Raw genomic sequence first — 136,542 nt, 5'->3', positions numbered from 1 at the left:
CTCTGGGTGCCAACCCACAGGCAACATTTACATTACGGGTTGTTCTTTTTATTATTTCCTCAAGTTATAGCGTGAGGTCTGCAATTCCACAGCTTTCATTTTACCACTTTTAGGACCAAAATTCTTACCTAACTTCTGTATCTCAAAATAGGCAGGTCAAATTTTGTGTTATGGGAACTTCTGTTGTGGTTCTGTGATCCATGTGCTGTTTTCTGGAACCATAGTTCTCCAGGGAAGCAAACTTACCCAGGTGGCTTTGGAAGGTTTAGGTCCTGCATTTGAAAGCTTCCATCCAGGGGGATGGGAAGTGTAGGTAGCTTTCTCTTCCTCGTTTTAATCCTCACTTCCTTTTGTCCAAAGTAACCCGCCGTTGCCCTGGAGATTCAGTCACCTGGGACAGCGGCGTTTCAGGAAAAACAAGGGCAAGGCTGCTGTTTTGTCAGCCACGTGAAACTTGTGGGTGCTGACGAGCGTGTCAGAATCAGGTTCTGCAGAGTGCGGGAATGGTTTTAAGTTATAGCTGTAGGTTCTGTTGTTATTCCAGTCTTCCTTCGGCTTGGCTAAAAATACCGGGTGAAACTTCTTGCTTTACGCTTTTTGTTCATCAGAACGATCGTGCTCCTCGCTGGAGACAGAGAGCAGTTGCCAGAAATTCTCTCTCAGGCCAACACGGCAAGACCCTTCCTAGAGGTCCGAGGCAGCTGGCTGCAGGGAGAGCCAAGCCTTCCCGTCTGCCTTCATCCGGACCAAGAGGAGGTAATTTTGGGGGGGAACATAACGCACAACTAACCATCGCTTTGATTGCACAAGGCTGATCGTTTTTCCCTCGTGCTTTACAGCCGCAAGACCAAAGCCATTCTCATCAGTAACAAAACCAGCTAATGCAGGAAATGTGGATCCAAGAGAACCTTTCAGCAGTCGTGTATTGGCCAAAGTTAGAGAGTTATGGGTAGGAAACGAGCAGAAACCCAGTTGAGAGCGAGTTTTTTCTGTTATGATAATGTTTGTTATGCAAAATTCATATATTTACGTTATGGTAAATATGTTTAGAGAATTTAAGAGAGCTGAAACTAAAACAATGATTAGCATCAAGCTATTGGTGTACACATCTTGATAGACTTGATTGTGTGATCAAACAGTAATCTCTTCCCACTTGCTGAAATCTTTCTGCTTTGTTTCTGCCTCTTTCACTTAAAAATAGGCAGAACGATAAAGAGCAGGAAAGAGGCCAGTAGCTGTCAGATGAGTTTCCTACAGGTGGTAGGGCTAAATCAACCTCATTTCTGGTATATTTGGACTTGAGGGCAATGAAGGTCAGTTACTGCCCTTCTCTGCTGTCCTTTTGTCATGAGAAAAGACCAAGACCTTGGGCAGATTGTACTACAAGGACATGCCCAGCGTGCAAATAAGGCCGCAGATAACTAAGTAGTTTAATCCCCCATCAGAACCCCTTCTCATGGAAGATGACTCTCAAGGTTGTCAGCGCACTCCATTTATTTGCTGCAATTCATCCCTTCCCATGTTACCAAGCATAACTAGCTTGTGGTGGGGAAGAAGCAAGCTCCAGGCAGAAGCCAGTCCATAGTCTCTTGTGAGTTGTTAGGCAATGCTTGTAACCTCTTAGTCTAGGCCAGTCGGAAAATGATATGAAATAATAGAATTTCTCGTAGTAAGATTGCATTTGTTTCTTATGTTGTTGGTACTTTTGTCTTCTGTGCAAAACTTGCAGGTTTCCATCGCAGGAATGCTGTTCTCACCAAAGCAGTCACGATAACGAGTGCCTTTGGCTGCTCGGAGAGAAATGTTCTGCGGTTCCTTCTGAATGACATCTGTTCCTCAAATAAAAAGCGTTTCCCAATGCACTGTGCTGTGTGGGTGACCCATACGTGAGGCAGAGGGAAAAATGCAGGTGACGGTTCCTGATGTGCCTGTTGGTTCAGGTCACCCACTCCTGGGCTGTGCATCACCCGACGTGGTTCAAGAGCAGGCTTATCCCACAGCAGCCATCGGTGTGGTGTGCCTTGCTCTTGAACTGGGTTTAAACGCAGACCAGACGATGAATTATTAGTGAAAGCCTGATTGCTGGTAGTTTGATACTATGGCTGTAATTTGAATACAGACAGAGAGAAGGATGCAGGAAGGAGGTGTGTGACTTCTGTGAACACCGACAGCACAAGCGTGTGTGACCCTAGGAATCCAGGGCACAGGAAAGCCTTTGCTTCTGATCCAGCCTATTGGTCTCAGAGGAGCTTCCTAAAGGACGAGAACGGCATGCTCATCTCCGCAGGATCCAGCAGTTCTGTGGGCCAGGTAAGCCTTGAGTCAAAGAACCAGCTGGAAGCAGCTGTCACTAATACGCAGCTGGAGGCCGGTCAGTTCCTTTATCTCCCGTTACTAACATTCATGTCAGCGTAACGCAAAAGACCGGCATTTATCACTTTCCTGGTGTGAAGCAGTGGCTAGATTTTATCTGCGTTTCTGTCCTCCTGGAACTGAGTGCTACTGTCAAGTGTGCTTGCCGGTCTTGATTGCTAATCTAAACTGTTAGTGAGGGCTCTCCTGCCAGAGAGCAGTGCTTGTGAGTGGATTTGCCTGCTTGCTTATGAAGAGGAGGCACTTGATGGTTTGTTAGAGAGAGATCTTTGGTGATCATGGTCAGGGAGTGCTGGAGAGCACCTGGCAAGGTTATAACGCCACTCTGCCGGCGTACGGTCAAGGAAGAGCCCATGAGCGACGATCGGGTATGGTGCGAACAGAGGCTGGGTGCCCGTTGTGCGCCAAGAGCTCTTCAAAGCCCCCCGCACTCGGGAGAACCACAAGCAGTGCCAGGTGGGATTAGCACAAAGTGATGCTACATGGAGTAAATGGGTCGCACTGATCACCCAGCAGGCTCGAGTAGGGAACCCCAGTGGCCCAGGAGTCTTGGAAGTGACCATGGGCTGGCCAGAAGGCAAAGACTTTGGAATATCACCAGAGGAGGGGGTGACATGTGCTGAAGAAGCCCCACTCTATAACAAACTGACAGAAAATGAGAAGCAATACGCCCTGCTCACTGATGGGTCCTGTCGCCTTGTGGGGAAGCACCGGAGACGGAAGGCTGCTGTATGGAGTCCTACACGACAAGTCGCAGAACCTGCTGAAGGAGAAGGTGAACGGAGCCACTTTGCAGAGGTAAAGGCCATCGAGCTGGCCTTAGACATCGCTGAATGGGAAAAGTGGCCAGTGCTCTATCTCTCTACTGACTCCTGGATGGTGGCAAATGCCCTGTGGGGCTGGCTGCAGCAATGGAAGCAGAACTGGCAGCGCAGAGGCAAACCCATCTGGGCTGCCGCACTGGGGCAAGATATTGGTGCCCAGGTAGAGAACCTGGTTGTAAAGGTACGGCATGTGGATGCTCACGTCCCCAAGAGTCGGGCCACTGAAGAGCATCGAAACAACCAGCAGGTGGATCAGGCTGCCAAGATTGAAGTGGCTGAGGTGGATCTGGACTGGCAGCAAAAGGGTGAACTACTTCTAGCTCGGTGGGCCCATGACACCTCAGGCCATCAAGGGAGAGATGCAACATACAGTGGGCTCGTGATCGAGGGGTGGACTTGACCATGGATGTTATTGCACAGGCTATCCACGAATGTGAAAGGTGCGCTGCAGTCAAGCAAGCAAAGCGGGTAAAGCCTCTGTGGTGTGGGGGACGATGGCTGAAATACAAATATGGGGAGGCCTGGCACATTGACTATATCACACTCCCACAGACCCGCCAAGGCAAGTGCCATGTGCTTACAATGGTGGATGCAACGACCGGCTGGCTGGAAACATCTCCCATCCCCCACGCCACTGCCCAGACACCATCCTGGGTCTGGAAAAACAAGTCCTGAGGCGACATGGCACCCCAGAGAGAACTGAGTCAGACAACGGGACTCATTTCCGAAATAACCTCATAGACAGCTGGGCCAAAGAGCGCGGCATTGAGTGGGTGTATCACACCCCCTGTCACGCACCAGCCTCTGGGAAAATGGAGCGGCACAATGGACTGTTAAAAACTACGCTGAGAGCAATGAGGGGTGGGACATTCAGGCCCTGGGGTGCACATTTGGCAAAAGCCACGTGGTTAGTCAACACGAGGGGATCTGCCAGGCGAGCTGGCCCTGCCCAGTCAGAAATCCTACATCCTGTGGGAGGGGATGGAGTCCCTGTAGTGCACGTGGAAAGTACACTGGGCAACACAGTCTGGGTCCTTCCTGCCTCCGGCAAAGGCAAAGCCATTCCTGGGATTGCTTTTGCTCGAGGACCTGGGTGCACTTGGTGGGTGATGCGGGAGGACGGAGAAGTCCGATGTGTGCCTCAAGGGGGTTTGATTTTGGGCGAAAACAGGCAATGAACTGAATGGCGCAATGCGAACTGCTATATAATATTGTGTGTCACCTCTGTGTTGTAGCAATGATATCAGAGTACGAGCCTCCCAAGCCATGGAAGATAAACTGTGAAACAAGTAAAGTGCAGCAGTGATGGGACGATGACTGACTTGGTACGCAGTAACCCAACGCCACACACACCATCTCTCCCACCCTGAAAGACTGATACAACAGATGGAGCCCAGAGACATGGATTAGGTGAACTCAATGGACGTTTTAACGGACATTTTACAGGGAAGGTCCATAGACTAAGGGAATGATATTTGTGTATCTTGTCAAAGGATGGGAAGGGGAGGGGTGGTGGTTGGTAAGGTTGTATTGGATGCTATGAAATTTGAGTAAATGCAAGAGTGTGATGGGATGAAGCTACGACCCTTGGGGAAGACAATGATGAGGAAAAAATCCCATCGAACCAAATTAGCAGGAGGGCAGAAATACCATAAAAGGAAGAGAAGAAGGTGGAACCCTCAATTCCCGCAAGAGTCACAACCATGTACTAGATCTCCCAGAAATATGTGAAATGTGTATCCCATGCTTGTGTATAGGCAGGCTGCACTCACCGCTTGGTGTGCCTTGGGAGGAGCGATCCCCTAAGCACGCAGTGCTGCAATAAAGAATACCTCCTCAGTACTCGGACAAATTGACTCTTGAGTTACTCTGCGATTTTGCCTGGCTTCAGAGGTGTTGACGCGGGGCTGGTGCCGGTGCGGGGCAGGCGCCCCCCTCCCGCGGGCTGCGGCCGGCCAGTAGCCACGGAGCCCGTGTGTGGTAGGGCGTCATCGTGGGGACATTGTGATGCCAGCGCTGATGTTGGCCCTGTAATGTGTCCATGTCACAAAGGGCCTCGCCCCGGCACCTCTATAAAAGCGGGACAGGGGCACGGAGGCACAGTCCTCGGCAGGACAGGGTGGCCAGCATGGCCCGTCCCCGGCGAAGCAGGACCCGTACCCAGCGCCGGCAACGACGCAGCACCCTGCGCCGCTGCCAGAGCCGGCCTGCCCGCCGGGATGGGAAGAGGCGGCGCCGGCCTGGGGCTCGCAGATGCCCTTCCAGGGGTAGCCGGCGCCGGGCCGGGGCACGCAGCTGCCGCTCTGGAGGGCGCCGGTGGCTGCGTGGCACATGCAGGCGCTGCCGCTGAGCTGAGCCCGGCGCTGGGCGTCTGCGGAGCCGGTGCCCCCGAGAGCCCCGGGCACCACTGCCTCTGCGCCCCCGCACCACTGCACTCGTGGCTCCCTCAATAAAGCTGCAATGATTGCATGAGGGGTGTGCGTCCCCTTGTTGTTGCATTAATAGGAAGAGTCTGAGGAGTGGCTAGGGAGAGACGCTACCGTGGAGTCCCGAGGTTCAGGCAGGACCCCCTTCTTTCCTAAACTCCTTCTCCTAGAGGTGTCTAGGTGCGGCTAAGTCCGGTCTTCGTCTCAGACTTGGTCAACCGTTTATTTCCTCAGGATTGTTGACGTTAACCTCCATCAGGGTAGTTGTTAGTACCTAATTGGGCAGATGCCCAGGCCCCTGGCTTTCAGGGAGAACCATCACGGCTAGCTTAACGAATAGTACGATTGATTAAAGCAACAGATACACAGGTTCTTTGCATTTCCGGTGATAAATCTGCTGGTTACAAGGCACACAGAAATACCAAGAAAATGCATAACACTGCTAGGCTACAGGTGCGTTAAGCAAATAGGAAGCAGTTGGAATGCACTGGAGATTTAAAGGGACTCTATCGAGAGGTTTCTAAGTTTTCCTGGAGAAACAGTTGGTATCACCAAGTGTTCAAAGCTTACGCAAAGGCGTGCCAGGGCAGGGGAAGAGAGGCTCAGCCCGTCGACTGCTCCCAGAAGCCCGAGTGGTGCGCGATGCTGTCTTCCCTAACACCCCCTTTCTCTTCAACTATGTTATACTCATTTTGACCTTTCAGGTGGAGCTGGAGTGACTCTAGTCGTACATACCGTTCTTAGGATTGGTGTAAAATTTCCCCACTTTGCTTTTAAAGGCGTGGACTAGAAAAATTCCAAGCGTGTGCCCAGCGACGGGTGGTTGTACCTTAGAGCAGGGTGGCTTTTGGGATGGAGGTGTGATTTGGTATTAGAATGCTATTAGAATGAGCAAAGTTCACCAAAAGGACAGCGTTTTGTGAAAAGCACGACTGACTGTTGGCTCAGGGTGGCAAATGTGCAGTCTACCGGCTCCATGGTACCTCGAGTTCCCATTTATCACGGAGCCTGGCCACGGTGACTCCGCTCCTCTCCACCCTCCGCACAACTCTTAGGGTCAGTAGAGCAAGTTCTCCTGGAACTGTCGACACCTAGAGGTTACTGGGGATCTTGCGTGGAATGGATTTGGCACATGTCAGCTGTGCTGCACCCTGAAAGCTTCTTCCGTGCTGTACCTTTTTTGAAAAGAGAAGTCTAATTTGTAAGTCTCCTCCAGCGATTATTGCACACCCTGGTGACCCCATTCGCCTGCTGCGTGTCCCCTGGTGTCGTGTGCCATGGCTGAGCATCTGTGACTGCTGGGAGGGTGTGTCCCATGGGTGGGCGTGTGGGTCTGCTGGGGCTCTGTGTGCCACAGGTGAGCGTGTCGAGGAGCAGCTGACGTCTCCAGGGACGGAGGCGTGTGTTAGATAAGGTGTGCCCTCAGAAGGCCGGCGATGCCCACAATTATGCCTCTTTGCCGGCCGAAGGGATTGATAAGCTATATGATCTTTTGGAGGCGCACCGATCTCGCCCCTCACTCCAGGAACAAGGCTGGGCATAAATAATCATTGGTTTCCACCGCAGAGCGTAGTAGGCAGGTTAAGGGTGCTGCAGAAAGAAGATCAGGCAAAGGAAAAGCTATCACTTGCGCGGTACTGGGAGCGAGTCTGGCAGCGGTGTTGGAAGATACGAAACAGAGGCTTTGTCAAGCCGATGCCGCATTAGACTCGCTGCAGACGGTCATAAGGTCACTGCAGGAGCAATTGGAGGAAAATAAGCAGTTGTTGAAGGAGGAAAGGGATCAAAATGCCATACTGAAGGAAGAATTGAGGAACCAACTTTTGAGGGAAGCAGATACACCGGTGGAGGTAGAGGTGAAGCTTTTGGAAAAGGGGCTATGGCAAATTTACCCTCAGGGAGACTTGCAGAAGGCAAGGCAAACCGTAGAAAGCCTCCCTCCCATGTATCCGCTGGTTAAAAGAGAGCCTTTGTAGGAGGACAACAATGATGACCGTCCTCAAGTTCTTACCAAAGAAGTCCCATTTACAGCAACTGAAGTAGTAAAGTTGAATAAAGTCTTTGCAAGGTGTGCGGAGGAACTGGACAGAGAATATGTGCGGAGAGTGTCCCCGTCGGGCGGGGATGGACGGTTGCTGTCAGAGAAAGAGGCAGAAGGCTATTGGGTTCCAAGTATGTTCCTAACTACAGGTAATCGCTGAGCCCCCCGGTGATTAACCCAGCGGGCTGCATATTGGGCAGGAGGGCTGAACCCTTTGGAGAAGGGAGATCCCCTGGCCATAACAGGTACGGTGGATCAGTTAGTGGAAAGTGTGCAGAAAGCGGCCTGTCTCCAAATGAGGTAGGATCGGGAGCTCAAGGCCAATCAGAGAGTTCCCCGGTGAGGATGCCTGTGGACCCAGAGAGGATATGTACTAGAGCTGTCCTAGATCCATCCGGTCCACCCTTTTGAGCCTGGGGGACTGGGTTTATGATCAGACTTTTCCAGGTGATCCTCTGCGAAAGAAGTGGGACGGACCCTACCAGGTTCTTCTGACCACCTCCATGGCAATCACCATCAAGGAAGAGACGCCCTGGATCCACTACTCTCGAGTAAAGAAAGCACCAGGACAAGCCTGGACTTGTGAAGCCCCGGGACCTTTGAAACTTAGACTGCGGAGGCAGAATGGGGACTAAGACCTTTCTGGTTTGCAGTCCTATCTCTTTAATCAGTGGAGCTGCTTGGCAAGAAAACCTTTCGGTACAATTAATGCAAAATCACAGCAACAAACAAAATCACAGAATCCCAGGTTGGAAGGGACCTCAGCGATCATCTAGTCCAACCTTTCTGGGAAGAGCCCAGTCCTAGACAAGATGGCCCAGTACCCTGTCCAGACGACTCTTGAAGGTGTCCAACATGTCCGAGTCAACCACTTCCCTGGGGAGATTATTCCAATGGTGACTGTCCTCAGTGTGAAAAATTTCCCTCTGGTGGCCAATCGGAATGTCCCTAAGAGCAACTTGTGTCCATTCCCCCTTGTCCTCTCCACATGACTCCGTGTGAAATAGGAGTCTCCATCTTCTTTGTAGCCACCCCTGAAGTCCTGGTACACGGGGATGAGATCCCCTCTGAGCCTCCTTTTCTCAAGGCTGAACAAACCCAGCTCTCCCAGCCTATCCTCATATGGCAGCTTCCCAGTCCTCTGATCATCCTGGTGGCCCCTCTTGGACCCCTTCCAGCCTGGCCACATCCTTTTTGTACAGCGGGGACCAGAACTGTACACAGAGCTCCAGGTGTGGCCTGACAAGCGCTGAGTAGAGCGGGATGATGACTTCTTTCTGTCTGTTGGCAATGCCCTTTTTGATGCAACCCAGCATCCTGTTGGCCTTCTCGGCCGCAGCAGCCACTGTTCGCTCATGTTGAGCTTTCTGTCCACCAGGGACCCCCGGGTCCCTTTCCACAGAGATGCTCCCCAGCCAGGAGGATCCCAGGCTGTGCTGCACTCCTGGATTATGTTTTCCCAGGTGCAGGACCTTACACTTCTCCTTGTTGAACTTCATAAGGTTCTTGCTGGCCCACTCCTCCAGCCTATCCAGATCTCCCTGCAGAGCACTGTAGGGGACCTGCAGCACACCCTGCTGGAGTGTCTACTTCCCCGCTCAACTTGGTGTCATCAGCAAACTTCATCAGGCTACACTTGATGCCGTTATGCAGATCACTTATAAAGATGTTGAATAACATTGGGCCCAATATCGATCCCTGGGGGACTCCACTAGTGACAGGTTGCCAGTTTGAGAAAGAGCTATTTACCACCACCCTTTGGGTGCGGCCTGTCAGCCAGTTCCCCACCCACTGCACAGACCACTTGTCTAGGCCATAACACATCAATTTCTCCAGGAGGAGACTAGGGGGCCGTATCAAAGGACTTGGAGAGGTCCAGGTAAACAATGTCCACCGCCTGCCCCATGTCAGCCAGGCAAGTCACTTTGTCATAGAAGGCCACCAGGTTTGTTAAGCACCATCTGCCTTTAGTGAAGCCATGTTGGCTTTTCCCAGTCAAGTGCTTCATTTGACTTGTGATGGCCCCCAGGAGGAGTCGTTCCATAACTTTCCCAGGGATTGAAGTAAGGCTGATGGGCCTAGAGTTACCCGGATCCTCTCTCAAGCCCTTCTTGTAGATAGGGGTAACATTTGCCTTCCTCCAGTCCTCTGGGACATCCTCCGTTCTCCATGACTTCTCAAAGATTATGGAGAGCAGCCTTGCGATGATGTCAGCCAGCTCTCTCAACACCCTCGGGTGGATGGCGTCAGGGCTTTGCTGTCCCAGGTGACTCTGCAGCACCACGGGGCCTCTGAGAGAGGTGGAGCTGAGCTCCAAGAAGGACAAGCTGCTGCTGAGAAAGTCCCTGGGGGAGGAAAGCCTGTGATCCAACCACACAGTGACCATCATAATGCTGAGGGCTGACCAGCCAGCTAGCAGCGCTGCAGAGCAGGGCCTTGGGGTCCCGGGGGTCACCAACCTGAGTACGAGCCAGCAACGCACCTCCACGGCAAAGGCCAGGCCAGCACTGACCAGCCACATCCCCACGGGCAGCTGGCCCATTGAATCCCCCGCCTGCCCGCACTTCCACGGGCTTCTTTTTCCACAATCCACCTGGATCCCTCCCTTTCCCTGCCCAAGCCTCCCCACCAATTAATAACCCTCAGCAAGTACATTTTACCCAACGGTCTCAGGTTTTCTCCGTTTGTACCCAACTTTGATAGTTTGGAGACCTCTGCCCAGGGCCTCTGGGACTTCAGTGGCATCACTGGTGGCTTCCCCAGGCACCGATGGCCTCGCAAGGCTTGAGTGCCCAGAAGGTCACCAGGGCTCCCCTCTGGCACCACTGTGGCCACTGCACACATCCGCAGCCACCTGCGAGACCCAGCTGGGACCCACGGTGCTGCCCTCACCGCTGGTCCCTTCTCACACGGAGAGAGAAGCTGCTGGAAGGCAGGCGGGCAGGGGAGGAGGTGGAGGCGAGCTCCGTGCAAAGGGGAGGGAGGCTGGCGTGCACAGAGCCTTGCATTGGAGGAAGCATCATGGTCACAGGCCCTCGATTACCTGGCAAGGTCCATCCCTCCACAATCCCTGAGGTGGTGGAGAAGTAGGACAACTAGCAGAATGAGGGTGCAGGACTGCAGGAGAGGTCGTTTCAGTTAGCTGAGGATCTCCTTGGACTGTCCTGGAGGGAAAGACCCTGTGAGTCTCTCCTGCATCTCCAGGGACAACGTCCTCAAAGCCCAGGAAGAAGCCAGCCCGATGCGCAGGGAGCCGAGCAGGGCCTGGCAAGAGGCCAGCGTGGATGAAGAGGGACCCCCTGACTCAGGAGGTCAGACTGCAGGAAGCAGTGCAGGGAGGCTGGCGGGGGAAGGGGCTGCCCAGGAGGCAGCTAGAGACCTGGCCTGTGGGTGCAGGGATGGAGCCAGCAAAAGCAAAGCTCAGCGGTGCCTGGAAATGGCCCTGCATGGGGAGGGCACCCAGAAGGGCTTCCCTAAATACGCTGTAAGCACAGGGAAGGCAGCTGAGGGAACCCCGGTCCCAGCGCCCAGAGGGGCAGGGGACGGAGTGACAGAGACAGGCTAAATTCAGCAGTTCCTCAGAACAAACATTCCCCCTTCAGAGCGCTGGTAGGAAATGCATTTCGCTGAGGAACTGGATAGGCCTCGACATTTTTCGCTACATTTACCTATGCACAAATATAGATCTTTGCATGTACTGACATAGACAGAGAACACAGATTGGATGAGCACAGTGCAAATTTGGCCATCCAAAAAGGGAGTGTTTCACTGAAGCTTTTTCCCTGCTTTCCTCCATCAGGCAAGAGAGGTCAACACCTCCAAGTGTGACTCCCTCTGTGCCAAGAGTTAGAGGTGGCCTGGGCAGTCCAGGGCAGGGAGATTTTTGGTCCCTGGGCTCTGTGCCAGACACAAAAATTTATTTTCCTTAATACTGTGGGTATAATAGAAATGTTGAGATCATTTAAAAAACTGAAGCAACAGAGAATGAACGATGTAGAGTGAAGGAAATGTCCTCGTGCAGCTTGAAGCTTCAAACATTGTTGATGCTGTTATCCTTCTTGCTTTGCTTTGCTTTGTTTTGTTTTAATATAGTGATCTCTGGGGATATTTTCTGTACTGCCTTTGTTTGCCAAGGCAAGTGATGCTAGGATTGTGCTGGGATGCAGTTAGAGGGACATGGGCACGTGGTGCCAGTGTAGGTGCCAGTGTAGGTGCCCTGGGACCCTCTGCCCAGGCTCCAGCTGCCGCTTCCGAGGGCCTCTCGCTCCAGCAGCTCCTCTGTGACAGCTGCCAGTGCCAGGCTGTACTTCAGAGACACTGGCTCCTCCAGAGGCAGCGCTCGATACTCACGGTCAGACAGCGGAGCCCTGCCTGAAAACCAGAGAATTTCTGACACGTGTTTCAAAGGATGAGCACGACCTCCTCAGCTGAAACAGTTGAACACTTTTAATGACACGATTTCCCTTGATTTCTCTAAAATGAGGAGTTTTCAGGATGTGCATTAATAGCAAGAGGCGAGCTATTGACCTTCCTCCAGGCTTGCACTGTCAGTGCTCTCTCTATTAGGCTGTGCATTTCATCTCCCTCATCTTTCATGCATTCCTACCTGTCCTAAATTGACCACATCTGAAGTCACCTTTCCAGCAGCCCATCTGCACAGAAACACTTGCAATTGGTCTCTGGATTTCCCTTCCCCTCACTCTTTGGTCATTGAAGCACCTCTCAACAATCCAGTTGCTGCTTTGAGCACCAGGGAGTTAAAAGCCTGCCTATCTTTCCATACTCCATCTCATGCTGGCTTTAGCCAACTCTTTCATTGTGTTTATTTTATCATATCCTTTCTGTCTAACACATTTCTTGCATGATTTTGCCTTCTGGAAGGTGAACCTTATTGGTGGCAGCTTGTACTTGGCATAAAGATAAGAGGGCTGTTTTTTATTTTAATGGTGAGCATTGTCAGATTTACTTTGTTCAAAAAATAAGAAAATCCCCCTTTGCCTGTGTGCAGCCAGTTCTCAAAGGAAAGCAGGTGGGAGCTGGTGCAAAGGAGCTGCAACACCCAGCTGCAGAGTGCAGAGGAGAAGGCTGAAGGAAGGAAAAGCAACACAAGTCCCAGGTGCCTGATGAGAGACATGATGGGGCTGGGGAGGTGCGGTGGGAGGTTGTCCTTACTGTGTCAGACCTGAAGGGACATCTTCCCTGACCAGTCCAGGTCTCCTTAGGAGAGACCCTGGATCAACATCTACTGGAGAATGCGGCCATCAGCTTTTCTCTAAATTGAAAAATATTAATCTACACCCTTTAAAATAAAAAGCCCTTTTAATTAGAAGCTCTTTGAAACCTTTCTCCGTAAGTCCACCGGGAAACGTCTCTAATTCACTGTACAAGAGTACAAGAAAATTACTGGGAGAGGCATAGCTCATTAGGGCTTGCTTTCTTTTAATGAGACCCATGGTGCTGGGTCCTTGAACCTCAGGTACTCAGAGGAGATGGCACAAAACTTGAAGAAGTTTTTCAAGAAAAATCTTGAAGTAGGACTGAGTCCCACTGAGGAGGGCCATTTCTGAGACAGGCTCCCCAGGGACTCGTTAGGGCAGATAACTGGAAGCCGTGACTCCAGGGAGGCCAAGGTAATGTGCCGGCAGCTCAGATGCTGGGAAAAGCCTGGCTTTGCCTCATGAAGCAGAAAGGCCAAGCTCTGAGCCCCAGCCCCGGGGAAGGCAGATCCTGTCCCTCACACAGCGCTCAGGGCCCTTCCTGGGGCAGGGGGCTGTGGGGTGTGTGATGCTGAGTGAAGGACAAGGGTATGGCAGTGCCCAGCCTCACTGGGGTGTGCAAGGAGGCGAGGAGGCCCCAGTGCCTGAGGACAATGTGTCTCCTCATAGGCTTTGCTGGCAGAGGCGATTGCCAGAGCCATGGGGACAAAGCCTTGGGTTCTCCTGGCCACTTCCAGCCTTGCCAGCGCTCTTTGCCTTCTCTCCCAGAGCTTGTCCTATGCTGTCCCACAGCTGCTTCTTCCCTGCACACTGCAGACACCCCCCTCGCTTCCCCACCTTGCTCTCACTTGCCATTGCCATGCAGTCACTGACGTCTGTCCATCCTCACGCTCTGTTTTATGAAACACAAAGAGACGGACTGATGTCATCCTCCTTTGGGAGGACTTCATGCACGACAGCATGACCCTTTGAGGGACATTTCTTCCTCCTCATGGCCACTCTCCACCTCCCAGGCTGCCCTGTGTGGCAGTGCTGCTCTCTCCTGCTCTTCCCTCCCTCCAAGGAAAGCTCCACCACTGGGAAACCACCCTTCAAGCAGGCGTCCCAGCGCGTCAGCCTTCCCATGGCCTTTCCCCTGAGCACCAGAAGTAACCTCACCGTCATCCCCCAAGGCTGCAGCCCTTCAGCTTCTCGCATAGACACGGCCAAGCTGCGTGCCTGCTGCTGCCCCATCAGGCCCCCGGGCAGCAGAGACACGACACCCAGAACAGAAGCCCCCTTCGTGCAGTGAGCCTGGCTCCTTCGGCAGAGGGGATCTCACAGTCACTGTGCCAGCCAGGTGCCTTCTGCCAGCCTCTCGGAGATGTTGGCAGGTATCAGCTTACAAGCACATACCCCAGCCGTGGGTCAAGCGCTGACCCACCAGCTCTTTCACAAAGTGACCTCACAGTCCCTTTCCCAGCCACGGTCCTGCTCTTAACCTTCACAGCCATTGGATTCCTACTGGATGGGGTGTTCCTGAGACACAACTGACCACACGACACTGTACCCAACCATCTCCTCCTTGTGGCCCTGTTGGCCATGAACACCATGAGTGGAAAAATGTCCCTCAGAAGAACTGCTGTATTTATGCTGCTGCATTTTATATCTCTACTTCTGCTCTCTAATCTTTCTTCTTCCTTTGCCTTTTCTGTCTTCAGAGTTCTCCAACGACAAGACAGTCATTGAGTCATAGGATCACTGGGGTTGGAAGCGAGCCCTGAACACCATTGTGGCCAACCACTCCCTAAATCTCCCAATCCTCATTCCTGCTCTTTTTGAAGACTGTTTTAATGTCTGCCTTTTCAAAGTCCCCATGAACATCTGTTGTCTCTGGCCTTTCCAAGGTGTTTGGGAGAGGTCTCACAATGAACCTGGCCAACCTTCTCAATATCCCTGACACCAAAAGCCCACATTGCCAGGTGAGTGCCCAGAACACAGCACATCCCTGTCTGGGTCCTCAGGGCAAGTTCCGAAGAGAACCACAAGTGATTTCTCCCGACAGCCCCCCGACTCCAGTGGGCTATTTGTGCAGCTCATGGCTTTCCTGAGTGTTTTCCTCAGTGCTGCCCTGCCCCCATCCTTTCTGCTCCACAGGCTGTAGATGCCCCACGGTGGCAGCTCTTGTGCACAAAATTGATGTCAGCATGAAAAGGAATGGGGAGATTGGATCTAAAAAACAGGTTATGAAACCAGAGAGCATGAGTGTCATGGTTTCACTGCAGGAGAGTTCCAGCTTTGGGGCCAAACCACAGAAGAATTGGTCCCATAAATCAGGGCTAAAAATCTTCATCCAGCCGACACACTGAGCAGATTGCCCAGCCCAGGCACTCTGCAGCCCCTCGTGCCAAACTTGCTCCCCAGCACGACAGGAGAGAATTGGCCCAGGGGCTCCTCAGGCAGCTCCTGCTGCCCCAACCGGGCACCTGCACCAAAGGATGTCTCTGTCCGTGCCTCACGGGCACACACACGGTGCCCTGCTCCTCTCCCAGCACATCCCATCTCCCCACAGGATGCCTTTCCCCAGCTAAGCACACCTGTGCTGGCCAGGCCGCCCATTCCTGCACCCTGCCCCCATGCTCCCCACAGCCCCCGAGCTGGCGGTGCTGCGCTGCAGAGAAAGTGGGCTGTGGTGCCCAGGACCACGGCGTGACTCCCTTGGACTGTGCTGGTCAGGCTGGGAGGCAGAGCCAGCTGGTGCTGGTCACTGCCGCTGACCACCTCCTACACAAGCCCTTCTGTAGCCATGGAGGGTGCTCAGAGGTACCCGCCTTATTCCAGTGCTGTGAGATGGGTTTGGGTGCTGCGCTGCGTCCAGCCTGGGCAAGTTCACTGAGGGTAAGACAAGTCATTCACCAGACTCCTTTCCCTGCCCCTGCTGTGTCCCCTGGGCTTGCTGAGCTCTTGTTTGCCACTTCACACCCGCATTTAGGGTATCACCTCTGGGCAACACTGTGCTGGACAGGCTGCTGCTCGGTGGGGTCCATTCACTGCCAACTCCCTGGCACACGCTGTCCCTCCCTGCACATCCCCTCTGCTCTCCTGGCACCTCCCAAGTCCCTACAGAAAAACATTCACCTGCCATCGGCCCTGCCACATGCTCCAGAGCCCCAGGAGGGTCAATGAGAGACCATTCACCACCTGCATGGGTGCTGGCCACCAACAAGCAGCACCTGAAGCAGCCCTCAGTCCCTTGAAGGCCATACTGGGACCATGATCTCGTCTCACTGAGCCCATGAAGTCAGTGAGCAAAACTACAAGCCTCTTTAGAGTCTATTCCTTTATCATGTTCTTGAGAGCAACTTTGGCAGAAGACATAAGCCTTCAGACACTGCACTCAGGAGATGCCCTTTCCTGATGGAAATGGTGTCATGGAGGTCAGCTCTATCGGAGAAGGGCTCCTTGCCTGTCCCTTCCTGCAGTCACAGGACTAAAACACAGCAGGAGTGGGACCAAGCTCCAAGAGCACTCACGCCTTACACCAACACAGCGGCTCTGAAGTAGAGTGAGGAGGTGGGAAGAGAGCAGCTCTGAAAAGAGCAAACACTGCTGGTCTCTGGCAGTGCTGCTGTTCCGGGACTATTCTTCCCCCTACCTCTGCCCACAGGCAGGGGCCCTGCAGCTTCACAGAGGTCTCAGAGGAAGGGTCTCGGACAAGCAATTCCTGCAGGGTCCTTTGCTTTGTATAAATACAGACAGAGCATGATTCCTCATTTACACAGTCTCTGGGTCAAACTCAATAGGTAGACAGTGAATTGGAAGAGGGATGAATAATGAAATTAGGTTATGCACATCATTACCACACGAAATACAAAGAAACCCCCAACACCACCAAAACCCATAGAAGGCAGGCTAAGACTGTAATGAGCTACATTATGAATGCTGTGCAGAGGAAAACAGGTAGTTTATTGTTCCTGGAAAAAAACATCCATTCATCAGTTTCCACATTGTAACCTTGATCTCCTGGTTCCTCAGGCTGTAGATGAGGGGGTTCACTGCTGGAGGCACCACCGAGTACAGAAATGCCACCACAACATCTGGGGATGGGGAGGAGATGGAGAGGGGTTCCAGACATGCAACCATGACAGTGCTGACAAACAGGGAGACCACGGCCAGGTGAGGGAGGCACGTGGAAAAGGCTTTGTGCCGTCCCTGATTGGAGGGGAGCCTCAGCACAGCCCTGAAGATCTGCACGTAGGAGAAAGAAATGAAGACAAAACAGCTGAGTGCTACACAGACAGTAACCACAAGAAGCCCAACTTCCCTGAGGTAGGTGTCTGAGCAGGAGAGCTTGAGGAATTGGGGAATTTCACAGAAGAACTGCTCCAGGGCATTGCCATGGCAGAGGGGGAGTGAAAATGTACTGGCCGTGTGCAGCAGAGCATGGAGAAGCCCACCAGCCCAGGCAGCTGCTGCCATGTGGGCACAAGCTCTGCTGCCCAGCAGGGGCCCGTAGCGCAGGGGTTTGCAGATGGCCACGTAGCGGTCGTAGGCCATGACCGTGAGGAGAAAAAACTCTGCTGATATTAAAAGGACAAACAGAAAGGCTTGTGCAGCACATCCTGCGTAGGAGATGTCTCTGGTGTCCCAGAGGGAATTGGCCATGGATTTGGGGAGAGTGGTGGAGATGGAGCCAAGGTCAATAAGTGAGAGGTTGAGGAGGAAGAAGTACATGGGGGTGTGGAGGCGGTGGTCGCAGGCGATGGCGGTGATGATGAGTCCGTTGCCCAGGAGGGCAGCCAGGTAGATGCCTAGGAAGAGCCAGAAGTGCAGGAGCTGCAGCTCCCGCGTGTCTGTGAATGCCAGGAGGAGGAATTCAGTGATGGAGCTGCCGTTGGACATCTGCTGCCTCTGGGTGTGGAGCACTGAACAGGGAGGTAAAGAATGTGAGAAGTTAGGGCAACTATTCAATTTCTAAAAAAAACCCCAAAGTGCCTTTCACTTATCGGGAAGATCTTGGGTGAGCTCTGGATGGTGGTGGTGGAGGGAGGGTGCCCCAGGGAGCAGCAGGCTCTGCTGTGGGCTCTGCAGGAGCCAGTCAGTCTGTCCATCAGCCCTGATCTCAGCTGCTCTCTGCCGGCAGCTGTTTAACCTGGAGGACCATTGCCCTCGGCAGTTCCTCACAGAAGAAACAGGATGCTGATGGGAGCAGAGGAATCCAGTTTCTGAGTGCAGATCTCCAAACCCCTCCAGACCACATCGTACCTGAGGAGGATCTCAGCTCTGCCCTCCCAGACAGGGACACAGAGGGCTCATTACAGCTGCCCACTTACAGCCACACAGCAGCATTTCCACGGCCGTAGCCGCGAGGCATCTTCCCCATGGGGCTCCTGCGTAACCCAGAGATGCCCTGGGAGAGCTTTGCCCTACTGGAGGACAGCCTGCGGCCCAGCAGCACCTCCCAAGGAAACACTCCCATCGCCTACATTTGTTACGCCCTGAAGAGAGGCCGAGATCATTGCCAGCCTCACACACTGCAGTACCCAGAGCCCCAGAGGGGAACAGGCTCAGACTTGGATGATTTCACCCCATGGACATACGTGCATGACAGTACACGCAGCACTGGGGTCTGAGCTGCATTCGACTCCTCACCCCCAACACCACAGAGTGTAACAGTAAGATCAGGGTGGGAGGGAGAAGAGGAGAACATGCCAAAGCACCCTGCCGAGGGAGGCAGGAGAGGGAGACCCTGTCAGACACTGCAGGTTTTCTGCTCTCTGGTGGTCAGGCTGCTGCAAGGGCAGCTCCTGGCCATGTCCCCAGGATATTAAGGGCAGAGGCTCTGCGTGGGAGTGGGGAGACCAGGGGGTTGCTCCAGGGAAAGCACCTGCACTGCAGGGGATGGCAGGGAGACACCGGAGTCCCTCCTCCCACGGCTTTGCTGGGAGCAGTTCTCTCTTCCTCCCTGACCATGCCTCTGCTGCCTGGAGAAATTCTTGGCCAAGACCTCTTTCTCGGTCCCCACGTCTCCTCCCTCTCCCTGCTCACAGAGCCCATCCCACACACGCTGTGTGCTCAGCTCTGCCCTGCACACACCTCCTGGCAGCAGGGCACTGCCCAGGGACAGCTCTGTGCGGGCAGGGGCTAAGGAGCAGCTCAGACGAGTCCTAACGAGAGCTGGGGCCTCGGTGCCTACCCCAGAGCACAGAAACACATTCCCATATCCCACTGCCCACCCAGACAACCAAGCAGCGAAAACTCAAAGCACAGATGTCTTTCACATCCTTTCAGGTAATCCCCTACCTTGACATCCATCTTTAAAATGACCCTCTGCAAATGTCCTCAGGGTGATGGAGAACTCTGAGCAGCCCTGACCCATCGCTGCACCCTCTGACAGCAGAAGGACCCTGCCCTGCCAGGGTCACTCCTTCCACCCACAGCTCATCCCCACAGCGCTGTGGGAGCTCCCGGGGCAGGCTGAGTGCCGAGCCTGGCAGGCGGCAGAGTCCCTGCCCCAGCACACAGACCCCTGGTGCACAGGGACCCTGCTCGCAAGGACAGCCTTATGCACCCCTGGATGCACACACGCCTGCAAAGCCCTGCAGCCATCCCCGGGTGAAGGCAGCCGCCGTGCCCTGTCCTTCTGACAGTGCAGCAGGGAAGTGCTGCTCCTCAGCATGTCCTCCTCCCCTGTGCAAGGGCAACTGTGAGAGTCCTCCTCAAGGATCATCTATGCTGTGGGATGGAGCAGCTGTTGGATGTCCCTCCAGGAACACCAGCTGCTTTGTCCTGCACCCAGACACTTACCACGTAGAGGGTTGGGAAGGTTTCTCCCCCAGTCAGCTCCCAGCATCCTCCCACGCCAGGCTGCCTTCCCCCTCTCCCTGCCCGGCTCCTCTGCCCTCGGTGCCTGCAGGCAGTGCCCTCAGCCCTGCTGCGCTTGGCAGAGGAGCTGCTCCTGGGCAGAGCTGTCTCTCGGCAGCGCTGCCTCATTGCCAGCAGCTCCCTCCATGGCAGGAGCCCAGCCCAGCTCGGCAGCAGAGGCCCAGCCCAAGGCAGCCCTTTCTCTGCCCCTCGGGGCTCCCTCCAGGTGTCCCTGGGGCTCCAGGGGAACCTGCTGTGAAACAGGCTGCAGGAATCCCTCACGTTCCCTCCCTCAGCTGGGGGGAGGGGCTGCTTTCCAGCAGAGTCATTACTCCTATTAGAAAGCTATTTGGCCAGAGAATCACTTTTGTTTTCCCATCATTAGACAGGACAGCAGGAAGGTGACAGGGAAGGATCTAATTTCTCTAGAATGGCAGGATGTGTTCCACTGAGTGAATTTAGGCAGTTCCTCCTGGGTCGTTAGGCCTGGGGCTAGAAGGACATGCAGCTCCCTTGTGTCCATGCCATGTCTCTGCTCTGAAGCAACGCCTTTGCACACACTCGGTCTTGGACACCTGGTACCAGGTTTCCTTACGGCAAGTTGGATCTGGCCTGGTTGCACAGCTGTGTTGCTTCAGCCCAGATGTGCAGCAGTGCCCTCAGCCAGGGGCACAGGCGGAGGAGCTGGAGCCGTTACTGAGCAGACACAGCTGTGACATGGTTGCAGAGCTCAGCATAGCTCATTTTCAAGGACAGCATCCTCCAATCTCAGCAAGGGTCCAGATCCAAACTCACTCTGAACTTGAAAGGCAGCTCAAGGGCACCATAAGGAGTGTTTTCTACTTCAGGAACAGTTAAAGGGAAAACAAAGACACTGTGTGGCCATTGCTGGGTGCCTGAAAGAGAAGGTGACTGGGTTTACTCAGGGTAGTTTGTCTCTCTCCATCCTCTTTGCTTTTGATAATGGAAGGACAGGATTGCTGGACAGGGGAGGGCAGTGATGGTCTTTACCTGGAAGTCATCAAGACTTTCAGCATCATCCCTCCACAAACTTCTTGTGTCCAAGCTGGGATAGTGTGGGCAGCTTGGCTGGATGAGTAGTTGAGTGAAAAACCAGCAGGATAGTTGGGCTTGGAAGAGTGTGGGAGCTGTGTGGTTCTCTGCCCAGAGGCATCTCGCTAGTAGGGCCCTGGAGGAGTCTATCTTGCAACCTGCCCTGTTTAACACCTTTTTAATGACCTGGAGGATACAAGAGAGTCCTTTGTCATAACATTTCTTGAAGGTCTCACATTGAGGAGAGCAGGGCTGGGCTGGAGGGCAGGCTGCCATCCAAAGGCCGTAGACATTCTGGAGGGATGGGACAACTGGAATCTCATGATATCCTGTAAAGATTCAACCAAAATTTTTCTCCTGAAGTGGATATAGGCTCTGAAGTGTCATAGGAGATGGACAGCCTAGGCAGGTAGTAGCTCTGCAGGAAAGGCTCTGCAGGGCTTTGGGTTACATTAGGCAAAAGATGAGCCATCAGCAAAGATGGCCAACAGCACCCTGGGCTGTCTGAGCACTAGCACAGCCAGGGGAAGTGATCATCTCCCTCTGCTCAGCGCTTGCTACACCACAACCAAAATACTTGACCAGGGATTGTTTCCAAACCGTGCCAGAGAGACATCGGCAAGCTGGAGGGACACAAAAGTTCATTGGAGGGCCACAGAGGTGGTCAAGGCTGGAGCACTTGTCCCCTTAGGAGAGGCCGAAGGAGCTGGGCTTGTTCATCCTGGAGAATAGAGGGCTTTGCGGGGAGGATGTACTAGACTTGCATTGCCTGTGGTGAGGCTTCCAAGAAGACTCTGTGGTGCAAGGCAGGAGCACAGGAGGCAACGAGCTGAAACACGAGAGGCTCAGGCTCAATATAGGGAGAAACTTCTGCAATGTGAGGGCAGTCAGAGATGGGAAGCCATTTCCCGGAGAGTCTGCGCTGCCTCCACCCCTGGAAGTTTCAAAGACCCATCTGGATAAAACCATGAGGAAGCTGGTGTGATCCTGCTTTGAGTAGGATGTGTCCTACAGCTATATAGGAAGGTCCCTTCCAGCCTGAATGAGGCGCTCATTCCTCACATGGGTGACGAAGTGCGTTGCATTAAATGATAACCGTTAGAATGGAGAGAAGAAGTCCTGTTCTAAAAACTTTATGCCAGAAAATAATACCAGGAAAGAAATATCTTGTCAAGGTCAAATGAATGAAAGGAATATCATTAAAGAAATCAATTTTACCACCATGAAGAAGAAGGAGAAGAAATTATTCGAGAGCATGTTACTGCTCCTGGATTTATTGCAAGTAGAAATAAGGCAAATTACATGGTATGTTGACCCCAGCTGGCAGCTAAGCCCCCACCCAGCTGCTCACTCTCTCCCCCTGAGCAGGAAGGGGGAGAGAAGGGCAAAGTCATAAAAACTCATGGGTCAGAACAAGGAATTTGTCTCAGGTTGCTTTCCTTCCTCGGCCTTTGCTGAGGGGACTGAATAGCCTCCTCTTTTGACAGAGCCAGAGAATGGTTTGGGTTGGAAGGGACCTTAAAGATCACCTAGTTCCATCCCCACTGCCATGGGCAGGGAAAGGGGAACCCATCACTGGGTGGGCTCGAGCCACCAGCCTTTCGGTTAACAGCCGAATGCGGTGACCAGTTGTGCCACAGAGACTCCCAAAGTGAGCTACGTAGTGCTTCCCATCGGCAGGCAGATGCGCGGCCATTTCCAGGGAAGCTCCGTCGCGTGTAATGGTGACTTGGGAAGGGAAACACCATCACCCTGAATGTCCGTCCTGCTTTCCCTGACCCCCGGACCTCCCCTCCCACGGCATTTCTGGGAGCAGCCCTGTCTCGTTCCCTGCCCACTGCAGACCACCACCTGCAGTACAGTGCTGGGAACCAAACGCACTCCTCCTGCAGCCTTGCACAAGCGCTCCGACCTCAAAGAGCACAGAGGTGCCTCGGGGAGGTCCTCCCTCACCAAGGTGAGCTGGCTCAACTGGTGTGTTTAGGATGCATGAATGGTGACTGGAGAAACAGGGTCATCCCCTGAGCATGAGGTGGGAAGCCCTGAGAGCTTCTTAGCTCCTCAGTTAGTCATGAGGTAGTGATTGGCAGTGCGTACGGATGCAAGTGAGGGGGGAGGGAACTTGGCAGAGAGCAAGGTGAAAGCTGAGGCTTTTAGCTCATCCTTCCATAGGATCATAGAATCATTGATTCATTAAGATTGGAAAACACCTCTAGGATCATCAAGTGCAACCGTCAACCCAACGCTACCATGTCTCCTAAACCATGCCCTCAAGTGCCACGTCTACATCTATTTGAACACCTCCAGGGATGGTGACTCCACCACCTCTCACGGCAGCCTGTGCCAGTGCCTGACCGCTCTTGCAGTGAAGACATTTTCCCTAATATCCAATACAAAACTCCACTGATGCAGCTAGAGGCCAATTCATCTCATTCTATCACTAGTAACTTGGGAGAGGAGACCAACACCCTCCTTGCTACAATCTCCTTTCAGGTAGTTGCAGGGAGCGATAAGGTCTCCCCCCTCAGCGTCCTCTTCTCCAGGCTCAACACCCCCAGTTCCCTCAACCTCTCCTCATAAGACCTGCTCTCCAGACCCTTCACCAGCTTCGTTGCCCTTCTCTGGACACGCTCCAGCACCTCAATGTCCTTAAAATGAGTGACCCAAAACTGAACCCAGGATTTGAGGTGTGGCCAAATTATCTCCCCTCCGCCAGCAGCTCCCCGTACCCAGCTCTGGCGGGAGGGACTCAGTGTGTCGCTGCAGCTCACTCGTGCCTTCGTGTTTCACTTCAGATCGAAATACTCGCCCCTTGCAGAGCCCTCTGTTCCTCATCTGTCCCGCTGTTTGGTGGGAAACAAACCCCACAGGATGAGGCTGTGCTGTAACCAGCTTGCAACCAGCTGAGCAACACCACTATCGGCCTGAATCCCAGCCCTTTGGGCGGGCGAGCTAATAAAGTGCGGGTTGGCCATTCTAATGCCCCTTGTTGGCATAAATGGATCGTGGCATGAGCTCTGGAAATGCACCCCAGCGTCTGCACCCACTGATGGCACTTACCCCTTGGGCGCAAAGGGGTGGCAGCTTGGGCTTCTGCGTGCGCCGCCCCTTCCCCCTCCCGGCGGAGACCTTCCCCCCCCCCCAGCCCCCAGCCCCCCGCGCAGCCCCGGGGCCGGGCGCGGAGCGGAGCGGGGGGCGGCGGGACGGGGCGGGGGGCGGCGGGGCCCGGCGGGGCCTTCGGGGCCGCCTCCGCTTCCCTCCCCCTCCCCCGCCGCCGCCGCCCGGCAAAACGTCGGGCAGAAGCGGGCTGGTTATTGTTTCGGGTTTTTATTGTAAATGCCGCGTCTCTCTGACGCGCCTCCGCCGGTACCGGAGCCCCTGTTTGTTTTCCAAAGCGCTTCAATGGAAGGGAGCCCCTCGCCGCCCCCCCCTCCGGGACCGCACGTACCCGGCAGAAAGTCCCCGCTGCTCAGGCGAGGGTTTGAAGCCTGTTTGCACAAACGGGCCGGGGGGGCTGGGGGGGAGGGCATTCCTGTCACAGCCCTCTTGGTTAAAGCTACAAATCACAGTCGGCCTTGGTTTTGTTTGCAAGAAAGTCCCGATAAAACACCAGGTTCTCGGTGTAATTCATTTGGCTCATTTTTCACAGCCAAAAGCACCGATTTCTGGGGCACCACCTCAGCGAGTTGGTCGGGGCAGGTGCGGTGGGTGAGCAGGAGGGAGCGAGCAGCCCGTGCTGGCCCCGGGGGTGGGAAGTGGCAGAAACAGAGTGGCCCCAGCTCTCCCCGTTTTAGGCTGAAGTACGTATTGACGCTGTGACTCGGGGCACAGCTGAACCCCCAGGGGTGGGGAGCACCCTCGGCGCCCGCCTCAGTGGTCCCCTGGGTGTCACCTGCAGCTTCAGCCCAGAGCTTGGGGTCGATGCTGTGTTCGAGTGGCGCTAAACCCTTCCCGTGCTCTGAGACCCCTTTGCACGGGAAGGCTTGGGGATGCTGTTTGCATCCTAACAAGTGGCGTACGCGGAGGTGGCGCTGAGGGAAGCGTCCCTCTGGTGATGCCTCTAAACTGAGCGAGGGGTTGGGATTTCCAGGGGCTCCGGCAGGAACCCTCAGGCCCAGCTCCCTCATGGCTCTGGCAGCTTTGTGCAAAGGCAAGGTGTGGCTGCCAGACCCCCGCCGTGCTCCCTGGGAACAGGACTCAGCCCTGAGCGGAGGCCCAACAACATCACCAGTGGCATCGCAATGTCCCCACGGTGCTGCCCAGCCACGCACGGGCTCCATGGCCCCCGACCGGCCCCAGCCTGCAGGAGGAGGGCGCCTGCCTCCCCCTCCCTTGGAGAGCAGACCGACTGAAACGGCAGCGTTTTGCTTTTAAAAACTGCTGATAACCGGCCTGTCTCCTGTCGCTGGTTTGTATGTGTCTCTCTGCATGTGGTGCACATGAAGAAGGGAATTTCTGGGCTTCTTAGGAGTTGTGTTGCACTGGTTGGCTGCTGAAGGTGTCCGTGTGTGTTGGAAGAGTTTTACAGCTTGCTGCTAACCTCACCTCAGCCCAGGAGCTTTATCCATCCTTCAGGCTCACGGATGTTTCCTGAGGATGTTTCCAGGCAAGGGTGGTGAGGGAAGGAGGGCAGCAGAGCAAGGTCAGCTCATGGGGCACGGCAGAGCACAGCCACCCCCAGCAGCAGGCATTGCCCATCTGCCAAGCTGAGCCATGGAGGCAAACATCTGCATCATCCCTGATTTGCACAGGAGGGGCCCTCCTGCCTGCCATCTTCCCAGGACAAACCTTCTCCTTGTCTCCTCGGCCAACAGACAGCAACTGCCTTCCATTTCTGGGCTCAGACGTGGTTAAAGGGATTTGCTAAATCCATCAGCCATCCCTTTGGTTCTTCCCCGGCATCCCCGACCCTCTCTGCCAGACCTACCCGTGGCCCATCACTGCTGCTCAGGGCCACTCACTCTTCAGAAGAACCCTTGAGCTTCCTGGATTTTCCTGGTGCTCGTTACCATCTTCCTGGTTTCCTCCAGATCCATACAAGTGAGGGAATCGCACCTAGATATGGGGCTTTAATTGTTAAAAGAGGTGTTTGGACCCTAAAAGTGGGGATTTGGGTCCTCAAAATGAATCTTTTAGCCGTAAAAGTAGGCTGTGGCTCCTGAAAGTGAAAGTTTGGAATGCAAAAATGAGATGTTGAGTGATAAAAGAGGGGTTTGGACTCTAACAGTGAGGATTTGTGTGTTAAAAATGCGGCTTTGAACATTAAGAGAAGGGGTTTGGACCCTGAAAGTGAGGGTTTTGGACCTAAAATTGAGGCACTGAGCATTAAAAGAGGGGTTTGGACCCTGAAAGTGAGGCTTTGAGCTGTGAAACAGTGGTTTGGACCCTGAAAGTGATGGTTTGGATGATAAAAATGAGGCTTTGAGCTCTAAAATGGGTTTGGACCCTAACAGTGAGGTTTGCAGTCCTAACTATAAGGCTTTGATGATAAAAGAGGGGCTTGGGTGCTTTAAAGTGAGTCTTTGGGACCTGAAAAATTAGGGTTTGCCCCCCAAAAGGAGGGGCCTGGATTGTAAAAGTGAAGGGTTTGGGACCTCAAAATGAGGCTTTGAGCCTAAAAGTCAGGTTTGGGCCCTAAAACCGAGTGTCTGGTAGGTGAAAATGAGGCTTTGAGTGTAAAAGACAGGTTTGGATCCTAAAAGTGAAGGAATCACACCTAAAAATGAAGCCTTAATTGTTAAAAGAGGCGTTTGGACCCTAAAAGTGAGGATTTGGGTCCTTAAAAATGAGGCTTTGAACATTAAAAGAGGGATTTGTATCATAAAAGTGGAGCTTTGGGATTTAAAACTGAGACTCTGAGTCTTAGAAGAGGGGTTTTGACCCTGAAAGTCAAGGTTTGGAACCCAAGAATGAGGCTTTGCGCGATAAAAGAGGGGTTTGGACCCTAAAAGTGAGGGTTTGGGAGCCAAAAATGAGGCTATGAGGCTAAAGGAAATGTTTGGACCCTAAAAGTGAGGGTTTGGGACCTGGAAATGAGGCTTTGCAAGTGAAAAGAGGGCTTTGGACATTAAAAATGAGGTTTTGGTATCTAAGGGTGAGGGTTGGGATGCTAAAAGTGAAACTCTGGAACCTAGAAATGAGGCTTTGAGGCTTAAAAGTGGGGTTTGGATGGTAAAAGTGACGCTTTGGGACCTAAAAATGAGGGTTTGATGCTACAAAGGATGGGTTTGAACCATAGTAGTGAGAGTTTGGGACCCAAAATTGAGGCTTGGGTTTAAAAAAATAGGCATTTGGATGCTAAAACTGAGGGTTTGTGACCTCAAAATGAGGGTTTGAGCATTAAAAGAGGGGTTAGGATCAGAAAAATGATGCTTTGAGAACAAAAACTGAGACTTCAAGATTTAAAGGAGGGCTTTGGACAATAAAACAAGGCATTGGGATCTAAAACTGAGGCTTTGACATTAAGAGAGGGGTTTGGACCAGAAAAATGAGGCTTTGCGACCTGCAAATGAACCTTTGATCCTAAAAACGTTGGGTTTGGGACCTAAAATTGAGGCTTTGAGCATTAAAAGAGGGGTTTGGACCTTGAAAGTGAGGGTTTGGGACCTAAAATGAGGCACTGAGCGTTAAAAGAGGGGTTTGGACCCTGAAAGTGAGGGTTTGAGCTGTAAAACAGTGGTTAGGACCCTGAAAGTGAGGTTTGCGGTCCTAACTATAAGGCTTTGATGATAAAAGAGGGGCTTGGGTGCTTTAAAGTGAGTCTTTGGGACCAGAAAATGAGGGTTTGCCCCCAAAAAGGAGGGGCCTTGGACTGCATAAGTGAGGGTTTGGGACCTAAACGTGAGTCTTTGAGCCTAAAAGTCAGGTTTGGGCCCTAAAACTGAGGGTCTGGTAGGTCAAAATGAGGCTTTGAGTTTGTAATAGACGGGTTTGGATCCATACAAGTGAGGGAATCGCACCTAGATATGGGGCTTTAATTGTTAAAAGAGGTGTTTGGACCCTAAAAGTGGGGATTTGGGTCCTTAAAATGAATCTTTTAGCCGTAAAAGTAGGCTGTGGCTCCTGAAAGTGAAGGTTTGGAATGCAAAAATGAGATGTTGAGTGATAAAAGAGGGCTTTGGACTCTAACAGTGAGGATTTGTGTGTTAAAAATGCGGCTTTGAACATTAAGAGAAGGGTTTGGACCCTGAAAGTGAGGGCTTGGCACTAAAAATGAGGCACTGAGCATTAAAAGAGGGGTTTAGACCCTACAAGCGAAGGTTTGGGACCTAAAAATGAGGCTATGAGGCTAAAGGAAAGGTTTGGACCCTAAAAGTGAGGCTTTGAGCATTATGAGGGGTTTGGACCCTGAAAGTGAGGCTTTGGGACCTAAAAATTAGGCACGGAGCGTTAAAAGAGGGGTTTGGACCCTGAAAGTGAGGCTTTGAGCTGTGAAACAGTGGTTTGGACCCTGAAAGTGATGGCTTGGATGATAAAAATGAGGCTTTGAGCTCTAAAATGGGTTTGGACCCTAACAGTGAGGTTTGCGGTCCTAACTATAAGGCTTTGATGATAAAAGAGGGCCTTGGGTGCTTTAAAGTGAGTCTTTGGTGAAAATAAGGGTTTGCCCCCAAAAAGGAGGGAACTGGACTATAAAAGTGAGGATTTGGGTCGTTAAAAATGAGGCTTTGAACACTAAAAGAGGGATTTGTATCTTAAAAGTGGAGCTTTGGGATTTAAAACTGAGACTCTGAGTCTTAGAAGAGGCATTTAGACCCTAAAAGTGAGGGTTTGGACCCCAAGAATGTGGCTTTGTGCGATAAAAGAGGGGTTTGGACCCTAAAAGTGAGGGTTTGGGAGCCAAAAATGAGGCTTTGAGCATTAAAAGAGGGGTTTGGACCCTGAAAGTGAGGGTTTGGGACCTAGATATGAGGCTTTGCAAGTGAAAAGAGGGCTTTGGACCTTAAAAATGAGGATTTGGTATCTAAGAGTGAGGGTTGGGATGCTAAAAGTGAAACTCTGGAACCTAGAAATGAGGCTTTGAGCCTTAAAAGAGGGGAGTGGATGGTAAAAGTGACACTTTGGGACTTAAAAATGAGGTTTTGCGTGATAAAAGAGGGGTTTGAACCCTAAAAGCGAGGGTTTGGGACCTAAAAACGAGGCTATGAGGCTAAAGGAAAGGTTTGGACCCTAAAAGCCCTCTTTTAAGGCTCAAAGCCTCATTTTCAGCACCCAAAGACTCACTTTAAAACATCCAAACCCCTCTTTTAACATCAAAGACTTATAGTTAGGACCGCAAACCTCACTTTTAGGGTCCAAACCCCTCTTTCAAGGCTCAAAGCCTCACTTTTACTTCCCAAACCCTCACTTTCAGCATCCAAACCCTCACTTTTAGGTACCAAAACCTCAATTTTAATGTCCAAATCCCTGTTTTCACATGCAAAGCCTCACTTTTAGATCCCAAACCCTCACTTTTAGGGTCCAAACCCCTCCTTTTTAGGGACATACCCTCATTTTCAGGTGCCCAAAACTCACTTAAAAGCACTCCAACCCCTCTTTTAACATCAATGCCTTATAGTTAGGACCGCAAACCTCAACTTTCATCATCCCAACCCTGGTTTAAAGCTCAACCCTCAATTTTAACAGCCAAACCCTCACTTTAAGGATCCAAACCCCTCTTTTAATGCTCAAAGCCTTGTAGTTAGGACCGCAAACCACAATGCTAGGGTCCAAACCCCTCTTTTATGCTCAAAGCCTCATTTTTAACAGCCAAAACCTCACTTTCTTTGCCCAAACTCCTCTTTTACTGCTCAATGCCTCATTTATACCTCCCAAAGACGCACTTTAAAGCACCCAAAGCCTCTTTTAACCTCAAAGCCTTTTAGAGTAAGACTGCAAATCTCACTTTTAGGGTCCAAACCGGTTTTAACGCTCAAAGCCTCATTTTTAACAGCAAACCCTCACTTTTAGGACCTAAAGCCCTCTTTTAACTCCAAAAGCCTCGGTTTTAATACCCAAAGCCGCACTTGGATGGTCCAAACCTCTCTTTTAACACTCAGTGCCTCATTTTTAGGCCCCAAACCCTCACTCTTAGCACTGAATCTGGACTTTTAATTGTCAAACTCTCGTTGTAGTACAAATCATGACTTTTAGAGTCCAGCCCCTCGTTTTTAAGCCTCAAAGCCTCATTTTTATCATCCAAACCTTCACTTTCAGGGTCCAAACCCCTCTTTTAATGCTCAGTGCCTCATTTTTAGTTCAGAAACCCCTGATTTTAGCATCCAGGCCTTCACTTTCAGGTACCAAACCGTCATTATTAATGGCCAAAGCCCTCTTTCAAGGCTCAAAGCCTCATTTCTAGATCCCAAACCCTCACTTTTAGGCTCCAAACCTGTCTTTTAGGCTCAAAGCCTCAATTTTGGGTCCCAATTGCTCACTTTTAGGGTCCAAACCCCTCCTTTTTAGGGACATACCCTCATTTTCAGGTCCCCAAAACTCACTTTTACCACCCAAACCACTCTTTTAACATCAAAGCCTTATAGTTAGGACTGCAAACCTCACTTTTTAGGGTCCAAACGTGGGCTTTACGCTCAAAGCCTCATTTTTAGCAGCCAAACCCTCACTTTTAGAACCCAAAGATCTCTTTTAACTCTCTAAGCTTCATTTTCAAGTTACAAACCTTCACTTTCAAGTTCAAACCCCTCCTTTAAGGCGCAAAAGCCTCCTTTTTAAATTCCAAACCCTCACATTTATTGCCAAATCCCTCTTTTCAGGCTCAAAGCCTCATTTTCAGCACCCAAAGACTCACTTTTAGGGTCCAAATCCCTCCTTTTCAGGGACAAAACCTGATTTTTAAACTCCAAACCCTTACCTCTATTGCCCAAACCCCTCTTTTAATGCTCAGTGCCTCATTTTTAGGTCACAAACATTCACTTTTAGCATCGAAACTGGACTTTTTATGGTCAAACCATCATTGTTTTGTTCCAAATAGTGAGTTTTAGAGTCCAAACCCCTCTATTAAGCTTCAAAACCTCATTTTTAAGTTCCAAACCTTCACTTTCAGCGTCCAAACCCTTCTTTTAATGCTCAGTGCCTCATTTTTAGGTCACAAACCCCTGCTTTTAGCATCCAGGCCTTCACTTTCAGGTACCAAACCATCATTATTAATGCCCAAAGCCCTCTTTTAAGGCTCAAAGCCTCATTTTCAGCACCCAAAGACTCACTTTAAAACATCCAAACCCCTCTTTTAACATCAAAGACTTATAGTTAGGACCGCAAACCTCACTTTTAGGGTCCAAACCCCTCTTTCAAGGCTCAAAGCCTCACTTTTACTTCCCAAACCCTCACTTTCAGCATCCAAACCCTCACTTTTAGGTACCAAAACCTCAATTTAAATGTCCAAATCCCTGTTTTCACATGCAAAGCCTCACTTTTAGATCCCAAACTCTCACTTTTAGGGTCCAAACCCCTCCTTTTTAGGGACATACCCTCATTTTCAGGTCCCAGAGACTTACTTTAAAGCACCCAAATCCCTCTTTTAATGCTCAAAGCCTTATAGTTAGGACCACAAACCTCACTGCTAGGGTCCAAACCTCTCTCTTAAAGCTCAAAGCCTCATTTTTAACAGCCAAACCCTCACTTTTAGGACCTAAAGCCCTCTTTTAACACTCAAAGCCTCTGTTTTAACACCCAAAGCCGCACTTTCAGGGTCCAAACCCCTCTTTTAATGCTCAGTGCCTCATTTTTAGTTCAGAAACCCCTGATTTTAGCATTCAGGCCTTCACTTTCAGGTACCAAACCATTATTATTAATGTCAAAGCCCTCTTTCAAGGCTCAAAGCCTCATTTTTAGGTCCCAAACCCTCACTCTCAGGGTCCAAACCCCTCTAATAAGGATTAAAGTGTCGTTTTTAGTTCCCAAACCCTCACTTTTAGCATCCAAAACCCTCCTTTTTAGGGACATACCCTCATTTTCAGGTCCTAAAGGCTCATTTTAAAGCACCCAATCTCTCACTTTTAACCTCAAACCCTTATAGATAGGAATGCAAACCTCACTTTTAGGGTCCAAAACCCTATTTGAAGCTTCAAAGTCTCATTTTTAAGTTCCAAACCTTCACTTTCAGCGTCCAAACCCCTCTTTTAATGCTCAGTGCTTCATTTTTAGGTCCAAAACCCCTGCTTTTAGCATCCAGGCCTTCACTTTCAGGTACCAAACCATCATTATTAATGCCCAAAGCCCTCTTTTAAGGCTCAAAGCCTCATTGTCAGCACCCAAAGACTCACTTTTAGCATCTAAACCCCTCCTTTTTAGGGACATACCCTCATTTTCACGTCCCAAAGACTTACTTTAAAGCACCCAAACCCCTCTTTTAATGCTCAAAGCCTTATAGTTAGGACCGCAAACCTCACTTTTTTGGGTCCAAACCCCAGTTTTATGTTCAAAGCCTCATTTTTAACAGCCAAAACCTCACTTTTTTTGCCCAAACCCCTCTTTTACTGCTCAATGCCTCATTTATACCTCCCAAAGACGCACTTTAAAGCACCCAAAGCCTCTTTTAACCTCAAAGCCTTTTAGAGTAAGACTGCAAATCTCACTTTTAGGGTCCAAACCGGTTTTAACGCTCAAAGCCTCATTTTTAACAGCAAACCCTCATTTTTAGGACCTAAAGCCCTCTTTTAACTCTCAAAGTCTCATTTTCAAACACCCAAAGCTGCACTTGGATGGTCCAAACCCCTCTTTTAATGCTCAGTGCCTCCTTTTTAGGTCCCAAACCCTCACTTATAGGGTGCAAATCCCTCTATTAAGGATTAAAGTGTCGTTTTTGGAGTCCCAAACCCCCACGTTTATGGCCTATGGCCATCTTCTGATATTCAAAGGATTAGGTTTAAGTCCCAAAGCATCACTTTCAGGGCAGTTACCGCCTCGTCGCTGCGGCCGCTCCCTGGCAGGCAGGCAGGCATGCGCAGGCACCACGGCGTTCTCTGGGGGCTCCGGAGACACGCGCTGCACGGCGTCGATCGGAGGTGCGGGGTCGATGGCGCTCACGCCGCGGGGGCTGGTGTTGTTCCTCCTCCTCCGCTGCCTCTGCTTCCTCCTCCTGGGACAGGCCTTCCTCCTGCGCGGGTGCGGGGAGGGGCTCCGTGGTGTGCGCGCAGAGGCGGGCAGCCCTCGGCCTCGCTGCTCCGGCTCCTCTCCCTTCCCGGCACGCCGGGCACGCGAGGGCCTGAGAGCCCGGCGCAGTGTGGGCCAGCTGCAGGGGCCCTGCTTTTATAGGTCCCGAGCAACAGCGAGGTGGCTCTTGGCAGCAGGAGGCCATTGTGCCTGTGGGCGACACGTGTGGCCAAATATGGGGGGTTTGGGGGCGGGGGGGCTGTGGCCTCAGAGATGGCCAGATGTGGGAGAAGGAGGAGGGCAGTGGGGGCTGAGGGCCCCTTTCCTGGGGCTCGCTCCCACCTGCCGCGTTGCTGGCCTGGGAGAAAGGCTGCCCCTGGGCCGCAGGGACCGCCCTGCACCTCCCGCCATGAGCCCTGGGCTCCAGCCCCCTCCTCGCACTGTGCCTGGGGTGCCCTCGACGAGACGGTGGCACCCACGTTCCAGGCAGGCGAGCCCCACAGGCCTGAGGTGCTGCTGGAAGGCAGCAGGAGCCGGCTGGGACCCCTCACTGAGTGAGGTGTTCGAGTTCTCAGGTGTTGCTTTCTGCTCCCAACTATGATTCTTTCTTAACTACAAATATCTCCTGCGCTGTTCTGTATCATCCAAGAATAATAAACAGAAATATACACGTGTGAGGTAACAATAGCCTCTTCTCTGGCCTAAGCATTAGGCTTTAACTACCTAAGCATTAGCATTAACTACCTTGTTAAAATTCTCAGGTGTTAGTTGCCACTTCTAACTGTGATCCTTTCTTAACCACTACTGGTATCCAAAAAAGGCAGGCTCCTTCGCCCAGTGTGCAAAACGCCAAACTACACATAGTTCGGAGGTATTTTATTTAATTATTTTTGCACAAAGGTGGGTGAAGCAAACAAACAAACCCGCTTTTCAGGATAACACTACTAACTGCTGCCCTATTCCATTTCACCCAAGAAGAAGACACACATTTGAGGTAACATTACTATGGTACATTCACGTATGAGAAGAAGAAGAAGAAAAAAAAACCCCAAACCTCTGTCAGAGGGGTCATAAGAACAGTCGCTCTCACAAAGGCTGTTCAAGACCGAGTCAACAAGCTCAGCCAAGACCTGCTGAGCAGATGCCCAAGCTGCCCTCTTCTCAGAGGTCTCCTCCTGTGCCCGCAGTGGTTGTGTCTGCTGGCGCTCGCAAGGTTCCTGCCAAGACAACGCTGCCTGTAAAACCTTCAGGCTTTAGCTGTTGCTCCTCTGATCTGGAAGACTGACTCAGCAAACAACACAACCATCCAGGACATCAGTATAGGCAGCGCCTGGTCCCTCCAGCCTCTCTTTCTGCAAAAAACAGTCAGAGGAGAAAGTGCTGGAAAGCAGGCTCACATTCAACCTGTGCAGCAGCAAACCCCCCACATGGGCTAGAGGGGAACTTCCTCAACATACCCGTTTTCTTTTGGCTGAGTCTGAAAAGCAAGTCTCTTGTGACTGGCCAGACTAAGCCTCTCTTGCTGCCTTAGCACACCCCGATCTCCAAACACACGGCTTTATTGGGATTGCAAAGGAAGACGACAATTAGCCTTGGGGCAAGTGGAAGCGGGTCTAGGATTTTCTGCAGTTTCCAGCATTCATATTTTCTACCCTGCTTGTTATAACAAAGAAGATATCCTGTTATATCCCTATAAGGTAAGATTGAAAAAACCAAATGTATAAGGTTGAGTAACAACAAATACTAAAAGCTTGCCTTTTCTGCTTACTGCCGGTTGGGAGCTACGGATATCACCCACTGCCTACTTGGAAATCAAGGCTGCACGTGTGCTACCGCTTAGGTTATAAGGTAGGAGGATGCTTGTTTGTATTTCAGAGCCTTGCAAGTATTGGTCTGGGGCACTATCACCATGAACATGGCTAAGCTAACTGCTTGACTTACAACTCTACAAGGCACAGGCAAAAATTGCTCTCAGGCTTGTCCTCTTGATCAGACATCTAACGAGGCAAAGTCACCGAGCTTGACTGCTTCCAAGAGATCAGTCGCCTTCCTTGGTTTTGCCTCAGAAACTGGCTGCAGCTGTGGGTTGTTTTGCTACAGAGTTTGCGAGCCCAGCTTTGCCTCATCCCCCTCCTTCTTTGGCTTGCCTGGCTGTGGCTCCTCCTCGTTCTGCCAGGCTGGAGAGCAAAGAGGGTGGTAACATCCGAAATGCGGGCACTTGTTCTGACTTGTACCTGTCTCCTACGGGAGAGCTGAGGCACCTTGCTCAGAAAAGAAGGGCTAGGGAGAACACAAGGCAATCTGTGTTAGTCAGGTGGTAAGAGACCAAAATTTCAACAGCAAAACACCTCCTTCTGGGTGAAATGCTATTGCCGGTGGTAAAAAGCCTCAGGGATTTTTTGAAGTAAAACCAAAAAGAAAACCAACAGAAAACAACTGGGTGATTTTTCCCCCCAGCTGGGCTTTTTTACCCCAGTCTGGCCACCCTGCTAGGTGATGCTCATCACCAGTATTAGGGTGCAGAATTGGGCCCAGGACAGGGCCTGGGGCACCTGCCCAGAATGACTATTTTTGCTCCCTCCCCAGTTCCCATCACTTTTTTTTTTTACTTTCTCTTTCTTTTTCTGTCTGACTGTCCGCCTCTGTTTTCTAACTCCTCCCTGTCTGTCCTATAGCCTGTTGCTATGGTCTCCTTTCCCTTCTCCTTTCCCTACACCTCTCTCCCACTCCCTGGCCACCTCCTTTCTCTGTCGCCATGTCCTGCCGGCCGTTTCCCCTCTGTGCTGCAGCCTGTGCCCTCTCTCCCGCCTGTATCCCCCGCTCAGCTGGCCCTGCTGCTCTCGGGGCCTCCGTCCTGCTCCCCGGCCCCTTCTGCTCCTCCTGCGTCTCCACCCTGGAGGCCGCGGCTGCTGTGCCCTTCTGCGCCTCCTTGTCCTGACCCACAGCCCTCTCTGCCTCAGTCTCTCGGGGTCGTTTCCCGCCCTCCCCTCGCCCTGTGTCCCGCTCTGCGCCCCGGCCTCCCCCTTTCTCTCTCCCCGCTGCCTTTTCCCTCCGCCCCTCTCCCCTCTGTCCCCCTGCCCCGCTCCCTCTGCCACGTCTCTGTCCCTGCGCTCTCCTGGTGCCTTTACCGTCTCTCTGACCCCCTGTCCCGCTTCCTCGCCCGGAGCCCCGCTGCCCCCTTGCCCTCCATCTGTTTCTCGCTCCGTCCCTCTGTCCCTCTGCCGGCTCCTTACCAGGATTTTTCCTTCCTCCACTCCCTGCCCAGCTGCGCCCTGTTCTCCTGCTCCCTCTGTGTGTCTGCCTGCTGCTGTCTCCCCCCTGCCCCCTCCCCGCCCAGCGGGTGTCCCGGAGCAGGGCCTGGGCAGCCCCGGGGAGGCGGCCGTGGGGCCTGCGGGGGGGGCGGCTGGCTCGGGCTGGGGGGGCGGTGCCCGCGCAGGGTCGGGCGGCGGGAAGGCGCGCCCCGGGGCATGCTGGGAGCTGGAGCCCTGGGGCAGGGGCTGCCGGGCGGCCATGTTGCCCCGGCCCCAGCCCGTGGCCCGAGGCCTGTCCCGCGGCCCCAGGCCGCCCCCGGGCCTGTCCTGGCAGCAGCCAGCTGGGCCTGTGCCCCGCTCCGGCCTCCCTGAGCTGTGCCTCGGGGCGGCCTCCTGGGGTGCGAGCTGTGAGGCACCAATGGGCTCTCGGAGTTATACCTAAGCACGAAGGAAAGTGTGTATCTAATATAACATGCATGTTGTACTGTATCTCTCCCAGGCACTTAATCTGATGCCAAAGAGAAACTACATCTGGCAGGCAAGACAACTATCAAGCCATAACGGGGAAGTTTGGCTGTCAAAGCTTTGCACGTTTTCAAAATTGAGCTCATCTACATTTTAAAGGCAACAGCTTTGGGGACACTTCTAAAAATTTACATATACTCTTTTGAACCAATCATACCACACTTTACTGTATTTACGTATTTTGCTGGCTTCAGGAGTAGATTTCGTGGGTAATGCAGCCAAAAAGTAGAAAGAGTTCTCTTTCTAGCTACTACGTTACAGGATCAACACTGAAGAGACCCTGTAGGTACACTTCATTCGAAGTCCTGCTGACAGAGCTCAAAAGAAAAACAAGAATATAAACCTGAAGATCAGAACAGAGTCAAGCTCTGTGACCGCCTTTTAAGAAAGGGAGGCAGACAGAAGCTTATGCAAGTGTGCAGTTTGGTTAAATAGAGCTATTCAAAGCCCCGTCTTCTCTCCCCACGTGCCATTGAGTTGGTGTTTAAATGAAGAACATGCTATTTGTAAAAGCTGCTTCCTCTTCAGGAAATGAATTTATACAGGCTTTTTGCAGACGAGTCTAGCTGGAACACACGACGCTGCGGTATGAAATTGTATGACTTGTTTTCAAAAAGAATGGACAAAGGCCGTGCCCAAGAAGACCCAGCAAAAGAGTCTTTTTGTTTGTTTAAGTCACCTCTGAATTTTCATGGTAAATATCACCCCTGCCAACTTCACCGATACTCGTTCAGAGAAAACGACTGTTTCCATCCTTTCACGTACGTGCACGTCTTACCTCATACATGACTTGTCCTGATGCCAAGTGTCTTCTCTCAGCGAATGCTCACTGCAACAGATGTAAACTCACAGCATCGCCTTCACTGGAAAAGGTATAAGTTATGAGATTTGGTTACAAAGCTGCTTGATAGTCCTCGTTATCCCTTCCTTAGATCTAGGCTGAAGTTGCCTTAAGAGCATTGTCTCACTGAAGAGAAGAACATAAAAGGACAAGCTGAATACAAATCACTCAAAGGTGGAGCCAGAATTAGCCCATCAGAAACAAGAAAGTAAATACAGGATTGTAAGTCTTAAACACCCAGCATTGTTTCCAATTAGATCAAGAAAAAAGAAAACAAGGAATAAAAAAAGCCCTGTACAAAAATGCGTTACTGCCTTGCGTTTACTACATTTTCTACAGTTTTTTAACTGAGTTCACTTCATCTGCAATGGTGCATTCTGTTATTACAGCTTAGCAATTGCCATTCCCTACTCTGAGAACATTAGCTCTAACAAACATAGCAAATCAGTTATGTACAAGAAACTTTATCCTATTTAAGGGCCTTAAGTAAGAGAGACAAATCTCAGCCTCGCCCTCCCACTGCTCACAGCCCGTCAGCACTGGGATACAGCCCGCGCCTTCTTTGCCAAACGGGTATTAGGGCAAATCATGGCTCTACCTCAGACGAGGCAGCGGCCGAGTTGCAGGGGAGACACACACCATTGCCACGGGAAAGGAGTATTTCTAGAAAGCGTGGAAGGGAGATAATAGCTTAGTACAGTTTGCACCAGCCCTCATTTAGAATCAAAATAGCAAGCAGGGAAAGCAAGAAAGTTTTGAATGCACACCAGCGCCTTCATGAATGAGAACACAAATTGACAAAGGCAGCCGGAAACAACAGCAAAAAGCACAGCAGCTTGTTCGGCAAAAAGCTGACTCCTGCCGAGGAGAAGCGCACGCTGCTCTGTAACACGCAAAGCCGCCTGCCAGCAGCTTTGTTACAAGGCCTTGATGAAGACAGACCTTTCAGCACCTGCAGCCCCTCCCAGCACAGCGCTGACTGCCAGAGCAGAGACACGAGCACGCCAAGACTCCTGCACTAAGCTCTGCAAGAACAGGACGCAGGCTGGCCTTTAGCCTCCTTGCAAAATGCAACACGATGACAACAGGGAGCTTTACATCAACAGCAAAGTGTTACACGACAACAAAACAGAGACGTGACCATCACAACGTATCCTTTCCTTTATACGTTGTTTTTTCTTCTCCCAGAGGTGCGGGAAAATAAAAAAAACCCTAAGCCCCAAGGCTTCCTCCTCTCCCAGATCGAGGGCTTGCTGTGACTGCGCTGCCTGGCAAGCTGCTGCAGAATTTACCTTTCCTCTTGGCTACAAGAATTCTAATCTTAGCAGCGCCCACAGTAATCTAGACAACTGTATTTTCTTTCACGTTTCCTGGAAACCAAATTACATTTCCAACCTTCTCTGCTACTCAAAGCACTACCAAAAGCCTTTTGATTATGCGAATTCTTGCTGCTCCAAGTCTCGATGACTCTTAGGAGGAAGGTGATGAGGACCTCCCTCCTTAGGTTACGAGGACTCTTCATAACCTTTACCACACTACAACCAAATTTCCCCACCAAAGGTTCTTCATGTTCTTCACGTTCAAAAGTGAACCACTTCTTTGTGGTGTAGAAAAACTCCCTCAGGCAACGGAGAGTTACAACTACATTCGATTGCAAATCACTTTGGTAGACACAGATTCAAGGTGTGACGTGATCCTTCTGAACCTTTACTTTCCCTGTTCCCAGCTTACTTAGATTTAAGAAATAAGACTTACAAAACGATGTCATTTTTTCACAAACATAAGTAACTCACAGGCTATACGCTTACGTCAGCACACAGCTTGCCTTTCCACCTCAAACTCTGAGATTTATCAGGTTGATCGGCAAACTAACACAGTGGAGCACCAACCCAACTCGTCTCTTTAGGCATCACCACCACACAAACGCTCGCTGCCAGTAATCCCACTGCAGCACTACAGACAAGCAAATCCCCACCTGGATTCTAGCAAGTCAAACCAAATCACGTTCTGGAAAGCTGAGTAATAAGGAAGTATTTATTTGTTGCATATTCTAAGGTGATAAAAATAGAGTGAATCTTGACGTTCCATTAAGTTAAGGTGACTCTTGTCTACGCTCAGATAAGGAGCCGAGGGGACAGGACTTCGTTTGAGTTTTGGGTTAGAGACGACAGGAAAAATCAGTGACATTGCACAGTGTATCCCATCTGCACAGGCACCATATTCAATTAGCAGAGATTGAAGGACTTCAGGCTGAAAGTCAATCTGTTAACCACCTCCCAGACCACTCAGTGAAGGCTGTTTTTTCCTACCCAAAGTCCAGAGAAAAGTGTGTTCTGCTCTAAAGTCACCGGCTTGCTAGTCCGAGACCGACGCCAGACTCTGCCTCCTCCCAGCGCTGCTCCACGCCAGCACAGCTCCGTCCTGCCGGCACTGGTGGCGGTTGGCTCCAACGGTCCGACCCCAACGGAAACTGGGCGGGGAGTCTCTCCAGTATGGCTCTGTGAGTCTTGCACTGGGGAGCCCAGAGCTGGACACAGCACAGGGGAAGGGTCACCTCCCTCCATCTCCTGCTGATGCCTTGCCTACTGCAGCCCAGGACTCAGTTAGCCGCCTGTGCCCCAGGAGCACTTTGCCGGCTCCAAACTGGTCAGCTGGGGGTCCACCATGTCCCCAGGAGTCTGCACAGCTGCTTTCCAGCTGGGTGTCCCCCAGCGTGTACTGGTGCAAGGGCTTGTTCCTTCCCAGGTGCGGGACTTTGCCCTTCCCCGGGGTGAGATGCATGAGGGTCCTGTCAGCCCCTTTCTCCAGCCTCTCAGGGCCCCTCTGGTCGGCAGCACGACCCGCCGGCGCATGAGCCTCTCCTCCCACTTCTGTGCCACCTGCAAGCTGTCCGAGGGTACACTCTGCCCCATCAGCCAGATCACTGCATGTGAGCAGGGCTCACATAGTGCAGCGCAGGGCTTGCAGACGTGCACTTCGATATGGCATAACTTCTCACAGCAGGTTCAGAAATTTATTCAGTCTATTTTTTTGTTCTATATACAGCGCTTCCCCTTTTGCTTCCTGCAGGCTACTAAAAGCTGTTCAAACTGTCCCATTTTTCATTTGAACGTCACATCTCTTCACAGCGCTGGTGTTATGTGTCACACCGGGTCAGGTTGTACTCTCACATAGATGGTTAGACAGGGGGTAGCCTAGATTTAAAACCACCCTCCTGGGCACTGTCTCGCACACACTGGGGACCCCGGCAGGCTCTCCGGGGTGCCGCCTTTCCCGCAGTGCCGACTCTTGTGGCCGCTGCCTGTCCTTCCCTGCAGTGCTGCCTGCACCCACCTGCTGCGGCTGTCCTTGGGAAGGGCGCTGGAGCTGAGAGAGGCCTTGGGAGAGGCGGAGGGGGAAGCTCTTCTCCAGAGACTTGCCAGCAACTCTGCAGAGCATCCCTTTTCCAGCCCATGAGACGCTCTGTGTGACAAGGGAAGGTGCCCGTTGGTCCAAGGGATGAGGCCCTGCAGGGCTCCCATCAGGGTCCTTTGACGTGCCCATCCTCCAGCCGCCCCTCCAGGGGCTGGGGGCTCTCATCTACGTCCACAGGCAATGTCTCAGCTGCCCAGGGATGTTGAAAACAGGGAAAGACATCGGCTGTTTATGTGAATAGCATGTCCCTTCTCCCCAGGGAAGGCGGTCTGCACCTGGAGATTGTGTGTAAATATTCACGATGCTGTTAATGCTCTTTTAAATATACTCTTTTAATGCTCTTTTGAAACAGCAGTGTTGTGTTGCGCACCAGGTTTTCGAAAGCATGCCAGATTTCCCTATTTACAGTCGATGGGCATTCTCCTCAAGAGCACCAGCTCGGCTTTTGGCAGCCTGACCTCACGGTGCTCTTCAGTTTGCCAGCCAGGAACAAGTCAACCCGCTACTGAACGAGCAACGTTTTCAAGGAGTGCCATATTTCAAAGTCCTACATTCTACCTAGAAAGGCCCAAGGTTTGCACCCATGACTGGGTGAGGAGCTTGACAGCCAGCCACGGATATTGCAGGGACTTGATTTCCACGCTGTTATTGGAGGAATCTATGAACACGCTGCGCTTATGAATCTAGGGAGTGAAGGTGTGTTTATGTTTCACCAGTAAACATCCAGCCCTGCTCATCTGGAAAGGCAGAAAAGGACCGGGCTGTGTTCGTGTTTATCTAAGCAGTGGTTGCGTATACATGGGTGCTGGCAAAGGCATTGCTCCGACTGTGCCCATCTCTTTTGCCGGTCACATTAATTGTGTAAGTCTGCGCGTGTGTTGGTGTGTCTGGCTCTTTGGAAAGCAGCGCAAGTCTCTCGGACACACACATGGCAACAGCAGCGGCCACATCCATCAGGCTGGGATAGGACAAGCCTCCTGGGTGCGATAGTCCACCTGATTGGGCTCTAGCAGACCTGGAAGGAGAAATCCCTTGTGTTCACAAGTCTGCTGCATCTGGCTGCTCCATCACAGAGTGGGGAAGGAAACGCAAAGAAACTCTGCAGCAGAGATCACAGGGGTGGACAGAGGGGCAGCGCTGGCCAGGCTGTGAAAGTCCCCCTCCCGAGGTGACAAGTGGGGTGGGGTGCTCCAGGGGAGCAGTGCTTAGGGGCGGGGTGGCACCCCATGGGCGTGGCTGGGTGGGTGGGGAGGGCGCACTGTGAGGTCACAGACCCCGCTGTGCCGTGCCATGATATATTGTGCTGTGCCGCGGGTACAGCTTGGCCAGTGCCGGCAGCAGCAGCGGTAGCAGCAGCAGCCGCAGCAGCAGCAGCACGGTGCAGGCACGGGGGACCATGGCCCCCACGTGCCTCCTTATTATTCTCCTATTGGTGGCCCTGCAAGCCCAGGACACCCAGGCTGCTCCATGGCAAGCATGGGGATTAGGTAGGTGGGCAGGCGAGGGCTGGCATGCAGCCCTGGGCAGCGTGGAGCAGCGCCCAGCGCACATTGGGGTGGTAGTGGGGCCGGGACCATGGTGGGGCAAGGCTGGGAGAGCAGCAGGGCTGGGCTGAGCCAGGGGAGCCATGGCCGGCTCCAGGGGCAAGTGGGAGGCAGTTGTGCTGCGGGGAGGCGCAGGGGGCCGCGGCCACTGCAGGGGGATTTTCCAGGTGAATGGTGGGGCCGGGAGCAGTGCCGTGGGGTGAGAAAGCATCCCTAGAGCTGGCCCTGTGCCACCCAGTCCCGCTGCAGCCTTCCCGCAGCCTGCACGTCGGCGCCAGCGCTGCACAGCAGAGCAAGGCAGTAGCCTTCGGGAGCGCTTCTATGCCGGGCTGGTGACAGCTGTGCCCGGGGCCGTGGCTCTGCCGCTCCCCAGCTGGGTCCAGCTTTCAGCCTCGGGGATGTCTGTCCTGGGGAGACGTCCGCTCAGGAAGACGGGAGCATTCCTGCTCTAGCCCTGCAGTGCTCTCCTTGGCAAACCCAGGTCCCCGACACACAGCCCCAGCCCTCAGCCCGGGGGAACAGATGGGGCAGCGATGGGGCACTCCCACTGCCCAGCAGGCCCTTCTCCACGAGATGTGCGAATGACCATTTTTTCCCTCCAGTGCTTCCACGTGGGCCTTTTTTGTGCACAGTAGAGATCTCCCAGTAAGAAATCCCCAAGGGGCCGTATGTCCATCCGGTGCTTGAGGCGTGTGGCACACGGCCTGGAAACAGTATTTTGAGAGCTTCCAGGTGCCAGCCAACAGGCCACTCAGGCCCCTCTGCGGCTTTGGAAATCTCCACCCGTGTCATTACCTGACCCCCCTCCAGTCACTGCAGGTCACTGGGAAAGAAGTCGATCACAACAGCTAATGGAAATGTGCTTGATTACAGCCGTGCCTCCAGGCCATGGTCTCCAGGCGCCTCAGGCAGATGTTCTCTGGGAGCCTCAGGATGATCCCACAGGTATGTCACTTCAAGGAATGTGCATTTAGGGTTGAAGATGCTGTTCATGTGAAATTTTACTCAACAATTTCTTGGCCAATGCTCAGACACGCAGAAGAGCAGAGAGGGCACGGCTCGGGCTCGGTGATGTGCCCTGGGATACTCTGCCCTGCGAAGGTGTCTTTGACAGCCCCTCCGAGCCTCTGCTGCTCCCAGTGGCTGCTGCAAAGCCCGCGGGCTCTCTGGGCTTGAGTTCAGAGCTGGTGTGAGCTCCAAGGAATCCTTTCTCCCGAAAGCTCCATGCATGGTGTGCATGAGGATGCGCAGGCACTTTGGGGTCGCTGAGACCGGCAGACCCTGCCGGGGCTGCAGGAATGCCTGGCAAGGATGGGAGCCTGCTCCAGCCGGCTCCGTTGTCCTCCTTGATGTCTGAGGTCTCTCGGTGACACCTCACGGTCAGGGGCAGGTGAGAGCTGCACACCCAGCTTGAGGCCGGACAGCTAACTTGAAGGCAGCTAAAATGAGGGGCTGTGACTTCAGCCTTGGGTGGTTTAGCTGTCTGTTTCCAGCTGTGTTTTAGAAAACTTGGCTCTGGTTTTCCTCTTGTTTTGGGGGACCGTGGGCTCTTTGCTGCCACTTGTGAAAGTGCCCAGAACATGGTTGCAAGAGCTTGGGTTTCAGCCCAGCGTCTGTGTCTGTTGCCCTTACCGTGTGATGGAGTTGGCATGATGGGACGTGCTTCTCCAAAGGGCTCTTTCCCCAGCGGAACTGGGTGCAGCATCTTCCTGTCCTCTCTGAACAAAGTCATTTACCATCATCTTGAAGTCTGCCGAAAATGAACTAAGTGCAAACAAGAAGATGCCATGCAATCTCCTAGGCTCTCAGTAGGTCAGCTTTTGCTGTCTACTGGTAAACTGGAAAGTGCCTAGTGCTTAAATTTTTCTCTGCGAATGACACATAGTTCGGACTAGAGACGAGGTGCACCCCCAAATGCCCAGGCTTTGTTTCTAAGTGTTATTAACGTATTTTGCCTCCTGAAAACACCACGCTCCTGATGAGGAACGGTTGCTTCTCATTAAAGTGACCCTCTTTCTAAAGAGATGGACCGTGAGACTGTGGGGAAGGAGGCGCTTCAGGAAAGAGGCGGTCACGCGGTGCCAGTCTCTGATGAAAAAACAGCAGCAATTCAATCAACAGGCATGCCAAGTACTTGCTGCCCCCCAGTCATCCAGGGTCACATATCAAAAGCGCTGGGCGTCTGCAGGCTCCTCCCCTGGTGCCGCTACTGCACATTGGGTCGGCAGCCAAACCCTTAGTACAGAGCTAGTGTTCTCAAAGAAGCCAGGAGCGGCTCTCTGAGGATGACGGTCGTCTCGGGGCTGCGGTGGTTATTGCCATCAGCGGGCCAGAGAGATGCTGGTAACCCTCTGCGGATGTGGTGGAATGCTCACCTCCCACCGCAGCCCATTCACAGGATTTTCAGACCTCTGCAATTTTGGGAGCAAGGCCACCTGAGCCACGTTCAGTAGATGATGGGAAAGACGACTCTTAATCAAATGTCCCTCCCTGAGTACCCCGAGCTTGCTGTGAGTCCCCAGAGGCCCTGGGCACAACAGAGGGGGATCCCTCCTGTGAACTGGGGTCCAAAGGGATTTGCTGCTGGGGCAGAGGGATCCTGCACCATCCTTCTGCATCCTGTGGGCCTGAGCCATGCTGAGGCTTTACCTTTCTCTCCTTCTTGGCAGTGCTGTCCAACCCCGGGGAAGCCCACCGCACCAGGACGTATGAATTTTTTCAGAAGAGTGCAGGTACTGAGCAGTCTTGCAGGGGCCATAGGTGGGAGACAACTCCTGAGAACTGGAGGCGTGCAAGCGTGCCCACGCTGGAGAAAAGGCAAAGGGGGAGAACAAGGGTCAGGTGTCTCCTGAGAGGGCCTGACTCCATGCCCTCGGGGTGTGGGCACTGGGCTGGGGAGGGAGAGCTGGGGGTGCCGCTCCCCGATGCAGGGATGGGTTTTGTCCGTGCTGCTCAAAGGGGCGGTTGGTCAAAGAGCTGCGCTCCCCCATGTGCTCTCCATCTGGCCTCATGAGTTCTGTTCCGTGGGACAGCTTGTCCCAACGTGTCAGAGAGAGTCTCTGTGCAGCGGCACCAGCAAGCCTCGGAGAGCGAGGGTGGGCGAGCACCAAAGAAATTGTGTGCAAATGGGAAGGGTAGCCAAGAAGGGGGAGCAAACCCATGGCACGGGGAAAACTGGGTTATGGCCATCCCGGAGTGTAGGCAGAGGTGAGAGGAGAAAGAGATGCTCCAGAGTGCATTGATTTGCAAGGGCTTTGGGACTTTCCTTGGTTTCTACTGAAACCAAGGAAACGTTGCAGCCCCAGGATGTTCACTGGTTCAGAGAAGCTAACAAAGTGAGGACAAACATCTCCTGGCAACGTCAGGCCTCCTGTGAGATTACCAGTAGCACGCAGGACACAGTAACGTGCAGAACTGTTCCTCCAGGTGTGGATGGCAAGAGAAGCTCAAGCGACACGGATCCTAAGGATTTCCAGAAGTTCTGCATAGAAGGTGCCGTGGCGGTCTTGGGGTCCATACTGCTTGGGATGTTTTTTTGTTGTCTGATCCACCTGTGGAGGAAGAGAAGACGGTGAGTCGTTGGGAGGTCTTTTGCCAAACTTCTGCATGAGATGGCTGCTATTTGCTGAGACTCATTTAGAGGCAGGGTATTCTGGAGAGCTGAGTTTTAACTGGCCTCTCAATTCGTGGGCATTCTTTTCTGTAACCCCTTCTTACTGAGACAAATGTGGGTTAAAAGGGACCCTGCTTGGACAAGAGCAGAGCCAGTGACCGACATAGGCAGAGGAAGGTCAGGAAGTAACAACAAGGCATGACGTTGCCGTAGAAAGAGAGAATTGCAATAGTGACATCTCCCCGCCAGTGAGCCTAGCGGCAGAAATCACCCTGCTAGGTGATGCTGTAAATCCCAGAGCTTGCCCTTGGCCAAGGTGTCCCAGCAGCTCAGGCTGTGGTGACAAACCTTCCCAGCTCTCAGCTTCTGGGAGCAGAGCCCCACCCGAGGGGTGCGGGGCGCCCCATTTTCTGCACAGAGCTCTCCGTGCCCACAGCTCCCACATGCAGCCGGGTTCCCAGACCCCGTGGGGCGCGCAGCTCTGCCCCACACCCTCCGGGCACCGCAGGCGTGGCAGGGCCTCAGCAGCCTCCTCTCTCCGCAGGCGCCTCGCCGCAGCTTCGAGAGCCCGGTCCGACACCAGCAGCTGCCCCTCACGCCCGGACAGCTGGACTGACCCCCCCAGCCCCTCCGAGAGCTGGACCCGATACCAGCAGCCATCACGTGTGCCTGGGAAAGCGGCCCGCCAGCCATGGGGCACCAGGGGGGAACCAGCCCCCACTGGCCCGGACAGCCGCCCGGCCTGCCTGCCTCCGCCCCCGCCGCCTCCGCCCCTGCCCGCGTGGCTGTCCAACTCGGCCAGCAAGGTGTTGCAGGAACGGCCCAGCACCCTCCAGGCCTCGCAGAAACGGAAACCACCCCGTCGCCCCCCAAGGCCATTGCTCCAGCCCTCCTGCCAGGGCCTGAGGCAGGCCCGCCAGGGTATGGATTTGGGGGGAGAGGATGAATTGGAGCGACAAATGGGCAACGACGACAAATCTGAGTTCCTTCGATGATGAGGTCACGCACCTAGCTGAACAAGGGAAGTCGGCCAATGTGATCTTTTTGGATTTCAGTAAAGCTTTCGCTACTGTCTCTCACAGTCTTCTCCTGGACAAACTGTCCAGCACAGAGCTGGATAAACACGTCATGCAGTGGGTGAGCAATGGGCTGATGGGTCGGGCTCAAAGGGTCATAGTCAATGGCTTACATCGGGCTGGCGGCCAGTCACTAGTGGGGTTGCACAGGGCTCCATCTTGGCTCTGGTACTCTTTAATCTCTTGGTAAATGCCTTGGGTGCAGGGCTTGAAGGAATACTAACTAAACTTGCTGACGACACAAAACTGGGAGGAGCTGTTGGCACTCGAGGGCAGAGAGGCCCTGTAGAGAGACCATAGAATCACAGAATCATTAGGGTTGGAAAAGACCTCTAAGATCACCAAGTCCAACCGTCAACCCGAGACTACCATATCTCCTAACACTACCATGTCTCCTGGACAGGCTGGAGAGCTGGGCAATCACCGACTGTATAAAGTTTAATGAGGGCAAGTGCCTGATTTTGCCCCTGGGGCATGGCAACCTGGGATATACAGACAGCCTGGGGAACGAGGGGCTGGGGAGCAGCTCTGCAGAGCTTCTGCCTGAGCAATGGTGAGCCCCAGGGCAGCTATTCCCATCTCTCTGCTTTAGGGGCTTTCTGTTCTCTCTAGGCAAGGTTTCAAGGCTGACCGTCCTGGTTCTTTCAACCCTTCGATCTCACTTATGATTTTTCGGTGTCTTATTTCCTGAGGTTTGGGGTCTTTGTCTCTCTCTAGACCTCGGAGTGTCGTAGGGTGCAGCCGGGTGTCTGTCACGTCCCTGGCTTCCCTAGGAGAGACGCTTGCAAGTGAGGGTATGGGCAGAGTGATGAGCTGCTACTGCTTCATTAACAGTAAGGCGATGAAAAGGGAAACCGCGGGCCTGCTGCTGAATCGAGCAGATGAAATAGGAAGAGGAGGTGCAGGTAGGTCAGAGCTGCATCCTCAGAAATCTTCCTTTCCTCAGGCTCCACGAGAAGGGTCTCCCAGGCCTGTGTGCATCAAGGCAGGGTGTGAGGAGAAGAAGCAGAAGCAGCAGTGGGCAAGGAGCAATTCAGGGGTGGTTTATTTAACGGAAGCTCTTAGAGTCTGGGGGGCTAGAGGGGCTGCAGCCAAAGGGGCTAAGAGAGCAGGCCAAAGTCATAGTGGGGCTGCTCCGTATCATCTCTGAAAGGTCATGGAGAGGAAGTGAAAAGGCATCTTTGACTTTGACTTCAGCAAGCCTTTCAATAGCATCCCCAACAATAGCCGTGCATCCAGGTGAGCAAGTTCTGGTCACCATGCCTGGGTAACCAGTTGGGTCAAATGCCGGAGGGGCGGTTGGGCTCAGAGGCTTGTGACTAAGTGGTTCATACTCTAACTAGAAAGCAGTACCGACAGGAGCATTTCATGCGTCCATCTGGAGACCTGTCCTGTATAACTTCTTTATCAGTGACCTTGAAGAGGTGATGGAAGGCACGCTCGTCAGGTTTGCAGATGATAGCCTTCTGGGGGAAAGCGGCCAGCCCCGGGGAGCTCAACCGGCGAGAGGCATGGGCTGGCATGAACCTTAGGAATTTCAGCAGGGAGAAAAGCAAAGCCCTGCCCCTGCAGCAGCCTAACAAATCACAGCCACAGAGGCTGGGCACTGCCTGGCTCTGGAGCTGCTCTGTGGAAGCAGCCCTGGGGACCTGGTGGACGGTGAATGGCACATGGGCCACCAGCACGCCCTGGAGTCAAAGGTGGCCAAGGCCATCCTGGGCTGTGTGAACGGAAGCAGAGCCAGGAGACCGAGGGAAAGGCTTAGCCCCTTTGAGGCAATCCTTGCTAGTGCAGTTCTAGAAGACTGCCTCCAGGCTGGGTTTGTAAAGCGTGGGTATTGCACCGCCTAGAGGGACCCCACGGCAGCCTACCCGTTCCTATGGGGGGTTCTTTAGACGATGGTCCCAGGCTCTTTGCTGTTGTGCGTCACACGAGGATGGGAGACAAGAAGGAGAATTTGATACAAAAGAGGCTCAGGTGGGAGATCCAAAGAAACTTTGCCCCTAATTTTGGTGTAGGTAAATGACTCGCTCCCTCTGTATGCAGAACTGTTTGTATTTGATTCGAACAGTGTAAAACCTTTTCTTCTAAAGAGGCAATTACTTTGCCAGAACAAGTCGTTCACGGCCAGGGCTTCCCCAGCTCTGTTACGCCTGGCTGTTGTGGTGGCTGCTCCTTCGGCTCCTATGTGACTGACCAAAACAAACCCCACACTGGAGAAGCTAGGCAAGGATGATGGGCTCACGCAGCTCAGAAAATAATGTTAGGAGGTGACTATGGCTGTTGTAAAGCAAGCAGAACTTGCCTCAACACCAAGGGGACTGGATGGTGCCTTTTGTTGTCGATTCATGGACGTATCAATTCAGTGGGTAAAGTAGTTACGTAATGGTCTTGCCTAAAATAATCATTAGAAAGTATTATTGCCCTGAGCCAGCTAGACCAGCATGGGAGAAGCGTATATGTGGTGGTAGGTGGCCCAAGCCAGCATAGAGTGTAAAAGTCAAAAAGCCGGCAAAATATACTTGGAAGAGAGAAATGGGCTTCAGCTGCCTTAAACCCATGTACTCCTTCCTGGCGACTGGGGACACCCAGCATCCTGACAGTGAGCATATGGAGATAGGTAATGGGAATCCTATTTGCCATCTGATTCCGCTGTAGAGTGCAATTGCTCTCTTCTGCTTCTGTTGGGATTTCACTATCATGTGATTTCGGTATATTCAGTAGAGAGCGCTTCTCTTAGTAAAAATCCCCTACAACATCAAATATCCTCAAATAAGTAAACTTGATATTAAAACCTTAAACCCTCCTCATGTGGAGTCTCCCAACGACCCTAGTCAGGGGGTTTAGCACTGTGGCACCCTGTCACCTGCCAACTAGCTGAGAGCGTGCTCTGCCACGGTGTCTTCATCACTTGTGAGGAGTGGACGTTGCATCAGCACCGCTGCCCAAACTTGGCACACCGCTAGTGAGCGATCCTCTCACGGGGTTTTGTGCCACAAATTGCAGCCCTCTGGGCATCCACGGGAACGTTTTCAGTCTCCCTCCACAGCCTCTTATCGGACTCGACCTTTGCCACCTCCTCAGTGAGGGTGTTATGGGAGATGGTGTCACAACACTACCTAAACCCAAAGTGAACAAACCCCTGTGGTCCCCCATGTCCCAAAGGACTGAAGTGAGGCCAACCAGCTTGTGCCACCCTGGATCTTCTTTCTGGCCCTTCCTGAAGACAGGAGCCACATTTGCTTTCTCCCAGTCCTCAGGAGCCTTCCCCCGTTGCTGCAACATTTCAAGGGTCACTGAGAGCAGCCTTGTGGTCACATCAGCCAGCTCCCTCAGCACCTGTGGGTGCATCCCCTCAGGCCTTGGCACAGCCCTGGCACGGCCACCCTGCCTCTAGGAAAGAAAGATCACTCTCCATCGGCGTGGCGGTCAAAGGAGGTTTATTGCCATAAGTACCCCCGGCTCGCAGTGGTCACTGTCACAGTCGCAGAAAATCTTGTCTGCCTCTGGCCGCGGGCAATAGGAAGCTGCAGTGACACGGGAGGGGCGATGAGGAGCTGCCCTTGCTGGGTGCTCCTCTCCTGCTCCGAGCCAGGCCTTTTGCTGCCAGGCCTCCAAGCTCCTCCCTGACCAGCAGAGCCAGAGCTCGGCTCTGCTCAAACCTACCTGAGAATAGGAGCCTCACTCCTGCTGCCGGCAAGAGCCGCTAAGGCCTCTTGCTTTTTCCAGGATGTCTCCTAAGGCATGGGACAAAGAGGTGAGTGTCAAGGCACTGCCCCACAGCCCTGGCTTGTGGCCCTCCCCTACACCTGGGACGTGCTTGGGGAGCTGGAGGGGAAGGCTAGAAAGATCAGAACTTTACAGTCGCGACATAGCAGCCGCCAGAGCTGAGCGTCGCCTCGTGCGGGGTCCAGCCTCCCCACCGGCACCCGCTCTGCAGCCCTTCTCCTACGCTCGCACTGAGCCCTCGGCAAACCCCTCTGTGGCAGCCCTCCTAAGGCCGGCCCCAGCCCTGGCCTCCCTGGGCAGATGGGGAAAGCGCAGGCCACCGTGGCCATCTTGGCAGGGAGGAGCACAGCATCGGGCCCCAGCCCTGACTCTCACCTAGGACTGCAATGGTGGCAGAGTGCAGCGCCTGCCCGTTCTCGAGGTGGCGGCTCCTGGCGATGCTGCGGAGCCTCTCCAGCACAGCAGGGGCATCTCTGACCTAGGGGCAAGCAGAGAGGCACAATTTCTTCTCTGGCCAAAAAGACCCCTCTGCTGACCCACGGCCGGTTGGCTGGGTGGGCCACAAGGGGAAAGGGAGAGAAAAGAGGGAGCGAGAGAGAGAGCGCAGGTGTCCAGAAGGGGTGGCCGTGCCTCTGCACCAGCTACCCGGCTCGCACCCTGCCCACCCGTGGCATGTCACCTCATGCTCCCCTCTCGGTTCTGGGGAAGGGCCCTGCGGCCGCAACCTCTCCCCAGGGCACAGCTCACTCACCAGGCAGTGGCAAACCTCGTACTGCAGCTCGGCTGCGCTCAGACCGATGGAGGTGATGATGGTCTCCTGCACCCGCTCTGGCCCCAAAAACGGAGCGCAGAGATAGAGAGCGGTCCTGCACACCTGAAAAAGAGAGTCGAGCCACGTCGTTCCTCCCCTGTGGGAGCGGGTGGGGTCCTTGCCAGGAAGCTTGTCCAGCTGAGCTCTGCTCAGCTCACCCCCCCAGCAGAGGGGGCTGCCCCAGACGCAGTCTCCGGGCAGGGAGGGCACTGGCTGCAGCAGTTCGCCAGGCAGCTTTCTATGCCTTTCTACGGCTTGCTACGGCTTTGCAAATGAGATGTGGGGGCTCTTACATTGGAGACTTCAGGGTCAGGATCCCGGAGGTGCAAGAGAAGGCTGACCCAGGTTTCCGCCACTTCCCTGGCGAAGAATGATCTCTTCCCTGAGGCGGAGGAGGCCAGGGCGGCGTAGAGGCTGAAGGCCGAGGAGCGAAGGACCTCTGGCTCCTGCAACTCACAGACCCCATCTGTCAGCTGGGTAATGAGGGCACCTCCTACCAACGCCACTTCAACAATCGCGCGCTGCCCGTGGAGAAGAGCAGCCCAAGAAACAGCTCTCGTCCACTCATTTCCACCCTCAAGAAACCAGTACGTAAACAACCAGAACAAGAATCAGGGATCGGTAAATCAGTGTGCTTGAATACAGTGCTTTGGAAAACAATGGTTTGGAAAGAAGGTCACCTCATCCAGATTCCTTCCCTGCCACCTAGGTCGTGAGTCCAGGAGTGACTCCCAATACACAGGGAGCGTCCGGGCACCTAAGCAGCCTTTCTGGCAGGTGAAAGAACTAAACCCCTGACAGTCCTTGACTTAGTCCTTATTGTAAGCATCCTTGTTCTCTTGTGGTTTCCTCCCTTGCAAAGATAGTTTCAGGGTTTTGAAGAATGCAACTTGGTGCCAGACAGGATTAAAAAGATAGTGAATAAGCTCGTAAATTCATTGATAACAGAGACTCAGGACACCAGTGCTGAGATAAGCACTCGAGGAACTAGTTTAAATCAACCCCTTGTGACAGTCCAAGGCTAAAGGACCGAAGAGCTCATTCAATGACTATATATGGGCAAAGGAAACCCAAAGTTCAGCCAGCGGACAGGTGAGGAAGACCATCAGAGACCACTGGAGGACTCCCAAAGACCACTAAAAGGACAACTATGCATGCAGCTTGAGCTTTTACATATGTTAATGAATCCTCCTGAATCTCATTAATATGTATGACTTTATAGTATATAATCTTTAGAAGTTTACTGAATCACTGGAGCGCTCATGGTGGATCAATCCCCAGTGCTGCCCAGCGCTGTAATAAAGGATGCCTGCTTAATAGTGACTTTGTTGCTATCGAGTTTTATTTAGGGAACTTTCTGGATACTCCGCTTCCTCTTACGGGGAGGTTCGGACTTTGAAAGATAGTATCCGCGAATTTTTGTATCAGTTTGGCGACCCAGATGGGACCATCTCTGTCCGGCTGCAGGACCCCCTGAGTCGGAGACTCCCTTGGCCGGCCCCGGAGAATTCTCTGGAGGGACTCCCTGATTCGGCGGATCCGTGCGGGGGCAGACAAGGACCTCTGGTAAGAATAAGGCATTCTTTTTGGTTTTGGGGACCGGTCATTTGAAGCTACCCGTCAGTCGCAGTTCGTGAGAACCCCGCAGGGTAGCATACAATTGCATGTACGATTTGTATTAATCACTTGGTTACTACGTTGCATGGTTGTATTGATCAATTGATTGGTATGGTCGTTTGTTTGTGCATTTGTATTTGATTTTGGTTTACATATGCGTATGTGATATACGCTATATGTTTGGTATACGCGTATTTGCAAGTTTCTGACCAGCTTATGCTGGCATTTCTTATCAGTGGGAGGTAGTAGTGGTTATTGTGTCTGTGCTGTAATTGTTAATTGTGTGTGGTGTTTATACCCTAGCCTTTGTCTTTGTCTTTGGGTAGTATAAGTTTAAGAATGGGGAACCAACAGGGTGGAGTTCTGAAAAAGAGCCCTTTGGGCTGCATTTTGGCCCACTGGAAAGATATCGGGGAACACCTGGAGGTAGTGTGGATCGTAAAACCTTGATAAAATATTGTAATCAGTGGTGGCCTTTATATAAGCTAGATGAAGGAGAAAAATGGCCTTTTAATGGAACTTTAAAGTATAATACTTTGTTACAACTCATTTTATTTCTACGCCGTGAAGGAAAATGGGATGAAGTGGGTTATGCCGATATGTTTTTCACCCTGCGAAATCACCCTGAATGGCAGAAAGAATGTGGAATCAATCTAACACCCCAGGACCCTATGGTTCTGGCGATAGAAAAAGAGAAAAATAAGCAAAAGACAAAATTAAAGAGGTGTTGTTCGGCGTGTAGCATTGGACAGAGATGTTTAAAAGTTGGCTCACAGAATGAAAGGCTGGAGGATTATTTGCCTCCGCCAGAGAAAGAAGGTGATAGGGAAGGAGATGCTGGTGCAGTCGGGGTTAAAGAATCGGAGGCAGGAGTCAGGGAAGAAACTGATATCGGATTCTCTCCCATCACTGCCAGAACTCGGAGTAAAATGGGACCTATTATATAGGCCCCTCTAAGGCAGGCGGTGGGAGTGGGAGGACCTGTTAGAATCAAAGTGCCTTTTACTTTAGCAGACTTGGACGGCTGGCGAATTACTGCAGGGAATTATCGGGACGATCCTGAAAAGGTTGCTAAAGGATTTGAATTGATTGTGAAAACTCAGGACCCTGATTGGGAGGATGTGGATGCAATGTTGGATGTGGTGTTTAGTGAGTCGGAGAAGCAGATGGTTGTGAGAGCAGCCAGAGCCCAGGTACAGGCTCTGGTTTTGGCTGGAACCCTGCCAGGAACGGTGGATAATCATGTTCCAGTTACCAATCCTGGCTGGGACCCCAACCAAACAGGAGCCAGGGAATTATTAGTGAGGTACAGGGAATGGATTGCTTATGGAATAAGAGATGCTGTCCCAAAACCAGTAAATTGGTCTAAATTGTACGAAATAAAACAAGATAAAAAGGAATCTCCTACTGATTTTTTGAATCGGTTAAAAGAAGGAATGCAGAAATATACTCCTTTAGACCCTACCTCCCAGGAGGGAAAGGGTCAGTTGATATTCCTGTTTTTGGGACAGTCGGCAGATGATATCAGGAGAAAGTTACAGAAAGTGCAAGGAACAGATGCAAGAGATTTAGAAAAATTGCTGGAGACTGCTTGGCAAGTGTATCGGAACAGAGACAGTCAGAAGGAGAGAATGATGGGCAGAACAATTGCTAATGCTACAGTGGCTGCCTTGCGCACCACAGGGGGTCAGATAAACAACACTAATGAGGGGAGAGGAGTTGTAAGAAGTGGTGTAAGTGCCCCACCCAGAAGAAATCAACCCCTCTTGAGAGATCAATGCTCTTATTGTAAGCAAATGGGGCATTGGAAGAAGGATTGCCCAAGATTGAGCAAACCGGTGATAGTTGCCAGCACGGAAGAAAGTTGATGGAGACCAGGGGAATCTTCCCTAGCAGAACCCTTGGTAAAAATACAGCTAGGGAAAGAAGAAAAACCTGTAGAATTTCTAGTAGATACAGGTGCCACATTTTCAGTATTAAATCAGGAGTTACTGCCCATAAGTAAACAAAATGTTAATATTGTGGGAGCAACCGGACAGGTCGAGAAAGCTTTCTTTTTGAAACCCTTGAAATTCAAAATTGGGAAAAGTGTAGGGATTCACAAATTTCTCTACCTGCCTGAAGCTCCTAGACCACTTTTGGGAAGAGACTTATTAGAACAATTGAATGCTGAAATAAAATTTAATGAAGGGGAAATGGAATTTAAATTACCAGAAGAAAACCTCATTGAAATTTTAAGTTTGACCCTCACTGAACCACAGGTTAGGGGACAGGAAATTATACAGGAAATAAAAGACCAGGTATATCCAGGAGTATGGGCATCAGGAATCCCTGGAAAGGCCAAAAATGCAGAATTGGTTGTTGTTAAACTCAAAGTGGGGGCACAGCCTGCCAAAGTAAGGCAATATCCCCTGAAATTAGAGGACAGGCGAGGAGTGAAAAGTATTACAGAGGAATTAATAAGATTTGGATTATTGATTGAATGCTCTTCAGAGTATAACACTCCTATTTTGCCTATCAAAAAGCCTGATGGCAAAACATATCGATTGGTACAAGACCTGCGGGCAATAAATAAGATAGTTGAAGATCTATATCCGGTAGTGGCAAACCCATACACCTTACTAACTAATTTAAAAGAAACTTATGAATGGTTCACAGTATTAGATCTGAAAGATGCATTCTTTTGCCTCACCTTGGCCCCTGAAAGCCGCAATTTATTTGCCTTTGAATGGGAAAACCCTGACTCGGGACGAAAAACCCAACTAACCTGGACAGTGTTACCTCAAGGATTTAAAAACAGCCCCACGATCTTTGGAAATCAATTAGCTGAAGAATTAGAGGCCTGGGAAAGTCCTCCAGGAAATGGTACTCTTTTACAGTATGTAGATGATATTTTGATAGCCACAGAAAAGGATGAAGAATGTAAAGAATGGACTGTGAGTTTGCTAAACTTTCTTGGACTAAGTGGTTACCGAGTCTCATTACAGAAAGCCCAGATCTTGAAGAAAGAAGTAATATACTTGGGATTCGTGATTTCTAAGAGACAGAGACAGCTCGGGAATGACCGGAAAGAAGCCATTTGCAGGACTCCAGAACCAACCACGGTAAAAGAACTTCGAACCTTTCTGGGAATGACAGGTTGGTGCCGATTATGGATCTATAATTATGGACTTCTGGTTAAACCTTTGTATGAACTGTTGAAAAATAGCTTGACACAATTAATATGGACAGGTGAAGCCAGGCGGGCATTCAAAGAACTGAAATTGGAACTAATGAGGGCTCCAGCTTTGGGCCTGCCCGATGTAACTAAGCCCTTTTGGCTGTTCTCGTATGAAAGACAAGGAGTAGCTTTGGGAATTTTGGCCCAGAAATTGGGTCCTTATAAACGAGCTGTTGCATACTTCTCCAAACAATTGGATGAAGTAAGCAAAGGATGGCCAGGATGCCTTCGGGCAGTAGCTGCCGTGGTCTTGATTATCCAAGAAGCCCGAAAATTCACATTGGGACGGAAGATGATTGTGCACACTTCCCACACTGTAACCTCCGTTTTAGAACAAAAAGGGGGACACTGGCTCTCGCCATCAAGATTCTTGAAATATCAATCAGTTTTGATGGAACAGGATGATATAGAAATTGTCACATCCACTATTATCAATCCTGCTTCCTTTTTAACTGATAAACAGGAAATGGAGACTGTCGTGCATGACTGCATAGAAACCATTGAGACTGTGTATGCGAGTAGGCCCGACTTGAAGGAGGAGCCGCTGGAGGAGGCTGACCACACTTGGTATATTGATGGGAGCAGTTTTGTAAGGAATGGAGTTCGAATGGCAGGATATGCGGTGACCACCACAGACCAAGTAGTGGAAGCAAAGTCACTCCCTAAGGGCACATCTGCACAACGGGCCGAAATAATCGCTTTAGTAAGAGCATTAGAGCTTGCTGAAGGTTTGCGAGTAAATATCTGGACAGACTCAAAATATGCCTTTGGTGTAGTTCATGCCCATGGGGCAATTTGGAAAGAGCGAGGACTTTTAACCGCTCAAGGGAAAGACATAAAACATGCTGATATAATTTTGCGACTTCTAGATGCTGTACAACTTCCGTCGGCAGTAGCAATTATGCACTGCAAAGGACATCAGAAAGGTAACACTGACAGGGAAGTGGGAAATAAATTAGCTGATCATGAGGCAAGGCAAGCTGCGGAACAAGGTGAGGTATTAGGCATAATTCCTGAAAAATCTTTGCCACTACCTGAGATAGTTGAATATGATAAAAAGGATCAGAAGTTAATTACTGATTTAAAGGCTGAAATTGGCCCGACAGGATGGGCAATGTTAAAAGATAACAAAATAGTAGTTCCCTTCAGAATATTATGGAAATTAATAAAAACAGAACATGATAAAACTCATTGGGGAACTGAAGCTTTGTACAATTCCCTCACCAAGCAGATGATAGCTAGAAATTTGTTTCAAACTATAAAAACTATAGTTGATAGATGCGAAATATGCTTAAAGAATAACCCGAAGGTAGAGAATCGGGTGAAATTTGGAAGTATTGGTAAAGGGAATGTTCCAGGCCAGAACTGGCAGATAGACTTCACGGAACTCCCTAGAAAAGGGGGGTACAGATATCTATTAGTATTAACTGATACCTTTTCCGGATGGCCTGAAGCTTTCCCCTGCAGAACAAATAAAGCCCGAGAAGTAACAAAAGTCTTATTGAGAGAAATTATTCCCAGATTTGGCGTGCCAGAAGTGATCTCCTCTGATAGGGGACCACACTTTGTGGCACAAGTAGTTCAACAAGTTAGTAAATTTTTAGAAATTAATTGGAAATTACACACAACTTATCGCCCGCAAGCAAGTGGGCAAGTAGAAAAGATGAATCATTTAATAAAGACACAATTGAGCAAAATCTGCCAGGAGACGAATTTAAGGTGGGATCAAGCCCTCCCTATTGCGTTACTAAGGCTCCGAGTCAAGCCAAGAACTAAGGAAAAACTGAGTCCTTTTAAAATTCTATATGGGAGACCCTTTCAGACTAGATATCAAGGACAAGATCCCACCCAGGTAGGAGAGATTAATCTACAACAATATCTGATTGCATTGGGAAAACAATTACAAGAAGTAAATGGATTAGTGATGTCTACTAGAGCATGGGGGTTAGATTCCCCAGTGCATTTGTTCAAACCTGGAGATTGGGTTTATGTTAAAAATATTTCAGGTGATCCTCTCAAAGAGAAGTGGAGCGGCCCTTTTCAAGTTCTGCTTACGACTTACACTGCGGTCAAGCTTGAGAAGCACGCTGCTTGGATCCACTATTCCAGGATTAAAAGGCACCTGAAGGACCATGGAAGTCCCAACCCGTAGGACCCACGTCTATAAGGCTGACCCAAAACTAGCATTAATATTGCTATGTTGTTGTCTTGAATTAATAAGTACATTTACTCCCAGTTGGCCCCTGAAGAAAAGAAGCGAATCTGTTGATAGTCTCTGGTGGATTTAGGGAAATAACACCAATACGTTAGTTCAGTTTGCTGAAAACTGCTCTTTGTGGGAACCCTATACTAGGAGTGATAAATTGACGGGATGGCATGGAATGACCTTTGTATTATGTTCAAATTTGACAAATGTCACTGTGATAACGAATGTTGCCTTAAAATGTTGTGCAATCAAAGGGATAGGGCCTCCACTGCAGATGAAGAAGTGCTTTCTTCAAAATAACACCCCCATAAAGGAGACACATACTTGGAAAACTGGTAACTGGGATACACTAATGTGTGCAAATGGAAGCATTAATAGAACTGCTGGGGTGGCAGTCTCCTTAACATTGTTGAATCCACGACCTGCAGTGAATCAGGACCAATTAATTAGATTACCATCCACTTGTAAGAATGAGGCAAAGATAAGGCAAAAACATATGTTGTTCTTTAACATATCTTTTCCAGCCACCCCTCCCTGCAAAGTAAAACGAGCTTGGTATGATACTTTACTCGGAGGTGCAGGAACTGGGTTAGGACTACTAAATTCAGTAGATTTGGAAACTTTAAGGAGTAAAGTTGGAACCGCAGGATTCGATGTAGCTCAAGCAATCAAGATTTAGGCTGAATGGATGCCAACCACCTTTAATCCTCAGATACAGAATTTAGAATATGATAAAGAGTCCTTATATCTCTTTAATAAGAGTATAATTACCCAGATACAATCACTTAAAAATTTGACAAAATTTGTGGACTGGACTGTCTGTACTCTACAAGTCATGTGGCAATTAGAACAAAAGAATAAGGTGCAGTCCTACTTGATGAGTAATAATGAGTTTATGTGGAGAAAATTATTTGGACAATGGGTTTTACCTAGACACTGGATAAAAGCCTATTCACAATTTGTGCAGTGTTATGATAGATGGTGTGCAGGAAATTAGTATACTATAATATAACTGACCCCGAAGTAATGTGTAAATATTTAATTCTGCCAACCCTCTTTTTGAGTCAAGGGAACCCAGAATATTGGTTACCAGAATTCCAAGGGAAGTATATTGGGAACAATAACAAAACATACGATTTAGATCTTTGTGAAACCACCTCTGATGGAATCTTGTGTGGACAACAATCTCGCGTATATGAACCCTGCTTATTAGAACACTCTGTTAACAATTGTAAATGGACGATCTTGTCTCCTAATGTGTTCGAAATGTTTGTAGAAGTTAATGCCAGATATGTGTGTTTAGTAACTAACAATCGATCAGTAGTTGAACAATACAATGTAACTACCCCATTCATAGGATGTCTCAAGAACATAACCCATTTAACTTGGCATGGACAAACCTATTCATTTTTTTGCATATACAGAAGAACAAGTAGCAATGTTTTGGCATTATGAGAGCTTAAATTTAAGTCATGCAAGTTTATCTCTGAAGAAATTAAATGAAATCTTGAATCAATCACAGAAACTTCAAGAACATTTAGGAAAACGAAACAAAACATTAGCTGAATCTATTATTAAAACAATAATAACTGGAGACAAGCTTGTCTGACTGTCGAGTCAAATTGAATCTGATACTGCCCATCATTGGTGGGATATCTTTTCAGGGTACTCACCCCCTGCAGAGAAAACTTTGAATATTTTAGTTCACCCGCTTTTGATATTGTTAGCATTTGTTATTATACTAAGTGTCGTCAATTACCGTTTCTGGTATAAGCTAAAGAAATTGGCAATAAGAGTTTGGGCTTTACCTAAGATAATGAAATATGAAAATTTAGAACCTTTGTAAAGGAATTTACAAAGCTTAAAGAAAAGGGGGGAATGAAAGAACTAAACCCCTGACAGTCCTTGACTTAGTCCTTATTGTAAGCATCCTTGTTCTCTTGTGGTTTCCTCCCTTGCAAAGATAGTTTCAGGGTTTTGAAGAATGCAACTTGGTGCCAGACAGGATTAAAAAGATAGTGAATAAGCTCGTAAATTCATTGATAACAGAGACTCAGGACATCAGTGCCGAGATAAGCACTCGAGGAACTAGTTTAAATCAACCCCTTGTGACAGTCCAAGGCTAAAGGACCGAAGAGCTCATTCAATGACTATATATGGGCAAAGGAAACCCAAAGTTCAGCCAGCGGACAGGTGAGGAAGACCATCAGAGACCACTGGAGGACTCCCAAAGACCACTAAAAGGACAACTATGCATGCAGCTTGAGCTTTTACATATGTTAATGAATCCTCCTGAATCTCATTAATATGTATGACTTTATAGTATATAATCTTTAGAAGTTTACTGAATCACTGGAGCACTCATGGTGGATCAATCCCCAGTGCTGCCCAGCGCTGTAATAAAGGATGCCTGCTTAATAGTGACTTTGTTGCTATTGAGTTTTATTTCGGGAACTTTCTGGATACTCCGCTTCCTCTTACGGGGAGGTTCGGACTTTGAAAGATAGTATCCGCGAATTTTTGTATCACAGGGGAGCCATGTAATGCCTGGGAAACCACAGGAGCGCACGAGAAACCCTGCCGTCCTGGGGCAGACACAGGCACTTGACAGCACAGCCCACCCTACCCGCAGAAGAGTGGGGGGAAAGGGTCCCAGCAGATGTTCAGCCAGCAGAGAGCCTCCACGCAGCACGGGGAGGCCCTGGGCACACACCGTCCCGCCTCCCTCCCCGCCCCCACCTCTCAGACAAGCAGAAGAAAGAGTTGGTTCACTCACAGCCTCAAAGAACATCTTGGTGGACCTGGCGACGTCTTTGAAGGCAGACCCCAAGCCCTCTGCCTTCAGCTTCCTCACCACCTCAGCCAGCGCCAGCATGCTCTCAGCAGCCACCTCGGGACAGGTGGTGTCCCTCAGGCCCCTCTGCAGCGCCTCCAGAATGGCCTCCTTGTGCCTTCGCACCTGCAAAGCCAAAGACCCCACAAGCTTCTCACGAGTCCTGGCCCAAACAGCGCCTCTTTACCATTGCTCATGTTTTGCACCAGGAGGCGCTGGCCTGTTCTGATCCCCTCAGGAAAGGGGCTCGAGACTCTCTAAGATCTCTTCTGACATGCTCTTTGTCAGAGCCAGCACTTCAGAGAAAGAGAGGCTAATAAAGGCAGTCCCTTCAGGTGCTGGGAGCCCTGACTCGTGCAGCCCTGCCTGCGCCTCTGATCCCCACGCAGGGTGCTGTGCAGACCCCACCCGTGGGAAGGGTTAGGCCGGTTTGGCCATTTGAGCTCTTACGGGATTGTCCTACAAGGCCTCAAGCCCTGGTACGTGGGGGAGCTGCCTGCAGGCTCCTTGGTCGCAGTGAGCCGGCCAAGCTCCTCCTGAGGCCAAGGGAGATGCACAGGGCAGCACAGGCTTGGGCCCCCTCGGGGGAACTGTTAGGGGGCTCTAACTCCTTGACGGGCAAGAGTGTTTGGTCAGGAACCCTTCATCTGCCAGGGGCTGAAGTTGCTAGAAACCGGCTCAGAGGGGATCTCAGCCCAGGAAGCCTTGTTTGGCGCCAGGTCCCCCTTTGCCACCCTGCGGACATCAGAGAAAGGAGCGTGGCCTTAGGAAAGAGCCCCGTTTGCCTTTGCTAGCCTGGCCAAGCTCTCAAAGCCCCGTGCAGCTCTCCACCAGGTTCCTGCCAGTGAGTGGCTGCAGTCAGAGAAGGGAAAAGCTGGTCTCACCTCCTCGGGTGCTCTCCTGACTGCATTGCCCAGGCCTCTCGCTGCCATCTGCCGCACAGCGCTGATTCCGTGCTGTGATCTCTCCACCAAGACGCCTAGGACACTCTCCAGGAACTTCTTCTCCATCATCGGGGGGTCCTTCATCAGCTACAATAAAGCAACATGCCCGTGAGTGCCAGGGTGCCAGCCAAGCCCAGGCACAGCACGCGAATGGGCTTCAAAGAAATGAGGATCCAGTGGATCCACTGGACGGTGACTCTCTCCTGGCACCTTCTTCCCTCAGAAAGAGACATCCCAAGCAGCACTTTCCTAAGAGAAGCCCTCTGAAGCCTTCCTCCCCGCCCTGTTGCCTCACCTCAGCAAAGAAAGCCGTTGCCGTGAGCTGCAGGTTATCCGAGCGGGAGTTCAGCCACTGGGAAAGGGCCCATATCACTCCCCTTGAGACGAGCTGGTTGCGAAGCAGGACGCTGCACATAGAGCACAAGAAGGCGACACACAGTCATGCGGCAAGGGCACAGGCCACGACCCCAAACCTCCCCTGCTCCGACGCGGGCGCTGTTCAGCCCTGCAAGGCAGCTCCCTGGGCACACGGGAATGGTCCTGGCAGCCATTTCCCTGGGCACAGCCGCCCACAGGACGGTGAGGCGCAGCCCCGGGGTCTCACCTCGTCAGGAGGCACACACCATCGGCATGAGCCCGCGGGTTTTCGAGAAACGCCCACGCTCCCTGCCTCCGTAGCAGCAGCAGCCACCTCTTCTCCATGCATCTGCTCAGCACCAGCTCTAGAGCCTCACGGTAAGGGCTGGCAAAAAGAAAGCCCAAAGACATCGCAAATCGCAGCACTTCTGGGGAAGATTTGCTGTGGTGGAGCTAAAAAGCTCTGCCGCCGTGGGAGGTGTTGCTCCGCTCATCCCACACGGCCCCGTGCTGGAGGCCAGGTACCCCTGAAATGACGCTTGGTAGCATTCAAGTCCATAAAGCTCTCAGAAAATGGACATTTTCATCCTTTGCCATGCCTCAAGCCACTGGCAGCGCAGGGTCCCTGGGCTCACTCGATGCCAGATGCCCAAGGTGCTCCCTGAGGGCTCGTCTCGCCAGCATTTTATGCAGCAGGACTTGCAGGTCACAGATAGCTCCAATTTCCCCCAGCTCTTGAGGACCAGGAGCGGGGGCAGAGTCCAGTGCTGTGAGGAGGTGACCCAATGGGTCCGCCCACCGACAGATTTTACAGGCAGGATCTCTGCTGCTGCAGCCAAGCCCGCTGGTCATGCCCTGCCAGGCCGCAGATTAGACGAGCTGAGTCTCTAGGACACCAGACCACAGATGGCCATGGCCGGAGCTGGGCCACCGCCCCCGGGCCAGGAGGGGTCTCCCCGTCTGTGGGCTGGGCCAACCCCACGCAGGGTCTCTGCCCGGTCAGCGGAGGGAGAAGGACACGCTGCCGTCAAGGCTGCACAGGAGACAGGATGAGAGCAGTTGGTGGTGCCAACCCCACGACCCCTTCCTCTCTGGGAACAGATGGTTCTCCAGGAAAGAAGAGAAGCCAAGACAGCCCTGAACCGGCCGCCACGCCAAGGAAACAGGGCAGGCCAAAGTGCTCCCTCAGCACCACAGACGAACACGCCTGGGTGGGGAAGTAAAGCTCCCCAACTTCCCTGCCCCTCCTGCTCCTTACCTGCACGGCTTGTCCTCACTTCTCGGTACGTTGAGGAAGAGTCCCCTCCGGCATCTCAAAGGGGGGAGCAGCATCTCCTCCCCCAGCACCTTGCTGACCTCACCCAGGAGGCCTGGAAGGAGGCGGGGAAGCAGGCGCCGGACCCTTTCCTCGGTTGGCAGCACGAACACCACCTCGGAGATGGCACGGAGGAGCTACAGGGAAATCCAGCCAAGAACCACCTGTTAAACAAGGGCTTTGCCCACCAGCGCAGTCCCTCTGCCTCCCCTGGGGGCTCTTGCTGCCTGCAGGTCTCATGCCAGGGACAGCGGCACCGCTGAGACGCCCTGGCACGTCGCCCCTGTGCAGTCCCCCCAGGCACTTGCTAGTTAGACAGCGGATGCAAAGCTGCGGGGATGCCTCTGCCTTCGAACATACCGTGAGGGACTCCAGAGCAGCCTGGCTGTGGTCCGGTTGGTGAGCGGAGGAGTGGGGCCCAGGGTTGTTCTCTCCCGCTGCCTCTAACTTCTGTGTTAAGTACTTCAGGACCTGAACCCCCAGGACGCTTCTCCCCAAGGTCCTCCACAGCTCCATCGCGTCCCTGCAGGGGAAGAGACGTTCACCCCTGAGCTCACATCCCTGGTACCTGCGGTGACCTCACTAGAGGCCAAACGCTCTCCTCATCAGCAGTGGGGCTTATGATGCCTGGTTCCTTCCCGAGACGGGAGCACACGGCCTTGCAGTGCTCAGACCTTTGGGAGGCAAGCGACCTTCTTCTCCACTGGATTCCCCCTCACCCAGGACCCAGGCAAGCCACAGGGTCTGTCTTTAACCACAGTGGGGCGAGGTGGGAGTGCACAGACCTGTCCACGGGCAGCCGCTTCTGGAGGAGGCTGTCCACCACGGGCTCATGGTGAAAGCGGGCCAGGAGACGCACCGCCTGGAGCAGGAGGGGCCTGTGGGTGCTCTGTCGCATGGTCTGCATGCAGCTGTGGAGGATGTGCAGGACTTCTGGCACCTGAAAGGAAGAAGGTGGGAAAGAACGCCGCAATGCCCCTGCCGCCACCAACTTGAAATAGGAGGGCAGCAGCATTTACAAAATCTTTACATTCCTGCAGAATTTAAAAACCCTTTAACTGCAAGCCTTTGGGAAGACCCACAAGTCCCTGGTGCTCTGCTGCTGTACATTTGAACTCCCATCATTCCCAGGGACTGCCCCTTGCAAAATCTGCAGAGCGAAGAGCCGGCAAGGACTGATGGGAACAGCCCCATGGGATGTCCTCTAGGAGATCACAGCTGCTGCAAGGCTGAACTATTGAAATGAAGGGTTGAAATCTTCCCCTTTGGAGGGGAACAGAATGTGCCATTGCTCAAAGGGCTCAATTCTTCTCAGGCTGCTGCCTTCTCCAGCTCGCTGAACTGCTGCAGCCCTCAGGGGGAACTGGGAAGAACCAATACCTGCTGTTTTTCCCCACCAACTCCCCTGACCCTCTTACAGATTCCAGGCCCTGCTCTGTTCCCAGATTAGGATTGGATGCTTACAATAGTGGAGCTCCCAGGTACTCTGTGGCAACCCGAACTAACCTTGAAGGAGACAAGAGCGTAACACCAGGGCCGGCAGACTACTGCGCAGGAAGGGCAAGGCAGCCTGCCATCTGCTCCTTCGCTGCTTCTCCAGGGCCAGGGCCACCCTGAAAAAGTGCCGGGGTTCAACACTCCCGGTGAAAGGGCACTTGGAGCCTTGGAACCGGCCAGCCATGACCACGGGGCTACGGCTCATCATTTCTGTGCCAGAGCCACAGGGCAGATGAATCCGTCCTCCCTGCGAGGCCCCTTGGGGCAGCCGTACCGAGCACGGGTGGCTGGGTACGGCCTTTGCTCTATGGGGAGGTGCTTCCTGGGAGCAGGATCTCTCACAGACACACTGGGAAAACCTCTTCAGGCCTGGATGCCGGAGAAACATCTCTGTGCTCCTCCAGATCTCACCAAAACCAGGGCTGGAGGAAGGCTGCTTTGGTGGGCCCAGGAAGAGCAGGTCACCAGGCGCCTTTGCCGTCAGGTGGGTCTCAGCGCTGCTCTGCAATCGGCCGTCACGTCCCTGAAGGACGCTGTCCTGTGCACGGTAGGTCTCCACTGGGTGTCCCTGGGGACAAAGATTGAAAGGAGCAATTTGGTTTGTTTTGTCCCCAATCCTGGAATGCCACGAGAGAGACCCACCACCCCCAAGTCAGCTGTGTGACATGGACCCCATGTACAAGCTGCAGACATGGGTCAGGACGGCTGTGGGAAGCAGGCAAGGCATTCTGTGGTCAGAAAGCAGAGCTGGAGACAATGGGGAGGGAAGCCCAGGGCAGCCGGCAGCTGGCAGTGGGGCCCAGCAGAGTGCAGCGCCCCCAGAAATGCCCGGCTCCCTGAGCCTCGGCCCTGGGACTGCAGCACGGGGCCGGCACCAGCTGGGGCTTTGCTGGGAAAATCCAGGCAGGGTGACCCTGACACCCTGCACTTGTTCCTCACCCCGGGATCTGACAACCTCTCTCCCTGCCCATTGCTGCCATGGGATGCAGAGAGCAGCGCTGCTGGCCCCTGGTGTGGTCCTGAGCCACCTCTCGATGGAGGAGTCTTTAACCAGCAGGCCTAAAAAGAGGGGAAACTCTCCAGAATTAAGCTGTGCTTAACATTTTGCAGGCAGTATGGCTGTAGAGCTGCACCATGGTGCTGCTCCTAGGGACTGTGCTAGAAACAGGGCGGCTGCCTGTATCTGCAGGCAGGCAGTGGAGTGTTGCAGCAGGAATGATTGATGGTTTGTGCGGCTGTTGAATGGGGTCAGCCTTTAAACGTGTCTGACCTGGTACGCCTGGTTCCTTTTTCCTTGCAGGTTCTATTTAGAGCTAAAATAGTACTTTTAAAAAAAAATAAAAGCAAAACCAACAAGGAAACAAACAAAAAAACCAGTCCTGGCCACTCTGCAAGGCGATGCTGGTCACCAATATTAGGACGCAGGATTGGGCCCAGGGCAGGGCTTTTACAGGCAGCACATTTCTTGAAGGCTCCCGGTAATGCAGTTCCTGGCCAGTGATCGAGAAATGGGGCAGCTGCCCAGAGTTGCTATTTTTGCTCTCTCCCCATCGCTCTCTGTCTGGCTCCCTGACCCCATTTTTCAGTTCCTCCCTCTCTATCTTTAGCCCATCACTGGTTATTTCTGTCTTTTCCTTCCTTCCTTCCTTCTTTCTTTCTCTTTCTCTTTCTTTCTCTCTGACTCCCAGCCTGTATTGTCTAACTCCGCCCTGTCTGTCCTGTAGCCTGTTACTCTGTTTTCCTTTCCCTACACCTCTCTCCCGCTCCCTGGCCTTCTCCTTTCTCTGTTGCCGTGTCCTCCCTCCTGGCTGCTGTTTTCCCCTGTGTCCTGCAGCCTGTGCCCTCTCTCCCGCCTGTATTCCCCACTCAGCTGGCCCTGCTGCTCTCGGGGCCTCCGTCCTGCTCCTGTCTGCTTTTCTTCTTCCTGCGTCTCCACCCTGGAGGCCGCGGCTGCTGTGCCCTTCTGCGCCTCCTTGTCCTGACCCACAGCCCTCTCTGCCTCAGTCTCTCGGGGTCGTTTCCCGCCCTCCCCTCGCCCTGTGTCCCGCTCTGCGCCCCGGCCTCCCCCTTTCTCTCTCCCCGCTGCCTTTTCCCTCCGCCCCTCTCCCCTCTGTCCCCCTGCCCCGCTCCCTCTGCCACGTCTCTGTCCCTGCGCTCTCCTGGTGCCTTTACCGTCTCTCTGACCCCCTGTCCCGCTCCCTCGCCCGGAGCCCCGCTGCCCCCTTGCCCTCCATCTGTTTCTCGCTCCGTCCCTCTGTCCCTCTGCCGGCTCCTTACCAGGATTTTTCCTTCCTCCACTCCCTGCCCAGCTGCGCCCTGTTCTCCTGCTCCCTCTGTGTGTCTGCCTGCTGCTGTCTCCCCCCTGCCCCCTCCCCGCCCAGCGGGTGTCCCGGAGCAGGGCCTGGGCAGCCCCGGGGAGGCGGCCGTGGGGCCTGCGGGGGGGCGGCGGGCTCGGGCTGGGGGGGCGGTGCCCGCGCAGGGTCGGGCGGCGGGAAGGCGCGCCCCGGGGCATGCTGGGAGCTGGAGCCCTGGGGCAGGGGCTGCCGGGCGGCCATGTTGCCCCGGCCCCAGCCCGTGGCCCGAGGCCTGTCCCGCAGCCCCAGGCCGCCCCCGGGCCTGTCCTGGCAGCAGCCAGCTGGGCCTGTGCCCCGCTCCGGCCTCCCTGAGCTGTGCCTCGGGGCGGCCTCCTGGGGTGCGAGCTGTGAGGCACCCGTGGGTTCCCTGAGGTGGAAGGCAGTCGGGTGAGCGGGGCTGCAGCAGAGGGAGGGAGGGACAGACCGACAGACAGAGACAGAAGTGCCTGAGCTGTGCCATGTGCCTGGCAGTGCAGAGAGCAGGAACTGCGGTGAGTCCTGGGCCCCTGGGGTCATGTCACCCCTCCTCCGCATCCCAGTCCCTCCCTGACACCCCCTCCCCTTTCCCTCTGTGTATTCTGTGGGGGGATACATAGGCACCTATAGAGATGTATGTATTTATAGGTATGTCTGTTATATTGTACATAGACATGTATGTAATACAAATTATATAAAAATATTTTCCTCTTTCTAAATATCAAAATATTTATTTCCAAATTAATCAACCTAGTATTTACCAAGATAAAATAATATTATCTTATAGAACAAAATATGTATGTAAGCCATCCCGATCCCAGCTCAGGCACCCGTGGGGTGGGCAGGGGCTGCATTAACCGCCCTGCCCTCCCTCCTGCTGAGCAAATGACGGCAGGCAGAGAGAGGTGCTGCAAAGGCAACACCCAACTCTTTTAATGAATTCAGCAAGATATGGGGATCTGGGGGAAGGCTGGGGCTGGAGCAGGTGGGTGCAGGTTTCTGCCTCCGGATCTCCTCTGCGCATGGGTGCTATGGGGGCCGGTGCTGGGCCGGTGGGTTATGGGTAGCTGTGCTCGTCGGCCATCTGCATGTCGATCTCCCTCTGCACAAAAACCTGCAGGTGGCCCAGTGACACCTGCAGGGCCGCCCACTCCTGCTGCTCCTGGGCCGGCGTCTTCACGCGCTCCCGCTGGGGCCGCTGCTCGGGTGTGATGGGCACCGGCTGCTCCTGCTCCTCCAGCAGGGTGGGTGCAGCCATGAGCCCCCCAAGGGCCCGAGGGATAGCAGGGAATCGACGGGAGGGTGCATCAGCCTGTCGTGGGGTAGCATGTCACGGGGATCCATGCTCTGTGCCTTCTTGATCAGCAGCAGTCGGAGTGGGCAGGAGGGCAGCGGGTGCAGGGCACTTTGTCCCCCAGCATCCCCAGAGCTGCTGCGTCACTCAAGCACCAAGGTGGGCACATTGGTGTCCTCAGATGCCCTGCGCTTGCTGCTGCCCACTTGTTGCCTGCTGCTGCCTGCCTGCTGCCCGTGTGGCGGGGGGCCGGGTGGAGCAGGGATGTGCAGCACATAGGAGCCCGTGGGATATGGGCACTCCTGCTGGACTATGCCCTCATCGCAGCCCCATCAGGTGGTGGGGCACCAGCGTCCCTGTCAGCGCCTGCTGTCCGCATCCATAGGCAGGGGGACAGGGAGCAGCCATGGTGGGGAGCTGCACCCCGTGAGGGAGCTGCAACACAAGGGGAAGCAGCACCCCACTGTGGAGCTGCACCAGCTGCGCCTGGCCCGATGGGCCCTGGCACCCCCTCCCAGACGGTGGGCTGTCCCAGACTGGTGGGTGATGGTGTGGAGCTGGGCAGGCTCACTGGACACTGCCAGCGCTGGGCAGCGTCAACCAGATGTACCTCTGTCTGCCTCAATTTCATGCCCTCCAGAGGAACTGGTGCAATAGTTAGGGCATGAGATTTTCCAAGCAGTCCATCCTTTTCAGTTGACTGTCAGGGTCACACAATGCTTTTCATTATTTAAGTCGTAAGTCGAGTTCGTAAGGTACTGCAACACTGTAAAAACACATCTGTCCTTAAAAAGCAACACAAGAGAGTGTATCCAACAGCCCAGATCCTTTTAGTTCACAGTCCTCTGCCTAAGCGTGGGAGCCAAGAGGTTAGCCACTCCGATTACATTGCCTTCTTCAATGTAATAAATTTTAAATGAGTCTTTATCTAGTTTCTAGCAGTTTAATTTCTTCTGCTCTTGATATACATAAAAACCCTATAAAACATAAAAATCCAGCAGCTGTTATTCAATAATGTACATACAGTGCACAGTATCCTGTGCTGCTAAAAGTTGGTCTAGGCGTGATTGATCCTGTATTACCACTTGTGATAATAATTTGAATTCCTCTGTAGGTCTGTGGCGTGTGGAGGTTCCCTGCGCTTCACGCTGAGGCCCCTCTCAGTTTGTGGCAGACTCCAGAATTGTGGGCACGGCTACAGGTGTGCTCACTGAGATGGGCCGGAGTTTGCTGGCGGATTGCAGCTCGCTTAGGGAACTGCAGAATGGCAGGGGCTTCAGTCACCTGCAGGAGCTCTGCATATGCAGCTTTGCCCTGGCACATCCTGAGCACAGAATTCCCGTGGCCACCGCAGGAACATCAGGCATGCTGAGCTCACAGCCGTGCCACGCCCTTTGGTCCAAAAGCTTCTGTTTCTTCGCACAGGCGTTAAGCAGGACTGGGGTCCCTCTGGTTGTACGTAATGGCCTCCCTGCTGGCAGCTGGGAGCGTCAGTATGTGTGGCATCTCCTTCAGCGGCCAGTCGTGCCTTCAGCTAGGAGGCTGTGGCTGTGCCACAAACAATTGCCTATGTATATGTATATACACGCATGTAGCTTAGCTCGTGGCAGGAGCTAAGGAGGCAGGACACGCGGGTGGTGCCGAGTGTCCCAGGAGGCACAGCATCTCCTGCTGACTCGCTGTGAATGGCCCTTGCCCCCCTCCTCTGGCATCATCCGGGGAGAGTGGTGGCACCTGGGCACAGCGCCTCGGCACAGCCGAGAATGCGGTCGTGCAGCTGCGGGAGGCTTGCTTGCTGCTCCGCCACGGTCTCTCTGATGGCCTCCCCTCTGCCGTCTGGCAGCTGTGGGGCCGCCTGCGCGTATGCCCCGGCCTCCCTTTCCGCTGGGAAACCCTGGCTGCCGTCAGGGGTGGGGGGCCTGGCTTCACGTGCCGGAGCTCTCACCCAGCCCAGGGAACGTGGCAGCTCAGGAGCTGCTGGCTCTGCCAGAGGCAGGCTGCTGTCCGTCGCAGGCGCTGTGCGGATGGAGGGAAGGGAGAGCTGGAGGGCTCCCGTGTCCGAGGTGGGACACCTCGGGGCTTGAGGAGGGAGTAAGGGAGCAAGAAAGGAGCCAGCCTACTGGGAAGATGGCGACAGGCTGCGTAGCTGCAGGGGAAAGGACCAGTGCTAGCAACGAGCTGTGCGTGCGGAGGCAGCTGGTCCTGGGGAAGGGGGGAAGCAGCTGCAAATTCAGCAACAGGTCGCTGAAGCGCCTCCCTTCGGCACTGTCCTCAGAGAAGTGGGGTGGCGCTGGCTGCCTGGGAGGCAGCGTGTGTCACTGTGGCTCAGCAGGCGATGACATAGGGAGGATGTCACTGTCAGGCGATTGTGACCACCGCTGTGGGTGCAGAGGGTCAGTCGTCCCGCGCAGAGGCTCCAGGCTCAGTGTGCAACTCGCACTGAGCGGCGAGGTCCTCATCCTCCTGAGGTACCCCGTGTGCCACAGGGTGCTGATGATGGCTTCTGCCTGGGAGAGGAAATACCACCACTCAGACCTGGAGAAAGCAGCAGCTTTCCTCCCCGGTCTCCTTGCTGAGGACTCCCTTCAGAGCAACTGTTACTCTCAGCCTATCGACGGAGTGCTGCTCTTTGCGGATATATCAGGTGGGGCGAGCAGGGAGGAGCAACCACGGCCGCGAGCCCTTTTGGGACACAGCAGGCCCTTTGGAGCCCTGCCCCTGCCCCTCATACAGAGGGGCCATCTTGTCACTGCTGCACTCTTCTGCTGAGATGCCCAAAGAGAGCGGGATGCCTTATCTTGGGTGGTCAACCACTGCTGCCAGCAGCACTGAGCTGGGGCATGGGAAGGTGTGACCTACAGGCTCTCAGGCCGGGCAGCGTGGAACTGGCTGGCAGGTCCTTTGGCCCACAAGGGCGTTTCCTGATTTCTGGGTGTTCCTGTTGCAGCTTTCACTACGTTGACAGAGAAATTCATACAGAGGAGCGGCACAGAGAGGGGCACTGATGAGCTGGTGCAAACCCTCAACTGCTACCTGTGTGACATTTTGGAGGGTAAGAGCCATGCTGCAGGACTGCCTGGCATCAGGTCATGAGGCCGCTGCCGGAGGGTGGAGGCAGGCAGGCTGGGCAGCCGGGTCCTGCCTCCTTGGAAGGCTCCGGGCTGTCTGTGGCCCAGAGGATCAGTGAGAGCAGCCAGGGTCTTGTGGAGGGTCAGGAGCAGCTCAGGTCCTCTGTGCTCCCCGCTGTGGCCGAGGAGGCACCTGCTTTCTCAGCAGCCCCCTCTGCGCCTGTGGCGTGAACGCCTGGCTCAGTGACGTGTTAGGGCCCAGAGCAGGCTGAGGGCATCCAGCAAGTGCCAGCGTGCGAGCGACTGGAGGATGCTGGCACTGGCGTCCGCGTTTGTGCGCGTGTCCGTGTGCGCGCACGAGCGTGTGGGGGTGTGTGAGAGACCCTCACAAGCCCCTTTCCGCAGGGGACATCTTGACCCTTCTGAGCTGACTGTGAGCACATTGCGGCCACCCCTTTGGCAGCACTTGTAGAGTAAAAGCAAGAGTGTGGTCAAAGATGCTGAAGGCTCTGGAGCATCTCTCCTACAAGGAAGGGCTGAGAGAGCTGGGACAGTTTAGCCTAGAGAAGAGAAGGCTCGGGGGGGATCTTGGGAATGTGTCTAAAACCTGAGGGAGGGTGCAAAGAGGACAGAGCCAGGCTCTTTCCAGTGGTGCCCAGTGTCAGGACCAGAGGGCACGCCACGGGCACGCCCTGAAACACAGGAGGTTTCCCTCTGTACATCAGGAAACACTTTTTGACTGTGAGGGTGAGTGGGCGCTGGCACAGGTTGCCCAGGGAGGCTGTGGAGTCTCCCTGCTCAGAGCTATTCAGAAGCGATCTAGCCGCTGTCCTGGGCAGCTGGCTCTGTGCAGCCCTGCTTGAGCAGCGGGGTTGGACCAGGTGGACCGCAGAGGCTCCTTCTGGCCTCCAGCCTTCCCAGCTTTGGAGGCGTCCCGAGGCCCTGCCTCCCTGCGTGCTGCGCGGGTACCAGGGCTGTGGCCACTGTGAGGCGGGGAGGCAGGCCGGAGTGGTGCTTTCCTGAGCTGTGCCCCACGGGGCGCCCGCGCCCAGGTGCTCCTGTCCCGGCAGAGGGGCTTGCTCTGTGCCTTCTGCAAGAAGGTGGCCACATGACTCCTCCTTTCCTTCCCTCTGTCCACAGAGGTGCTGACTTTTGGTGGAGACATCTTGAAGTTTGCCGGTATGTACTTTGGACAACGATGCCCACGTGTACGGGTCTGCAGCATTTAGCTGTTGTGGCGGCCGTTTGCCGTGCTCTCCTTCGCAAGAGGCTCTGTGCAGCACCTTGAGCCAGCTTTCTGGCCATGCACGCACGCCCCCCGCAGTGCCCTTTCTCCAGGCTCCTCTTTCTTTCCCCCCGGGGCTGCCTTGGCTTTGGCCAAGGGCTGTGGCTCCCCTCACTCGGTCCCCTCTTGCGGGGCCCTGTGCTGCGGGCGGGGGCAAGGAAGCACGCACATATAAAGCACATATATAAAGCTATAAAGCAGAGCCAAAGGTGTGTGTCGGGGTGCTGGTGAGGGGCAGGGAGGCCCTGGTGATGGCAGAGCTTGGGCTGCCGGGCTGCGAGGGGAGGAGGAGTCCCTGACGTGCTGCAGCTGCAGAGGAGCGCTCGGGGCAGGGGGTGCTGCTGCTGCCGTCTGGCTGCTGCTGTGGCTGGCCCGGGAGAGGAGAGGTGTCCCGGTGCCCAGGGTGTGGTCCTCCCGGGCAACGCCCTGCCACGAGCCCATCTTCCTCAGCACGTCGGCCCGCTTATGCCACCGAGTGGAGTGTGGGGAGAGGCAGGTCTCGGCAGAGCCTTCACTTCCCCTCGCTTTCCCCAGGGGATGCTGTGCTGGTGCTGTGGAGAACATCGCACCGGGAGCTGGCTAAGACCATCAGCCTGGTGCTGCAATGTAGCCGGCAGATCCAGAAGAAGTATGGGAGTCGTGACACGCCCGTGGGTCAGAAGGTCCGACTGAAGATAGGTACGGGCGCTGTGCCAGGCGCAGATGCGTGGCACTCTCACGCGCCACAGGGTGCTTCTCCCGGGCAGGGAATGCGGGGATCCCTGCTGGGGCCAGTGCCAAAGGAAAGCATCTCCTGTGAGCATTCAAGGGGCCAGCGGTAGTCGGAGCAGGGACGGGAGACCAGGACTGCTGGTCTTGCATGCGTTTCCAGACGCAGAGGAAGCTTAAGCCTAAGGCAGAGCGGGTGTCAGATCAAGTATTAGGGTCTTTGCATGTCTGCTTTAGCGCGGGTGTCTGCGGGAGGTAGTTACCCTTTCCTTTTTTCAGGCGGGGGCAGCTTTGCATCCTTTCCCCTGCTGGATTCTCCCCTGCCTTTCACAAAGAGCAAAAGGGAACTGCTTTGCTCACGGCTGGGAGAAGGGCTTTTGCAGGCTGTTAGGTTTTCTCCAGCAGACAGCTACAACCTACCTGCGTGTAAACGCAGCAGGTGGTGATCAAGCCCGCTGGTTTGCTGGGCTTCTGGGGCAGGCAGGCAGCTGGGTAAGATGCCCGGCACTCTCAACGCCTTGCCAATGCCAAATTTGTTTGTCTATTTCTGGACACCTGTTTCATGGAGCCGTGTCAGTATCCCCCGAGGAGGACGGAGGATGTCCTCCCCCTCCATAATGGCCGCCTCCCCGCTGGGCTTCAGATTAGGTTCTGAACAGCTGAGATGCTGGGGAGCGCAGAGCTCAAAATGTTCTCCGTGTCAGTTTGCTTCTCCCGCTCTCTCTCCCCAGGGATCTCTGCAGCGCCCATGAGCCTTGTGGTTTTTGGAGACAGGGATTGGCGGTACTTCTGTATCTGTGGCCAGGCCCTGCATGAAGTTTGTGAGGCTCATGAGCTTGCAAACCCAGGTGATGTTGTCCTCTCGGCCACCTCCTGGGAGCTCTGTGAGCAGCACCGGCTCAGGACCAAGCATCTTGCAGGCAAAAGAGCTGTGAAGGTAGGTGGATGGGACGGCGTCTCGAGCCATTGTGAGGACCTGGGGCCTGGACATGAAGGAGGGAGGTGTCAGAAGGCTGAGGCGCCGAGCGTGGGGAGAATAGTAGCAGTGAACATGGGCAGGCAGCTGAAGGTGTTGTCCCTCCATCTCAGGGGTAACTGTGTGCTGGGCTTGCTTGGTTTGAGGGGTCGGGAGGCACTGGCAGGCTTTTGGCCCCACCAGCAATGTCCTGTGTGGGTCACGGAGCTGTTGCTGACAGCTGGGGGATGCTTGGGTGATGCCTGCCCAGCTCCGGTGCTTCTGAGGAAGCACTGCTGTCCCATCCAGCCAGGTGGGCTTGTTCTCCCCTTTTCTGGGCAGTGACGGTGAGGGCAGGCTCTGTCCCCTGGAGTCCTGGGGCGGCCAGTGGCAGTTCTCTGATTCTGTGTGTCTTCAGGTTACGGGCATGGATCAGATGTCTCGGTCAGAACGCCAAGAAGCGTTGCGCAAGCTTGTACGACACCCATTGAGCCACCGCTTGGAAGGGGAAGGTGCGTGCCAACTTCACCTTGTTCTGTGATTGCCTGCAAAGGTGGGGCCTGGCTGCTTCAGGGGCCAGAGGGGAACCACCCCAGCCCTCTTCCCCCTTTCAGTTAGCGCCCCTGCTTTTGTCCCTCCTGTGCATCAGCTGGGGCAGTCACTGCTGCCGCTGCCGCCTCCTCCTTCCAGGGGACAGCTCTGCCCTGAGTGTCAGCAGGTGGCAACATGAGCAAAGGCAGAAGACTCTTTCTCCCCCGTTTCCAGTGCCAGCCCCTGCTTTCCAACACCTCCTAGTGCCATCCTTCGAGCGACCACCTGCGTTTTCTCTCCTCAGGTGCCATGAGGCCTACTCGTGTCTTGTCCAACCGTCCTAAATTGGTGGAGATGTTTCGGAAGTACATACCAGAAGCTGCTCTCAGGAAGGTACGTCCAGGCCACCACTGCTGGGGCTGCATTTTTGGCGGGCAGAAAAGAGGTGCATTGCACAGATGGAGTTCTCAGGAGAAGAGAAAACCAAAGAAAATGCACCCTGAGACAAGAACATGGGCAAACTGAGCCAAGGGGCACCCGGGCTGCACCAGTGCGTGCCTTGTCCTCCTTTGTGTGCCTTGTCCTCCTTTGTCATTTGTGTTATGGTTCGGTACCTGCCTGCCGCAGGCTGGTGAAGCCTGCCCGCCATGTGCACGGAGAGGAGGATTTCCCCCCTTCCTCCAGTAGTACCGGCAGGCTATTGCCGGTACGCCTGCTCTCCCTCGGCATCTGGTGTGGGCAGTAAGCCCGTGGGAGAGCAGGCTGGTGAAGCCCGTGTGCTCTTGTCTTCCAGCTTGACGACAGACTGCCGCTGGACCTCTTCTCTGAGCTACGGCCAGTCACCAGCCTCTTTGTCCACCTGCAGTTGTCTGCAGATATCATCAGCACAGCAGAAGTCTTTGAGTTCCTCCACAGTGCCAGCAGGATGTTGCTAGAAATCCTCTCTCCTCACAAGGGCGAAGTCAACAAAGTCCTCCTGTGCGATAAAGTGAGTGTGTGCGTGAGCAATCGCCTCCCCGCAGCCCGAGAGGGTGGTCGGTGAGCAAGAGGGGGTGATTCCCTCTGAGGCATTGTAGCAAGATGTGCCGCTTCTGTCCTTGGCAGGGCTGCACGTTCCTCTGTGTGTTTGGACTCATTGGAGAAAAGCTGCCCTACAAGAGCCTGCACGCCTTGCAGAGCGCTGTTCAGATCTTCAACTCCTTCTCGACGATGTTTGGGGGAAAAAAGTGAGCATGTGGCAGGGGGCGTGGGTGTGCCGGGTGCCTAGGACAGTGCAAGGGGGCTTACCCGAAAGAGATGTGCCTTCTAGCTTGCCCTCCCTCGTCCCTGGCAGGAAGGAAGCAGTGCCCTGAGAGGTGGCAGGCGAGCCATGGCTGAGGCCCATGGCAGCCAGGCAGAGCCCCTCCAAGCACACCGTGCTAGCCCTCGCACCGGAACGAGCCCTCACGAGGGCGAGAGGCTCTTCAGTGCCAGAGACAGGCCCTTCCGAGCAACTGGCCCATGAACAGGGCTGGGGCCCAACCACCTGATCTCAAGTTTCTGTCACCGCAGGTGGTGACGCTGTGGGCGCCTTCTTCCCTCCCTCTTTGCTCACGAGAGGGCCGTGGCCTTCTGCCGGTCGCATCTCAGGGAAAGAGGCCTCAGGGGAAGTGTCCAAAACTCTGCCCATGTCCCTTGTCCCTTGCAACGCACGTATATTGCGTCCCTGAGCTCTCCAGGCCCCCAAGGCCCGCGCTGGCAGGGCAGGATGGCAGGTGGCCCAGGCTAGGGCCGAGGGGAGGTGCGGGAGGGGATGAAGCTGGGCGGGCAGGACTGTGCGTGGGGCGCTGCTGAAGCTGCGCTGTTTCCCTGTGTGCCAGGGCAGTGTCCGTTGCCGTTACCAGCGGGATGGTGTTCTGCGGCATCACCGGCCACCCTCTGAGGAATGAATACACAGGTAGGAGGCGTGTGCCTGAGGCGCGGAAGGTTGGCCTGGGCCTGCTTAAGCACAGCAGTCTGGAAGAGGAAGGCGGGCTGGGAGAGGGCTTGCCCAGCAGCCACTCAGGAACGGCCCAGGCGGTGCTGGTCCTGGCCCGGGGTGGGAGAACGGGCTCCATGGCCGATTGTTCCCCTGGGTTCTGCTGACCCCGCTGTGGCGTTGGCCTGTGCCAGAGGGGAGGCAGCCCTTGGCGTGGCAGGGCGCCGCGGGGCTGGTGGCACAGGTACATCAACGCGTGCTCTCTCTCTGTCTCTCTCCCTGGCAGTCCTTGGCCAGAAGGTGAATTTGGCAGCCCGGATGATGGTGCGCTACCCTGGGCTGGTGTCCTGTGATGCAGCGACTTATGCCGCCTCTCGGCTGCCCCCTTACTACTTCAAGGAGCTGCCAGAGAGAAAAATGAAAGGCATTATCCGTCCTGGCACTATCTATCAATATGTGGGAGTCACCAAGGCGAGGTGAGTGTCCTCTGAGAGGGCTGGATGAAGGGACGGTGGCACCAAGGGTGCAGCCTCGGCGAGAAAGAGGAGTTGTGCAGCGAGAGACCAAGCTGGTCTGCCTTCCCAGTTGCTGAGATGGTCAGAAGCCCTGGCGTGGGAGGCTTTTTGCCCCTCTCCCGTGCTGCCTCCTGCTGCTGAGAGAGCGGGAGTGAAGCCACAGGGATTGGGAAGATTCTTCTGTCTGGGTAGATGCAAGGTGGCCTTGCAGGCTCTGCCCAAATGGCTTTCGACTGTGCTTTCCGTGCTGTGCTTGCTCCACCATGTGCCCTGGTAATGCTGACCCAAGGAGTTTTTTGTCCCAGCTGCTTCCGAGCAGGAAGCTTTGGGCCAGTCTGGTTCCCATGGGGAAAGGTGGACCATTGGGACACTCTTCCTCATGTCTTCCTGCTGAAATCTCAGCTCTTCCTCTGGGCCAGGATTTGCCCTTCTCTTTGGGTGACGGTTTGAATGTTAACATTGCCATCTCTTTGAACTACAGGAAGACTTGAGGCAAAGGTGCCAGGTACTTGGCATCCCAACCCGTTCAGGGACACAAGTCCTCCTTTCCAAGACACTTGTTTTTCTTGGCCAACGTGGTAAAGCTGTCTGCTAGGCAACAGCACACCCTGGCTTCTTTCACGTGTCTCCGAGTTCTCTGGGTTTGGCCCATGGTGATGAACTCTCGATACGTTCTCCCACCCTGCTGCGGTCGTTGGGCTTCTTTATGCTTGAAGCTGTCCTAGCGTGCAGCTTGAACTTTGGCTGGGGGAGCGTGCAGGGGGTGACACGCTGCTCAAAAGAAAAGCCGGTACCCGAGGAACACGTCCTGCCCCTCCACGCCAGGCTGCTTCTCTATGTCCCCTGGCTTCTCCCCACCTCATTGACTTGTGTTTTCTTTTCCCCTGCTTCTAGCATACTTGACATGAGTCTCACCAAGGAGAGGTCAGAGTACGCTCCCTTGCTGGGTAGGTGGAGAACGCCGTGCTCTTCTGAACGCCACTTTCTTCCCCTTGGTAGCGCTTAGTGCCACGCTGGGTAGGGAGAAGCTTTTGCCAGGGATGGTGCTGCCTGCAGCGACCCTAAGGCAGTGCTGCCTGGTTCGTCCCTATTTGTTTGATATCTCTGGGGTGGAAAGCAGGGTGAGGTGCCTGGTGCTCCCCGCCGTGCTCCAGACCTGGTAGGAAGGTTCCTTTCTACTATGGAGCTGCTCAAGCCCGGGGGCTAAGCTGATCCTTGTCTTTGGGTTCAGGAGAGAGGTTTCCTTCTGCCAGACTGACGGAGAGTGTTTGTGGGTTCTCGCCCTTGTACTCCTCAGAGTTCCTTTCCTGGCAGCATCTGGGTGTAGATACGGAAACATCAGGACGCTCGGGATGCCTTTAATCGCTTGGTGCCTTGATGGAAGGAGGCCTGGGTGTAGGCAGGCTGTCATGTTATATGTGGTGGTGGGGAGGGAAACTGCGGTGGAGGGTGGCAGCAAAAGGGACGTCTCTTTGCTTTTCAGCACCCCCAGCAGCTCGTTTCCTTGTGTGTCTTCACAGGTCGGGAGAAGGAGATTGACCTTTTTGTCAGCTGCTTGAAAGCCTATAAGGATTTTGGGCAAAGCCACATCCTGGCATTTGAGGGCACGATGGGCTCCGGAAAGAGCCACTTACTTGCTGAACTGGCCTCTTTAGGCCAGGCTGCTGGCCACAGGTACAGGTTTTTGACCTGTAGCTTTGGGACACTGCCCCTGCCCATCCCCTGACAACCGTGGAACACTCCAGCCCCTCTGCCAGTGCGTTTGGCTCTTGGACTGCAGAGGCCTGAAAAAGCCTCCTGGAGACACTCCTTAGGAGCTCCTGCGTGCCCTGCTCCCACCTCTGCCTCTTTGGGGAGTTGGAGGCGGCTTCTTGAGCCACAGCCTTTCCTCCTTCACCTCTGGGCCAGGCACGGATAGTCGGGAAGAGCCCAGGCTCAGTGCTTTGCATCTGGCTCCAGACGCAACAGACAGCAGGGTGGCCAGCTCAGAAGCTCTGCTTGCCCTCTACCTGTTTCCCAGAAGGAGCACTGGGGCAGAAAAGCCTTCCTGTGCTCTGGGAGGCAGAGTACTAAGGTCTGGAGCCCAAAGGCAAACTCACCACTTGCTCCATCCTTGCCTCTGAGCCCTGTGAGTTCCTGTGCAGGGGGGAAGTAGCGAGACCTGGGCTGGCGCTGCCGAGACACAGGGTCCGGACCTGGCTCTGCCAGTGGCTTGGCACCAGCTGCCCCTGTGTGCCCTTTCTCGTACGAGGAGTGAAAAGCGCGGGCTTCTCTGGGAAGCACTTTGAGATGGGTGGCTGAAGAGCCCCCTGCAAGGGCATCTCCACCCCTTTGGTCTTAGAAGGCTCGGGCTGTTGGGGATCTCAGTCCCTTTTGCTTTTGCACGGCAGGGTAGTTGCGATGGAACTGCTAGAGGTCAACGTGAGGCAGTCCTTCTCTGCCCTCCGTAAGCTGATGGCCAAAGCCCTGGGCCTCCAGGACTGTGAACTGCGCAGTGACAAGGAGCGCGTGTTGCAGGCAAAGCTCGAAGGGATAATCGAAGAGAGCAGCTATTGCCTCCTCAACGGCATTTTCTTTGTCGAGGTGAGAGCGAGAGGCCTGCCAGAGACCCTGGGCAGAGGGCCTCTGCTTTAGGCTCCAGGTGAAGCCCCACTGTGGCTTCTTGGCCCTGTGCTGGGGAGAGGGAGGGTGCTGAGGCCAGCAGAGGTGGTTTGCTCTGCGGTCTTGCTTGGTGGGGAGGTGTGCCTAGCCCCGGAGTGACCTTTCTCCCTGACTCTGCTTTTCCTGGCCAGTTTCCCGTTTCGGACAAGGTTCGCAAGATGTGTGAACCTCAAAGGCTAATGGAATTGCACTCGACGTGGGCAAAAGTGCTAGAGAAGGTGAGCATTTCTCCTTCCGTCCTCCTGGTCAGAGAAGGAAAACAACCCCGCCCTCCCATAAAGCAATGTTCCCTGGAGGAAGAACGACGTCTTCCGCATTCCCTTGCCCAAGCTCCCTCCTTCTGCGGAGCAAGCAACATTAGGCGTGACCTTAAAGTCTCAACGGAATTACGAGCCAGTCAGCATCTGAGCAGGGAACGGGTTGGGGAGAGACTTCCGAGAATCCTCTCAAGAGACAGAGGGTAAATCTCCTCCCCTGGAAGGCACTTGAAAATGCACCGGATTCCCCTCAGAACAACCTGGCTTTTTTTCAGGTCATGGGAGGAGAATTTGGCATATTTGTCATCGACAATGCCCATTTCATCGACCCTGCCTCCTGGAGTATCGTGTCACCCGTGCTCCAAAACGTCTCCAGCTTCATGGTCATGAGCTTAGCCCCGGGCTATGTGAGAACAGAGGCCTTCTGCAAAGCCGCAGGAGACAGCGCAATGTCCCAGAACATCACCTATTGTCATCTGGACAAGCTGAAATCTTCAGCTGTGGTGCAGAAAGTCTGCCAGGACCTCGGAGTGGTCAGCATCTCCAGGGATCTAGCGAGGTAAGTGGGAGGCAGGGGAGCTCTTCCTGAGGGCTTGAACCGATGCAGAGCATGGGAGGGCATCAACGCCCCAGGAAAGGCAGCGCAGGGCGGCTAGAAGCATCACTGGCTCCCGTGAGTACTGGGCCCACGGGGGTTGCATGTTATGCCTCGCCCTGGCAGGTGTGAGCTGAGAGCGGGCAACTCCCCAGACACAGAGCGTGGGAGGTGTCATCCCTTCGCTGTTGCGCAGGGAGGAAGGGAGGAAGAGTGCCGAGGCCAAGCGTGTCTGGGGTGCGAAACGGCCTTGGTCTAGGTGGCCGGGCTGTGGGGGAGATTCCCTGGGGCAGAGGTCCGTCCTGCTGCCAGGGAGGATCTAGGCTCCCGAGGAGAGGAAAGGCAGGGCTCGCTGCTCCGTGCTTTGGGCATTGTCCGCCTCTCTTTTGGCGTGGACTTCAGCCAAGGCTGGAGGTTCAGGGGGGCCCAAAAGGCCAAGCCAGCGCCCCTTTCAAAAGTGAGGTGTGGCTGTGACGGAGATGCTGGCTACTCTGTTATGCCCGAGGGAGTCGCGGCCCCCCTGAACGGTGTTCCACCTTACTTTCCTTGTGCTGCTCATTGCTGGGTCTGCCCCTGTCCAGGTTCCTGATCCAAAGAAGCTTGGGGATCCCGTATTACTGCGAGGAGCTGCTGCGCTGCCTTCGTCGCAACGACATGCTCTTGTTCCACACCCGGAGGCGGGGTGAAAAAGCAGAGGGCAGCTGGGAGAGCCTGATCGGTAAGCACCTTTGCTGCCGACTAGCGCGTTGCTGTGGCGCATTCTCTGCGGCACGGTCTTGCCCCGTCATTCCCCCGTGGATCTGGGCAGAGTCACATCTTGCAGCAGTGCAGAACTTGGCCTGGCAGAGGCGTGGGCTCCTGCGTGCCTTACCGTTGTGAGCCAAAGCAGGGGCTAGCGACTTCTGGTGGCTTGGAGGGGCCTAAATTCCTGGGGCAGGAGTTGGGTGCTAAAATGCGGGGGAAATTGTTCCGGAGCACATTTGATCCTGGTGTTTCTTAGGCATTCTAATGGGCCTGTAATTTACCTTGGCCATAGGGCAGCTCCCTTGAGAACAAATCCCAGCTTGAGGTGAGGGACAGGCCCAGGAATCTTGAATCCAAAACCATAAAATCCCCACAAGGGTGCCGGTCACAGAAGAAAAGGATGGTAATAGAAGTTTCCCAATTTCCCTGGCTGTGGAGACTGTTTGGGAAAGCTGGTGTGAAGGCAGAACATCTTTGGGAGGGCTCTACATTCACAGAATCATTATAGAATCAGTAAGGTTGAAAAACACCTCTAAGATCGTCAAGTCCAACTGTCAGCCCAACACCTCCTAAACCATGTCCCGAAAGACGCGCTTGCAGTGGAAACTGTCTTGCAGCAACGTCGAGCTCCAGCGCAGGGAGTGATGGCAGGGTCTGCACCATCAGACCGGACGTGAACCTGGAGAACACCGTGCTGCCCGTCACCTTGAAAGGTGAGGGTCCGAGCGCCGCTCTGGCGGCTCGCAGCTGTGCTGGGGCCCCTTCGCGGGGCATCAGCTAGAGGGAGGCTAGGCATCTGTGTGCTGCAGAGTCACCCTCTCAGCTTGGGAACTGTCGATGAGTGTCCCTCCTCTCTAGCCACCCCCATTTGTATGATCCTGGAAGAAATGTCACGCTAAAGCATTCCTGCTGTAAAGCGGTTTTGTCCAAAAAGAACAGGAAGAAATGGAAAAGAAAGGAGTAGTATCGTCTGGCCACGTTCAGACAATCGTTGTGTGGAGCTCCGAGTCCACCTCTGGGCTGGGGAAAGTTCTCTGTTCTCTGTGCGCACTGTAGGGCAAAAACCTACTCCAGACCTGGTAGGGCGCATCATGGGCTGCATGGACCTGCTGGGTCCTGCCCTCCTCACCCTTGGTGGGGGAGCGTGCGTTTGAGCGTCTCGCTTTTCCCCAGGCCTTGTGGCCGGTGGCTGCAGCAGGAGCGGAGCCATTTTGAAGACGCCTGCCCTGGGTTGCGATTGCCCAGCAGGTGCAGTCCCGAGGAGAGGAGGCCAACATCTACCCCGTTTCCTGTGTTGAAACTCTCCAGCCTGAGCATGGGGAAGAGGCGAGAGAGAGATGTGTTGCTTCTTTCTGGCAGAGATTGCGCTGTCTCAGCTGGACCAGCTAAAGCCGCTGAAGCAGACCGTTTTGAAGTATGCGGCTGTCATCGGGCCCGTGTTTACCACCCAGCTGCTCTTGCACGTCCTTCCGGCTGACATGAGGCACAAGGTGAATTGTGTGTTGACCATGCTGGTGAAGGACAACATCCTTAAGTGGCTGAAAAACACAGAGGTGCCAGAAGATGTCCAAGATCCTACCAAGAGGCCAGGCACCTCTGTGCAGGCGGAGAGCGGTAAGTGGTAGCAGTGAGGTGGACAAGGGAGCTCCCAGCTGTGTCCTGATGGGCTCCCCCGGGCATGGTGCGCTCCCCCCCTGCCCCCGCCCCCGGTGATGGCTGGGTGGAGCTCAGGCAGGCATGGCTGTTCAGGAGGGGTTGTGCAAAGATCTTACGAGCCGATCTCAAAGCACACGAGCTTTGTGGTGGAGGGGAGTTCCCACCAGCCGTCCCAAGTGCCTCTGCTCCGCGGCCTCCAGGCGCTGCTTATAGCGCAGGCATAGGAGGGCTTGTGGAACCCCTGACATCCTCTGCGGGCCGCCTGCAGCGTCCAGACCAAAGATGGCCTCCAGAGAGCCCCGGGCCCTTTGACAGGCTTTCACTCAGCTTTGATTCCCCTGTGGAGCAGGGCGGGAAGCTCAGGAGGCTGGGGACTGCCTTGCCAAGAGCAGGGAGAAAGCGCGGGCCAGGGCTCGCTTTGGCTGGCAGCAACATCCCCAGCTGCTGCCTGGAGCGCAGCTGAGCACTGTGTCCCCAGGGCCGTGCTAGCGTCAAGCAAGGCAAGCTGGGCCCTTCCACCCCGTGCTGCAAGGCTCGGTGTGCAGCAGTGCAGGTTTGCTGCCGAGGGTGCGCCCCAAGGCGTGACTTTGGTGTCCCGGCTGGGATGGCCCTGAGCCTTGGCCCCAGCTGGGGCTGATGCAAAGGCCCTTTGCCTTGCAGATGTGGAGACGCCCGCTCTGAGGATGACCGTGGTGCAGCAGTCTGGCGCTCTGGCCTTCCGTGTCGTGCTGCTGCAGGAGGCTGCCTACCAGCTGTGGCCCAAGAGACAGCGGGTCGCCTTGCACCGCACGTGTGCCGCCTTCCTGGAGCGGCACGCGCACAAATGCAAGAGCTGCGGCCAAGGAGAGTTTGTTGCCTTCCACCGCTTCGCCGTCACCAGCACCCAGGATGGAGGGAGGTGCCAGGGCTCTGCTGACCAGGGCGACTCACGCAGCTGGGAGACCTTGGTGCTTGCAGGAGAGCAGCTGAAGAGGGATAGGACCCACGCCACTGAGGGTATGCTGTGCGCCGTGCTCCACAGCCCGGGCCCTCCAGGAGCCCAGGGGTGTGTGCTGGGGATCGGGTGGGAGTAGATCTGCTAGGGACAAGCCCAGGAGGTGAGGATGACCACTGCAGGCTTTCCTCAGTGTGTTGGGACCCTTGCAAGGATCCTTGCAAGCCCCGCTGGGAGAGGGAGAGCAGCTCCTACCCCGGCGTACGCGAGGAGGTGTCTAACCCCCTGTGTTCTCGCCAGATGCTGAAGATGCACTGCGGCGGCAGCAGCAGGCTTTCATGGGGGAGGATTTTGGGTGAGCAGACCAGGTTTTGGTTATTTTTGAAGCCAGTGAGCACAGGGTCTCCACAGGAGGCAAAGGAAACTCGGGAATCTGGCTGCCGGTTGTGACTGTAGCTTAGGGAAGAGGCTGTCTGTGGGGTGGGAGCTGGGAGGAGATGGCCATGGAGATGAGAGAGTGCTTGAGGAAGCCCATGGGCTCAGGGCAATGGTCACACGTCACCGGAGCAGCCCTTGCTTTCCAGTTCCTACCGAGCAGCGCTGGCAAAATCTGCAGGGGAGGAGCACCTGCATGAGTCACGCCTGCCCGTGGCCTCACGCTCTGCTTTGAACAAAGGGCTTTTTCTGTCGTCTGTGTGGGGAGAAAGACCACTCTAAGTGATGCCTGTGTATTCTTTGCTCTCTTCTTCCCCTGGGAACCGTCCTCTGACTAGTGTGGCAGGGCGGCCTGTGGCAAAGAGCGAACAGACAACTGAGGTGCCCAGCAAGGCCGATGGGAAGGACAGCGGCGCATGCTCCTGTGAGTGCAAAGCCATCGTGGAATCGGTGCTGGTGCCTTTGGCTCGCCACTACATGGCAATGGGCGATGCTGCCAGAGCCTTCTACTACCTTCTGGAGTGTGCGGCTGCCTACCTGCATGTCTCCAACAGCGACATGGTGAGTTGCCCTGCTTGCCAGCACCCTCTGTGCACGGAGTCCTCTCAGTCGCCTGGCTCTGGGCAGGACAACTTCCCCGTTGCAACAGGGCATGCCTCTGTGGGGCCTCAGAAGGGAAACGCTGGGCTCAGACCCTGACTTCTTCCCCTGCTTTGCCTCTTCTGCGGCAAGAGGCACAGGGCACTGTGCCCTTAGGACAAGGGGCGTTAGCAGGGAGGCGGTCTGAAGGATCAGTGGTGCCTGCGCTCTGAGCCAGTGTGACTGTGTTTGAGCGGGCATCACCGAGGGGGAGGAACAGGCCCTCTTAAGACAGACGCCAGAGGCAAGGGGGAAGGGCAAGGCTGGCTGTGGGCTCTGCACCCACGCTCACCTGCTGCTCTCTGTGTGCTTGCACAAAGGCCCTCGTGAAGCTGAATGAAGCGGAGGTCCTGAGGAACTCCGTAGACAAGAAAGCGAATGTGATAGCCCGCTTTGAAGAGGCCACCTTCTTCAGCCTCAAAGGGGAGGTAAAGAGACGGAGAGGTCCGGCGGGATCTCCGGGGGGACAGAGCTGGACGCCTTCCCCAGTTGCAGGGGATGTCCCTGGGGCATCTGCAGCCACTGGCAGATTCCTGCAGTCTCTTGGGCCACTGGTCCCCATCGGGACGTTTCCCTTTTCCCTTGCAGGTCTGCTATCGTATGGGACGCATGGAGCTGGCAAAGAAAATGATCCTGGAGGCTTTGAGCCTGCTCAAAAGGAAGTTCCCCCGGACCACCGTTGGAGCCTTGGTCAAGTCTCAGGTGGAAAAGTTGCAGTGTGCCGCTTACGTTGCCAGAAGAGCAGCCTCCCTTCCGCAGGAGGCCCGGTAAGAAGCAGAAGTGAGAAGCCAGGGGAGGAAGAGCCATTTCCCACCTGGTCCCAAGCATCCAGGCCCAGAGCTGCTTGAGCCCAGTCTTGAGGCCACACCTAACCTGAGGCCGTAGTGCCAACACGCCCTCTCAAGCGGTCAGCTTCCCCCGGCGGCACATCTTTGTTTGCTGCCTTCTGCTCCAGCAGCCCTCCTTCCATCAGCCCCCTTTCCTCCGAGGAGGTGTAACCGGCTTGTCCACCGCCCTGCTCTCCCCCCGCCCTGGTCGCTTTAGCACTGTACAGCTAGAGCCTCTGGGCCCATCACTTTCTCTTGTGTGGCAGGAGGAAGAGGCTAGCCTGGCTGCTGCAGCAGAGCTGCTGCCTTTCCTTACTGGAGCAGCTCTTCAGCCTGGAGGGCACTTCCAGCAGGCAGACGTTCTCCCGCCTGGCAGCGCGCATGAAGGCCAACACGGACAGGGCAGCGGACTCCTGTCGGGCAGCAGATGCCCACCGCAGGGGTGGAGATGAACTAATCTAATTAAATACCTCTTTTATCATGACCTTTGCTGTCGGGCCTTTCTTTCCTAGGCACTGGGGAAAAATGTGGGGACATAGCACGCAGGTAGGTCATATGTCCCCTCCGCCGTCCCTTCCAGCTGGCAGCACTCCTTCTAGTGGCAGAATTCCTTTGGCTTGTCCCCTCCGGCTGCCTGCCAATGGCTTTGGCGTGAGAAGGGTTTGCATCTGGAGGTTCCCTGCGCTTCACGCTGAGGCCCCTCTCGGTTTGTGGCAGACTTCAGAATTGTGGGCACGGCTACAGGTGTGCTCACTGAGATGGGCCGGAGTTTGCTGGCGGATTGCAGCTCGCTTAGGGAACTGCAGAATGGCAGGGGCTTCAGTCACCTGCAGGAGCTCTGCATATGCAGCTTTGCCCCTGGCACATCCTGAGCACAGAATTCCCGTGGCCACCACAGGAACGAGGACTCTTCATAACCTTTACCACACAACAACCAAATTTCCCCACCAAAGGTTCTTCATGTTCTTCACGTTCAAAAGTGAACCACTTCTTTGTGGTGTAGAAAAACTCCCTGAGGCAACGGAGAGTTACAACTACATTCGATTGCAAATCACTTTGGTAGACACAGATTCAAGGTGTGACATGATCCTTCTGAACCTTTACTTTCCCTGTTCCCAGCTTACTTAGATTTAAGAAATAAGACTTACAAAACGATGTCATTTTTTCACAAACATAAGTAACTCACAGGCTATACGCTTACGTCAGCACACAGCTTGCCTTTCCACCTCAAACTCTGAGATTTATCAGGTTGATCGGCAAACTAACACAGTGGAGCACCAACCCAACTCGTCTCTTTAGGCATCACCACCACACAAACGCTCGCTGCCAGTAATCCCACTGCAGCACTACAGACAAGCAAATCCCCACCTGGATTCTAGCAAGTCAAACCAAATCACGTTCTGGAAAGCTGAGTAATAAGGAAGTATTTATTTGTTGCATATTCTAAGGTGATAAAAATAGAGTGAATCTTGACGTTCCATTAAGTTAAGGTGACTCTTGTCTACGCTCAGATAAGGAGCCGAGGGGACAGGACTTCGTTTGAGTTTTGGGTTAGAGACGACAGGAAAAATTAGTGACATTGCACAGTGTATCCCATCTGCACAGGCACCATATTCAATTAGCAGAGATTGAAGGACTTCAGGCTGAAAGTCAATCTGTTAACCACCTCCCAGACCACTCAGTGAAGGCTGTTTTTTCCTACCCAAAGTCCAGAGAAAAGTGTGTTCTGCTCTAAAGTCACCGGCTTGCTAGTCCGAGACCGACGCCAGACTCTGCCTCCTCCCAGCGCTGCTCCACGCCAGCACAGCTCCGTCCTGCCGGCACTGGTGGCGGTTGGCTCCAACGGTCCGACCCCAACGGAAACTGGGCGGGGAGTCTCTCCAGTATGGCTCTGTGAGTCTTGCACTGGGGAGCCCAGAGCTGGACACAGCACAGGGGAAGGGTCACCTCCCTCCATCTCCTGCTGATGCCTTGCCTACTGCAGCCCAGGACTCAGTTAGCCGCCTGTGCCCCAGGAGCACTTTGCCGGCTCCAAACTGGTCAGCTGGGGGTCCACCATGTCCCCAGGAGTCTGCACAGCTGCTTTCCAGCTGGGTGTCCCCCAGCGTGTACTGGTGCAAGGGCTTGTTCCTTCCCAGGTGCGGGACTTTGCCCTTCCCCGGGGTGAGCTGCATGAGGGTCCTGTCAGCCCCTTTCTCCAGCCTCTCAGGGCCCCTCTGGTCGGCAGCACGACCCGCCGGCGCATGGGCCTCTCCTCCCACTTCTGTGCCACCTGCAAGCTGTCCGAGGGTACACTCTGCCCCATCAGCCAGATCACTGCATGTGAGCAGGGCTCACATAGTGCAGCGCAGGGCTTGCAGACGTGCACTTCGATATGGCATAACTTCTCACAGCAGGTTCAGAAATTTATTCAGTCTATTTTTTTGTTCTATATACAGCGCTTCCCCTTTTGCTTCCTGCAGGCTACTAAAAGCTGTTCAAACTGTCCCATTTTTCATTTGAACGTCACATCTCTTCACAGCGCTGGTGTTATGTGTCACACCGGGTCAGGTTGTACTCTCACATAGACGGTTAGACAGGGGGTAGCCTAGATTTAAAACCACCCTCCTGGGCACTGTCTCGCACACACTGGGGACCCCGGCAGGCTCTCTGGGGTGCCGCCTTTCCCGCAGTGCCGACTCTTGTGGCCGCTGCCTGTCCTTCCCTGCAGTGCTGCCTGCACCCACCTGCTGCGGCTGTCCTTGGGAAGGGCACTGGAGCTGAGAGAGGCCTTGGGAGAGGCAGAGGGGGAAGCTCTTCTCCAGAGACTTGCCAGCAACTCTGCAGAGCATCCCTTTTCCAGCCCATGAGACGCTCTGTGTGACAATGGAAGGTGCCCGTTGGTCCAAGGGATGAGGCTCTGCAGGGCTCCCATCAGGGTCCTTTGACGTGCCCATCCTCCAGCCCCCCCTCCAGGGGCTGGGGGCTCTCATCTACGTCCGCAGGCAATGTCTCAGCTGCCCAGGGATGTTGAAAACAGGGAAAGACATCGGCTGTTTATGTGAATAGCATGTCCCTTCTCCCCAGGGAAGGCGGTCTGCACCTGGAGATTGTGTGTAAATATTCACGATGCTGTTAATGCTCTTTTAAATATACTCTTTTAATGCTCTTTTGAAACAGCAGTGTTGTGTTGCGCACCAGGTTTTCGAAAGCATGCCAGATTTCCCTATTTACAGTCGATGGGCATTCTCCTCAAGAGCACCAGCTCGGCTTTTGGCAGCCTGACCTCACGGTGCTCTTCAGTTTGCCAGCCAGGAACAAGTCAACCCGCTACTGAACGAGCAACGTTTTCAAGGAGTGCCATATTTCAAAGTCCTACATTCTACCTAGAAAGGCCCAAGGTTTGCACCCATGACTGGGTGAGGAGCTTGACAGCCAGCCACGGATATTGCAGGGACTTGATTTCCACGCTGTTATTGGAGGAATCTATGAACACGCTGCGCTTATGAATCTAGGGAGTGAAGGTGTGTTTATGTTTCACCAGTAAACATCCAGCCCTGCTCATCTGGAAAGGCAGAAAAGGACCGGGCTGTGTTCGTGTTTATCTAAGCAGTGGTTGCGTATACATGGGTGCTGGCAAAGGCATTGCTCCGACTGTGCCCATCTCTTTTGCCGGTCACATTAATTGTGTAAGTCTGCGCGTGTGTTGGTGTGTCTGGCTCTTTGGAAAGCAGCGCAAGTCTCTCGGACACACACACGGCAACAGCAGCGGCCACATCCATCAGGCTGGGATAGGACGAGCCTCCTGGGTGCGATAGTCCACCTGATTGGGCTCTAGCAGACCTGGAAGGAGAAATCCCTTGTGTTCACAAGTCTGCTGCATCTGGCTGCTCCATCACAGAGTGGGGAAGGAAACGCAAAGAAACTCTGCAGCAGAGATCACAGGGGTGGACAGAGGGGCAGCGCTGGCCAGGCTGTGAAAGTCCCCCTCCCGAGGTGACAAGTGGGGTGGGGTGTTCCAGGGGAGCAGTGCTTAGGGGCGGGGTGGCACCCCATGGGCGTGGCTGGGTGGGTGGGGAGGGCGCACTGTGAGGTCACAGACCCCGCTGTGCCGTGCCATGATATATTGTGCTGTGCCGCGGGTACAGCTTGGCCAGTGCCGGCAGCAGCAGCGGTAGCAGCAGCAGCAGCGGTAGCAGCAGCAGCCGCAGCAGCAGCAGCACGGTGCAGGCACGGGGGACCATGGCCCCCACGTGCCTCCTTATTATTCTCCTATTGGTGGCCCTGCAAGCCGGGGACACCCAGGCTGCTCCATGGCAAGCATGGGGATTAGGTAGGTGGGCAGGCGAGGGCTGGCATGCAGCCCTGGGCAGCGTGGAGCAGCGCCCAGCGCACATTGGGGTGGTAGCGGGGCCGGGACCATGGTGGGGCAAGGCTGGGAGAGCAGCAGGGCTGGGCTGAGCCAGGGGAGCCATGGCCGGCTCCAGGGGCAAGTGGGAGGCAGTTGTGCTGCGGGGAGGCGCAGGGGGCCGCGGCCACTGCAGGGGGATTTTCCAGGTGAATGGTGGGGCCGGGAGCAGTGCCGTGGGGTGAGAAAGCATCCCTAGAGCTGGCCCTGTGCCACCCAGTCCCGCTGCAGCCTTCCCGCAGCCTGCACGTCGGCACCAGCGCTGCACAGCAGAGCAAGGCAGTAGCCTTCGGGAGCGCTTCTATGCCGGGCTGGTGACAGCTGTGCCCGGGGCCGTGGCTCTGCCGCTCCCCAGCTGGGTCCAGCTTTCAGCCTCGGGGATGTCTGTCCTGGGGAGACGTCCGCTCAGGAAGACGGGAGCATTCCTGCTCTAGCCCTGCAGTGCTCTCCTTGGCAAACCCAGGTCCCCGACACACAGCCCCAGCCCTCAGCCCGGGGGAACAGATGGGGCAGTGGTGGGGCACTCCCACTGCCCAGCAGGCCCTTCTCCACGAGATGTGCAAATGACCATTTTTTCCCTCCAGTGCTCCCACGTGGGCCTTTTTTGTGCACAGTAGAGATCTCCCAGTAAGAAATCCCCAAGGGGCCGTATGTCCATCCGGTGCTTGAGGCGTGTGGCACGCGGCCTGGAAACAGTATTTTGAGAGCTTCCAGGTGCCAGCCAACAGGCCACTCAGGCCCCTCTGCGGCTTTGGAAATCTCCACCCGTGTCATTACCTGACCCCCCTCCAGTCACTGCAGGTCACTGGGAAAGAAGTCGATCACAACAGCTAATGGAAATGTGCTTGATTACAGCCGTGCCTCCAGGCCATGGTCTCCAGGCGCCTCAGGCAGATGTTCTCTGGGAGCCTCAGGATGATCCCACAGGTATGTCACTTCAAGGAATGTGCATTTAGGGTTGAAGATGCTGTTCATGTGAAATTTTACTCAACAATTTCTTGGCCAATGCTCAGACACGCAGAAGAGCAGAGAGGGCACGGCTCGGGCTCGGTGATGTGCCCTGGGATACTCTGCCCTGCGAAGGTGTCTTTGACAGCCCCTCCGAGCCTCTGCTGCTCCCAGTGGCTGCTGCAAAGCCCGCGGGCTCTCTGGGCTTGAGTTCAGAGCTGGTGTGAGCTACAAGGAATCCTTTCTCCCGAAAGCTCCATGCATGGTGTGCATGAGGATGCGCAGGCACTTTGGGGTCGCTGAGACCGGCAGACCCTGCCGGGGCTGCAGGAATGCCTGGCAAGGATGGGAGCCTGCTCCAGCCGGCTCCGTTGTCCTCCTTGATGTCTGAGGTCTCTCAGTGACACCTCACGGTCAGGGGCAGGTGAGAGCTGCACACCCAGCTTGAGGCCGGACAGCTAACTTGAAGGCAGCTAAAATGAGGGGCTGTGACTTCAGCCTTGGGTGGTTTAGCTGTCTGTTTCCAGCTGTGTTTTAGAAAACTTGGCTCTGGTTTTCCTCTTGTTTTGGGGGACCGTGGGCTCTTTGCTGCCACTTGTGAAAGTGCCCAGAACATGGTTGCAAGAGCTTGGGGTTCAGCCCGCCGTCTGTGTCTGTTGCCCTTACCGTGTGATGGAGTTGGCATGATGGGACGTGCTTCTCCAAAGGGCTCTTTCCCCAGCGGAACTGGGTGCAGCATCTTCCTGTCCTCTCTGAACAAAGTCATTTACCATCATCTTGAAGTCTGCCGAAAACGAACTAAGTGCAAACAAGAAGATGCCATGCAATCTCCTAGGCTCTCAGTAGGTCAGCTTTTGCTGTCTACTGGTAAACTGGAAAGTGCCTAGTGCTTAAATTTTTCTCTGCGAATGACACATAGTTCGGACTAGAGACGAGGTGCACCCCCAAATGCCCAGGCTTTGTTTCTAAGTGTTATTAATGTATTTTGCCTCCTGAAAACACCACGCTCCTGATGAGGAACGGTTGCTTCTCATTAAAGTGACCCTCTTTCTAAAGAGATGGACCGTGAGACTGTGGGGAAGGAGGCGCTTCAGGAAGGAGGCGGTCACGCGGTGCCAGTCTCTGATGAAAAAACAGCAGCAATTCAATCAACAGGCATGCCAAGTACTTGCTGCCCCCCAGTCATCCAGGGTCACATATCAAAAGCGCTGGGCGTCTGCAGGCTCCTCCCCTGGTGCCGCTACTGCACATTGGGTCGGCAGCCAAACCCTTAGTACAGAGCTAGTGTTCTCAAAGAAGCCAGGAGCGGCTCTCTGAGGATGACGGTCGTCTCGGGGCTGCGGTGGTTATTGCCATCAGCGGGCCAGAGAGATGCTGGTAACCCTCTGCGGATGTGGTGGAATGCTCACCTCCCACCGCAGCCCATTCACAGGATTTTCAGACCTCTGCCATTTTGGGAGCAGGGCCACCTGAGCCACGTTCAGTAGATGATGGGAAAGACGACTCTTAATCAAATGTCCCTCCCTGAGTACCCCGAGCTTGCTGTGAGTCCCCAGAGGCCCTGGGCACAACAGAGGGGGATCCCTCCTGTGAACTGGGGTCCAAAGGGATTCGCTGCTGGGGCAGAGGGATCCTGCACCATCCTTCTGCATCCTGTGGGCCTGAGCCATGCTGAGGCTTTTCCTTTCTCTCCTTCTTGGCAGTGCTGTCCAACCCCGGGGAAGCCCACCGCACCAGGACGTATGAATTTTTTCAGAAGAGTGCAGGTACTGAGCAGTCTTGCAGGGGCCATAGGTGGGAGACAACTCCTGAGAACTGGAGGCGTGCAAGCGTGCCCACGCTGGAGAAAAGGCAAAGGGGGAGAACAAGGGTCAGGTGTCTCCTGAGAGGGCCTGACTCCATGCCCTCGGGGTGTGGGCACTGGGCTGGGGAGGGAGAGCTGGGGGTGGCGCTCCCCGATGCAGGGATGGGTTTTGTCCGTGCTGCTCAAAGGGGCGGTTGGTCAAAGAGCTGCGCTCCCCCATGTGCTCTCCATCTGGCCTCATGAGTTCTGTTCCGTGGGACAGCTTGTCCCAACGGGTCAGAGAGAGTCTCCGTGCAGCGGCACCAGCAAGCCTCGGAGAGCGAGGGTGGGCGAGCGCCAAAGAAATTGTGTGCAAATGGGAAGGGTAGCCAAGAAGGGGGAGCAAACCCATGGCACGGGGAAAACTGGGTTATGGCCATCCCGGAGTGTAGGCAGAGGTGAGAGGAGAAAGAGATGCTCCAGAGTGCATTGATTTGCAAGGGCTTTGGGACTTTCCTTGGTTTCTACTGAAACCAAGGAAACGTTGCAGCCCCAGGATGTTCACTGGTTCAGAGAAGCTAACAAAGTGAGGACAAACATCTCCTGGCAACGTCAGGCCTCCTGTGAGATTACCAGTAGCACGCAGGACACAGTAACGTGCAGAACTGTTCCTCCAGGTGTGGATGGCAAGAGAAGCTCAAGCGACACGGATCCTAAGGATTTCCAGAAGTTCTGCATAGAAGGTGCCGTGGCGGTCTTGGGGTCCATACTGCTTGGGATGTTTTTTTGTTGTCTGATCCACCTGTGGAGGAAGAGAAGACGGTGAGTCGTTGGGAGGTCTTTTGCCAAACTTCTGCATGAGATGGCTGCTATTTGCTGAGACTCATTTAGAGGCAGGGTATTCTGGAGAGCTGAGTTTTAACTGGCCTCTCAATTCGTGGGCATTCTTTTCTGTAACCCCTTCTTACTGAGACAAATGTGGGTTAAAAGGGACCCTGCTTGGACAAGAGCAGAGCCAGTGACCGACATAGGCAGAGGAAGGTCAGGAAGTAACAACAAGGCATGACGTTGCCGTAGAAAGAGAGAATTGCAATAGTGACATCTCCCCGCCAGTGAGCCTAGCGGCAGAAATCACCCTGCTAGGTGATGCTGTAAATCCCAGAGCTTGCCCTTGGCCAAGGTGTCCCAGCAGCTCAGGCTGTGGTGACAAACCTTCCCAGCTCTCAGCTTCTGGGAGCAGAGCCCCACCCGAGGGGTGCGGGGCGCCCCATTTTCTGCACAGAGCTCTCCGTGCCCACAGCTCCCACATGCAGCCGGGTTCCCAGACCCCGTGGGGCGCGCAGCTCTGCCCCACACCCTCCGGGCACCGCAGGCGTGGCAGGGCCTCAGCAGCCTCCTCTCTCCGCAGGCGCCTCGCCGCAGCTTCGAGAGCCCGGTCCGACACCAGCAGCTGCCCCTCACGCCCGGACAGCTGGACTGACCCCCCCAGCCCCTCCGAGAGCTGGACCCGATACCAGCAGCCATCACGTGTGCCTGGGAAAGCGGCCCGCCAGCCATGGGGCACCAGGGGGGAACCAGCCCCCACTGGCCCGGACAGCCGCCCGGCCTGCCTGCCTCCGCCCCCGCCGCCTCCGCCCCTGCCCGCGTGGCTGTCCAACTCGGCCAGCAAGGTGTTGCAGGAACGGCCCAGCACCCTCCAGGCCTCGCAGAAACGGAAACCACCCCGTCGCCCCCCAAGGCCATTGCTCCAGCCCTCCTGCCAGGGCCTGAGGCAGGCCCGCCAGGGTATGGATTTGGGGGGAGAGGATGAATTGGAGCGACAAATGGGCAACGACGACAAATCTGAGTTCCTTCGATGACGAGGTCACGCACCTAGCTGAACAAGGGAAGTCGGCCAATGTGATCTTTTTGGATTTCAGTAAAGCTTTCGCTACTGTCTCTCACAGTCTTCTCCTGGACAAACTGTCCAGCACAGAGCTGGATAAACACGTCATGCAGTGGGTGAGCAATGGGCTGATGGGTCGGGCTCAAAGGGTCATAGTCAATGGCTTACATCGGGCTGGCGGCCAGTCACTAGTGGGGTTGCACAGGGCTCCATCTTGGCTCTGGTACTCTTTAATCTCTTGGTAAATGCCTTGGGTGCAGGGCTTGAAGGAATACTAACTAAACTTGCTGACGACACAAAACTGGGAGGAGCTGTTGGCACTCAAGGGCAGAGAGGCCCTGTAGAGAGACCATAGAATCACAGAATCATTAGGGTTGGAAAAGACCTCTAAGATCACCAAGACTACCATATCTCCTAACACTACCATGTCTCCTGGACAGGCTGGAGAGCTGGGCAATCACCAACTGCATAAAGTTTAATGAGGGCAAGTGCCTGATTTTGCCCCTGGGGCATGGCAACCTGGGATATACAGACAGCCTGGGGAACGAGGGGCTGGGGAGCAGCTCTGCAGAGGGACCTGGGGGTTCTGGTCGACGGCAAGTTGAACACGAGCCAGCAGCGTGCCCTGGCAGCCCAGAGGCCCAGCCGTGCCCTGGGGGGCATCGAGCCCTGCATGGCAGCCAGTCGAGGGAGGGGATTGTCCCGCTCTGCTCCACGCTGGGGCGGCCTCACCTTAAGTGCTGTGGGCAATTTTGGGTGCCACAGTACATTACAGATACAAAGCTACTAGAGAATGCCCAGAGGAGGGCCACAAGTTGGTGAAGGGTTTAGAGGAGAAACCACACAAGGAGCAGCTAAAGTCACTTGGTTTCTTCAGCCTGGAGAAAAGGAGACGGTCACAATCCACTGTTGGGTTGAATAATTTGGCAGAGGTTAAACCCCCTTGCTTTCCAAGCGACCTCAGCTAATTCTGGGTGGCTGGGGGCGGCTGGGCTTAACTTCTGGTTAACTCAAACGGGTCCATACAGCTCCCAGCATGGCCTGGGGCCCCACACACACCCACAGCCACTAGAAGTGGTGCCCTGGCCTGCTGTGGGGCATGGCACTACAGCTCCCAGCATGGCCTGGGGCCCCACACACACCCACAGCCACTGGGGTGGTGCCCTGGCCTGCTGTGGGGCATGGCACTACAGCTCCCAGCATGGCCTGGGGCCCCACACACACCCACAGCCACTAGAAGTGGTGCCCTGGCCTGCTGTGGGGCATGGCACTACAGCTCCCAGCATGGCCTGGGGCCCCACACACACCCACAGCCGCTGGGGTGGTGCCCTGGCCTGCTGTGGGGCATGGCACTACAGCTCCCAGCATGCCGTGTGGTGCCGCACAAGCGCGCTGCCTTCATCCGCCGCCATTTTCTCCCTTGTCAGAGCAGCCCCCCAGAGGGGTGGTAGTGGCCTCCCCAGAGAACATTGTTAGTGCTTATGTTGTCCCTACATCAGGGTTCTTCCCTGGTGTGCAAAATCCAATCAACACACTGAGTCGAGAGATATTTGTCTCTCTCCCCAGTCTGCAGAGTGGGGTGCCGAGCATTTACCATCAGCCAGCAGACCATTTAGAAACACGGGGGGGGTCTTTTATACAAAACAATAACAAGAGATGTTCCATTAAAATATCTGCTTGGTTACTTGTACAATAGTTCATCCGCACACATCTTCCTTTTAGCTGGGCTCATTATGTTAAGGTGGGCTCACATTTCCATCTCAGGTCTCCTCCTAGGGGTGTGCTTTTTAGCAGCATAATTGCCTAAGGTAACCGGAGGTCATCCCTTCATCCTGCCAGTTATCACTGAGTTAGGGTGTTACTTCACCTCCTGCCATGGCTTCTGCCTGAGCAATGGTGAGCCCCAGGGCAGCTATTCCCATCTCTCTGCTTTAGGGGCTTTCTGTTCTCTCTAGGCAAGGTTTCAAGGCTGACCGTCCTGGTTCTTTCAACCCTTCGATCTCACTTATGATTTTTCGGTGTCTTATTTCCTGAGGTTTGGGGTCTTTGTCTCTCTCTAGACCTCGGAGTGTCGTAGGGTGCAGCCGGGTGTCCGTCACGTCCCTGGCTTCCCTAGGAGAGACGCTTGCAAGTGAGGGTATGGGCAGAGTGATGAGCTGCTACTGCTTCATTAACAGTAAGGCGATGAAAAGGGAAACCGCGGGCCTGCTGCCGAATCGAGCAGATGAAATAGGAAGAGGAGGTGCAGGTAGGTCAGAGCTGCATCCTCAGAAATCTTCCTTTCCTCAGTCTCCACGAGAAGGGTCTCCCAGGCCTGTGTGCATCAAGGCAGGGTGTGAGGAGAAGAAGCAGAAGCAGCAGTGGGCAAGGAGCAATTCAGGGGTGGTTTATTTAACGGAAGCTCTTAGAGTCTGGGGGACTAGAGGGGCTGCAGCCAAAGGGGCTAAGAGAGCAGGCCAAAGTCATAGTGGGGCTGCTCCGTATCATCTCTGAAAGGTCATGGAGAGGAAGTGAAAAGGCATCTTTGACTTTGACTTCAGCAAGCCTTTCAATAGCATCCCCAACAATAGCCGTGCATCCAGGTGAGCAAGTTCTGGTCACCATGCCTGGGTAACCAGTCGGGTCAAATGCCGGAGGGGCGGTTGGGCTCAGAGGCTTGTGACTAAGTGGTTCATACTCTAACTAGAAAGCAGTACCGACAGGAGCATTTCATGCGTCCATCTGGAGACCTGTCCTGTATAACTTCTTTATCAGTGACCTTGAAGAGGTGATGGAAGGCACGCTCGTCAGGTTTGCAGATGATAGCCTTCTGGGGGAAAGCGGCCAGCCCCGGGGAGCTCAACCGGCGAGAGGCATGGGCTGGCATGAACCTTAGGAATTTCAGCAGGGAGAAAAGCAAAGCCCTGCCCCTGCAGCAGCCTAACAAATCACAGCCACAGAGGCTGGGCACTGCCTGGCTCTGGAGCTGCTCTGTGGAAGCAGCCCTGGGGACCTGGTGGACGGTGAATGGCACATGGGCCACCAGCACGCCCTGGAGTCAAAGGTGGCCAAGGCCATCCTGGGCTGTGTGAACGGAAGCAGAGCCAGGAGACCGAGGGAAAGGCTTAGCCCCTTTGAGGCAATCCTTGCTAGTGCAGTTCTAGAAGACTGCCTCCAGGCTGGGTTTGTAAAGCGTGGGTATTGCACCGCCTAGAGGGACCCCACGGCAGCCTACCCGTTCCTATGGGGGGTTCTTTAGACGATGGTCCCAGGCTCTTTGCTGTTGTGCGTCACACGAGGATGGGAGACAAGAAGGAGAATTTGATACAAAAGAGGCTCAGGTGGGAGATCCAAAGAAACTTTGCCCCTAATTTTGGTGTAGGTAAATGACTCGCTCCCTCTGTATGCAGAACTGTTTGTATTTGATTCGAACAGTGTAAAACCTTTTCTTCTAAAGAGGCAATTACTTTGCCAGAACAAGTCGTTCACGGCCAGGGCTTCCCCAGCTCTGTTACGCCTGGCTGTTGTGGTGGCTGCTCCTTCGGCTCCTATGTGACTGACCAAAACAAACCCCACACTGGAGAAGCTCGGCAAGGATGATGGGCTCACGGAGCTCAGAAAATAATGTTAGGAGGTGACTATGGCTGTTGTAAAGCAAGCAGAACTTGCCTCAACACCAAGGGGACTGGATGGCGCCTTTTGTTGTCGATTCATGGACGTATCAATTGAGTGGGTAAAGTAATGGTCTTGCCTAAAATAATCATTAGAAAGTATTATTGCCCTGAGCCAGCTAGACCAGCATGGGAGAAGCGTATATGTGGTGGTAGGTGGCCCAAGCCAGCATAGAGTGTAAAAGTCAAAAAGCCGGCAAAATATACTTGGAAGAGAGAAATGGGCTTCAGCTGCCTTAAACCCATGTACTCCTTCCTGGCGACTGGGGACACCCAGCATCCTGACAGTGAGCATATGGAGATAGGTAATGGGAATCCTATTTGCCATCTGATTCCGCTGTAGAGTGCAATTGCTCTCTTCTGCTTCTGTTGGGATTTCACTATCATGTGATTTCGGTATATTCAGTAGAGAGCGCTTCTCTTAGTAAAAATTCCCTACAACATCAAATATCCTCAAATAAGTAAACTTGATATTAAAACCTTAAACCCTCCTCATGTGGAGTCTCCCAACGACCCTAGTCAGGGGGTTTAGCACTGTGGCACCCTGTCACCTGCCAACTAGCTGAGAGCGTGCTCTGCCACGGTGTCTTCATCACTTGTGAGGAGTGGACGTTGCATCAGCACCGCTGCCCAAACTTGGCACACCGCTAGTGAGCGATCCTCTCACGGGGTTTTGTGCCACAAATTGCAGCCCTCTGGGCATCCATGGGAACGTTTTCAGTCTCCCTCCACAGCCTCTTATCGGACTCGACCTTTGCCACCTCCTCAGTGAGGGTGTTATGGGAGATGGTGTCACAACACTACCTAAACCCAAAGTGAACAAACCCCTGTGGTCCCCCATGTCCCAAAGGACTGAAGTGAGGCCAACCAGCTTGTGCCACCCTGGATCTTCTTTCTGGCCCTTCCTGAAGACAGGAGCCACATTTGCTTTCTCCCAGTCCTCAGGAGCCTTCCCCCGTTGCTGCAACATTTCAAGGGTCACTGAGAGCAGCCTTGTGGTCACATCAGCCAGCTCCCTCAGCACCTGTGGGTGCATCCCCTCAGGCCTTGGCACAGCCCTGGCACGGCCACCCTGCCTCTAGGAAAGAAAGATCACTCTCCATCGGCGTGGCGGTCAAAGGAGGTTTATTGCCATAAGTACCCCCGGCTCGCAGTGGTCACTGTCACAGTCGCAGAAGATCTTGTCTGCCTCTGGCCGCGGGCAATAGGAAGCTGCAGTGACACGGGAGGGGCGATGAGGAGCTGCCCTTGCTGGGTGCTCCTCTCCTGCTCCGAGCCAGGCCTTTTGCTGCCAGGCCTCCAAGCTCCTCCCTGACCAGCAGAGCCAGAGCTCGGCTCTGCTCAAACCTACCTGAGAATAGGAGCCTCACTCCTGCTGCCGGCAAGAGCCGCTAAGGCCTCTTGCTTTTTCCAGGATGTCTCCTAAGGCATGGGACAAAGAGGTGAGTGTCAAGGCACTGCCCCACAGCCCTGGCTTGTGGCCCTCCCCTACACCTGGGACGTGCTTGGGGAGCTGGAGGGGAAGGCTAGAAAGATCAGAACTTTACAGTCGCGACATAGCAGCCGCCAGAGCTGAGCGTCGCCTCGTGCGGGGTCCAGCCTCCCCACCGGCACCTGCTCTGCAGCCCTTCTCCTACGCTCGCACTGAGCCCTCGGCAAACCCCTCTGTGGCAGCCCTCCTAAGGCCGGCCCCAGCCCTGGCCTCCCTGGGCAGATGGGGAAAGCGCAGGCCACCGTGGCCATCTTGGCAGGGAGGAGCACAGCATCGGGCCCCAGCCCTGACTCTCACCTAGGACTGCAATGGTGGCAGAGTGCAGCGCCTGCCCGTTCTCGAGGTGGCGGCTCCTGGCGATGCTGCGGAGCCTCTCCAGCACAGCAGGGGCATCTCTGACCTAGGGGCAAGCAGAGAGGCACAATTTCTTCTCTGGCCAAAAAGACCCCTCTGCTGACCCACGGCCGGTTGGCTGGGTGGGCCACAAGGGGAAAGGGAGAGAAAAGAGGGAGCGAGAGAGAGAGCGCAGGTGTCCAGAAGGGGTGGCCGTGCCTCTGCACCAGCTACCCGGCTCGCACCCTGCCCACCCGTGGCATGTCACCTCATGCTCCCCTCTCGGTTCTGGGGAAGGGCCCTGCGGCCGCAACCTCTCCCCAGGGCACAGCTCACTCACCAGGCAATGGCAAACCTCGTACTGCAGCTCGGCTGCGCTCAGACCGATGGAGGTGATGATGGTCTCCTGCACCCGCTCTGGCCCCAAAAACGGAGCGCAGAGATAGAGAGCGGTCCTGCACACCTGAAAAAGAGAGTCGAGCCACGTCGTTCCTCCCCTGTGGGAGCGGGTGGGGTCCTTGCCAGGAAGCTCGTCCAGCTGAGCTCTGCTCAGCTCACCCCCCCAGCAGAGGGGGCTGCCCCAGACGCAGTCTCCGGGCAGGGAGGGCACTGGCTGCAGCAGTTCGCCAGGCAGCTTTCTATGCCTTTCTACGGCTTGCTACGGCTTTGCAAATGAGATGTGGGGGCTCTTACATTGGAGACTTCAGGGTCAGGATCCCGGAGGTGCAAGAGAAGGCTGACCCAGGTTTCCGCCACTTCCCTGGCGAAGAATGATCTCTTCCCTGAGGCGGAGGAGGCCAGGGCGGCGTAGAGGCTGAAGGCCGAGTAGCGAAGGACCTCTGGCTCCTGCAACTCACAGACCCCATCTGTCAGCTGGGTAATGAGGGCACCTCCTACCAACGCCACTTCAACAATCGCGCGCTGCCCGTGGAGAAGAGCAGCCCAAGAAACAGCTCTCGTCCACTCATTTCCACCCTCAAGAAACCAGTACGTAAACAACCAGAACAAGAATCAGGGATCGGTAAATCAGTGTGCTTGAATACAGTGCTTTGGAAAACAATGGTTTGGAAAGAAGGTCACCTCATCCAGATTCCTTCCCTGCCACCTAGGTCGTGAGTCCCGGAGTGACTCCCAATACACAGGGAGCCTCCGGGCACCTAAGCAGCCTTTCTGGCAGGGGAGCCATGTAATGCCTGGGAAACCACAGGAGCGCACGAGAAACCCTGCCGTCCTGGGGCAGACACAGGCACTTGACAGCACAGCCCACCCTACCCGCAGAAGAGTGGGGGGAAAGGGTCCAAGCAGATGTTCAGCCAGCAGAGAGCCTCCACGCAGCACGGGGAGGCCCTGGGCACACACCGTCCCGCCTCCCTCCCCGCCCCCACCTCTCAGACAAGCAGAAGAAAGAGTTGGTTCACTCACAGCCTCAAAGAACATCTTGGTGGACCTGGCGACGTCTTTGAAGGCAGACCCCAAGCCCTCTGCCTTCAGCTTCCTCACCACCTCAGCCAGCGCCAGCATGCTCTCAGCAGCCACCTCGGGACAGGTGGTGTCCCTCAGGCCCCTCTGCAGCGCCTCCAGAATGGCCTCCTTGTGCCTTCGCACCTGCAAAGCCAAAGACCCCACAAGCTTCTCACGAGTCCTGGCCCAAACAGCGCCTCTTTACCATTGCTTATGTTTTGCACCAGGAGGCGCTGGCCTGTTCTGATCCCCTCAGGAAAGGGGCTCGAGACTCTCTAAGATCTCTTCTGACATGCTCTTTGTCAGAGCCAGCACTTCAGAGAAAGAGAGGCTAATAAAGGCAGTCCCTTCAGGTGCTGGGAGCCCTGACTCGTGCAGCCCTGCCTGCGCCTCTGATCCCCACGCAGGGTGCTGTGCAGACCCCACCCGTGGGAAGGGTTAGGCCGGTTTGGCCATTTGAGCTCTTACGGGATTGTCCTACAAGGCCTCAAGCCCTGGTACATGGGGGAGCTACCTGCAGGCTCCTTGGTCGCAGTGAGCCGGCCAAGCTCCTCCTGAGGCCAAGGGAGATGCACAGGGCAGCACAGGCTTGGGCCCCCTCGGGGGAACTGTTAGGGGGCTCTAACTCCTTGACGGGCAAGAGTGTTTGGTCAGGAACCCTTCATCTGCCAGGGGCTGAAGTTGCTAGAAACCGGCTCAGAGGGGATCTCAGCCCAGGAAGCCTTGTTTGGCGCCAGGTCCCCCTTTGCCACCCTGCTGACATCAGAGAAAGGAGCGTGGCCTTAGGAAAGAGCCCCGTTTGCCTTTGCTAGCCTGGCCAAGCTCTCAAAGCCCCGTGCAGCTCTCCACCAGGTTCCTGCCAGTGAGTGGCTGCAGTCAGAGAAGGGAAAAGCTGGTCTCACCTCCTCGGGTGCTCTCCTGACTGCATTGCCCAGGCCTCTCGCTGCCATCTGCCGCACAGCGCTGATTCCGTGCTGTGATCTCTCCACCAAGACGCCTAGGACACTCTCCAGGAACTTCTTCTCCATCATCGGGGGGTCCTTCATCAGCTACAATAAAGCAACATGCCCGTGAGTGCCAGGGTGCCAGCCAAGCCCAGGCACAGCACGCGAATGGGCTTCAAAGAAATGAGGATCCATTGGATCCACTGGACGGTGACTCTCTCCTGGCACCTTCTTCCCTCAGAAAGAGACATCCCAAGCAGCACTTTCCTAAGAGAAGCCCTCTGAAGCCTTCCTCCCCGCCCTGTTGCCTCACCTCAGCAAAGAAAGCCGTTGCCGTGAGCTGCAGGTTTTCCGAGCGGGAGTTCAGCCACTGGGAAAGGGCCCATATCACTCCCCTTGAGACGAGCTGGTTGCGAAGCAGGACGCTGCACATAGAGCACAAGAAGGCGACACACAGTCATGCGGCAAGGGCACAGGCCACGACTCAAAACTTCCCCTGCTCCGACGCGGGCGCTGTTCAGCCCTGCAAGGCAGCTCCCTGGGCACACGGGAATGGTCCTGGCAGCCATTTCCCTGGGCACAGCCACCCACAGGACGGTGAGGCGCAGCCCCGGGGTCTCACCTCGTCAGGAGGCACACACCATCGGCATGAGCCCGCGGGTTTTCGAGAAATGCCCACGCTCCCTGCCTCCGTAGCAGCAGCAGCCACCTCTTCTCCATGCATCTGCTCAGCACCAGCTCTAGAGCCTCACGGTAAGGGCTGGCAAAAAGAAAGCCCAAAGACATCGCAAATCGCAGCACTTCTGGGGAAGATTTGCTGTGGTGGAGCTAAAAAGCTCTGCCGCCGTGGGAGGTGTTGCTCCGGAGGCTCATCCCACACGGCCCCGTGCTGGAGGCCAGGTACCCCTGAAATGACGCTTGGTAGCATTCAAGTCCATAAAGCTCTCAGAAAATGGACATTTTCATCCTTTGCCATGCCTCAAGCCACTGGCAGCGCAGGGTCCCTGGGCTCACTCGATGCCAGATGCCCAAGGTGCTCCCTGAGGGCTCGTCTCGCCAGCATTTTATGCAGCAGGACTTGCAGGTCACAGATAGCTCCAATTTCCCCCAGCTCTTGAGGACCAGGAGCGGGGGCAGAGTCCAGTGCTGTGAGGAGGTGACCCAATGGGTCCGCCCACCGACAGATTTTACAGGCAGGATCTCTGCTGCTACAGCCAAGCCCGCTGGTCATGCCCTGCCAGGCCGCAGATTAGACGAGCTGAGTCTCTAGGACACCAGACCACAGATGGCCATGGCCGGAGCTGGGCCACCGCCCCCGGGCCAGGAGGGGTCTCCCCGTCTGTGGGCTGGGCCAACCCCACGCAGGGTCTCTGCCCGGTCAGCAGAGGGAGAAGAAGGACACGCTGCCGTCAAGGCTGCACAGGAGGCAGGATGAGAGCAGTTGGTGGTGCCAACCCCACGACCCCTTCCTCTCTGGGAACAGATGGTTCTCCAGGAAAGAAGAGAAGCCAAGACAGCCCTGAACCGGCCGCCACGCCAAGGAAACAGGGCAGGCCAAAGTGCTCCCTCAGCACCACAGACGAACACGCCTGGGTGGGGAAGTAAAGCTCCCCAACTTTCCTGCCCCTGCTGCTCCTTACCTGCACGGCTTGTCCTCACTTCTCGGTACATTGAGGAAGAGTCCCCTCCGGCATCTCAAAGGGGGGAGCAGCATCTCCTCCCCCAGCACCTTGCTGACCTCACCCAGGAGGCCTGGAAGGAGGCAGGGAAGCAGGCGCCGGACCCTTTCCTCGGTTGGCAGCACGAACACCACCTCGGAGATGGCACGGGGGAGCTACAGGGAAATCCAGCCAAGAACCACCTGTTAAACAAGGGCTTTGCCCACCAGCGCAGTCTCTCTGCCTCCCCTGGGGGCTCTTGCTGCCTGCAGGTCTCATGCCAGGGACAGCAGCGAAGCACCCCGGCCCCTCTACAGCGGCAATGCTGAGACGCCCTGGCACGTCGCCCCTGTGCAGTCCCCCCAGGCATTTGATAGTTAGACAGCGGATGCAAAGCTGCGGGGATGCCTCTGCCTTTGAACATACCGTGAGGGACTCCAGAGCAGCCTGGCTGTGGTCCGGTTGGTGAGCGGAGGAGTGGGGCCCAGGGTTGTTCTCTCCCGCTGCCTCTAATTTCTGTGTTAAGTACTTCAGGACCTGAACCCCCAGGACGCTTCTCCCCAAGGTCCTCCACAGCTCCATCGCGTCCCTGCAGGGGAAGAGACGTTCACCCCTGAGCTCACATCCCTGGTACCTGCGGTGCCCTCACTAGAGGCCAAACGCTCTCTTCATCAGCAGTGGGGCTTATGATGCCTGGTTCCTTCCCGAGACGGGAGCACACGGCCTTGCAGTGCTCAGACCTTTTGGGAGGCAAGCGACCTTCTTCTCCACTGGATTCCCCCTCACCCAGGACCCAGGCAAGCCACGGGGTCTGTCTTTAACCACAGTGGGGCGAGGTGGGAGTGCACAGACCTGTCCATGGGCAGCCGCTTCTGGAGGAGGCTGTCCACCACGGGCTCATGGTGAAAGCGGGCCAGGAGACGCACCGCCTGGAGCAGGAGGGGCCTGTGGGTGCTCTGTCGCATGGTCTGCATGCAGCTGTGGAGGATGTGCAGGACTTCTGGCACCTGAAAGGAAGAAGGTGGGAAAGAACGCCACAATGCCCCTGCCGCCACCAACTTGAAATAGGAGGGCAGCAGCATTTACAAAATCTTTACATTCCTGCAGAATTTAAAAACCCTTTAACTGCAAGCCTTTGGGAAGACCCACAAGTCCCTGGTGCTCTGCTGCTGTACATTTGAACTCCCATCGCTCCCAGGGACTGCCCCTTGGAAAATCTGCAGAGCGAAGAGCCAGCAAGGACTGATGGGAACAGCCCCATGGGATGTCCTCTAGGAGATCACAGCTGCTGCAAGGCTGAACTATTGAAATGAAGGGTTGAAATCTTCCCCTTTGGAGGGGAACAGAATGTGCCATCGCTCAAAGGGCTCAATTCTTCTCAGGCTGCTGCCTTCTCCAGCTCGCTGAACTGCTGCAGCCCTCAGGGGGAACTGGGAAGAACCAATACCTGCCGTTTTTCCCCACCAACTCCCCTGACCCTCTTACAGATTCCAGGCCCTGCTCTGTTCCCAGATTAGGATTGGATGCTTACAATAGTGGAGCTCCCAGGTACTCTGTGGCAACCCAAACTAACCTTGAAGGAGACAAGAGCGTAACACCAGGGCCGGCAGACTACTGCGCAGGAAGGGCAAGGCAGCCTGCCATCTGCTCCTTCGCTGCTTCTCCAGGGCCAGGGCCACCCTGAAAAAGTGCCGGGGTTCAACACTCCCGGTGAAAGGGCACTTGGAGCCTTGGAACCGGCCAGCCATGACCACGGGGCTACGGCTCATCATTTCTGTGCCAGAGCCACAGGGCAGATGAACCCGTCCTCCCTGCGAGGCCCCTTGGGGCAGCCGTACCGAGCACGGGTGGCTGGGTACGGCCTTTGCTCTATGGGGAGGTGCTTCCTGGGAGCAGGATCTCTCACAGACACGCTGGGAAAACCTCTTCAGGCCTGGATGCTGGAGAAACATCTCTGTGCTCCTCCAGATCTCACCAAAACCAGGGCTGGAGGAAGGCTGCTTTGGTGGGCCCAGGAAGAGCAGGTCACCAGGCGCCTTTGCCGTCAGGTGGGTCTCAGCGCTGCTCTGCAATCGGTAGGTCTCCACTGGGTGTCCCTGGGGACAAAGATTGAAAGGAGCAATTTGGTTTGTTTTGTCCCCAATCCTGGAATGCCACGAGAGAGACCCGCCACCCCCAAGTCAGCTGTGTGACATGGACCCCATGTACAAGCTGCAGACACGGGTCAGGACGGCTGTGGGAAGCAGGCAAGGCATTCTGTGGTCAGAAAGCAGAGCTGGAGACAATGGGGAGGGAAGCCCAGGGCAGCCGGCAGCTGGCAGTGGGGCCCAGCAGAGTGCAGCGCCCCCAGAAATGCCCGGCTCCCTGAGCCTCGGCCCTGCGACTGCAGCACGGGGCCGGCACCAGCTGGGGCTTTGCTGGGAAAACCCAGGCAGGGGTGACCCTGACACCCTGCACGTGTTCCTGGCCCCGGGATCTGACAACCTCTCTCCCTGCCCATCGCTGCCATGGGATGCAGAAAGCAGCGCTGCTGGCCCCTGGTGTGGTCCTGAGCCACCTCTCGATGGAGGAGTCTTTAACCAGCAGGCCTAAAAAGAGGGGAAACTCTCCAGAATTAAGCTGTGCTTAACATTTTGCAGGCAGTATGGCTGTAGAGCTGCACAACGGTGCTGCTCCTGGGGACTGTGCTAGAAACAGGGCGGCTGCCTGTATCTGCAGGCAGGCAGTGGAGTGTTGCAGCAGGAATGATTGATGGTTTGTGCGGCTGTTGAATGGGGTCAGCCTTTAAACGTGTCTGACCTGGTACGCCTGGTTCCTTTTTCCTTGCAGGTTCTATTTAGAGCTAAAATAGTACTTTTTTTAAAAAAAAATAAAAGCAAAACCAACAAGGAAACAAACAAAAAAACCAGTCCTGGCCACTCTGCAAGGCGATGCTGGTCACCAATATTAGGACGCAGGATTGGGCCCAGGGCAGGGCTTTTACAGGCAGCACATTTCTTGAAGGCTCCCGGTAATGCAGTTCCTGGCCAGTGATCGAGAAATGGGGCAGTTGCCCAGAATTGCTATTTTTGCTCTCTCCCCATCGCTCTCTGTCTGGCTCCCTGACCCCATTTTTCAGTTCCTCCCTCTCTATCTTTAGCCCATCACTGGTTATTTCTTTCTTTTCCTTCCTTCCTTCCTTCCTTCTTTCTCTTTCTCTTTCTTTCTCTCTGACTCCCAGCCTGTATTGTCTAACTCCGCCCTGTCTGTCCTGTAGCCTGTTACTCTGTTTTCCTTTCCCTACACCTCTCTCCCGCTCCCTGGCCTTCTCCTTTCTCTGTTGCCGTGTCCTCCCTCCTGGCTGCTGTTTTCCCCTGTGTCCTGCAGCCTGTGCCCTCTCTCCCGCCTGTATTCCCCACTCAGCTGGCCCTGCTGCTCTCGGGGCCTCCGTCCTGCTCCTGTCTGCTTTTCTTCTTCCTGCGTCTCCACCCTGGAGGCCGCGGCTGCTGTGCCCTTCTGCGCCTCCTTGTCCTGACCCACAGCCCTCTCTGCCTCAGTCTCTCGGGGTCGTTTCCCGCCCTCCCCTCGCCCTGTGTCCCGCTCTGCGCCCCGGCCTCCCCCTTTCTCTCTCCCCGCTGCCTTTTCCCTCCGCCCCTCTCCCCTCTGTCCCCCTGCCCCGCTCCCTCTGCCACGTCTCTGTCCCTGCGCTCTCCTGGTGCCTTTACCGTCTCTCTGACCCCCTGTCCCGCTCCCTCGCCCGGAGCCCCGCTGCCCCCTTGCCCTCCATCTGTTTCTCGCTCCGTCCCTCTGTCCCTCTGCCGGCTCCTTACCAGGATTTTTCCTTCCTCCACTCCCTGCCCAGCTGCGCCCTGTTCTCCTGCTCCCTCTGTGTGTCTGCCTGCTGCTGTCTCCCCCCTGCCCCCTCCCCGCCCAGCGGGTGTCCCGGAGCAGGGCCTGGGCAGCCCCGGGGAGGCGGCCGTGGGGCCTGCGGGGGGGCGGCGGGCTCGGGCTGGGGGGGCGGTGCCCGCGCAGGGTCGGGCGGCGGGAAGGCGCGCCCCGGGGCATGCTGGGAGCTGGAGCCCTGGGGCAGGGGCTGCCGGGCGGCCATGTTGCCCCGGCCCCAGCCCGTGGCCCGAGGCCTGTCCCGCAGCCCCAGGCCGCCCCCGGGCCTGTCCTGGCAGCAGCCAGCTGGGCCTGGGCCCCGCTCCGGCCTCCCTGAGCTGTGCCTCGGGGCGGCCTCCTGGGGTGCGAGCTGTGAGGCACCCGTGGGTTCCCTGAGGTGGAAGGCAGTCGGGTGAGCGGGGCTGCAGCAGAGGGAGGGAGGGACAGACCGACAGACAGAGACAGAAGTGCCTGAGCTGTGCCATGTGCCTGGCAGTGCAGAGAGCAGGAACTGCGGTGAGTCCTGGGCCCCTGGGGTCATGTCACCCCTCCTCCGCATCCCAGTCCCTCCTTGACACCCCGTCCCCTTTCCCTCTGTGTATTCTGTGGGGGGATACATAGGCACCTATAGAGATGTATGTATGTATGTATGTATGTATGACACCCCCCATCTGGGGGAAGGCTGGGGCTGTAGCAGGTGGGTGCAGGTTTCTGCCTCCGGATCTCCTCTGCGCATGGGTGCTATGGGGGTCGGTGCTGGGCCGGTGGGTTATGGGTAGCTGTGCTCGTCGGCCATCTGCATGTCGATCTCCCTCTGCACAAAAACCTGCAGGTGGCCCAGTGACACCTGCAGGGCCGCCCACTCCTGCTGCTCCTGGGCCGGCGTCTTCACGCGCTCCTGCTGGGGCCGCTGCTCGGGTGTGATGGGCACCGGCTGCTCCTGCTCCTCCAGCAGGGTGGGTGCAGCCATGAGCCCCCCAAGGGCCCGAGGGATAGCAGGGAATCGACGGGAGGGTGCATCAGCCTGTCGTGGGGTAGCATGTCACGGGGATCCATGCTCTGTGCCTTCTTGATCAGCAGCAGTCGGAGTGGGCAGGAGGGCAGCGGGTGCAGGGCACTTTGTCCCCCAGCATCCCCAGAGCTGCTGCGTCACTCAAGCACCAAGGTGGGCACATTGGTGTCCTCAGATGCCCTGCGCTTGCTGCTGCCCACTTGTTGCCTGCTGCTGCCTGCCTGCTGCCCGTGTGGCGGGGGGCCGGGTGGAGTAGGGATGTGCAGCACATAGGAGCCCGTGGGATATGGGCACTCCTGCTGGACTATGCCCTCATCGCAGCCCCATCAGGTGGTGGGGCACCAGCGTCCCTGTCAGCGCCTGCTGTCCGCATCCATAGGCAGGGGGACAGGGAGCAGCCATGGTGGGGAGCTGCACCCCGTGAGGGAGCTGCAACACAGGGGGAAGCAGCACCCCACTGTGGAGCTGCACCAGCTGCGCCTGGCCCGATGGGCCCTGGCACCCCCTCCCAGACGGTGGGCTGTCCCAGCTGGTGGGTGATGGTGTGGAGCTGGGCAGGCTCACTGGACACTGCCAGCGCTGGGCAGCGTCAACCAGATGTACCTCTGTCTGCCTCAATTTCATGCCCTCCAGAGGAACTGGTGCAATAGTTAGGGCATGAGATTTTCCAAGCAGTCCATCCTTTTCAGTTGACTGTCAGGGTCACACAATGCTTTTCATTATTTAAGTCGTAAGTCGAGTTCGTAAGGTACTGCAACACTGTAAAAACACATCTGTCCTTAAAAAGCAACACACGAGAGTGAATCCAACAGCCCAGATCCTTTTAGTTCACAGTCCTCTGCCTAAGCGTGGGAGCCAAGAGGTTAGCCACTCCGATTACATTGCCTTCTTCAATGTAATAAATTTTAAATGAGTCTTTATCTAGTTTCTAGCAGTTTAATTTCTTCTGCTCTTGATATACATAAAAACCCTATAAAACATAAAAATCCAGCAGCTGTTATTCAATAATGTACATACAGTGCACAGTATCCTGTGCTGCTAAAAGTTGGTCTAGGCGTGATTGATCCTGTATTACCACTTGTGATAATAATTTGAATTCCTCTGTAGGTCTGTGGCGTGTGGAGGTTCCCTGCGCTTCACGCTGAGGCCCCTCTCAGTTTGTGGCAGACTCCAGAATTGTGGGCACGGCTACAGGTGTGCTCACTGAGATGGGCCGGAGTTTGCTGGCGGATTGCAGCTCGCTTAGGGAACTGCAGAATGGCAGGGGCTTCAGTCACCTGCAGGAGCTCTGCATATGCAGCTTTGCCCTGGCACATCCTGAGCACAGAATTCCCGTGGCCACCGCAGGAACATCAGGCATGCTGAGCTCACAGCCGTGCCACGCCCTTTGGTCCAAAAGCTTCTGTTTCTTCGCACAGGCGTTAGGCAGGACTGGGGTCCCTCTGGTTGTACGTAATGGCCTCCCTGCTGGCAGCTGGGAGCGTCAGTATGTGTGGCATCTCCTTCAGCGGCCAGTCGTGCCTTCAGCTAGGAGGCTGTGGCTGTGCCACAAACAATTGCCTATGTATATGTATATACACGCATGTAGCTTAGCTCGTGGCAGGAGCTAAGGAGGCAGGACACGCGGGTGGTGCCGAGTGTCCCAGGAGGCACAGCATCTCCTGCTGACTCGCTGTGAATGGCCCCTGCCCCCCTCCTCTGGCATCATCCGGGGAGAGTGGTGGCACCTGGGCACAGCGCCTCGGCACAGCCGAGAATGCGGTCGTGCAGCTGCGGGAGGCTTGCTTGCTGCTCCGCCACGGTCTCTCTGATGGCCTCCCCTCTGCCGTCTGGCAGCTGTGGGGCCGCCTGCGCGTATGCCCCGGCCTCCCTTTCCGCTGGGAAACCCTGGCTGCCGTCAGGGGTGAGGGGCCTGGCTTCACGTGCCGGAGCTCTCACCCAGCCCAGGGAACGTGGCGGCTCAGGAGCTGCTGGCTCTGCCAGAGGCAGGCTGCTGTCCGTCGCAGGCGCTGTGCGGATGGAGGGAAGGGAGAGCTGGAGGGCTCCCGTGTCCGAGGTGGGACACCTCGGGGCTTGAGGAGGGAGTAAGGGAGCAAGAAAGGAGCCAGCCTACTGGGAAGATGGCGACAGGCTGCGTAGCTGCAGGGGAAAGGACCAGTGCTAGCAACGAGCTGTGCGTGCGGAGGCAGCTGGTCCTGGGGAAGGGGGGAAGCAGCTGCAAATTCAGCAACAGGTCGCTGAAGCGCCTCCCTTCGGCACTGTCCTCAGAGAAGTGGGGTGGCGCTGGCTGCCTGGGAGGCAGCGTGTGTCACTGTGGCTCAGCAGGCGATGACATAGGGAGGATGTCACTGTCAGGCGATTGTGACCACCGCTGTGGGTGCAGAGGGTCAGTCGTCCCGCGCAGAGGCTCCAGGCTCAGTGTGCAACTCGCACTGAGCGGCGAGGTCCTCATCCTCCTGAGGTACCCCGTGTGCCACAGGGTGCTGATGATGGCTTCTGCCTGGGAGAGGAAATACCACCACTCAGACCTGGAGAAAGCAGCAGCTTTCCTCCCCGGTCTCCTTGCTGAGGACTCCCTTCAGAGCAACTGTTACTCTCAGCCTATCGACGGAGTGCTGCTCTTTGCGGATATATCAGGTGGGGCGAGCAGGGAGGAGCAACCACGGCTGCGAGCCCTTTTGGGACACAGCAGGCCCTTTGGAGCCCTGCCCTGCCCCTCATACAGAGGGGCCATCTTGTCACTGCTGCACTCTTCTGCTGAGATGCCCAAAGAGAGCGGGATGCCTTATCTTGGGTGGTCAACCACTGCTGCCAGCAGCACTGAGCTGGGGCATGGGAAGGTGTGACCTACAGGCTCTCAGGCCGGGCAGCGTGGAACTGGCTGGCAGGTCCTTTGGCCCACAAGGGTGTTTCCTGATTTCTGGGTGTTCCTGTTGCAGCTTTCACTACGTTGACAGAGAAATTCATACAGAGGAGCGGCACGGAGAGGGGCACTGATGAGCTGGTGCAAACCCTCAACTGCTACCTGTGTGACATTTTGGAGGGTAAGAGCCATGCTGCAGGACTGCCTGGCATCGGGTCATGAGGCCGCTGCCGGAGGGTGGAGGCAGGCAGGCTGGGCAGCCGGGTCCTGCCTCCTTGGAAGGCGCGGGGCTGTCTGTGGCCCAGAGGATCAGTGAGAGCAGCCAGGGTCTTGTGGAGGGTCAGGAGCAGCTCAGGTCCTCTGTGCTCCCCGCTGTGGCCGAGGAGGCACCTGCTTTCTCAGCAGCCCCCTCTGCGCCTGTGGCGTGAACGCCTGGCTCAGTGACGTGTTAGGGCCCAGAGCAGGCTGAGGGCATCCAGCAAGTGCCAGCGTGCGAGCGACTGGAGGATGCTGGCACTGGCGTCCGCGTTTGTGCGCGTGTCCGTGTGCGCGCACGAGCATGTGGGGGTGTGTGAGAGACCCTCACAAGCCCCTTTCCGCAGGGGACATCTTGACCCTTCTGAGCTGACTGTGAGCACATTGCGGCCACCCCTTTGGCAGCACTTGTAGAGTAAAAGCAAGAGTGTGGTCAAAGATGCTGAAGGCTCTGGAGCATCTCTCCTACAAGGAAGGGCTGAGAGAGCTGGGACTGTTTAGCCTAGAGAAGAGAAGGCTCGGGGGGGATCTTGGGAATGTGTCTAAAACCTGAGGGAGGGTGCAAAGAGGACAGAGCCAGGCTCTTTCCAGTGGTGCCCAGTGTCAGGACCAGAGGGCACGCCACGGGCACGCCCTGAAACACAGGAGGTTTCCCTCTGTACATCAGGAAACACTTTTTGACTGTGAGGATGAGTGGGCGCTGGCACAGGTTGCCCAGGGAGGTTGTGGAGTCTCCCTGCTCAGAGCTATTCAGAAGCGATCTAGCCGCTGTCCTGGGCAGCTGGCTCTGTGCAGCCCTGCTTGAGCAGCGGGGTTGGACCAGGTGGACCGCAGAGGCTCCTTCTGGCCTCCAGCCTTCCCAGCTTTGGAGGCGTCCCGAGGCCCTGCCTCCCTGCGTGCTGCGCGGGTACCAGGGCTGTGGCCACTGTGAGGCGGGGAGGCAGGCCGGAGTGGTGCTTTCCTGAGCTGTGCCCCACGGGGCGCCCGCGCCCAGGTGCTCCTGTCCCGGCAGAGGGGCTTGCTCTGTGCCTTCTGCAAGAAGGTGGCCACATGACTCCTCCTTTCCTTCCCTCTGTCCACAGAGGTGCTGACTTTTGGTGGAGACATCTTGAAGTTTGCCGGTATGTACTTTGGACAACGATGCCCACGTGTACGGGTCTGCAGCATTTAGCTGTTGTGGCGGCCGTTTGCCGTGCTCTCCTTTGCAAGAGGCTCTGTGCAGCACCTTGAGCCAGCTTTCTGGCCATGCACGCACGCCCCCCGCAGTGCCCTTTCTCCAGGCTCCTCTTTCTTTCCCCCCGGGGCTGCCTTGGCTTTGGCCAAGGGCTGTGGCTCCCCTCACTCGGTCCCCTCTTGCGGGGCCCTGTGCTGCGGGCGGGGGCAAGGAAGCACGCACATATAAAGCACATATATAAAGCTATAAAGCAGAGCCAAAGGTGTGTGTCGGGGTGCTGGTGAGGGGCAGGGAGGCCCTGGTGATGGCAGAGCTTGGGCTGCCGGGCTGCGAGGGGAGGAGGAGTCCCTGACGTGCTGCAGCTGCAGAGGAGCGCTCGGGGCAGGGGGTGCTGCTGCTGCCGTCTGGCTGCTGCTGTGGCTGGCCCGGGAGAGGAGAGGTGTCCCGGTGCCCAGGGTGTGGTCCTCCCGGGCAACGCCCTGCCACGAGCCCATCTTCCTCAGCACGTCGGCCCGCTTATGCCACCGAGTGGAGTGTGGGGAGAGGCAGGTCTCGGCAGAGCCTTCACTTCCCCTCGCTTTCCCCAGGGGATGCTGTGCTGGTGCTGTGGAGAACATCGCACCGGGAGCTGGCTAAGACCATCAGCCTGGTGCTGCAATGTAGCCGGCAGATCCAGAAGAAGTATGGGAGTCGTGACACGCCCGTGGGTCAGAAGGTCCGACTGAAGATAGGTACGGGCGCTGTGCCAGGCGCAGATGCGTGGCACTCTCACGCGCCACAGGGTGCTTCTCCCGGGCAGGGAATGCGGGGATCCCTGCTGGGGCCAGTGCCAAAGGAAAGCATCTCCTGTGAGCATTCAAGGGGCCAGCGGTAGTCGGAGCAGGGACGGGAGACCAGGACTGCTGGTCTTGCATGCGTTTCCAGACGCAGAGGAAGCTTAAGCCTAAGGCAGAGCGGGTGTCAGATCAAGTATTAGGGTCTTTGCATGTCTGCTTTAGCGCGGGTGTCTGCGGGAGGTAGTTACCCTTTCCTTTTTTCAGGCGGGGGCAGCTTTGCATCCTTTCCCCTGCTGGATTCTCCCCTGCCTTTCACAAAGAGCAAAAGGGAACTGCTTTGCTCACGGCTGGGAGAAGGGCTTTTGCAGGCTGTTAGGTTTTCTCCAGCAGACAGCTACAACCTACCTGCGTGTAAACGCAGCAGGTGGTGATCAAGCCCGCTGGTTTGCTGGGCTTCTGGGGCAGGCAGGCAGCTGGGTAAGATGCCCGGCACTCTCAACGCCTTGCCAATGCCAAATTTGTTTGTCTATTTCTGGACACCTGTTTCATGGAGCCGTGTCAGTATCCCCCGAGGAGGACGGAGGATGTCCTCCCCCTCCATAATGGCCGCCTCCCCGCTGGGCTTCAGATTAGGTTCTGAACAGCTGAGATGCTGGGGAGCGCAGAGCTCAAAATGTTCTCCGTGTCAGTTTGCTTCTCCCGCTCTCTCTCCCCAGGGATCTCTGCAGCGCCCATGAGCCTTGTGGTTTTTGGAGACAGGGATTGGCGGTACTTCTGTATCTGTGGCCAGGCCCTGCATGAAGTTTGTGAGGCCCATGAGCTTGCAGACCCAGGTGATGTTGTCCTCTCGGCCACCTCCTGGGAGCTCTGTGAGCAGCACCGGCTCAGGACCAAGCATCTTGCAGGCAAAAGAGCTGTGAAGGTAGGTGGATGGGACGGCGTCTCGAGCCATTGTGAGGACCTGGGGCCTGGACATGAAGGAGGGAGGTGTCAGAAGGCTGAGGCGCCGAGCGTGGGGAGAATAGTAGCAGTGAACATGGGCAGGCAGCTGAAGGTGTTGTCCCTCCATCTCAGGGGTAACTGTGTGCTGGGCTTGCTTGGTTTGAGGGGTCGGGAGGCACTGGCAGGCTTTTGGCCCCACCAGCAATGTCCTGTGTGGGTCACGGAGCTGTTGCTGACAGCTGGGGGATGCTTGGGTGATGCCTGCCCGGCTCCGGTGCTTCTGAGGAAGCACTGCTGTCCCATCCAGCCAGGTGGGCTTGTTCTCCCCTTTTCTGGGCAGTGACGGTGAGGGCAGGCTCTGTCCCCTGGAGTCCTGGGGCGGCCAGTGGCAGTTCTCTGATTCTGTGTGTCTTCAGGTTACGGGCATGGATCAGATGTCTCGGTCAGAACGCCAAGAAGCGTTGCGCAAGCTTGTACGACACCCATTGAGCCACCGCTTGGAAGGGGAAGGTGCGTGCCAACTTCACCTTGTTCTGTGATTGCCTGCAAAGGTGGGGCCTGGCTGCTTCAGGGGCCAGAGGGGAACCACCCCAGCCCTCTTCCCCCTTTCAGTTAGCGCCCCTGCTTTTGTCCCTCCTGTGCATCAGCTGGGGCAGTCACTGCTGCCGCTGCCGCCTCCTCCTTCCAGGGGACAGCTCTGCCCTGAGTGTCAGCAGGTGGCAACATGAGCAAAGGCAGAAGACTCTTTCTCCCCCGTTTCCAGTGCCAGCCCCTGCTTTCCAACACCTCCTAGTGCCATCCTTCGAGCGACCACCTGCGTTTTCTCTCCTCAGGTGCCATGAGGCCTACTCGTGTCTTGTCCAACCGTCCTAAATTGGTGGAGATGTTTCGGAAGTACATACCAGAAGCTGCTCTCAGGAAGGTACGTCCAGGCCACCACTGCTGGGGCTGCATTTTTGGCGGGCAGAAAAGAGGTGCATTGCACAGATGGAGTTCTCAGGAGAAGAGAAAACCAAAGAAAATGCACCCTGAGACAAGAACATGGGCAAACTGAGCCAAGGGGCACCCGGGCTGCACCAGTGCGTGCCTTGTCCTCCTTTGTGTGCCTTGTCCTCCTTTGTCATTTGTGTTATGGTTCGGTACCTGCCTGCCGCAGGCTGGTGAAGCCTGCCCGCCATGTGCACGGAGAGGAGGATTTCCCCCCTTCCTCCAGTAGTACCGGCAGGCTATTGCCGGTACGCCTGCTCTCCCTCGGCATCTGGTGTGGGCAGTAAGCCCGTGGGAGAGCAGGCTGGTGAAGCCCGTGTGCTCTTGTCTTCCAGCTTGACGACAGACTGCCGCTGGACCTCTTCTCTGAGCTACGGCCAGTCACCAGCCTCTTTGTCCACCTGCAGTTGTCTGCAGATATCATCAGCACAGCAGAAGTCTTTGAGTTCCTCCACAGTGCCAGCAGGATGTTGCTAGAAATCCTCTCTCCTCACAAGGGCGAAGTCAACAAAGTCCTCCTGTGCGATAAAGTGAGTGTGTGCGTGAGCAATCGCCTCCCCGCAGCCCGAGAGGGTGGTCGGTGAGCAAGAGGGGGTGATTCCCTCTGAGGCATTGTAGCAAGATGTGCCGCTTCTGTCCTTGGCAGGGCTGCACGTTCCTCTGTGTGTTTGGACTCATTGGAGAAAAGCTGCCCTACAAGAGCCTGCACGCCTTGCAGAGCGCTGTTCAGATCTTCAACTCCTTCTCGACGATGTTTGGGGGAAAAAAGTGAGCATGCGGCAGGGGGCGTGGGTGTGCCGGGTGCCTAGGACAGTGCAAGGGGGCTTACCCGAAAGAGACGTGCCTTCTAGCTTGCCCTCCCTCGTCCCTGGCAGGAAAGAAGCAGTGCCCTGAGAGGTGGCAGGCGAGCCATGGCTGAGGCCCATGGCAGCCAGGCAGAGCCCCTCCAAGCACACCGTGCTAGCCCTCGCACCGGAACGAGCCCTCACGAGGGCGAGAGGCTCTTCAGTGCCAGAGACAAGCCCTTCCGAGCAACTGGCCCATGAACAGGGCTGGGGCCCAACCACCTGATCTCAAGTTTCTGTCACCGCAGGTGGTGACGCTGTGGGCGCCTTCTTCCCTCCCTCTTTGCTCACGAGAGGGCCGTGGCCTTCTGCCGGTCGCATCTCAGGGAAAGAGGCCTCAGGGGAAGTGTCCAAAACTCTGCCCATGTCCCTTGTCCCTTGCAACGCACGTATATTGCGTCCCTGAGCTCTCCAGGCCCCCAAGGCCCGCGCTGGCAGGGCAGGATGGCAGGTGGCCCAGGCTAGGGCCGAGGGGAGGTGCGGGAGGGGATGAAGCTGGGCGGGCAGGACTGTGCGTGGGGCGCTGCTGAAGCTGCGCTGTTTCCCTGTGTGCCAGGGCAGTGTCCGTTGCCGTTACCAGCGGGATGGTGTTCTGCGGCATCACCGGCCACCCTCTGAGGAATGAATACACAGGTAGGAGGCGTGTGCCTGAGGCGCGGAAGGTTGGCCTGGGCCTGCTTAAGCACAGCAGTCTGGAAGAGGAAGGCGGGCTGGGAGAGGGCTTGCCCAGCAGCCACTCAGGAACGGCCCAGGCGGTGCTGGTCCTGGCCCGGGGTGGGAGAACGGGCTCCATGGCCGATTGTTCCCCTGGGTTCTGCTGACCCCGCTGTGGCGTTGGCCTGTGCCAGAGGGGAGGCAGCCCTTGGCGTGGCAGGGCGCCGCGGGGCTGGTGGCACAGGTACATCAACGCGTGCTCTCTCTCTGTCTCTCTCCCTGGCAGTCCTTGGCCAGAAGGTGAATTTGGCAGCCCGGATGATGGTGCGCTACCCTGGGCTGGTGTCCTGTGATGCAGCGACTTATGCCGCCTCTCGGCTGCCCCCTTACTACTTCAAGGAGCTGCCAGAGAGAAAAATGAAAGGCATTATCCGTCCTGGCACTATCTATCAATATGTGGGAGTCACCAAGGCGAGGTGAGTGTCCTCTGAGAGGGCTGGATGAAGGGACGGTGGCACCAAGGGTGCAGCCTCGGCGAGAAAGAGGAGTTGTGCAGCGAGAGACCAAGCTGGTCTGCCTTCCCAGTTGCTGAGATGGTCAGAAGCCCTGGCGTGGGAGGCTTTTTGCCCCTCTCCCGTGCTGCCTCCTGCTGCTGAGAGAGCGGGAGTGAAGCCACAGGGATTGGGAAGATTCTTCTGTCTGGGTAGATGCAAGGTGGCCTTGCAGGCTCTGCCCAAATGGCTTTCGACTGTGCTTTCCGTGCTGTGCTTGCTCCACCATGTGCCCTGGTAATGCTGACCCAAGGAGTTTTTTGTCCCAGCTGCTTCCGAGCAGGAAGCTTTGGGCCAGTCTGGTTCCCATGGGGAAAGGTGGACCATTGGGACACTCTTCCTCATGTCTTCCTGCTGAAATCTCAGCTCTTCCTCTGGGCCAGGATTTGCCCTTCTCTTTGGGTGACGGTTTGAATGTTAACATTGCCATCTCTTTGAACTACAGGAAGACTTGAGGCAAAGGTGCCAGGTACTTGGCATCCCAACCCGTTCAGGGACACAAGTCCTCCTTTCCAAGACACTTGTTTTTCTTGGCCAACGTGGTAAAGCTGTCTGCTAGGCAACAGCACACCCTGGCTTCTTTCACGTGTCTCCGAGTTCTCTGGGTTTGGCCCATGGTGATGAACTCTCGATACGTTCTCCCACCCTGCTGCGGTCGTTGGGCTTCTTTATGCTTGAAGCTGTCCTAGCGTGCAGCTTGAACTTTGGCTGGGGGAGCGTGCAGGGGGTGACACGCTGCTCAAAAGAAAAGCCGGTACCCGAGGAACACGTCCTGCCCCTCCACGCCAGGCTGCTTCTCTATGTCCCCTGGCTTCTCCCCACCTCATTGACTTGTGTTTTCTTTTCCCCTGCTTCTAGCATACTTGACATGAGTCTCACCAAGGAGAGGTCAGAGTACGCTCCCTTGCTGGGTAGGTGGAGAACGCCGTGCTCTTCTGAACGCCACTTTCTTCCCCTTGGTAGCGCTTAGTGCCACGCTGGGTAGGGAGAAGCTTTTGCCAGGGACGGTGCTGCCTGCAGCGACCCTAAGGCAGTGCTGCCTGGTTCGTCCCTATTTGTTTGATATCTCTGGGGTGGAAAGCAGGGTGAGGTGCCTGGTGCTCCCCGCCGTGCTCCAGACCTGGTAGGAAGGTTCCTTTCTACTATGGAGCTGCTCAAGCCCGGGGGCTAAGCTGATCCTTGTCTTTGGGTTCAGGAGAGAGGTTTCCTTCTGCCAGACTGACGGAGAGTGTTTGTGGGTTCTCGCCCTTGTACTCCTCAGAGTTCCTTTCCTGGCAGCATCTGGGTGTAGATACGGAAACATCAGGACGCTCGGGATGCCTTTAATCGCTTGGTGCCTTGATGGAAGGAGGCCTGGGTGTAGGCAGGCTGTCATGTTATATGTGGTGGTGGGGAGGGAAACTGCGGTGGAGGGTGGCAGCAAAAGGGACGTCTCTTTGCTTTTCAGCACCCCCAGCAGCTCGTTTCCTTGTGTGTCTTCACAGGTCGGGAGAAGGAGATTGACCTTTTTGTCAGCTGCTTGAAAGCCTATAAGGATTTTGGGCAAAGCCACATCCTGGCATTTGAGGGCACGATGGGCTCCGGAAAGAGCCACTTACTTGCTGAACTGGCCTCTTTAGGCCAGGCTGCTGGCCACAGGTACAGGTTTTTGACCTGTAGCTTTGGGACACTGCCCCTGCCCATCCCCTGACAACCGTGGAACACTCCAGCCCCTCTGCCAGTGCGTTTGGCTCTTGGACTGCAGAGGCCTGAAAAAGCCTCCTGGAGACACTCCCTAGGAGCTCCTGCGTGCCCTGCTCCCACCTCTGCCTCTTTGGGGAGTTGGAGGCGGCTTCTTGAGCCACAGCCTTTCCTCCTTCACCTCTGGGCCAGGCACGGATAGTCGGGAAGAGCCCAGGCTCAGTGCTTTGCATCTGGCTCCAGACGCAACAGACAGCAGGGTGGCCAGCTCAGAAGCTCTGCTTGCCCTCTACCTGTTTCCCAGAAGGAGCACTGGGGCAGAAAAGCCTTCCTGTGCTCTGGGAGGCAGAGTACTAAGGTCTGGAGCCCAAAGGCAAACTCACCACTTGCTCCATCCTTGCCTCTGAGCCCTGTGAGTTCCTGTGCAGGGGGGAAGTAGCGAGACCTGGGCTGGCGCTGCCGAGACACAGGGTCCGGACCTGGCTCTGCCAGTGGCTTGGCACCAGCTGCCCCTGTGTGCCCTTTCTCGTACGAGGAGTGAAAAGCGCGGGCTTCTCTGGGAAGCACTTTGAGATGGGTGGCTGAAGAGCCCCCTGCAAGGGCATCTCCACCCCTTTGGTCTTAGAAGGCTCGGGCTGTTGGGGATCTCAGTCCCTTTTGCTTTTGCACGGCAGGGTAGTTGCGATGGAACTGCTAGAGGTCAACGTGAGGCAGTCCTTCTCTGCCCTCCGTAAGCTGATGGCCAAAGCCCTGGGCCTCCAGGACTGTGAACTGCGCAGTGACAAGGAGCGCGTGTTGCAGGCAAAGCTCGAAGGGATAATCGAAGAGAGCAGCTATTGCCTCCTCAACGGCATTTTCTTTGTCGAGGTGAGAGCGAGAGGCCTGCCAGAGACCCTGGGCAGAGGGCCTCTGCTTTAGGCTCCAGGTGAAGTCCCCACTGTGGCTTCTTGGCCCTGTGCTGGGGAGAGGGAGGGTGCTGAGGCCAGCAGAGGTGGTTTGCTCTGCGGTCTTGCTTGGTGGGGAGGTGTGCCTAGCCCCGGAGTGACCTTTCTCCCTGACTCTGCTTTTCCTGGCCAGTTTCCCGTTTCGGACAAGGTTCGCAAGATGTGTGAACCTCAAAGGCTAATGGAATTGCACTCGACGTGGGCAAAAGTGCTAGAGAAGGTGAGCATTTCTCCTTCCGTCCTCCTGGTCAGAGAAGGAAAACAACCCCGCCCTCCCATAAAGCAATGTGCCCTGGAGGAAGAACGACGTCTTCCGCATTCCCTTGCCCAAGCTCCCTCCTTCTGCGGAGCAAGCGACATTAGGCGTGACCTTAAAGTCTCAACGGAATTACGAGCCAGTCAGCATCTGAGCAGGGAACGGGTTGGGGAGAGACTTCCGAGAATCCTCTCAAGAGACAGAGGGTAAATCTCCTCCCCTGGAAGGCACTTGAAAATGCACCGGATTCCCCTCAGAACAACCTGGCTTTTTTTCAGGTCATGGGAGGAGAATTTGGCATATTTGTCATCGACAATGCCCATTTCATCGACCCTGCCTCCTGGAGTATCATGTCACCCGTGCTCCAAAACGTCTCCAGCTTCATGGTCATGAGCTTAGCCCCGGGCTATGTGAGAACAGAGGCCTTCTGCAAAGCCGCAGGAGACAGCGCAATGTCCCAGAACATCACCTATTGTCATCTGGACAAGCTGAAATCTTCAGCTGTGGTGCAGAAAGTCTGCCAGGACCTCGGAGTGGTCAGCATCTCCAGGGATCTAGCGAGGTAAGTGGGAGGCAGGGGAGCTCTTCCTGAGGGCTTGAACCGATGCAGAGCATGGGAGGGCATCAACGCCCCAGGAAAGGCAGCGCAGGGCGGCTAGAAGCATCACTGGCTCCCGTGAGTACTGGGCCCACGGGGGTTGCATGTTATGCCTCGCCCTGGCAGGTGTGAGCTGAGAGCGGGCAACTCCCCAGACACAGAGCGTGGGAGGTGTCATCCCTTCGCTGTTGCGCAGGGAGGAAGGGAGGAAGAGTGCCGAGGCCAAGCGTGTCTGGGGTGCGAAACGGCCTTGGTCTAGGTGGCCGGGCTGTGGGGGAGATTCCCTGGGGCAGAGGTCCGTCCTGCTGCCAGGGAGGATCTAGGCTCCCGAGGAGAGGAAAGGCAGGGCTCGCTGCTCCGTGCTTTGGGCATTGTCCGCCTCTCTTTTGGCGTGGACTTCAGCCAAGGCTGGAGGTTCAGGGGGGCCCAAAAGGCCAAGCCAGCGCCCCTTTCGAAAGTGAGGTGTGGCTGTGACGGAGATGCTGGCTACTCTGTTATGCCCGAGGGAGTCGCGGCCCCCCTGAACGGTGTTCCACCTTACTTTCCTTGTGCTGCTCATTGCTGGGTCTGCCCCTGTCCAGGTTCCTGATCCAAAGAAGCTTGGGGATCCCGTATTACTGCGAGGAGCTGCTGCGCTGCCTTCGTCGCAACGACATGCTCTTGTTCCACACCCGGAGGCGGGGTGAAAAAGCAGAGGGCAGCTGGGAGAGCCTGATCGGTAAGCACCTTTGCTGCCGACTAGCGCGTTGCTGTGGCGCATTCTCTGCGGCACGGTCTTGCCCCGTCATTCCCCCGTGGATCTGGGCAGAGTCACATCTTGCAGCAGTGCAGAACTTGGCCTCGCAGAGGTGTGGGCTCCTGCGTGCCTTACCGTTGTGAGCCAAAGCAGGGGCTAGCGACTTCTGGTGGCTTGGAGGGGCCTAAATTCCTGGGGCAGGAGTTGGGTGCTAAAATGCGGGGGAAATTGTTCCGGAGCACATTTGATCCTGGTGTTTCTTAGGCATTCTAATGGGCCCGTCATTTACCTTGGCCATAGGGCAGCTCCCTTGAGAACAAATCCCAGCTTGAGGTGAGGGACAGGCCCAGGAATCTTGAATCCAAAACCATAAAATCCCCACAAGGGTGCCGGTCACAGAAGAAAAGGATGGTAATAGAAGTTTCCCAATTTCCCTGGCTGTGGAGACTGTTTGGGAAAGCTGGTGTGAAGGCAGAACATCTTTGGGAGGGCTCTACATTCACAGAATCATTATAGAATCAGTAAGGTTGAAAAACACCTCTAAGATCGTCAAGTCCAACTGTCAGCCCAACACCTCCTAAACCATGTCCCGAAAGACGCGCTTGCAGTGGAAACTGTCTTGCAGCAACGTCGAGCTCCAGCGCAGGGAGTGATGGCAGGGTCTGCACCATCAGACCGGACGTGAACCTGGAGAACACCGTGCTGCCCGTCACCTTGAAAGGTGAGGGTCCGAGCGCCGCTCTGGCGGCTCGCAGCTGTGCTGGGGCCCCTTCGCGGGGCATCAGCTAGAGGGAGGCTAGGCATCTGTGTGCTGCAGAGTCACCCTCTCAGCTTGGGAACTGTCGATGAGTGTCCCTCCTCTCTAGCCACCCCCATTTGTATGATCCTGGAAGAAATGTCACGCTAAAGCATTCCTGCTGTAAAGCGGTTTTGTCCAAAAAGAACAGGAAGAAATGGAAAAGAAAGGAGTAGTATCGTCTGGCCACGTTCAGACAATCGTTGTGTGGAGCTCCGAGTCCACCTCTGGGCTGGGGAAAGTTCTCTGTTCTCTGTGCGCACTGTAGGGCAAAAACCTACTCCAGACCTGGTAGGGCGCATCATGGGCTGCATGGACCTGCTGGGTCCTGCCCTCCTCACCCTTGGTGGGGGAGCGTGCGTTTGAGCGTCTCGCTTTTCCCCAGGCCTTGTGGCCGGTGGCTGCAGCAGGAGCGGAGCCATTTTGAAGACGCCTGCCCTGGGTTGCGATTGCCCAGCAGGTGCAGTCCCGAGGAGAGGAGGCCAACATCTACCCCGTTTCCTGTGTTGAAACTCTCCAGCCTGAGCATGGGGAAGAGGCGAGAGAGAGATGTGTTGCTTCTTTCTGGCAGAGATTGCGCTGTCTCAGCTGGACCAGCTAAAGCCGCTGAAGCAGACCGTTTTGAAGTATGCGGCTGTCATCGGGCCCGTGTTTACCACCCAGCTGCTCTTGCACGTCCTTCCGGCTGACATGAGGCACAAGGTGAATTGTGTGTTGACCATGCTGGTGAAGGACAACATCCTTAAGTGGCTGAAAAACACAGAGGTGCCAGAAGATGTCCAAGATCCTACCAAGAGGCCAGGCACCTCTGTGCAGGCGGAGAGCGGTAAGTGGTAGCAGTGAGGTGGACAAGGGAGCTCCCAGCTGTGTCCTGATGGGCTCCCCCGGGCATGGTGCGCTCCCCCCCTGCCCCCGCCCCCGGTGATGGCTGGGTGGAGCTCAGGCAGGCATGGCTGTTCAGGAGGGGTTGTGCAAAGATCTTACGAGCCGATCTCAAAGCACACGAGCTTTGTGGTGGAGGGGAGTTCCCACCAGCCGTCCCAAGTGCCTCTGCTCCGCGGCCTCCAGGCGCTGCTTATAGCGCAGGCATAGGAGGGCTTGTGGAACCCCTGACATCCTCTGCGGGCCGCCTGCAGCGTCCAGACCAAAGATGGCCTCCAGAGAGCCCCGGGCCCTTTGACAGGCTTTCACTCAGCTTTGATTCCCCTGTGGAGCAGGGCGGGAAGCTCAGGAGGCTGGGGACTGCCTTGCCAAGAGCAGGGAGAAAGCGCGGGCCAGGGCTCGCTTTGGCTGGCAGCAACATCCCCAGCTGCTGCCTGGAGCGCAGCTGAGCACTGTGTCCCCAGGGCCGTGCTAGCGTCAAGCAAGGCAAGGTGGGCCCTTCCACCCCGTGCTGCAAGGCTCGGTGTGCAGCAGTGCAGGTTTGCTGCCGAGGGTGCGCCCCAAGGCGTGACTTTGGTGTCCCGGCTGGGATGGCCCTGAGCCTTGGCCCCAGCTGGGGCTGATGCAAAGGCCCTTTGCCTTGCAGATGTGGAGACGCCCGCTCTGAGGATGACCGTGGTGCAGCAGTCTGGCGCTCTGGCCTTCCGTGTCGTGCTGCTGCAGGAGGCTGCCTACCAGCTGTGGCCCAAGAGACAGCGGGTCGCCTTGCACCGCACGTGTGCCGCCTTCCTGGAGCGGCACGCGCACAAATGCAAGAGCTGCGGCCAAGGAGAGTTTGTTGCCTTCCACCGCTTCGCCGTCACCAGCACCCAGGATGGAGGGAGGTGCCAGGGCTCTGCTGACCAGGGCGACTCACGCAGCTGGGAGACCTTGGTGCTTGCAGGAGAGCAGCTGAAGAGGGATAGGACCCACGCCACTGAGGGTATGCTGTGCGCCGTGCTCCACAGCCCGGGCCCTCCAGGAGCCCAGGGGTGTGTGCTGGGGATCGGGTGGGAGTAGATCTGCTAGGGACAAGCCCAGGAGGTGAGGATGACCACTGCAGGCTTTCCTCAGTGTGTTGGGACCCTTGCAAGGATCCTTGCAAGCCCCGCTGGGAGAGGGAGAGCAGCTCCTACCCCGGCGTACGCGAGGAGGTGTCTAACCCCCTGTGTTCTCGCCAGATGCTGAAGATGCACTGCGGCGGCAGCAGCAGGCTTTCATGGGGGAGGATTTTGGGTGAGCAGACCAGGTTTTGGTTATTTTTGAAGCCAGTGAGCACAGGGTCTCCACAGGAGGCAAAGGAAACTCGGGAATCTGGCTGCCGGTTGTGACTGTAGCTTAGGGAAGAGGCTGTCTGTGGGGTGGGAGCTGGGAGGAGATGGCCATGGAGATGAGAGAGTGCTTGAGGAAGCCCATGGGCTCAGGGCAATGGTCACACGTCACCGGAGCAGCCCTTGCTTTCCAGTTCCTACCGAGCAGCGCTGGCAAAATCTGCAGGGGAGGAGCACCTGCATGAGTCACGCCTGCCCGTGGCCTCACGCTCTGCTTTGAACAAAGGGCTTTTTCTGTCGTCTGTGTGGGGAGAAAGACCACTCTAAGTGATGCCTGTGTATTCTTTGCTCTCTTCTTCCCCTGGGAACCGTCCTCTGACTAGTGTGGCAGGGCGGCCTGTGGCAAAGAGCGAACAGACAACTGAGGTGCCCAGCAAGGCCGATGGGAAGGACAGCGGCGCATGCTCCTGTGAGTGCAAAGCCATCGTGGAATCGGTGCTGGTGCCTTTGGCTCGCCACTACATGGCAATGGGCGATGCTGCCAGAGCCTTCTACTACCTTCTGGAGTGTGCGGCTGCCTACCTGCATGTCTCCAACAGCGACATGGTGAGTTGCCCTGCTTGCCAGCACCCTCTGTGCACGGAGTCCTCTCAGTCGCCTGGCTCTGGGCAGGACAACTTCCCCGTTGCAACAGGGCATGCCTCTGTGGGGCCTTAGAAGGGAAACACTGGGCTCAGACCCTGACTTCTTCCCCTGCTTTGCCTCTTCTGCGGCAAGAGGCACAGGGCACTGTGCCCTTAGGACAAGGGGCGTTAGCAGGGAGGCGGTCTGAAGGATCAGTGGTGCCTGCGCTCTGAGCCAGTGTGACTGTGTTTGAGCGGGCATCACCGAGGGGGAGGAACAGGCCCTCTTAAGACAGACGCCAGAGGCAAGGGGGAAGGGCAAGGCTGGCTGTGGGCTCTGCACCCACGCTCACCTGCTGCTCTCTGTGTGCTTGCACAAAGGCCCTCGTGAAGCTGAATGAAGCGGAGGTCCTGAGGAACTCCGTAGACAAGAAAGCGAATGTGATAGCCCGCTTTGAAGAGGCCACCTTCTTCAGCCTCAAAGGGGAGGTAAAGAGACGGAGAGGTCTGGCGGGATCTCTGGGGGGACAGAGCTGGACGCCTTCCCCAGTTGCAGGGGATGTCCCTGGGGCATCTGCAGCCACTGGCAGATTCCTGCAGTCTCTTGGGCCACTGGTCCCCATCGGGACGTTTCCCTTTTCCCTTGCAGGTCTGCTATCGTATGGGACGCATGGAGCTGGCAAAGAAAATGATCCTGGAGGCTTTGAGCCTGCTCAAAAGGAAGTTCCCCCGGACCACCGTTGGAGCCTTGGTCAAGTCTCAGGTGGAAAAGTTGCAGTGTGCCGCTTACGTTGCCAGAAGAGCAGCCTCCCTTCCGCAGGAGGCCCGGTAAGAAGCAGAAGTGAGAAGCCAGGGGAGGAAGAGCCATTTCCCACCTGGTCCCAAGCATCCAGGCCCAGAGCTGCTTGAGCCCAGTCTTGAGGCCACACCTAACCTGAGGCCGTAGTGCCAACACGCCCTCTCAAGCGGTCAGCTTCCCCCGGCGGCACATCTTTGTTTGCTGCCTTCTGCTCCAGCAGCCCTCCTTCCATCAGCCCCCTTTCCTCCGAGGAGGTGTAACCGGCTTGTCCACCGCCCTGCTCTCCCCCCGCCCTGGTCGCTTTAGCACTGTACAGCTAGAGCCTCTGGGCCCATCACTTTCTCTTGTGTGGCAGGAGGAAGAGGCTAGCCTGGCTGCTGCAGCAGAGCTGCTGCCTTTCCTTACTGGAGCAGCTCTTCAGCCTGGAGGGCACTTCCAGCAGGCAGACGTTCTCCCGCCTGGCAGCGCGCATGAAGGCCAACACGGACAGGGCAGCGGACTCCTGTCGGGCAGCAGATGCCCACCGCAGGGGTGGAGATGAACTAATCTAATTAAATACCTCTTTTATCATGACCTTTGCTGTCGGGCCTTTCTTTCCTAGGCACTGGGGAAAAATGTGGGGACATAGCATGCAGGTAGGTCATATGTCCCCTCCGCCGTCCCTTCCAGCTGGCAGCACTCCTTCTAGTGGCAGAATTCCTTTGGCTTGTCCCCTCCGGCTGCCTGCCAATGGCTTTGGCGTGAGAAGGGTTTGCATCTGGAGGTTCCCTGCGCTTCACGCTGAGGCCCCTCTCGGTTTGTGGCAGACTTCAGAATTGTGGGCACGGCTACAGGTGTGCTCACTGAGATGGGCCGGAGTTTGCTGGCGGATTGCAGCTCGCTTAGGGAACTGCAGAATGGCAGGGGCTTCAGTCACCTGCAGGAGCTCTGCATATGCAGCTTTGCCCCTGGCACATCCTGAGCACAGAATTCCCGTGGCCACCACAGGAACGAGGACTCTTCATAACCTTTACCACACAACAACCAAATTTCCCCACCAAAGGTTCTTCATGTTCTTCACGTTCAAAAGTGAACCACTTCTTTGTGGTGTAGAAAAACTCCCTGAGGCAACGGAGAGTTACAACTACATTCGATTGCAAATCACTTTGGTAGACACAGACAGATTCAAGGTGTGACGTGATCCTTCTGAACCTTTACTTTCCCTGTTCCCAGCTTACTTAGATTTAAGAAATAAGACTTACAAAACGATGTCATTTTTTCACAAACATAAGTAACTCACAGGCTATACGCTTACGTCAGCACACAGCTTGCCTTTCCACCTCAAACTCTGAGATTTATCAGGTTGATCGGCAAACTAACACAGTGGAGCACCAACCCAACTCGTCTCTTTAGGCATCACCACCACACAAACGCTCGCTGCCAGTAATCCCACTGCAGCACTACAGACAAGCAAATCCCCACCTGGATTCTAGCAAGTCAAACCAAATCACGTTCTGGAAAGCTGAGTAATAAGGAAGTATTTATTTGTTGCATATTCTAAGGTGATAAAAATAGAGTGAATCTTGACGTTCCATTAAGTTAAGGTGACTCTTGTCTACACTCAGATAAGGAGCCGAGGGGACAGGACTTTGTTTGAGTTTTGGGTTAGAGACGACAGGAAAAATTAGTGACATTGCACAGTGTATCCCATCTGCACAGGCACCATATTCAATTAGCAGAGATTGAAGGACTTCAGGCTGAAAGTCAATCTGTTAACCACCTCCCAGACCACTCAGTGAAGGCTGTTTTTTCCTACCCAAAGTCCAGAGAAAAGTGTGTTCTGCTCTAAAGTCACCGGCTTGCTAGTCCGAGACCGACGCCAGACTCTGCCTCCTCCCAGCGCTGCTCCACGCCAGCACAGCTCCGTCCTGCCGGCACTGGTGGCGGTTGGCTCCAACGGTCCGACCCCAACGGAAACTGGGCGGGGAGTCTCTCCAGTATGGCTCTGTGAGTCTTGCACTGGGGAGCCCAGAGCTGGACACAGCACAGGGGAAGGGTCACCTCCCTCCATCTCCTGCTGATGCCTTGCCTACTGCAGCCCAGGACTCAGTTAGCCGCCTGTGCCCCAGGAGCACTTTGCCGGCTCCAAACTGGTCAGCTGGGGGTCCACCATGTCCCCAGGAGTCTGCACAGCTGCTTTCCAGCTGGGTGTCCCCCAGCGTGTACTGGTGCAAGGGCTTGTTCCTTCCCAGGTGCGGGACTTTGCCCTTCCCCGGGGTGAGCTGCATGAGGGTCCTGTCAGCCCCTTTCTCCAGCCTCTCAGGGCCCCTCTGGTCGGCAGCACGACCCGCCGGCGCATGAGCCTCTCCTCCCACTTCTGTGCCACCTGCAAGCTGTCCGAGGGTACACTCTGCCCCATCAGCCAGATCACTGCATGTGAGCAGGGCTCACATAGTGCAGCGCAGGGCTTGCAGACGTGCACTTCGATATGGCATAACTTCTCACAGAAGGTTCAGAAATTTATTCAGTCTATTTTTTTGTTCTATATACAGCGCTTCCCCTTTTGCTTCCTGCAGGCTACTAAAAGCTGTTCAAACTGTCTCATTTTTCATTTGAACGTCACATCTCTTCACAGCGCTGGTGTTATGTGTCACACCGGGTCAGGTTGTACTCTCACATAGACGGTTAGACAGGGGGTAGCCTAGATTTAAAACCACCCTCCTGGGCACTGTCTCGCACACACTGGGGACCCCGGCAGGCTCTCCGGGGTGCCGCCTTTCCCGCAGTGCCGACTCTTGTGGCCGCTGCCTGTCCTTCCCTGCAGTGCTGCCTGCACCCACCTGCTGCGGCTGTCCTTGGGAAGGGCGCTGGAGCTGAGAGAGGCCTTGGGAGAGGTGGAGGGGGAAGCTCTTCTCCAGAGACCTGCCAGCAACTCTGCAGAGCATCCCTTTTCCAGCCCATGAGACGCTCTGTGTGACAAGGGAAGGTGCCCGTTGGTCCAAGGGATGAGGCCCTGCAGGGCTCCCATCAGGGTCCTTTGACGTGCCCATCCTCCAGCCGCCCCTCCAGGGGCTGGGGGCTCTCATCTACGTCCCCAGGCAATGTCTCAGCTGCCCAGGGATGTTGAAAACAGGGAAAGACATCGGCTGTTTATGTGAATAGCATGTCCCTTCTCCCCAGGGAAGGCGGTCTGCACCTGGAGATTGTGTGTAAATATTCACGATGCTGTTAATGCTCTTTTAAATATACTCTTTTAATGCTCTTTTGAAACAGCAGTGTTGTGTTGCGCACCAGGTTTTCGAAAGCATGCCAGATTTCCCTATTTACAGTCGATGGGCATTCTCCTCAAGAGCACCAGCTCGGCTTTTGGCAGCCTGACCTCACGGTGCTCTTCAGTTTGCCAGCCAGGAACAAGTCAACCTGCTACTGAACGAGCAACGTTTTCAAGGAGTGCCATATTTCAAAGTCCTACGTTCTACCTAGAAAGGCCCAAGGTTTGCACCCATGACTGGGTGAGGAGCTTGACAGCCAGCCACAGATATTGCAGGTACTTGATTTCCACGCTGTTATTGGAGGAATCTATGAACACGCTGCGCTTATGAATCTAGGGAGTGAAGGTGTGTTTATGTTTCACCAGTAAACATCCAGCCCTGCTCATCTGGAAAGGCAGAAAAGGACCGGGCTGTGTTCGTGTTTATCTAAGCAGTGGTTGTGTATACATGGGTGCTGGCAAAGGCATTGCTCTGACTGTGCCCATCTCTTTTGCCGGTCACATTAATTGTGTAAGTCTGCGCGTGTGTTGGTGTGTCTGGCCCTTTGGAAAGCAGCGCAAGTCTCTCGGACACACACACGGCAACAGCAGCGGCCACATCCATCAGGCTGGGATAGGACGAGCCTCCTGGGTGCAAGAGTCCACCTGATTGGGCTCTAGCAGACCTGGAAGGAGAAATCCCTTGTGTTCACAAGTCTGCTGCATCTGGCTGCTCCATCACAGAGTGGGGAAGGAAACGCAAAGAAACTCTGCAGCAGAGATCACAGGGGTGGACAGAGGGGCAGCGCTGGCCAGGCTGTGAAAGTCCCCCTCCCGAGGTGACAAGTGGGGTGGGGTGTTCCAGGGGAGCAGTGCTTAGGGGCGGGGTGGCACCCCATGGGCGTGGCTGGGTGGGTGGGGAGGGCGCACTGTGAGGTCACAGACCCCGCTGTGCCGTGCCATGATATATTGTGCTGTGCCGCGGGTACAGCTTGGCCAGTGCCGGCAGCAGCAGCAGTAGCAGCAGCAGCAGCGGTAGCAGCAGCAGCCGCAGCAGCAGCAGCACGGTGCAGGCACGGGGGACCATGGCCCCCACGTGCCTCCTTATTATTCTCCTATTGGTGGCCCTGCAAGCCCGGGACAGCCAGGCTGCTCCATGGCAAGCATGGGGATTAGGTAGGTGGGCAGGCGAGGGCTGGCATGCAGCCCTGGGCAGCGTGGAGCAGCGCCCAGCGCACATTGGGGTGGTAGCGGGGCCGGGACCATGGTGGGGCAAGGCTGGGAGAGCAGCAGGGCTGGGCTGAGCCAGGGGAGCCATGGCCGGCTCCAGGGGCAAGTGGGAGGCAGTTGTGCTGCGGGGAGGCGCAGGGGGCCGCGGCCACTGCAGGGGGATTTTCCAGGTGAATGGTGGGGCCGGGAGCAGTGCCGTGGGGTGAGAAAGCATCCCTAGAGCTGGCCCTGTGCCACCCAGTCCCGCTGCAGCCTTCCCGCAGCCTGCACGTCGGCGCCAGCGCTGCACAGCAGAGCAAGGCAGTAGCCTTCGGGAGCGCTTCTATGCCGGGCTGGTGACAGCTGTGCCCGGGGCCGTGGCTCTGCCGCTCCCCAGCTGGGTCCAGCTTTCAGCCTCATGGATGTCTGTCCTGGGGAGACGTCCGCTCAGGAAGACGGGAGCATTCCTGCTCTAGCCCTGCAGTGCTCTCCTTGGCAAACCCAGGTCCCCGACACACAGCCCCAGCCCTCAGCCCGGGGGAACAGATGGGGCAGCGGTGGGGCACTCCCACTGCCCAGCAGGCCCTTCTCCACGAGATGTGCGAATGACCATTTTTTCCCTCCAGTGCTTCCACGTGGGCCTTTTTTGTGCACAGTAGAGATCTCCCAGTACGAAATCCCCAAGGGGCCGTATGTCCATCCGGTGCTTGAGGCGTGTGGCACACGGCCTGCAAACAGTATTTTGAGAGCTTCCAGGTGCCAGCCAACAGGCCACTCAGGCCCCTCTGCGGCTTTGGAAATCTCCACCCGTGTCATTACCTGACCCCCCTCCAGTCACTGCAGGTCACTGGGAAAGAAGTCGATCACAACAGCTAATGGAAATGTGCTTGATTACAGCCGTGCCTCCAGGCCATGGTCTCCAGGCGCCTCAGGCAGATGTTCTCTGGGAGCCTCAGGATGATCCCACAGGTATGTCACTTCAAGGAATGTGCATTTAGGGTTGAAGATGCTGTTCATGTGAAATTTTACTCAACAATTTCTTGGCCAATGCTCAGACACGCAGAAGAGCAGAGAGGGCACGGCTCGGGCTCGGTGATGTGCCCTGGGATACTCTGCCTTGCGAAGGTGTCTTTGACAGCCCCTCCGAGCCTCTGCTGCTCCCAGTGGCTGCTGCAGAGCCCGCGGGCTCTCTGGGCTTGAGTTCAGAGCTGGTGTGAGCTCCAAGGAATCCTTTCTCCCGAAAGCTCCATGCATGGTGTGCATGAGGATGCGCAGGCATTTTGGGGTCGCTGAGACCGGCAGACCCTGCCGGGGCTGCAGGAATGCCTGGCAAGGATGGGAGCCTGCTCCAGCCGGCTCCGTTGTCCTCCTTGATGTCTGAGGTCTCTCGGTGACACCTCACGGTCAGGGGCAGCTGAGAGCTGCACACCCAGCTTGAGGCCGGACAGCTAACTTGAAGGCAGCTAAAATGAGGGGCTGTGACTTCAGCCTTGGGTGGTTTAGCTGTCTGTTTCCAGCTGTGTTTTAGAAAACTTGGCTCTGGTTTTCCTCTTGTTTTGGGGGACCGTGGGCTCTTTGCTGCCACTTGTGAAAGTGCCCAGAACATGGTTGCAAGAGCTTGGGGTTCAGCCCGCCGTCTGTGTCTGTTGCCCTTACCGTGTGATGGAGTTGGCATGATGGGATGTGCTTCTCCAAAGGGCTCTTTCCCCAGCGGAACTGGGTGCAGCATCTTCCTGTCCTCTCTGAACAAAGTCATTTACCATCATCTTGAAGTCTGCCGAAAATGAACTAAGTGCAAACAAGAAGATGCCATGCAATCTCCTAGGCTCTCAGTAGGTCAGCTTTTGCTGTCTACTGGTAAACTGGAAAGTGCCTAGTGCTTAAATTTTTCTCTGCGAATGACACATAGTTCGGACTAGAGACGAGGTGCACCCCCAAATGCCCAGGCTTTGTTTCTAAGTGTTATTAACGTATTTTGCCTCCTGAAAACACCACCCTCCTGATGAGGAACGGTTGCTTCTCATTAAAGTGACCCTCTTTCTAAAGAGATGGACCGTGAGACTGTGGGGAAGGAGGCGCTTCAGGAAGGAGGCAGTCACGCGGTGCCAGTCTCTGATGAAAAAACAGCAGCAATTCAATCAACAGGCATGCCAAGTACTTGCTGCCCCCCAGTCATCCAGGGTCACATATCAAAAGCGCTGGGCGTCTGCAGGCTCCTCCCCTGGTGCCGCTACTGCACATTGGGTCGGCAGCCAAACCCTTAGTACAGAGCTAGTGTTCTCAAAGAAGCCAGGAGCGGCTCTCTGAGGATGACGGTCGTCTCGGGGCTGCGGTGGTTATTGCCATCAGCGGGCCAGAGAGATGCTGGTAACCCTCTGCGGATGTGGTGGAATGCTCACCTCCCACCGCAGCCCATTCACAGGATTTTCAGACCTCTGCCATTTTGGGAGCAAGGCCACCTGAGCCACGTTCAGTAGATGATGGGAAAGACGACTCTTAATCAAATGTCCCTCCCTGAGTACCCCGAGCTTGCTGTGAGTCCCCAGAGGCCCTGGGCACAACAGAGGGGGATCCCTCCTGTGAACTGGGGTCCAAAGGGATTCGCTGCTGGGGCAGAGGGATCCTGCACCATCCTTCTGCATCCTGTGGGCCTGAGCCATGCTGAGGCTTTACCTTTCTCTCCTTCTTGGCAGTGCTGTCCAACCCCGGGGAAGCCCACCGCACCAGGACGTATGAATTTTTTCAGAAGAGTGCAGGTACTGAGCAGTCTTGCAGGGGCCATAGGTGGGAGACAACTCCTGAGAACTGGAGGCGTGCAAGCGTGCCCACGCTGGAGAAAAGGCAAAGGGGGAGAACAAGGGTCAGGTGTCTCCTGAGAGGGCCTGACTCCATGCCCTCGGGGTGTGGGCACTGGGCTGGGGAGGGAGAGCTGGGGGTGGCGCTCCCCGATGCAGGGATGGGTTTTGTCCGTGCTGCTCAAAGGGGCGGTTGGTCAAAGAGCTGCGCTCCCCCATGTGCTCTCCATCTGGCCTCATGAGTTCTGTTCCGTGGGACAGCTTGTCCCAACGGGTCAGAGAGAGTCTCCGTGCAGCGGCACCAGCAAGCCTCGGAGAGCGAGGGTGGGCGAGCGCCAAAGACATTGTGTGCAAATGGGAAGGGTAGCCAAGAAGGGGGAGCAAACCCATGGCACGGGGAAAACTGGGTTATGGCCATCCCGGAGTGTAGGCAGAGGTGAGAGGAGAAAGAGATGCTCCAGAGTGCATTGATTTGCAAGGGCTTTGGGACTTTCCTTGGTTTCTACTGAAACCAAGGAAACGTTGCAGCCCCAGGATGTTCACTGGTTCAGAGAAGCTAACAAAGTGAGGACAAACATCTCCTGGCAACGTCAGGCCTCCTGTGAGATTACCAGTAGCACGCAGGACACAGTAACGTGCAGAACTGTTCCTCCAGGTGTGGATGGCAAGAGAAGCTCAAGCGACACGGATCCTAAGGATTTCCAGAAGTTCTGCATAGAAGGTGCCGTGGCGGTCTTGGGGTCCATACTGCTTGGGATGTTTTTTTGTTGTCTGATCCACCTGTGGAGGAAGAGAAGACGGTGAGTCGTTGGGAGGTCTTTTGCCAAACTTCTGCATGAGATGGCTGCTATTTGCTGAGACTCATTTAGAGGCAGGGTATTCTGGAGAGCTGAGTTTTAACTGGCCTCTCAATTCGTGGGCATTCTTTTCTGTAACCCCTTCTTACTGAGACAAATGTGGGTTAAAAGGGACCCTGCTTGGACAAGAGCAGAGCCAGTGACCGACATAGGCAGAGGAAGGTCAGGAAGTAACAACAAGGCATGACGTTGCCGTAGAAAGAGAGAATTGCAATAGTGACATCTCCCCGCCAGTGAGCCTAGCGGCAGAAATCACCCTGCTAGGTGATGCTGTAAATCCCAGAGCTTGCCCTTGGCCAAGGTGTCCCAGCAGCTCA

General features: G+C 55.3%; 6 protein-coding genes and 1 long non-coding RNA gene across 7 annotated transcripts in view; 3 read left to right on the top strand and 4 right to left on the bottom strand.

The window, feature by feature from the left end:
• Positions 1 to 976, top strand: part of LOC142051302 (protein ELYS-like) — a 20,437-nt gene extending 19,461 nt beyond the window's left edge. The window contains exons 23-24 of the mRNA XM_075080444.1: positions 609 to 756; positions 840 to 976. Coding sequence (XP_074936545.1) covers positions 609 to 756; positions 840 to 976 — 285 coding nt within the window. The remainder of the gene's footprint in view (positions 1 to 608; positions 757 to 839) is intronic.
• Positions 977 to 16,792: 15,816 nt separating this feature from the next.
• LOC142051308 (olfactory receptor 14C36-like) lies at positions 16,793 to 17,761 on the bottom strand. The gene has a single exon (XM_075080449.1). It carries the CDS (start codon positions 17,759 to 17,761, stop codon positions 16,793 to 16,795), a length of 969 nt encoding a protein of 322 aa, XP_074936550.1.
• Positions 17,762 to 50,554: 32,793 nt separating this feature from the next.
• Positions 50,555 to 51,337, bottom strand: LOC142051307 (uncharacterized). The gene is made up of 3 exons (XR_012658406.1): positions 51,235 to 51,337; positions 50,797 to 50,867; positions 50,555 to 50,657 (listed from the first exon to the last, which is right to left on the bottom strand). It is a non-coding gene; the product is annotated as an uncharacterized LOC142051307 (long non-coding RNA).
• A 7,172-nt stretch (positions 51,338 to 58,509) lies between these two features.
• Positions 58,510 to 63,258, bottom strand: LOC142051301 (maestro heat-like repeat-containing protein family member 2B). The gene is made up of 5 exons (XM_075080443.1): positions 63,095 to 63,258; positions 62,786 to 62,897; positions 62,431 to 62,577; positions 61,490 to 61,672; positions 58,510 to 58,629 (listed from the first exon to the last, which is right to left on the bottom strand). The coding sequence occupies exons 1-5, from the start codon at positions 63,256 to 63,258 to the stop codon at positions 58,510 to 58,512; spliced, it is 726 nt and encodes a 241-aa protein (XP_074936544.1).
• A 12,880-nt stretch (positions 63,259 to 76,138) lies between these two features.
• Positions 76,139 to 87,533, top strand: LOC142051310 (adenylate cyclase type 10-like). The gene is made up of 18 exons (XM_075080450.1): positions 76,139 to 76,223; positions 76,624 to 76,818; positions 76,935 to 77,056; positions 77,690 to 77,766; positions 78,074 to 78,263; positions 79,197 to 79,249; positions 79,823 to 79,976; positions 80,693 to 80,885; positions 81,095 to 81,181; positions 81,496 to 81,779; positions 82,397 to 82,533; positions 83,177 to 83,272; positions 83,919 to 84,173; positions 84,876 to 85,211; positions 85,931 to 86,145; positions 86,544 to 86,651; positions 86,812 to 86,990; positions 87,317 to 87,533. Exons 1-18 carry the CDS (start codon positions 76,140 to 76,142, stop codon positions 87,510 to 87,512), a joined length of 2,961 nt encoding a protein of 986 aa, XP_074936551.1. The 5' UTR covers position 76,139; the 3' UTR covers positions 87,513 to 87,533.
• Positions 87,534 to 100,812: 13,279 nt separating this feature from the next.
• LOC142051300 (maestro heat-like repeat-containing protein family member 2B) lies at positions 100,813 to 107,339 on the bottom strand. Its single transcript, XM_075080442.1, has 13 exons — positions 107,190 to 107,339; positions 106,444 to 106,598; positions 106,018 to 106,180; positions 105,574 to 105,767; positions 104,556 to 104,693; positions 104,247 to 104,358; positions 103,892 to 104,038; positions 102,951 to 103,133; positions 102,222 to 102,374; positions 101,869 to 101,991; positions 101,493 to 101,595; positions 101,055 to 101,125; positions 100,813 to 100,915 (listed from the first exon to the last, which is right to left on the bottom strand). The coding sequence occupies exons 1-12, from the start codon at positions 107,337 to 107,339 to the stop codon at positions 101,070 to 101,072; spliced, it is 1,677 nt and encodes a 558-aa protein (XP_074936543.1). The 3' UTR covers positions 100,813 to 100,915; positions 101,055 to 101,069.
• Positions 107,340 to 117,311: 9,972 nt separating this feature from the next.
• Positions 117,312 to 128,686, top strand: LOC142051311 (adenylate cyclase type 10-like). The gene is made up of 18 exons (XM_075080451.1): positions 117,312 to 117,396; positions 117,797 to 117,991; positions 118,108 to 118,229; positions 118,863 to 118,939; positions 119,247 to 119,436; positions 120,370 to 120,422; positions 120,996 to 121,149; positions 121,866 to 122,058; positions 122,269 to 122,355; positions 122,670 to 122,953; positions 123,571 to 123,707; positions 124,351 to 124,446; positions 125,093 to 125,347; positions 126,050 to 126,385; positions 127,105 to 127,319; positions 127,718 to 127,825; positions 127,986 to 128,164; positions 128,491 to 128,686. The coding sequence occupies exons 1-18, from the start codon at positions 117,313 to 117,315 to the stop codon at positions 128,684 to 128,686; spliced, it is 2,961 nt and encodes a 986-aa protein (XP_074936552.1). The 5' UTR covers position 117,312.
• Positions 128,687 to 136,542: the final 7,856 nt, after the last annotated feature.

This window comes from Phalacrocorax aristotelis, unplaced genomic scaffold (genome assembly GCF_949628215.1).
Source record: "Phalacrocorax aristotelis unplaced genomic scaffold, bGulAri2.1 scaffold_88, whole genome shotgun sequence".
In the NCBI taxonomy this organism is placed as follows: domain Eukaryota; kingdom Metazoa; phylum Chordata; class Aves; order Suliformes; family Phalacrocoracidae; genus Phalacrocorax; species Phalacrocorax aristotelis.
This window is presented reverse-complemented; position numbering and strand designations above follow the sequence as displayed.

Bases quoted from the DNA above. Each gene is read 5' to 3' on its own strand.
- LOC142051311 (XM_075080451.1), top strand. From the start codon at position 117,313: ATGAGGCCTACTCGTGTCTTGTCCAACCGTCCTAAATTGGTGGAGATG. The intron at 121,150-121,865 runs GTACAGGTTTTT...TTTGCACGGCAG, and splicing joins GGCCAGGCTGCTGGCCACAG to GGTAGTTGCGATGGAACTGC. The intron at 127,320-127,717 runs GTGAGTTGCCCT...GCTTGCACAAAG, and splicing joins ATGTCTCCAACAGCGACATG to GCCCTCGTGAAGCTGAATGA.
- LOC142051300 (XM_075080442.1), bottom strand. From the start codon at position 107,339: ATGGCTGGCCGGTTCCAAGGCTCCAAGTGCCCTTTCACCGGGAGTGTT. The intron at 104,694-105,573 runs GTAAGGAGCAGC...TCTTTTTGCCAG, and splicing joins AGTGAGGACAAGCCGTGCAG to CCCTTACCGTGAGGCTCTAG. The intron at 104,359-104,555 runs GTGAGACCCCGG...CTCTATGTGCAG, and splicing joins GGTGTGTGCCTCCTGACGAG to CGTCCTGCTTCGCAACCAGC.
- LOC142051310 (XM_075080450.1), top strand. From the start codon at position 76,140: ATGAGGCCTACTCGTGTCTTGTCCAACCGTCCTAAATTGGTGGAGATG. The intron at 76,819-76,934 runs GTGAGTGTGTGC...TGTCCTTGGCAG, and splicing joins AAGTCCTCCTGTGCGATAAA to GGCTGCACGTTCCTCTGTGT. The intron at 79,977-80,692 runs GTACAGGTTTTT...TTTGCACGGCAG, and splicing joins GGCCAGGCTGCTGGCCACAG to GGTAGTTGCGATGGAACTGC.
- LOC142051301 (XM_075080443.1), bottom strand. From the start codon at position 63,258: ATGTCTTTGGGCTTTCTTTTTGCCAGCCCTTACCGTGAGGCTCTAGAG. The intron at 61,673-62,430 runs GTGAGACCAGCT...TTGGCTTTGCAG, and splicing joins TCAGGAGAGCACCCGAGGAG to GTGCGAAGGCACAAGGAGGC. The intron at 58,630-61,489 runs GTGAGTGAACCA...ATGGTCCTTCAG, and splicing joins CCAAGATGTTCTTTGAGGCT to GTGCCTTTTAATCCTGGAAT.
- LOC142051308 (XM_075080449.1), bottom strand. From the start codon at position 17,761: ATGTCCAACGGCAGCTCCATCACTGAATTCCTCCTCCTGGCATTCACA.